Raw genomic sequence first — 127,764 nt, forward strand, 5'->3', positions numbered from 1 at the left:
TGTAGAGACTATGGTAGGCTTGTTGGGGTCGATCAGCACTAGAGCAGGGCTATTCACGATCATCTTCTTGACTCGGTCAAATGCTGCTTGAGCTGCATCATTCCACTGGAATGAACTGTCCTTTCGCAGCAGAGCTCTCATAGGTTCAACAACAGTTGCGTAGTTGGGCACAAACTTGCTGTGCCATGCACTCAGACCAAGAAATGAACGTAGGGTTGCAGGATCATTAGGGGGCGGGGCATTCAGGATAGTAGTGACACGAGAGTCATCTGGCTACAGACCTTCTGTACTGATCTTTTGGCCAAGAAAGCTCAGAGTAGTTTGATGGAGCTGACATTTGTCAATATGAGTTTCAGTCCCGCTTCATTGATTTTGTGCAGCACAGCATGGAGATTGGCCTCATGTTCAGCTTCTGAGGATCCGTAGATGATTACATCATCAAGGTAACATTGCACCCCTTTGAGGCCACTGAGGATCGTTGTCATCATCTTCTGAAATGTAGCAGGGACAGAACTCAGTCCATAAGGAACTCTGCAGTATTGGTACAGGCCTTCTTCATGCATAGTGAAGTGGTGAGCCCTCTGCTCTCTCATGCAGCTTCAGTTGATGGTATGCAGATTTGAGATCCAGGGTAGAGAACATGACAGATCCACGCAGCTCAGACAGTATATCCTCAATCAGTGGTAAGGGATGGCTGTCAATGACTACTGCTTTGTTAGGTTCCCTCAAATCGACACACATGCCACCTGTCTTCTTCTTAGTGACTACAATTGGGGATACTCATTCAGATGCATCAACTTTCTCATTAATCCCATTGTCCTCCAGGTTCTCGAGTTCATCGGAAACGGCATCACGGACTGAAAGTGGTAAGCGTCAAAGCTTTTGTTGTACCGGCTTCACTTCTGGTCGTACCGTCACTTTGTGTACAAAGTCCTTTGCACATCCAAACGCAGCTGGAGTCTCACTTTTCTGTTTGCTGGTAGTGGGCGGAGCTTCGGTTTGGCGGAGTGTCGCACAGACATTGGCAGTCTCAGGTATTAACTGTCCTCCTCTGATCTGTAGCTGGAGAGCAGTCACCAGGTCCATACCTAGTATAGGTGTCCCTGTTTTCCCTATGTAAAAGTCTGTGGAGGCACTCTTGTCATAGTAAGTAATGTAAGCTTTAAGACATCCTAGCACATTCAGCTTCTGTCTGGAATATGTAACAAGCTGCATTTTAGGTTCACTTAGCTTACTTGAACCAAAATATCCACTGTAAACATTCTCAGGCAGTATAGAAACACCAGACACTGTATCAACAAGTAACTCAACAGTACATGCCTGTGCAGTAGTTGGTGCAGTAATAGTAGCAGTACACATTAGCTTAGCAGCTGTTTCAGTAGTAGAACTAACAGTTAAGACAGTAATATCAGGCACAGTCACTTCATTAACAGACTTTTGGGAGGATTTGCACACTCTAGAAAAATGTCCCATCTTACCACGTTTTACATTTGCAGTCCTTCGCAGGGCAGGATTTATTGTTGGCTAGGTGGTCAGCTGAACCACAGCGATAGCATGTGTGGGTTGCATCCGTTTTCTGAACGGTCTTGTATTTTGGCTTGCGCACCTTCTTTTGCACTTGAACGGCGGCGACGTGCTTTGTGTCACCATCAGCAATGACTTTTGCATTAGCTATAGTAGCATCTTCAGTACGCCTAGCTACTTCCAAAGCTCTATCAAGTGTCAGGTCCTCCTCCATTAACAGTCTCTCACGTATACGGGGATTATTTGTCTTCTCTACGATCTGATCACGCAGCATTTCACTTTCCATTTCACGTCGCGGCCATCTTGGATTAAAAAAAAACCAAGTGGTGGGAACTTAGTCACGCCCCTTTCTTACTCAATCGGAAATCAGTGCAGCCGGGGCCAGCAGCAAATATGGTTTGGACTACCAACCTCGAGCACCTACCGTCATTTACCACAACATGAAAACTAAGCTGGATCTTTTCTTTTTCGAGTACTTTCTGCCTCTCCTGTGCCAGTGAGGAGAGACACACACACAGGGCTGTATTCAAAGAAGTTGTTTAATCACAATAAAATGACAAATAAGATACATTTCATTTTTATACTGTACATTCAATATTTATACATTACATTGTCCCATCTACAATATTTTCATTCTTTGTCCTTTAACTTTAACAAAACTGTTGGTTCATTTTAAACTAAAATATGTTCGGTCAACTGTCATTCTGTTGTAGCAATAAACTGGAACTCGCTACCAACCCAAATCAAGTGTTTACTAAACTAAGATAGTGATTGCTCATCTCAAGGTGTGGGCTAAAAAATGGGACTGTACTGAAATGAAGTTAAATATGTTTCAATCTATCTAAGGTTTGTGTGCACTATTTTCTTGTCAGCTGAATTTAACAAAGGTTTAAAACAGTGGTCCCTGAAAATTTGTTAGGAGAGCACACACAGTCCACAGTTGGTTGACTGTTCACTTAGTGAAAGGGGTATGACTCCATCAAAAATGTGGTACTCCTTTATGCGTCTTATTGACCGTTCGACGTGTATTCTCAAGCCAGCAATACTCTGTGTCTGTGAGCTCATCACAGCTAAACTGTCCACTTGTGCCTAAAAATGCAGGGATGACAAGTTTTACATCTATTTAATCGAGCAGGTCTTTGATAAGGAAGCCCTTATCGGCCATGACCTCGTCACCTGACTCTAAGAGGTCCAGAACACCTGACCTCTTAGTTATCTCCTTATCAGAAATACATCCTGTGTATAGATTACTTACCAGGCTAACTGACCCTGAGGGAGGGATCCCAATTAGGGATTTCAGTGTAGTGTTACTTTAATAATGGGAGTATGTCATGGTGTTCAAAACCTTCGAACTAGCTGTCTCGATGCGGATCTCTGTGCAGTCTAGTATCACTCTTGTGTTTGGGTAGAATTCCCTGAATACTGGTGGCATTAGCTCGTCTACTGCTGCTCTACTAGGCCATATTGTGAGGGTCCCTAACATAAAGATCAAATAGTTGGCCCACGTCGTACAGTTCCTGCTGACTGTGGCTGGCGACACATTGAATCGTACAGATAAATCCAGAGCAAAAAAGCCCTGCCTCACACGGCACAAGAACAGGAAAAACTGATCAATCAGCGATAAATGCTCTGCATAGAAGCCAGACACAGAAATATATTCTAGGTTATGGCTGTTCCTTTGCATTTGAGTCCATCGCACCATGGACTCTGCAGTAGGCTGTAAAGCTAGGAACAGTGCTTTGAGGGTGTGGTAATCCTTAAAACCAGTGTAAAACCTGATCAGATTGGGCGCACACTGGAAGCGTTCTAGACCAAAACGCTCACTTTTCAGCTTTTTATTTTCGTCCTCCAGGAAAGCGATGCGTTTCTTTACTGCGTCAAGCTGGTCTTCCACAGAAAGGGGCTTCACGTCGTAGTCATGATCAGGTAGAGTCGCCCAAACCTCACTGGACACATGAGGATATGTCATACATGTGGGAAGCAATATAAATCCACACATTTTCCTGTTATCAAGATGATGTGTCAGAACAGAGCTATCCACTATTGAAAGATTAGTGAAAATATATATATATATATATGTGGAGTTAGAAAACAACGAGACAGGAGACGTGAGAGTAGACGTAGTCGAGGTAGTTTACTAGCTCCAACTTAGCATGTCATACATCTGACAACGACACTGAACTGACTGTGAACCGGGAGCGGAAGTGCATTATCTGACCCCTCGCCTCTTCCCTTAAAGGTACACCGTCCTCTTAGGTGAATGTCTCTCGATATATAGATGTGGGTCACCACACACACACACACACACACACACACACACACATATATATATATATATATATATATATATATATATACATATACATATTATACAATGCAGTAATCTACATGTTTGAAAAATTGTATTGTACTGACAGTAACAACTCACCTATCTCCCTCATGTTCCTCTTCATGTTCCTCTTCATCTTCTTCCGCTATTAAGTCACCAATGCGACTACAAACAGGAGCAAACATTTTTCAACGTCAAACTTTTGTCTCCTTTCTAATGTTTTAGTCACAGTGAAACTGGTCACCCCAATATTATTTAACTGGCTGTACATGGTGCAACCTCTGCAGCTCAATGCATACAGTAAATAAATTCATGAAAATGTCCGGTTTTCTGTGGTAGGTTTGCGTGTTGCTGAACTGTTATATATTATATTTTTACCGATCTCAAGCAAGCCAGCTGCTTTATCAGCGATGTTAATGGCAAGACACTGCTACGTGTCTTTGAAGTTAATGGCCTCATTCTCTCATTCCCACTTGCTGTGGAAATTAGCTTATAAGAACACAGTCTGAGATAAGTACATGGTGGGATATATTCATTTTCACTTCATATAATTTACTGTTGTTTTTTTCTGGTTGTTATGAGCTCTCAATTTCCATGGAAATACATTTGGAATATTCAAAAAAGCGAGATTCATGAGCTTGGTGTTTTACTGTAAAACAGATTGTAACCTGTCATCAACCCTGTCGTTTGTATTCATAACGAACATGTATACGGGCTTACTGCGCATATTAAGTGACATTCTCCTGTTCTCGTTCAAGTCACCAGTTCTACCTGCACTAAAAAATGATGAATTAAATAAATATTTTTATTTGTATGAGTTTATGTGTCATTTATCAGATCAGACCCCCGTCCCCACCCCCACCACCGCCGGCGCCAAAATCTCACTCTGAACTCAGTTCAAAACTTGAGAGCCCTGCTTACGGGTGTGCAGGCGTTTGGGGAAGCGGTGAAACGTCAAGGATTTATCTCTTTCCCTTCTTTGATAAGAGTTGCAGGATGGTACACAGCAGTACGACACGTTGCTTCCAGCAGTGTTTTCAATGAAGAAGGGGGCGTGGCTAAGTTCCCACCGCTTGGTTTTTTTAATCCAAGATGGCCGCGGCGTGGAATGGGCGTATTGCCAAACTTACACCTCTTCACAAGCTCGCGCAGCGCTGCCACCTAGTGATCCGTTGACTCACCCACAGCTTGAGCTCGTTGCCTAAAGCGGCACCTCTTGGCGACAACGTTCAGTTTCGGGGTGAAATACGCATCCAAAGCCTGCACAGATCCATCGTAGGTATCAGCCGTGAGCGGCAAGGTGCTGTAGATTCTTTGTCCCCCTGTTCCTAAGCAGTGAACTAGCAAGGCTCTCGTTCTCTCGGCAGGAAAGTCACTTCCAATGATAGCAAGCAGGTAACTGTCGAACAACTTTTTCCACGCAGCAAATGCGGTTTTCGGTTCACCTGCGCATTCCAGGAACACGGCAGGAGGTTGCAAGGAGAGCAATACCTGGAACACATAAACATACAGTGCCTGGAACATATAAACCATAGTAGTGCCACCTAGCGGTCTCCAACGTAAATATCATTAACAGAACACAATGCATCACTATGTATGTATATGGACACAACAATCCATCTATGCATTATCCAAGCCGCTTATCCCAAGTCGGGTCGTGGGATGCTGGGGCCTATCCCAGCAGACATAAGATGGGAGAACATCAAATTTCAGGCCATCCACATCTTCCCAATGCTTACTTACAACAATCATTATTGGGCTTGCTTAATTTTGTACATGGGTGTGATGATTTTTTTTATATTTCTGCCTCATACAGGCCATTTCTGCATCTGCGTGGGTTTCCTCCAGGCACTCCGGTCTCCTCCCACCATCAAAAAAGACATGCATACTAGGGTTAATAATCCTGTCTGTGCCCCTGACCAAGGCAATTGGAAGAAATAACTGGAGTTGGTCACTGGGTGCTGCACAGCGGCTGTCCACTGCTCCTACACAATAGGATGGGTTAAAATGCAATCTTAGTGAATCTTAGTGCACCTTAAGTGATCTTAGTGTACTCTTAGTGATCTTGAGTAATCTCAGTGATCTTAGCAAAATAAACTATTAAATTGTGTTGCATGAGACTTAGATTATTTTGGAATTGCTTCGTGTAGCTGCAAAGTTGCATGGAAATTATGTTTCATGCAATTGGCAACCTGCAACTAGTTGCATGAAAGTTTCACCATGTAAAGCCAGTCTAAGGATAAGCATTTCATGGCTTTTTCCACTTCTTCATCCGTACTGTGGCGAATTCTACTGGAGTGTTCCAGGGGCGTAACCACGGGTGGGCCTGGCCTGTCACAGGCCCACCCATTTCAAGCCCAGGCCCACCCAATCACGCTGGCTTACAAGCACGTAGGCCGGCCCCTTTTACGTACGTAGAACTGCAAAATCTGAGCGCGCATACCATCACGCTCTGTATTTTTCACTGCTGCTAACTAGCCAGTAGCCAACAATCAGCCATAATTTATGGAATGGCGAAACAAAGTTCAATCTTCCGCTTTTTTAAAAAGCCACGGATGGAGGAGGAGGAAAGCACACCTGCTCCAGCACCGACTGAGCCGCCCAATGAGAGTGAGATACCGCCGGAGAGAACGACAGAGGAGGCTACAGCTTCTCCGTTGCAGGCAGCTTCTCCTCCCCCCTCTGACGACGGTGAGACGATTCCCTTGACCATGCCAACGCCAGATTTGTCTGCTGTGGATGAGCCACCCACGCAGCCTAAATTAGTGTTCCCCGCAACCAACATTTCAGGAAAATTACGTTCTTTTTCCCATAAGTGGTATGAAGAATTTAAGTGGCTTGAATACAGCTCAGCAAGGAACGCTGTTTTCTGTAAAATGTGTAGGCATTTCCCCGAGCCCCATATGGAAAACACGTTTTTTCGAAGCGGGTTTGTAGGTTGGAAGCACCTCCGCCAAGCATGCTCGAAACATCAGGCTAGCAAACCCCATTGTATGGCACTTGGTAAATTTGAGGGTTACAGAGCAAGCCTGCAAGGTCGGGGGACTGTTCTAGACCAACTAAACCCTGAGGCAATGGACCGCTCCTTTGTGGAAAGAAATCGTGATCACGTAAAGGTGGTTCTGGACATTGTTATGTTCTGTGCAAAACAAGAACTGCCATTACGTGGATACAAAGAAAGCGAGGAAGCTGAAGCACTAAACAAGGGAAATTTTTTAGAATTGTTTAAATTCATTTGCAAATACGACCCAGAAATTCAAAGTCGCCTTCAACAAATGCCTAAAAATGCAACGCTCATGAGTGCAAAAATTCAGAACGAATTGCCAGAATCTGCTGCCTCATTACTGTTGCGCAAGATAAAAGCAGAGCTGCGTGAATCACCCGCCACCTACTATGCCATATTAGCGGACGAATATAAGGATATGTCAAAGCGTGAACTGGTCGCTGTGTGTATTAGGTACATTCATGCAGGGACAATAAAAGAAAGAGCAATTGGATTTGTAGACACCGGTGATATGAGTGCAAACGCGATATCTGAGAAGATTTTAGAAGTGCTGCAACCACCGGAACTTGATCCCTCTCTGTGCGTGGGTTTAAGCTTTGACGGGGCTTCCGTAATGTCAGGGAACAGAGGGGGTGTGCATGTTATTTTAAAACGCACTTTTCCAGACGCGGTATACGTCCACTGTAATTCCCACCGTCTTAATTTAGTTCTTTGCACCGCATCGAAAGTGTCGGGACACGTCAGCACTGTTTTCGAGACACTGAACTCTCTCTACAGTTTCATGACAGGTGCGCACAGACACGCTAAACTCCTCGAAATACAGAAAGAGCTTCATCCTAACAGACGATGCCTGGAGTTAGAGCGCTCAGCAGACACAGGGTGGAGCTCGGAGTCAGGATCAGTGAGCAAGGTTTTGGTGTTACTTGACGTTATCTTGGAAACGCTAGCACAATTTCCCGAAACTAGTGGTCACACTAAAGTTGAAGCCGAATCACTTTTGCAACAAATTCAGACGAAGAAATTTTTGTTTTTGCTGGTTACATTCGGGAAATTATTCGAGAGCAGCGATTTTGCAACAAAAGGTTTACAGAGTGGCTCATTGACTGTCACTGACTGCATAGATCTAATTCAAGGCCTCAAAGACAGTTTTGCACAGTTTAGAGATAATTCACAAGGTGATTTCAACAAAGTGTTAAAACGAACAGAGGAACTGATGGAAAAGAATGACGTCTCCAGCTGGGATGTCACCGGCGCTCGGGAGAGAAAGCTGCCCGCGAGATTCAATGAGTCGGTGGTTACCACTAGTTTGGGCAAAACTACAAACGTGAGGAACAACGCTGACCTGAAGCAGCCATGGATTAACATTCTGGACAGGCAGATTACTGAGCTGGACAGTCGCTTTCAGCAAGATCAGTATGGCATCATGCGAGCAGCCGCTGCTTGTTTACCAGGATCAGTTACGTTTGCCCAGAAAGAAGCGTTGCAGCATTCGTGTGATCATTACCGGATATCTATTGAGGACGCGGAATGGACCGTTTTCATTCAGGCACTGCGTCGTAAAGTGGAGAGGGGTCAGTGTTACCCATCCCTCATTGAAGTGCTGGACAGCTGCAACTCTGACGTTTTCCCAAACATTAACAGACTGTTAAGGGCAATGATCACCATTCCCCTGACTGCATGTACTGTTGAAAGACTCTTCTCCACTACAGGCCGTATCAAAACATGTCTAAGATCTTCCATGCTAACTGCACGCCTCAACAATCTATCCCTGTTGTCCTTTGAAAGGGAATTTACTGACTCTTTGGACTATGATGAAATAATCTCGATCTTCAACGCTCGCCCTCGGCATCTACACATTGTGCTGTAAAACGTGTACTATAGGCCTATAGCTTACATGTTGTATCATGATCTTTTAGACCGAGTCGGGCTGTTTTCCTCAGTGATGTTTAAATGGTTGTGCAGAGCCTGGCGAGAATGACTGGCGTGGTATTTGTTTAAGTGGGTTTTTATTAAAGTTTTAGTATGTTTCTTGGTCACGTACTAAAAACATGTGTTATGTGTTTACTGCTGTAATGTGTCCGAATTTGCGTCTTGTTTGAAGGATTATTGCTGGAAAATCTTGGCCCACCCATTTTCACTCAGGCACACCTAAAAAATTATTCCTGGTTACGCCACTGGAGTGTTCCTGTTCGAAGTCAGGGGGTTCATTTGCATATTACCCACGATGCAACTGAAGTGTCAACGTTTTGGTTATTGTGATGTTCAGTATTAGGGGAATACACCTTTAAGGACACAGGGAATTATGGGATAGTAAACAGAGCAGCCACGGGAGCGGGAAGGTAGACGAGGGTCGGTCGGATTTTGTGCACGTTATGCATGGAGCGAAATAAACATGCCGAAGTTCCACGGCTAATTCAGAAACGGTGTTATCATCTGTGAGAGTGAAAAGTAGGTCATTACAGTTATGTTGTGGAATATTGAACATGTTAAAAACGGGTATATCTGTTACAGATAGCGGGGATGTGGTGGAAGGTAATGGGGACGTTATGAGAGAAGTTGTATTAGACAACATTCTATTCCCAACATGAGTGTAAAGAGTAGGCAAATAGATAAGGTCGCTTCTGTGGCCAAGAACAGAAGAGAAGCTGAGACCAATACGAACTTGTGTCTGTTATGACTAGCTTGGCTTACGGTCACTAAAAGCTTGCTGGTTAACTCTGAAAGGTTGGCTGAGAAGTCCATTATTTGACCACGTCACAATACTGATGTCTGCATCACACTTCTGAAACCCTCATCCACTTTAGGGATCTATTCCTTAATGTGCTCAAAGAGAGCACCAGCATCTCAAAAAATTAGAATATTGTGGAAAAGTTCATTATTTTCCGTAATTTAATTCAGAAATTGAAACTTTCATATATTCTAGATTCACTACACATAAAGTGAAATATGTCAAGCCTTTTTTGTTTTAATCTTGATGATTACGGCTTACAGCTCATGAAAATCAAAAAACCAGTATCTCAAAATATTAGAATATTACTTAAGACCAATAAAAAAAGATTTATAATACAGAAATTTCGACATTCTGAAAAGTATGTTCATTTATGCACTCAATACTTGGTCGGGGCTCCTTTTGCACGAATTACTGCATCAATGCGGCGTGGCATGGAGGCAATCAGCCTGTGACACTTGTAATGGAACGGTTTCCTTCATTTTTAGAGCCTCCCTGCCACTAGGGGCATAGTTCCATTATCTTGAGTCTTTTGCCTTCTAGTGGCATAGTTAAGTACCACATCCAAAGGAGTTGAATCAAGTGCAACTGGACTTGGTATATATCCGTGAAGACGTTTCGCCTCGGATATATACCAAGTCCAGTTGCACTTGATTCAACTCCTTTGGATAACCATGACCTGGATGAATGAGAACATTCACAGACATGTTAAGTACCACAGTTTCAGCTACTTCCTTTGCCTGTGACAACAAGAAAATGGTGTGACAACACAGCAATATGCATGCTCCATCATTAGCCATCACCTTAGTTTCTACCCCTTTGAGTGGCAATATCTGTAACTAAAACTATTATCCATCATTGCTAGAATCTTTATTTTGAAGTATTTTTTACATATTTGCTAGAGTTTGTATAATTTTGATAACGTGTGACAGCACGTTTTAATGATGGCATTCAGGCTATACTTTTGATGCTAGCGTAAGTACAGTGTTCAATCCTATACCTGATTAGTTACAACTTACATTTAATTCCCGCAAAGAAAATGTAAGTTTTATACTTACCTTTCTTTCCTGAAAAATAGAGGATTAGTTATCATAACTGTAACTCTAGATTGAGTAAACTATTTTGTATTGTATACTGATGTATGCTTTTCTGTATGTTTATTTTCAGTTTCACACTTCCTTGTTATTAAATCCCGTCCACATACAACACTGGTCTGTTCCTTGGAGGATATGATGCAAGGGAGAGTTTATCTGGCTGTAAAAACCTAATATAGGACAAGAGTCACATTGAGTGTAGCAGTACAGCACTGCTGATGTGTTATGGAAGCCCAGGTTGCTTTGATAGCGGCCTTCAGCTCGTCTGCATTGTTGGGTCTGCAAGGTGTAATCTTAAAGGGTCAATCTACATGAAAAAGGGATTTTAGAGTGTAGACTTACCTGATTCACCTGAAACTAAAACGAGTTAACTCAAAGGATAAAATAACTGACACAAAATAGGTCTAGCTTGATAAAATAGACGATTAGCATAGGAGTAAATATTATAGCGAATTCGGGGGACAACGCAACCACAGGAACTGCCGCGGCCGGAAAGCGAACCCGTATCGCCCGCACCGCAGGAGACATCGCTAACCGCTCGACTAAAGGGTCAGACCTGCCAGCCAGCGGCCAGCGTGTCTACTTAGCACGTTACAATATAGACCGGTCTCATCATAATTGGAAAATAGAAAATTGACTAAACTAATTAGAAACCTGAACCTAAAACAACCTAACTGAATTAAAAAGGGATTCAAACCAGGGATTTCAGTATATCTAAATGTATGAATGTGTGACACATAGCTGTGAACAGTTTTCATGTCTCAAGTGAATTTACACTATATTGTTGTAAACTACTAATAAGACACATTAGTCCCTAGCTAACGGATCTGACCCTTTAGCCGAGCGGGTAGTGATGTCGCCTTGTGGTGCAGTACACCCCGTTCGAATCCCACACCGGGCAAGAAAATAAGCGTTTACATTGGTGGCGGCGGTGGGATCCGGAAGTGCGCAGATCCTCAGAAGTCTCTCCGGAGCGCGGGAAGAACAAAGCGCGAGGGCGCGCTTCCGGGGAGGGTGACGACTGTAAACTACTAATAAAATACATTAGTCCCCAGCTAACAAATCTGACCCTTTAGCCGAGCGGTTAGTGATATCGCCTTGTGGTGCAGTACATTCGGTATCGAATCCCGCACCGGGCAAGAAAATATCCGATGGCATTGGCAGCTTTTTCCATTTTGTAGCCCGTCTCTGGTCTGCTATTTTGTTACTCAACAACTCCTTAAGAGCCTAGATCTGGTCCAGTGTGAGATAGTGACACAAGTGTTACTGTCGCCAGGGGGAACCAGTGTAGGGAAGTAGGGAATGACGGACACACAACAGGGGTCGCTCGTACAGAAGCGAGAAGAGAAACACGGCCTCTTGTTCTGCGGCAGAAAACCCCGGAAACTTGGGACTGCTAGCTAACAAGCTAACGCTAGCTAGCGTTTTCTTGAGAGTGAGCGTGCCTGTCAGGCGCGGGGGCTGACCCGATCTAAACTTTCCTCCGCCGTCGTGGTCTCGGGTTTTAAAGCCGCCAGTGTCACTCGGAAGTCGTCCTCGGATCCGAACCGTGGAAGTCTTGGCCGCCGCCGAACCACTTGTAGCTCCGGCAGATGGCTTCGAGGGGAGGCTTCGAGGGTCCCCCCGGTTAATCAGAACGTGACCCGGATGGCAGCAGCCACGGAGCCGAGTCCACCGGAGGCCTGGAAGCATCAGCGGAGGGGTAGGGATTTGTCCCCCGCCTCCTTCAAGATAAGTGCCTTTAATGTTTTTTTTTTTAATGTTGTCTGATTGATAAAATTGGAAGTTTTCATGTATATTTCGGGGCAGTTGAGTTAGAGTTTAGAAACTTGCTCGCCCGGTCCGCCATCTTCGGGAAGCCGACAAATGAACACGTTACCTTGCCGGAAGTCAAGCAGACGAGAGCACGACCTGTTTTTAAAAAAAACATTTTTTTTCCTCCTGTCTTTCCTTTGTATGCACCTGGTCCTACTTGTAGGATTCGACTTAGAGACGAGAGGGGCATTGGTTGTAAACGAACTCTTTACTTAGAACTTAGCAAAGTTAGGATACTCAGCCATCAGGCTACATCTGCGTTCCCTCCAGTTCGGCTCATACTTAACATTACTTCCTAGTCTCGCCTCGTGAGAGCCCCCCCATCAAAGACTAACCAGACAGCATGCGTATTAACATAAGTCCCAATACATTACACCCCTTACCCCCAGTTAACAAAATCTGCCAAGTGGCGTGGAGGGTGCCGGTCTCTTGCCGGACGCTGTAGAGGGGTAGTGGGCACAGGAATGGCCAAAGGACCAGAGGGACCTTAGACAGACCTGCTGGTCTCTGGTCGTGGCGTTTCAGACGAGGTAGACTCGAGCGACCCATCTTCAGGTGACTGCTCACCAGGAACAATGGATTCTCCAGCGACCACATCCGTGCGTGCAGTCGTTCTACCACGCAGCTGATCCACGTGGCGTCGATGCATTTGCCCATCAGGAGTCTGCACTCTATATGAAACTGGGCCAGTAGGACCGGCTATCACGCCAGGGACCCATTTGTGTCCCCAGTGTAGCTCCTCATGTACACAGTGTCCTGTGGCCTAAAACATCTGTTTGGGCCTCGCAGCTTTTCTGCACTCACCTCCTGCTTGAGGTGCATCTCATTTTCATAGTCAGGATGAAGGCGATCAAAGGCTGTGGTAAGACGCCGGTTCATGAGAAGCTCGGCAAGGCTCTTTCCTGCTGCTGAATTGGGAGTCACATGCTGTGACAGCAGAAATCTAGCCAGGCGTGTCTGCCAGTCACCGATAGTGATTATAGACAGGGCCTCCTTGGTTGTCTGGGCCATACGTTCTGCTTGGCCATTTGAACGAGGATGGTAAGGGGCCGTAGTCACTGCTCTGATGCCATTCCGTCTGGCAAACTCTTTGAATTCTTCCTACGTGAACGCCGCACCGTTGTCAGAAACAATGACATCTGGCAACCCGTGAGTTGCAAAGAGGAGCCTCAGTGTACTGATCACTGCAGAGGAGGACATTGAATTCACAATGGCAACCTCTAACCACTTAGAGTGTGAGTCCACAATTATGAGAAATGTCTTCCCCTGGAATTGACCAGCAAAGTCAATGTGTAGCCGGGACCATTTCTTAGTTGTCCACTCCCAAGGGTGCAGCTGTGCTGTTGGTGGTGCATGACGAGTTGTCTGGCAGGTTTCACAGGATTTTACTGTCTGTTCTATTGCTAAATCCATACCTGGCCACCAGGCATAACTCCTCCCCAGGCCTTTCATATGCACAATGCCTGGGTGTGCATCATGCAGCATGGCTAGTACCTCCTCCTCGCCAGGTTGGGAATAACTACAAGACTCCCCCATAATAGGCAGTCCTTGTGTGCGGACAGTTCAAGGTGCCGGGTGAAAAACGGCTTGAAATGGCTGTCAGGTGTATCCACTGGCCAGCCATACAGGACCCAGCGCAGGGACAGAACTGGATCTTTCCGAGTAAGGGCGGCAATATGTTTGGCATTCAGTGGGGCTTCAGGTGCCATTTCCAGTAAGAGCACCTCCATGGGTGGAGGGGTCTCACGCCTACCAGCGGGCAGTGGTAACCGACTGAGGGCATCAGCATTTGCTAGCTGTTTGCCAGGGCAGTAGCACAATTCGTAATCGTAGGCCCCAAGAAGAACACTCCAGCGTAGCATGCGTGGGGACAGGACAGGTGGCATGGGCTTAGAGTGGTGTAGCAGGCCCAAAAGAGGTTTGTGGTCAGTAAAAACCACAAAGTGGCGACCAGCAAGGTACTGGTGAAATTTTTTGACTGCAAAAATGGCCGCCAAGGCCTCCTTATCTATTTGGGCATAATTTATTTCAGTGGAGGATAGTGTCCTCGAGGCAAAGACGATGGGAGCCTCCCGGCCATCGGACTCCATATGGAAGAGCAGCGCCCCCAAGCCATAAGGCGAAGCGTCACAAACAACGGGTAATGGCTTTGTTTCGTCATAGTGCGTGAGCACGCCATCAGCCTGAAGCAGTTGTTTTGCAGCAGTGTAAGCTTTTTCATGTGCGTCAGTCCACTGCCAGGGTGCAGACTGATCCAGGAGGCGGTGCAGCAGTTCTAAGATGGTAGCCTTGTTTGGCAAAAAACAGCTGTAAAAATTGAGTAGGCCTAGGAATGACTGAAGCTCCGTTTTGTTCCGGGGTGAAGGCGCCTACTGAATAGCCTCAACTTTCTCCATAGTCGGCCGCACGCCATCCTTGTCCACACGAAAACCTAAAAATTCAACTTTGTCAGCAGCAAACACACTCTTCTCCTTCTGTAGCCACAATCCTGCTTCTGCGAATCGTTCCAGCAATGCACAAAGACGGTCATTGTGCTGGTCAACAGTCTTTCCCGCTATTAAGACATCATCCAGGTATGGTTGTACGCCTGGTATACCGGCGAGGAGTGTATCCATGAAATGCTGAAATATGGACACAGCTGTCGATACTCCAAACTGCAGGCGGCGGGCCCGAAACAGCCCGTGATGGGTGTTTATAGTGAGAAGCTCTGCAGCCTCGTCGTCCAGCACCAGCTGCTCGTAAGCTTGTTTGAGGTCCAATTTACTGAAAAGCACCCGCCCTGCCAGTCTGGAAAACAGTTCAGCCACCGTAGGAATGGGGTATACATCAGGTTTCACAACTGTATTCACAGTGCAGCGATAGTCACCGCAAATTCTTAAGCTGCCATCCTTTTTAACAACTGGTACGATGGGTGTGGCCCACCTTGAGTGTCTCACGGGTTCAAAAATACCCTGAGCTACTAGCTTGTCAAGCTCCTCATCTAGCTTTGGCCAAAGGGCAAAGGGCACCGAACGTGCTTTAAAAAAACTTGGGTGATGCTGTCGTATCAATATCAATAGCAATTGGAGGGGTTCGTGAAGCCCCAAGGTCCTGGAAGACTTCTGCATATTCCGTTAAGATGTACTCCAAGGATTGTAAGCATACTTGGCGCGCCCCCATTACAGAAATGCCCAGTGCCTCAAACCAGTCCCTGCCCAGAAGACTTGCCCCCTGACCTCGAACAATAGTCAGTGGTAAGGTCTTGTGATTGCCTTGATACTGCACATCCACAAAAATCTTACCATTAACTTGTAGTTCTGCTTGTGACCATTGTCTAAGCACACTACTGTCCTTGTGTAGTAAAGGCGGCTGGTCAGGCCACAAGGTGTTGTAACTGCCCTCACTGATCAAGGAGTATGCGGCGCCAGAGTCCACCTCCATTACATGTGTTTTGTTATTCAGGATCACAGTGGCTTGATATGGCTTTTTTTACGTGAGCATACAGCTGCCTGCCCATGGTGTAAATGTCATATTCCTCTTCTTGTTGCCTAACAGTGTGTGTGTGTTGTTTGGATTGAGGAACTGTGTCAGAAGAATCTGCTGATGCGACATCCCTGCTCTTTTTAAAACAAACACGAGAAATGTGCCCCCTTTTTTTGCAATAGTGGCATACAGCAGAGGTAAATATGCAATGTTGTTGGTTGTGTGTGCCTCCACAACAAAAACATCACTTTGCACCACCTTCTGCTACTGTTTGTTTCACTTTCAAAACGGTTTGACTTTGTGCAGTCTGATGAACTTCTGCTGACTGTGGTGGTCCCAGCTGGTTTGGTTGTAGTATTCACACATTTAACGTAGCTGTTTCCGCTGCAAGGGCTTTCTCCTCTGCTGCTTTGAATGTGAGTTCCTTTTCAGCCAGCAGGCGGCGCTGCAGCGCTTCATCTAGCACCATACAGACAATTCTGTCACGCAGCATTGCTTCCAGTTGGTCACCAAAAGCGCAATGCACTGAGAGTTTACGGAGTTCAGCAATGTAGCTGGAGATTCCTTGGCCTTGCTTTTGTTTGCAATTGTGAAACTGAAAACGGTGAACAATTTGTGATGGAGGAGGACTGTAGTGGCGCTTCAAGGCCGATACTAAGTTTTCATAGGTGACGGCCGTAGGAAGGATGGGAGCGACCACCGAACGTAGTGTAGAATACGTTGCAGCACCACAGACTCTAACCAAAATAGCGCATTTCTTCTCCTCCCCATCTACTCCATTTGCCAGGAAAAAACATTCCAGTCTCTCAATATACTCCTCAATGGCATTGCCGGAGCCTTCATCAAACTCTTCTATGCGACCCAGCGTGGTCATGGTGATGTCGTTAGGCTACTCACAGATTCCTCAAAGCTGTGGTAGAATATCAGAGGCTGCTGATTTCCATCAATCAACTGTTCAAGTTGGAGTTCGGATCCGCTTCGTCGCCAGTGTAGGATTCGACTTAGAGACGAGAGAGACATTGGTTGTAAACGAACTCTTTACTTAGAACTTAGCAAAGTTAGGATACTCAGCCATCAGGCTACATCTGCGTTCCCTCCAGTTCAGCTCATACTTAACATTACTTCCTAGTCTCGCCTCGCGAGAGCCCCCCCATCAAAGACTAACCAGAGAGCATGCGCATTAACATAAGTCCCAATACATTACACTACTGTTCTAATATGGAAATGTTATTGCCTTGTTGTTTGTACATTTGAAATTGTTAAAAAAAAAAAGTGGCATAGTCATAAAAACATGTTGCTATGCAACCCGCACATACGATATGTCGTAGTGACGTGCCACCAAGGGTTAGCGGGTCAATCTTTCACTTTCGAACTGGTAACGTTAAAACAAAGGTAAAGTACCAAAAGAAAATACAAGACCATACTTTTATATCGATGACATCAACCTACTAAAAGCCTTAAAACTATAATGTGATATCCACTGCAAAAGGGATGACTACGGGCTCCGTCATCTTTAGAATTAGTATGAATACTCCTGAACTCGAAACTAAAAATAAAAAAAAAAAGTTGACGCTAACAAGAGTTTCCTCTTACGAATTTGTGAATACTGTAACGACCACGGATGAATAGACTCACTAGCCCTTGGCTAACGGTTCAGATCCTTTAGTTGACTGGTTAACGTAGTCACCCGGGGTGCGGGAGACCTGGGTTCGCGTCCCGGCAGCCCCCCCCCCCGAATTCGCTACAACAACTCCATATAAACGACCACTGATTAGTGCTCATTTATATGAACTCTTGTGAACACAAACGAAGAATTCTTTATTCTAGCTAATCACTGGTGTAGCTCGCTTCTTCTGCTAAAGGTCCATCCAGCCATTATCCAAGCCCGCTTATCTTGGTTAGGGTCACAGGACGCTGGAGCCTATCCCAGCAGTCATTGGGCGGCAGGCGGGGGGGCACCCTGCACAGGTCGCCAGTCCATCACAGGGCCAACACATAAACACCTAGGGACAATTTAGTAGGCTAAACGTTAAATAGACAAATAGCTTTGTTGAGGGATGAACATGCTTCGGGCAAATTGCGTTTTTGTGTTTGGAGGCCAGCCCTGAATATATTTTGTTGCCCCTGAAAGGCAAGGCCACCAAACACACTGTGGACTAGTCCGCAGACAGAGACAAGGCATTTGTGGACGTTAAGACTGCTCTGGCCAACACTACAATGCTGATTGAACCATCACTCAAGGCGCCGATCACCATTACCATGGACGCTTCGGACTAAGCAGTCAGTGCGGTGCACGAGCAGTGGGTGAATAGTGCTTGTCAGCCGCTCGCTTTCTTCAGCCTACAATTATGCCCCAGTGAATGGCAATACAGCACATTCGATCAGGAGCTCCTTGCCCTGTACCTCACTGTTCGACACTTCCATTCCCTGCTGGAGGCCTATGGTCCGCCCACCAGCAGCGACAGCTTGCCTACGTCTCAGAGTTCACCACGGATGTACAGTATGTTGCTGGCAAAACCAACCTTGTCGCTGACTGCCTCTCCTAGGCCATCGTGGGGTCTGTCCACCTGGGACTTGACTACGTCCGTATGGCAGCTGACCAGGCTTCTGACCCAGATGTGCAGGCTTTCAGGACGGCTGTCACAGGGCTGCCGTTAGAGGACGTGGCTTTTGACAACACTGGTACCACCACTGGTGGTGGTCAAGTTCATCTGGCACGGGCTCAAAAAAGACTTGAGAGACTGGGTTGACACCTGCGTGGAGTGACAGCACTCTAAAGTGCACCGCCACACCAAAGCCCCTCTGGCGCAGTTTCTGGTGCCCGAAAGGAGGTTTGACCATTTAAACGTGGACCTAGTAGGCCCCCTACCCCCCGTCAATGGTTTTACTTACCTCCTCACAATGGTGGGCAGGAACACTCCATGGCCAGAAGCCGTCCGTCCCACTGTCATTGATGACTTCCACCGAGGTAGCCCAGGCATTCATCGGGACCCGGGTCACCCAGTTTGGCACCCCATCTGTCCTCTCCTCTGGCTGGGGCTCAGTTTACATCTTGAGTTCTGGAACACAGTTGCAGAGAGCCTAGGAGTGAAGCACCACCGCATACAACCTGCAGGCCAATGGGTTGTGCGAGCGGTTTCATTTGCTGTATGACGGATGCTCTTCGGGTAAGCCGCAAGGACAGCAGCTGATTCAACAGGCTCCTGTGGGTCATGCTGGGCCTCAGGGCCACCCCTAAGGAGGACCTCCAGTCCTCATCCGCTGAACTGGTTTACGGCCAGCCACTGTGGGTGCCGAGGGATTTCATCCTCAACTAGGGTGACCAGATGTCCCTCTTTATGTGGGGCTGCACAGCATTTTTATCCCTTGTCCCGTGTCCCACATATTGAGACGATGTTCCACGTTTTGATTGGCTGTAGTTTTCAAAATTCAAACCACCGCAGGACAGACGCTTTTCTAAAATCTGGCTTTTACCCAATGACTGAATTTAATGTGATGTATAGTAGCTGAATTAACTTAAGAGTAGGTGAGAAGGGGTAGGAAAAACAAGTGTATACTTCCTCCTACTCCTTTTCGAACATGTAACAAATAATCTGATGTATATGGAGATTTGTTCGCTGAGTTTGATGTGTGGATTTGTTTATGACTTCAGATTATTGGCAACTACTACTACGACTACTACTACTACTACTACTACTACTTTTGACTGCTCCCATTAGGGGTAGCCACAGTGGATCATCTGTTTCTATTTCTTCCTGTCCTCTGCAGCTTCTTCTGTCACGCCAGCCATCTCCATGTCCTCTCTCACCACATCCATAAACCTCGTCTTTGGCCTTCCTCTTTTTCTCTTCCCTGGCAGCTCCATATTCAGCATCCTTCTCCCAATATACCCAGCATCTCTCCTCCACACATGTCCAAGCCATCTCAATCTTGCCTCTCTTGCTTTGTCTCCAAACCGTCCAACCTGAGCTGTCCCTCTAATATACTTATTCCTAATCCTGTCCTTTGTCACTCCCAATGAAAATTTTAGCACTTCAACTCTGCCACCTCCAGCTCCGCCTCCTGTCTGATCGTCAGTGCCACTGTCTCCAAACCATATAGCTGGTCTCACAACCATCTTGTAAACCTTCCCTTTAACTGTTGTCGGTACCCTCCTGTCGCAAAGCACTCCTGACACTCTTCTCCACCCATTCCACCCTGGCTGCACGCTCTTCTTCACCTCTCTTCTGCACTCCCCACTACTTTGGACAGTTGACCCCAAGTATTTAAACTCATACGCCTTCATCACCACTACTTCTTGTGTATTCACCATTCCACTGTCCTCCCTCTCATTCAAGCATATGTATTCATTCTGTCTTGCTCCTACTGACTTCCATTCCTCTTCTCTCCAGTGCATATCTCTACCTCTCCAGGCTCTCCTCAACCTGCACCCTACTCTCGCTACAGATCACAATGTCATCCGCAAACATCAGAATCCACAAAGACTCCTGCCTGATCTCGTCCGTCAACCTGTTCATCACCATTGCAAACAAGAAAGGGCTCAGAGCCAATCCTTGATGTAATCCCACCTCCACCTTGAACACATCTGTCATTCCAACCACAAACCTCACCGCTGTCACACTTACCTCATACATAACCTGCACCACTACTATATACTTCTCTGCAACTCCCAACTTCCTCATACAATACCACACCTCCTCTCTCAGCACCCTGTCATATGTTTTCTCTAAATCCACAAAGACACAATGTGATTCCATCTGGCCTTCTCTGTACTTCTCAATCAACATTCTCAAAGCAAACATCGCACCTGCAGTGCTCTTTCTTTGCATGAAACCATACTGCTGCTCGCTGATAGTAACCTTTCCTCTTAACATAGCTTCTATTACTCTTTCCTATTTCTTCATGCTGTGGCTGATCAACTTTCTACTGCTGTAGTTGCTACAGTTCTGCACATCGCCCTTGTTCTTGAAAATCAGTACCAATATGTTTCTTCAACCACTCTTCAGGCATCCTCTCACTTTCCAAGATTGTGTTAAACAATCTAGTTAAAAACTCCACTGCCATCTCTCCTAAACATCCCCATGCCTCCACAGGTATGTCATCAGGACCAACTGCCTTTCCACTCTTCATAGCTGACCTCATTTCCTCCTTGCTAATCCACCGCAGTTCCTGATTCACTATCCCCAAATCATCCAACCTTTTCTCTCTCATTTTCTTCATTCACCAGCCCCTCAAAGTCCCCCTTCAATCATCTCAGCACACTCCCCTTGCTTGTCAGCACATTTCCATCTCTATTCTTGATTGCCCTAACCTGCTGCACATCCTTCCCAGCTCCGTCCCGCTGTCTAGCCAATCAGTACAAGTCCTTTTGTCCTTCCTTAGTTTCTAACCTCTCATATAACTCACCATACGCCTTTTCTTTGCCTTTACCACCTCTCTCTTCGCTTTACGCGGCTCCTTGTACTCCTGTCTACTTTTATCTACTTTAATCTGTCTGACTATCCCACTTCTTCTTTGCCAACCTCTTCCTCTGTATACTTTGCTGTACTTCCTCATTACACCACCAAGACTCCTTGTCTTCCTTCCTCTGTCCAGATGACAAACCAAGTACCTTCCTAGTTGTCTCCCTCACTATTTCTACAGTGGTTGCCCAGCCATCCGGCAACTCTTCACTACCACCCAGTGCCTGTCTTAACTCCTGCCTGAACTCCACACAACAGTCATCCTTCTTCAACTTCCACCATTTGATCCTTGGCTCTGCCTTCACTTACTTCCTCTTCTTGGTCTCCAAAGTCATCCTACAGACCACCATCCGATGCTGCCTAGCTACATTTTCCCCTGTCACCACCTTGCAGTCTCCAATCCCTTTCAGATCATGCCTTATACAAAAGATATAGTCCAACTGTGTGCACTTTCCTCTACTCATGTACATCACCCTGTGTTCCTACCTCTTCTTGAAATATGGATTCACCACAGTCATTTCCATCCTTTTCGCAAAATCCACCACGATCTGACCTTCCACATTTCTCTCCTTGACACCATACCTACCTATCACCTCCTCATCACCTCTGTTCCCATCACCAACATGCCCATTGAAGTCCGCTCCAATCACCACTCTCTCTCCCTTGGGTACACGCTCCACCACTTCATCCAACTCACTCCAGAATTCTTCTTTCTTGTCCATCTCACACCCAACTTGTGGAGCATGTGCACTGATGACATTCATCAATACACCTTCAATTTCCAGCTTCATACTCATCACTCTGTCCGACACTCTCTTCACCTCCAGCACACTCTTAACAATTCCTTCAGAATTACCCCTACCCCATTTCTCCTTCCATTTGTACCATGGTAGAAGAGTTTGAACCCACCTCCAATGCTCCTAGCCTTACTCCCCTTCCACCTGGTCCCTTGCACACACAGTATACCTACCTTTCTTCTTTCCATCATATCAGCCAGCTCTCTCCCTTTACCAGTCAAATACCCCTTTCTCACTGGCCAAAAAAACCCCGCTAACATCCGCCTTTTTACATTGACCAAAGGCGGATGTTAGCGGGTTTTTTGGCCAGTGTGAAAACGCTTATAGTGCCAACATTCAAAGTTCCGAATCTCACTTCTACACTCATACCCTTCCTCCTCTCCTGCTGCCTCTGGACATGCCTTCCCCCTCTCCTTCTCCTCCGCCCAACAGTAGCATAGTTTCCACCGGCATCCTGCTGGCCAACAGTACCAGTGGCGGCTGTTGGTAACCCGGGCCTCAACCAATCTGGTATGGAAATCTGGTTTATTATCCGCATATTTGATTTGGCAAAGATTTTATGCCGGATGACATCAAACGAAGACCCAAACTTAGTCACAGATGTGGACAAAGACACTGCATGGATGGTACTGGGTGAGGCCACAGCAAATGTAAGTTCGCGCCGCCATCTTCCCTGACCGGTATTGGGTGAGGCCACTCCAAACGTGAGTTCGCGCCACCATTTTCCTGCACCGGAAGTGGAAAATACTGTATGTCACAAAAAATTATGTATTTAAAAAGAAAAAAATCTAAATTGTCAGCATTCATAAACTTGTGGCTGTTTTATTAAACAGATGAGCCAGAGAGGACACAAGAGAGAAAGAGGAGAGGGATCAGTATGCATAGAGCAGCAGCCAGGGAAAGCCCAAGATGATGACTTATGGATGCCAAAAGATAAAAAATTAGAAGAGAAAATAAAAGCAGAAGAGAGGAGTGTGATTGATAATAAGAGACAAGTGTGTTGGTATGTATAGTTTGGCTCATTTAACAGTTTTGAGTCCATTTTTTCAGACGTTGAATGGGGTACTAACACCGCAGATGTGGTTGTGTGTGCCATAGTAGGCACTCGAGCTGATAGAAGGGCATTTACACTGACAAATGTTTTGCATGTGGCTGGTGTATTCAAGGGTAATATTCAAGGGTCCCTTTTCAGTTCGATTGTCTTTATTACTCACAGATATTATATTGCTCAATTTCTAAACAAAACTTGTAGTTTATCTAAGCTCTTATCGTATGCCCTAATAGTTTGTACTACTAATTAGAGGGCACAGATTTTAAAACCATGGACACCAATTTCAAATCTGAGAGCTTAGCTTTCCACATAAACCTTTTTTTTCCTACTATGTGACTCCCCTTTGCAATAAAGTGAAAGATGCTCATTAAAAGATCGTGACAAATAGATGAAGGCAGCAGAGGTAAAAGGACGGGGGTCTCCAGCCATAAAAAAAGTCAGCCCTTGGCCATACAGATTTTGAAACCTGTTTTTCTGTTATTGTTCAGTTGTAGGTCATTGTCCCTAACTCCTATTCATACCCCTTTAACTTGGCATGGCACTGTATCCTCAAGTACAAAGATAACCTGTGAAATTCCTGCTGGCTTACTTGCAGGGATGACAATTTATTGGACAGCTTGTGACGCAAGCCAGAGGAGAGTTCTTCCTACATGCAGAGTAGCGGCAACAGGTGATCCAGCAAGAAAAAACAAAAAGTGTAAAGTAAAGCCATCAGTACATGTTTTTGGTCAAAATGACACTTGTCAAATTAAACCCATTAAAATACTGTGGTTGAGAAGTAAGGCCATATCTTTAGCTGAGTGAATTGTACGTTCTGTTTATATCTTTAATTGATTGAAGTAAAATTGAATTGACCTTGTCTCTGATATTGGAAATCCATAGACTTACAAAATTTTGCAAGAATTGGTGTTGCATTGAAATGAGTGTGTTCAGAAAATGCTGATTGGCAATGTATAGTCTACCAAAATTTCCAACTGAAAAATAATATCAGTCCAACCTCTCCTTTTCAATACTCAGAGATCAACAATCTCTTCAGCATTTTGCGAATTCGGCCTCTTGGGAGAAGGAAAGACGCCACTTCTGTGAAAGTCCAATATGAAGGCATGTCTGGAGTTTGCTTTAAAGCCATGTGACAAAATCTGAGGCCTTCTGGGAGATTTTGCAGTCTAATGAGACTGAAATTTAGCTCTTTGAACTGAAAGCAAAGCACTATGTTTGCCACAAATCAAGCAGCACAACACAACATCCACGTAACACCATTGCTATTGTAAAGCATGAGGAGGAGAACCTGTTTCACTCAGCAAGAGAACTCTTTTCAGTGTGACGATTCGTGTTCCAACAAGACAATGACCCAAAGCACACAGCAGAAACCAGGACTTCTAAGTAATTTAAATTAGCACAGTTGGAACAAGTTTGTATGGAAGAATGGGCAAACAATGCAACCGCTACTGTGCAAACATCATATAGACATATTGTAGAAGACTGACAGCTGTAATTTTTTCAAGAGGGCCTAACCACAAAGTACTGAGTCTGGGGGGACTAGTGAGGTCAGCAAAATGTTTTTTTTTCTTCAATGCACTTAAATTTGGAGGTTTTAACAAGAGCAAAATGTAGAAAAGTTCAAAGGGGGTGAATACTTTACGAATGCAAGTCTTAGCTGTACCAAAGGAATTGATAAAGCTGATTGGGCCTGTCCTACCCATCCCTGTTCTGATGATCAAGTGATAGTAGTATTGAAAAAGTCCTCAGCTCGGTTTCCATACCATGACATTGAACAGTATGCTTGGCCTCGCTCCAAAATTCACATCTCCTTTAATTAGCCCTCATTCCCCAGGACAATCTATTCCAGGCTCTAGTAGTCCAATCAGTCCTCCATTAAAGGTCCCATTCTCAGCTGTCCATATTGTTTCTGTCCCTGACTTTTATGATCACGTGGGCTCACAAGAGGCACCTTGCCTCACTTAAGGTTGAAACTGGAGCTTCAGCAACTTGGTTTTCAGACGAGGTTGCTATTGTTAGTGTTTGTTCTTTAGTGAGGGTCCTTTGAGGAGGTGTTTAGTAGCCGAGCCTGCCTCCATGTGTCCTCGTCTCATCTTGCCCTTTCTCCTCACTGTCATCTAGACTAGAAAGCAGTCAATGGTTGCTATGTGGGCTCTCGGTCTATACTGTAGCTCTCCTGATGAACTGCTTCAGATAAAGGGTTTCACTGCTGATGAAGCTATGACAATGCGGTAGAACAGAGAAAGCGCAGGAATAATGGTATGATTTTCGTTCTTTTTTTGGTGTTATTTTAATGATACATAATTTGTGAATTTTGTCTTGACCTTCTTATGCTTCATTCCAAAAATGCAAATCCATTCTTCTGAACCATACAATCATTATAACTAAAGGGAGATGGAGGAAACATAAAATGGACACTTTGGATGAAGTAATTTATGCAGAGGGAGATCATAGGTGGGGTGATTACTCTTGTGACGGAATTACAAAAAGTTAATCACTATCTTCCTTGTTAAACTTTTAGCCCCTACTTAGTAGTGATCTAACATTGCAACATTCTAATAAGGGTGGGGGGGACTGTGTTTTTGTTATTGTAATTGGCTAAAATCTGTTTTGTTTTTTTTACATTATCTGTAGGGCCATTGGTACCAAGGATGTCTGCTTATGTTTGTGCACTGCAAAAAATAAGCTCACCAAAGGACATCTTGACTTACTGAGAGTTACTAAAAAGTAGATTACTGATACCTAAATTTCATTTTGTCAATGATAAAGTCACTTTTCAAGATTTTGAAATAAGTGCATCTGTCTTGGCTCAATATTTCTTTTTCATATTTCTCAGAAAATACATACTATGCCTTCTATTGTAAATTTAAACTGAGTGTGCTTTAGAACTAAAAAACTATAGGTTATAAAAGTGGTGTAATACTAGACTATCAATTTGTTAATGAAATGGTCTTTATTTTATTCACGAAATCCTTTGATGAAGATGCTCACATGCATAGCAGAGGAGGATTATGTGAATATTCCTGTTTAATGCAATCTGTGAAAAGGGTTATCACAGGCTGAAAAAAGATGTCAGGAACTTGATCCACTGGCATAGACAGACTCTCATCTCACAACTGCATTATGTCAAAGTGTTTGTATGTGTTTTAACAGAGCTGGTGATGGGATGAGGACTCAGGCATCATGAGACTGCAGCACATGGAGCACAGACAAAATTGGGATTTTTTTGAGAACAGTGATGAAAAATAGTCTGGCCCTGGAGAGGACTTTTGAAGAACAGGCAGGCTACAAGGTACAGCTTTTATAACTTTAGAGTGGGTTTAAATATCTGCTCTTCATTGAAGGACATTTATATGCTCAACATGAATTGGAGTGGTAGGCTTGAAGATTATACGTATGGTCACTGTGTGTGTGTGTGTGTGTGTGTGTGTGTGTGTGTGTGTGTGTGTGTGTGTGTGTGTGTGTGTGTGTGTGTGTGTGTGTGTGTGTCCACAGCTAATCTCGCAAACTACTGGACCTATCAGCCTAAACATTTTTGTGCACAGTTATAGCATCCTCCTCATCATATTCATATATTTTGTAATTCGATTATAATTCCGTTATCCTCTTTCAATGTTGTGTTCTGTAAATTGTGTACACACAACATCCATTGCACGTCTGTCCGTCTTGGGAAAGTGATTCCTCATCTGTTGCTCTCCCTGAGGTTTCTTCCTATTTTTTTCTGTGTTAAAGGTTTTTTTTAGGGAGTTCCTTATCTGATGCGAGGGTCTAAGGATAGGATATTGCCCTGATATAAAGCCCACTGAGGCAAATTTGTGATATTTGGCTATACAAATAAAATTAACTTGACTTGACTTATGACTGTAGGATGAAGAACCTCTTGTGGTTGTGGGGATTAAAAACCTTCGAAAAACGTTTGTTCTTGCTATCACCACTCCCTCTCTTCATTCCTCACTAGCTCACTCGACCAATGCTGCTCTCTGTCACTGCTCAAGTCAAATGTGTGCATGCGTGTGCATGCACAAGGGTCTGCCTAGGAGGCTGCACATCCACAGACTGACAGGCAAAATGTTTTTGTTAGCTAGAATTTTTGGCTTGAGCGCTACATATTAAAAACTTTTTCCCCCATATTTCCTGTTCAGTCAACTTGGGCGCGGGACAAAACTGTCAAAATGGCAGGGAAAATACTGGTTTTTCTCTGTCCATGTGTGCATGTATCTGTCAGCTCATCTCTCACACACTCAGTTTCCAGTTCGCGCACACTCAGTTTCCAGTTAGAGCCCTTAGTAAACAAGAGGAAGGATGGTGACAGCAGACCCCAAATTTATCAAAAAACAAAAAACAAAAACCAAAAAAAAACACAAACAACCACTCTATACACAATAAGAACACTTAGTGAAAAAACCCACGTTATGGACTGAACTTTCTTTCTTGGGCTACTGTAGAATGTTTGTAGCAATAACGTTAAAATATTATCAGTATCATCCATACGTCACCATTGGCATAGTGTTATCTTCATATCATATCATTAATTTTATGCTTTGCTGTATGTGCTGAGACCAGCCCCATCATAGTTGTATAGTCTTTTAATTGATGCCCCCCCTGCACGACTACTTGAGAACTCAAGTTTTTCAGGAAAGGAGAACTCAAGTTGTAAAATAAAATTATGCACACGTGTAACCCCTAGTCCAATGCTAATCTTGCATACTACTGGGCCTGTCAGCCTTTTTGTGCACAGTTATGACTGAATGATCAAGGACCTCTCGTGGTTGCAGAGATTCAAAACCTTTGAAAAACCTGTTTTATACCACCACTGAGTACTAACTCTTCAGCTGGTTTGTTGCCAAGTCCGAGCAGCAGAGAAGGGGAGATGCGCCTGGCAGGGATCTGTACTCGTTGCATCACATCATATTTGTTTTGTAATCCAGGCTTGCAGCGTACAAACGTCAGTGATCAACATGAACATTATCTAGAAAAAACAATAAAACAAAAAGAGCTCACAGTCAAAAGACTATACCCCCCCCCCCATCTAACCATGTCCACTTGTCTCAATTACTCTGCTCCCTATAGTCATACACAGATGGTGTTATCTCCCCCTACCAAGGCCACAGTGCCTCATGTTAAAGGGCCACAGGGGGAGACTTTAGTTCTAAACTCATTGGACCCAGGTAAATAGGTAAATGAAATAACTGGGAAAATATAATCCCCCACTCATCAGATAATTAATCAAACAACAATAATTCCATGAAAGCGAAAATGGCTCCAACAGTCAGTGTTATCTTTATATCCTACTACATGCATTAAGCACAGATTATCTTTCTTTAGGGATATTTGTCACAAATACTGAGGCAAAAAGATTAAAATCCTTTTTGCATTCTCTGCAGCAACCTTTACTTTATCCCTCCCTTAATATATGTACACGTAAGATGAGGACTGGGGGAACTTTTCAGACCTTTGCAACTCTTAAGATGGGCTACTTACAGATTCAGTTCTATTTTGATATATAGCTAAGATTTTTTACTGTATTATTCACTCTAATGAGGAGCATTATTGAGGTCTGAAAACGGTGTTTACAAAGTGAAAGGATATTTAAACTTTAGTCAGGCAGCATAAATACACATTCATCATTGGTGGTCACTCGGGGCCAAGTACTGACTGTCCTCCTTCTAGGTCCATGTGGGTATCCTTGCGGGAGGATGCCAGCGTGTGACAGCTTTTTACATGGAAAGGCTGATGTGCCTGCAACCCCCACATGGTCCTTGGCAGGGAGAGGCCAGAGTCCAATACCATGGAGAACCAAGATGATTGGGGACCACCCTCTGTCACAGCCTTCATCCACCTTCACTGCCGTTGTGACTTGGAGATATCTTCTGCCAGTTCCACCGTTGAGGTCTTTGTTGGATCGCACATCGCCTGGACCCTCCTCCTTGACCTATCTGCCTTGGGTGACCCTACCAGGAGTCAAGCTCTGGACGGCACAGCTCTTGGGATCATTAGTACATGCAAGCTTCTCTACCATGGCAAGGTGGCGATCCAGGAGAAGCAACACACATTATAGCAACCAAGCATATAACTTGGATGCTGAAAAACGTACCATACATACAAGTAAAAAAAGAAAATCAGTTATTTTCTAGCCCTATCCTAACCCATGTACAAGGCATCATTAGACAAGTCAATTTTAGTGTATTTTGTATTTCTATACGGGTACTTAACTGCTTCAAAGTATTTTGAATATTCTTTAAATACTGTAGCGAATTCGGGGGACAACGCAACCACAGGAACTGCCGCGGGCGGGAAGCGAACCTTTATCGCCCGCACCGCAGGAGACATCGCTAACCGCTAGACTAAAGGGTCAGACCCGCCAGCCAGCGGCCAGCGTGTCTTCTTATCCATGCAAGTTACAATACTGTAGAAATCGGGGTATCACATCTGTTGACCAGACAATTGTTTTTTTTTCTCTCCTGTTTTTAGCAATCATAACTTGATAGTAAATATGGTCAACATACTATCATTACAGATTTTTCTCTCTTCTTTGTCATCCTCAGTTTGAAACCTTTAAGCTACTAACTACCTCATTGCTAATTCGCCTGTTGATTTCCCACGCTGTACTATTTGTAATGGTCAGAAAATGCTTTTTGTCAAGACAGAGCTGGGCAATATATCAATATGATATTGATATTGTGATATGAGACTAGATATTGTCTGGCATTTTGGTTATCATAATGCGATAATATCATTCCCTGGTCTTAAATTACAGTAAAGTGATACAATTTTGTGAACTTATTTGACTGTTTGCTGAGTGAAATGAACACCGTATGCCTCTACTTTCTTGGTCATCATATCCACATCACTAATGAAAGCACCAATAATCATCCCCAAAATGTTGTCACATTATTGCTCTTGTCAATATTGCCTGGCCCTACAAGACATTTACCAGAGGTTCTGCTTTTTATTAGCATTAAATAAAGGAGTATAAAGGCTAATGAAATGTATAAGGAAATGTTGAAACTGTATAGAGAAATGTACAGTGCTTAACTAGATTCAGGTTATCGTGATTTTAGCCGGATGGAAATTTAAATGATGCTGCTTAAGCACATAGTAGTAAAGTAGAACTGTTTGACAGGTAATTGTGACTTGTTTTACAAGAAAAGACAAGACTCTGAGAAAGTTCAGATGCAGATTAATTTAATTCTACTGAACAACAGACATGCTTAGGGAGACACCATGGAGACTTTTGTGCCTCTGAGATCAGTTTAGTCATAAAGTTTCACTCCTCATCATGCCCTTTCTGTAATTAAAAGAACAGGGGAGAATGGGAAAAATGAATTAAAAAAAAGTGAACATAGAAATCAGTTTTCTTTAATGTTTTATATTTACTTTCCTCAGTGATGTATGCAATCAAGCAACACATGAATGAATGGTTGTAGTGCTATAAACTTGTCAGTAGAGATAAAAAGAGAAATTGGTTTATTGATAAACAGATACATGAAAAGCAATTGCTAAAATAGTGTTGCAGTGTTACTGACCTTAGACCCCACATCACGGCTCTTGACGCGCAGCTTGTTGACCTGAGACTCAGCAATGTCAGCCCTTTCCTCAGCCTCATCCAGCTCATGCTGCAGCTTACGGAACTTGGTGAGATTAGTGTTGGCCTGTTCCTCCTGTTGAAAAGACACTGTTTTGTCATCTGTAATGCTAATGATTTTACTTTTTGTAGTGCTTTTTTTCAAAGAATACTTTTGTAACACCTTTTTTTTGTAAAAAAAAAAAAAAAGAAGTTTTTTTTTTTAAACTTTTAGTTATTTACTGTAGATAATAAATCAGTGTGAATAATATCATGTAATCAAATGGTAAACAAACCTAAAGGTAAAACCTAAACTTGGAGGTGTTTATGACCATGTAAATGTAACATATAATAGCACATCAACCAAATTAATGTAACCTTGTAACTACCTGTAAGCACCTCCTCAAGTAATCTAAGTATCCTAATTAGAAAAGGTTTTGAAGACATTTAAATACATCAAAAGCTTGAAAGATGAAACTTACAGCCTCTTCAGAAACTCTCTTATAGGATTTGACCTTGAGCTGCAGTTTGTCCACCAAATCTTGTAGACGAGAAAGATTTTTACGATCTTCCTCAGTCTGAAAATGGAGGCGATGCAAAGTAAGTTTTACTTTCTATAAAGATATGTTTCTCAGGGATGTGGTGCCCTTGATTGAAAGAGGAGGGTACCTGATAGGTTAGCTCTTTGATGCGTCGCTCATATTTTCTTATTCCCTTGATTGACTCACTGGCCTTCCTCTGTTCAACCTCTACTTCACTTTCCAGTTCCCTCACCTGTTGAGTTGATGACATTGAGAATATGATAAACCAGGTAGAAAAAAAGTAATATATATTTCTTTGCATTTTGCAGTTATTTTACTCTTTAAAAAACAGATAATCACCCGAGCTTCAAGCTTCTGGACTTGCTTCTTGCCTCCCTTCATGGCGATCTGTTCAGCTTCATCCAGGCGGTGCTGCAGGTCCTTGATGGTCTGCTCCATGTTCTTCTTCATACGTTCCAGGTGAGCGCTAGTGTCCTGCTCTTTCTTCAGCTCCTCTGCCATCATGGCAGCATCAGTAATGGCTTTCTTGGCTTTTTCTTCAGCATTCCTGCACTCCTGCAGTGCCTCCTCAACCTCTGTCTGAAGCTGGGAAGTATCAGCCTCCAGCTTCTTCTTCTGGTTTATCAGGCTGGTGTTCTGCTCAGAAATAAAGTATTACACGTTTTATTGTAAAAGTATAATACTTGAATAGAACCTTTTGATGTTTAATGATGCTGTCTTACCTGTGAGTGCAGTAGCTGCACCCTCTCACTGACATCCAACAGCTCTTGCTCAGCAAGCTTGCGCCCTCTCTCAGTTTGCTCGACAGCAGACCTCAGCTCCTCCAGTTCTGCCTGAAGTAGGTTGTTACGTCTCTCAACGATGGCAATGTTCTCCTTAAGATCATCATTGGCTCGTAGAGAGTTATCAAGTTGAAGTTGAGCATCCTGGAATATTAAGAATATAATTTCTATATCAAGTAATGTGATTAATGTTTTTAAAAACCAATTTTAAGTATCCATACCTTCAGATGAGCATGAATAGATTTCAGCTGCTTTTGGGCCTCAGCTGCCTGCCTGTTGGCCTGACTTAGCTGAATCTCCATCTCATTGAGGTCTCCCTCCATCTTCTTCTTCAAGCGGAGGGCTTCATTCCTGCTGCGTGTCTCAGCCTCGAGAGAGCTCTGAAGAGTGTCCACAATTCTCAGTTGATTTCTCTTCACTTGCTCCATCTCTTCATCCTTCTCAGTGAGCTTGCGCTCAATGTCAGCCTTCACCTGATTAAACTCAAGCTGGGCTCTTAGGATCTTTCCTTCCTCATGCTCAAGTGATGCCTAGAATGAGAATAACAAGTGGTTAGTTAGAATATGCACCTTAATTTCAAAAGGATTTCCCAAATTGTCAGTTTTGTAAATTGAAGTTTGCAAGGTCTAACTAACATCATAAGACACAACACACCTACCTCTGCTTCCTCCAGAGCTGCCTGAATCTCTGACTTCTCTTGCTCCAACTGTTTTCGAATCTTCTCAAGCTCGTGAATACTCTTTCCACCCTCACCAATTTGTTCGGTGAGGTCAGATATTTCCTCTGGGGATCAGAATGTGACTCCATAAATATCTTCACATTAGATGAAGGTACAACTAGAATATTTAACAGAGTGATTATTTCTGTCTTACCTTGCAGATTCTTATTCTCTCTTTTCATGGTCTCAAGATGGTCTAGAGATTCTTCAAAGGAGTTTTTCAGTTTGAAGAGCTCAGTGCTAAGTGACCTAGCCTCCTTCTGGGAGCTTTCTAGCTCAGTCTGAGACTCCTCATACTTCTGCTTCCACTCTGCCAAGATCTTTTAGAAATGATGGTAGGTGTTTAATTTTAAACGGATCATTCACTATGGACCTACTTTGAAAGAATTTTAAACATTTTATTGATTTCAACCTTGTCAAAATTTCTTTGCTTCTTGTCCAGGGCTGCAGCAGCAGAATTAGATCTCTCCACATCCACCATAAGATCTTCAATCTCATTCTGTAGTCTGTGTTTAGTCTTCTCCAGAGAAGAGCATTTAGCATTCACTGCCTCAACAGCTTCCTCTGCCTCCTGCAGACGCTGAGCAAGCTTTTTTCTGGAACATTATTCATAAATAGCGTTAATGTTTTTGAGACTATTTATATTTATATAATACTCCGCTCCTCATTAGTTGAACACTCACAACACCATTGACAGTTTTGGAAAAAAACGTTTTATGTATATATATATATATATATGTGTGTGTGTGTGTGTGTGTGTGTGTGTGTGTGTGTGTGTGTGTGTATGTGTGTGTATATATATATGTGTGTGTGTGTGTGTGTGTGTGTGTGTGTATGTGTGTGTGTGTATATATATACACTACCGTTCAAAAGTTTGGGATCACCCAAACAATTTCGTGTTTTCCATGAAAAGTCACACTTATTCACCACCATATGTTGTGAAATGAATAGAAAATAGAGTCAAGACATTGACAAGGTTAGAAATAATGATTTGTATTTGAAATAAGATTTTTTTTACATCAAACTTTGCTTTCGTCAAAGAATCCTCCATTTGCAGCAATTACAGCATTGCAGACCTTTGGCATTCTAGCTGTTAATTTGTTGAGGTAATCTGGAGAAATTGCACCCCACGCTTCCAGAAGCAGCTCCCACAAGTTGGATTGGTTGGATGGGCACTTCTTTGAGCAGATTGAGTTTCTGGAGCATCACATTTGTGGGGTCAATTAAACGCTCAAAATGGCCAGAAAAAGAGAACTTTCATCTGAAACTCGACAGTCTATTCTTGTTCTTAGAAATGAAGGCTATTCCATGCGAGAAATTGCTAAGAAATTGAAGATTTCCTACACCGGTGTGTACTACTCCCTTCAGAGGACAGCACAAACAGGCTCTAACAGGTACTATTTAATGAAGATGCCAGTTGGGGACCTGTGAGGCGTCTGTTTCTCAAACTAGAGACTCTAATGTACTTATCTTCTTGCTCAGTTGTGCAACGCGGCCTCCCACTTCTTTTTCTACTCTGGTTAGAGCCTGTTTGTGCTCTAACCCTAACCCTAACCCTAAGAACAAGAATAGACTGTCGAGTTTCAGATGAAAGTTCTCTTTTTCTGGCCATTTTGAGCGTTTAATTGACCCCACAAATGTGATGCTCCAGAAACTCAATCTGCTCAAAGAAGTGCCCATCCAACCAATCCAACTTGTGGGAGCTGCTTCTGGAAGCGTGGGGTGCAATTTCTCCAGATTACCTCAACAAATTAACAGCTAGAATGCCAAAGGTCTGCAATGCTGTAATTGCTGCAAATGGAGGATTCTTTGACGAAAGCAAAGTTTGATGTAAAAAAAATCTTATTTCAAATACAAATCATTATTTCTAACCTTGTCAATGTCTTGACTCTATTTTCTATTCATTTCACAACATATGGTGGTGAATAAGTGTGACTTTTCATGGAAAACACGAAATTGTTTGGGTGATCCCAAACTTTTGAACGGTAGTGTATATATATATATGAATATATATATATATATATACTATATATATGAATATTTTTTTCATATAGAGTGCATTCCTCATGCCTTTTATTTAAATATATATATATATAAAAACATTGAAGATTTGTGTCTTACTTGGCTTCTTCAAGCTCCTCAGTTCTCTGGATGGCATCAGTTTCATACTTGGTTCTCCACTGGGCCACCTCAGAGTTAGCCTTTGACATGCTGCGCTGCAGTTCAGCCTTGGCCTCCTGCTCTTCCTCATATTGCTCTCTCAGCAGGTCAGAGTCATGGCGAGCAGACTGCACTGCATGTGCTAGTGCATTCTTGGCCTGAAGTGAAAGTATATTTGAGTCCCCTTGACAAACAAGCATTTTGTCATTGCTTTTTACCATTGTTTGGTGATTACCTTGATTTCCTCTTCTAATTGTCTTTTGAGATCTTCTATCTGCTGGGTGTGAGACTGTTTACCTCTGGTGAGTTGAGACACCAGGGACTCCTTTTCCTCAAGCTGCCGTGAAAGTTCACCTAATTTGGTACAGAATTTAAATTGAAACTTTCCATTGCTCCACATGAAGTTTCTAGTAAGTAAAATTAATTGATCAATGCTAACCAGGCATTAATTAATCAGGCATACCGTTCTCAGTTTGAAACTTTGCTTTTTGCATGGTGAAGTCATTGATAGTACGCTGTCCCTCCTCAGCCTTTGTTCTATATTCATTTGTTTGGTCTTCCAAGGTCCTGCACATTTTCTCCAAATTGATCTGAAATTAGAAGCATAATCATATTGGCCAAAAATTTATCAGCATGTGTTAATGATACTTTTCCACGGCAAGGCAAAATGGTTATGAACATGGAAAGAAACCATTCTGATGGCATTTTCATCAGTGGATGGTTTGGTGTGGAATGGTTCCAAACATGCTCATTTCTGGATTTTGTGCACCGTTTGATGATGTTGCTATTCAGTGATTGGTTTTACGGTCATGTAACATCCAGTGATACCACATCAGATACAAGGTTGTTGTCCTGCCACCAAATTATTGCAACCTGCGCTGAGAATGTGTAATGAAATCTCAGTGAGGTTTGTCTTTTTAAATCACAAAACAAAACAAAAATGTTTGAATCCATGTCATGGTCAGTAGATGGGACACATCACGTGCATTACGTAGATGGACGCTGTTACACAGCATCATTTGTTGAGGGCATTGTTATTTTTCTATGGGACTTCTTAGTCCTGATTTCAGCTCCAATGCTAATGGAAACACAGATGTTATCTATGCACTCCTGTTAATCAATGTTAACCATGCAACTCCTTGATGGCACAGCGTGTCGCATAGTGGCCTCATTATATCCTCTTTTTAATAGTAGAAAAAAATTATAAATTTTTATGTTAGAAAGTGAGAATAGGTTTATTACAGTATGTAGCCAGTGTTATTTAAAGACCTGCATAATTTATTATTCTTACATATTGCCTTATATTCTGTGTATTGGACTATTCACCTTAGCCTTCACTATCTGCTCCATATTGGAGACCACATCATCCAGTTCCAGTCTGAGCTCACTCTTCTCCTTCTCCAGTTTCTGTTTGACTCTCTGAAGGTTATCAATCTGCTCCCCCAGGTCAGCCACACTGTCAGCTTGTTTCTTCCTGAGTGTGGCAGCGGTGGCTTCGTGTTGCAGAGTGGCCTCTTCAAGGTCTCTGCGGAGTTTCTGGAACTCGGCCTCCCTCTTCTTGTTCATCTCAATCTGAGCAACTGTTGCTCCACCAGCCTCCTCCAGCCTCTCACTAATCTCCTCCAGCTCTCTGGCCAAGTCAGCTCTCTGCTTCTCCACCTTGGCTCTGGCAGCTCGCTCTGCCTCGAGTTCTTCCTCCAATTCCTCGATGCGGGCCTGGATGATGATGGAAGCCAAATATTTAACAGCTTTGGCCTAAATTGCATGTAAATTACTTACACAATGACCTAATTAATCTGATTACCTGCAACTCCTTCAATTTTTTCTGGAGTTGAGCACTCATTGCCTGTTCATCTTCTATTTTTGCTGCAAGTTGGCTGATTTCAAAATCTTTCCTGTAGATTAAAAAAGCAGTTCAGTGCAGGTTAAGCTTGTAAATTGCAATTCATTGACAGATTGTGTTTTTGTATTACTTCTTAAGCCTTTCTTCAAGTTGCTGTTTGTCATTTTCTAGGTCCATAATGCTCTCTTGGGCCAACTTTAGGTCTCCTTCAAGTTTCCTCTTGGCTCTTTCAAGGTCCATACGAATCTTCTTCTCTTGCTCAAGGGATCCCTCAAGCTGGAATAGATGATCAATCATGTCAAGTTATTGATTATTTTCATTTCTATTTAATTAATATTTATTTCCTAACAACAATATCATCTGATGAGCGCTTACATCATCCACTTGCTGCTCCAGCTTAGCCTTGGCCTTGGTTAGAGTGTTGACTTTGTCTTCCTCACTCTGCAGGTCATCCAGCGTTTGCTGATGTGCTTCCTGTAAAGCTTTTTTCTCTTTGGTCAGCTTGGCAATGATTTCATCCAGAGCAGCCATTTCCTCAGTCAGGTTCTTTACCTGTAAAACCAAGAATTTAAATGTTACGAAATACTTCACAAAATTGATGATGTGCCAAGGAAAGAGTTAAGTATGCACCATACCTTATTCTCAGTAGCATGCTTCTCTTTCTCCACCTTGGCCAGAGTTAACTCCAAGTCATCAATGTCTTTTTTCAACTCAGAGCACTCATCCTCGAGCTTCCTCTTCTTAGCTGTCAGTTCAGCATTCATCTCCTCCTCATCTTCTAGCCTCTCAGTAAACTCTTTGACTTTTGCCTCCAGCTGAATCTTACTCTTGATGAGCCCTTCACATCTTTCTTCGGCATCGCAGAGATTATCTTGCTCCTGTCACAATAGGGAAAATTCACTTTCAAACGTATAGTTAGAATATTGATTTTGTATGATATTATCTGTATCTTTAAACCACTTTAAACATACAGCCTGAACTTGGAGTTGGAGGTCATTCTTTTCTTGGAGAAGAGAGACCATTTTTTCCTCTAGTTCTTTCCTGCGGGCTTCAGATTTTGCATAGGCCTCTTTTAGTTTTAAAAACTCCTCCTTCATATTGGCCATCTCCTTCTCAGTTTCTGCTGACTTCAACAGAGGTTTGATCTTGAAGTACATTTTCATCCAGGGCCAATTTTTGACCCCCATGAAGGCACGAATGTTCCACTGGATCACCAGTAAAGCATCTCTGTGAAAATTGTTCTGATTTTAATCTATTTTTTTTTATTCCTTAATGTTGTAATATTATTATGTGATGGTAATAATAAGTCAATAGTAACTTGCTCGATATTTTTTTTCTAAAAAAAAAATGTCCGCAAAAAATGCACGCACGCAAAAAAACCCTACACACACACACCCACACAACACACACACACACACACACACACACACACACACACACACACACACACACACACACACACACACACACACACACACACACACACACACACACACACACACTCACACACACACACACACACACATGGGTTTTGGTTAATTTTATTTGTAATTTTACAAGCAATTCAAAATGTTTTCCCAAAAAAATAGTAAACAAATACCTAACCTATGGAATTGGTGGCCAATAATCATAATAGTAGTCCTAATAGTCTCAGTGTAACATTGATAGACTTGCCTTTGCTCAACCAACTTCTGGAACTCAATTCTTGCCAAAAGTCCTCGTGACCTTGCCTGAAGCCTTGTTATGATTAGAGCCAGACGGTCATCTCGCATCTCCTCCAGCTGACCCAGCAGCCCAGCTTTGAAGAATACCTGATTTATGGCAATGATGCAGATCAATAAGATTAATATATGCACTCCTGAAAAACATCTTCTTTATTTACCATTGTCCTCAACACTGACCTTGGTATGCCCCAGTCTGTACTGGGTGTGGTCTATTTCCAAAGTACCCAGAAGTTTCTCTGATGCCTTTTTGTTATCAATGAACTGTCCCTCAGGGATGGCACTTGGGTTCAAAATACGGTACCTTTGTCATAAGTATGAAAGACAGTTTAAGTTTTACTTTAAACGTTGCAGAAATATGTAGTAAAATACAAACTAATCATTCATGCTCAGTTGATGATGTCAATGTCTAAACCCAACAATATGTATCAGAAAGTTGCCTCTGTTTGAAATCTCCATAGAGGATCCTGTTGGGGAAGCCCTTTCTGCAGATCCTGATGCCTTCCAGCACACCATTACAGCGTAGTTGGTGCATCACCAGAGGATTCTCCATGGCCCCAGGAGTCTTGGTCTCATTTGGGATGATACAGCGTACAAAGTGAGGGTGAGTAGACCTCAAGTTGGTCATCAGCTTGTTCAAGTTCTCCTGTAAGTTTGTGCACCAAAGAGGGAATAGCTTTGTAAGAAAAACAATGTGACTAATGTAATTATATATACGTTATATATATATATATATATATATATATATATATGTTATATATATATATATATATATACGTTATATATATACGTTATATGTGTGTGTGTATAGATATATATATCTATACACACATATATATATATAACATAAAAAGAACATATTTTGTAGGTGATAGTCTTTTTTTTTTAAACTAGTGCATGGTTGATCATGATCTTACCCTGTGTAGAGCAGATACAGTTTGAAAGGATGATCCCTTCTTTTTGCTGCCTTTCTTGGCTCCCGAGTCTTGAGCTAAATATAATGTGTTTAATAAAGACATTTTTTATTTAAAATAGATATATTCAAAGTCCAAAGAGGGTTTAATAGAAATGCAAAAATAAAAACAAATGAAATAAAAAAGAAAACGAATAAAAGGTAAATAAATAAATAAAAATGAAAAAAAATAAAATAAAAACATTGCTCATTGTTGTTTTATTTTTAGTGGTCAGTTGATAAATGCTTTATTTTGAAACTATTATCAAAATGTGAGTGATCTTCGGCAATCTCTAATGTTGACTTTTTTTTTAAGACACCGATCTTTTAAAATATACGAACCTGAATCAGCTCCTGCATAATTTGCAAATAGGATGGCTAAAAGTTTTAGATTAGACTTCTGGTATAGTGTAACAACAGTCTCATTCAGGGGGTCCTTGTTCTTCACCAGCCAGTTGTTGATATTATAATCAACAATACCAGCATAGTGAACCAGGGAGAAATGGGCCTCTGGTTTTCCTTTTATAATCCTGGGCTTCTGGAAGTTGGCGGATTTCCCCAGATGGTTGTCATATAGCTTAGCCTTAAAGGTGGTATCGCTGGCCTTTGGGAACATGCACTCCTCTTCAAGGATGGACATAATACCCATTGGCTAAGGAGAAGAAAATGTGAGGGATTTGAAGATGAAAAATTTTTGACGGCTATTCCATGCAAATATTCAGAGGTTGATAAAGTCTTATTTTTATATCTCACCTTTTCAATCAGGTCTATACAAGCCTGCAAATCCATGCCAAAGTCTATGAAAGTCCATTCAATCCCCTCTTTCTTGTACTCCTCTTGTTCCAACACAAACATGTGGTGGTTGAAAAACTGTTGTAGTTTTTCATTGGTGAAGTTGATGCACAGCTGCTCAAAGGTGTTAAACTGCAATATAAGATTGACATGAGCATGTCCAGGCCTGATTATTCATATGTATACAAATTTGATCAGTAAACATGAACAATTTACTATATGTAAACTTACGTCAAAGATCTCAAATCCAGCTATGTCCAGTACACCAATGAAGTACTGACGAGGCTGCTTGGTATCTAGAGATTGGTTAATTCTCACCACCATCCACAGGAACATCCTCTCATACACTGACTTGGACAGTGCACCAATTGCATAGTTTACCTTGAAAATAAGAGCAAAAACTACTTTAGAGCTTTGAATTTTCCTTGGAAAAAGAAAAATCCAAGAAGTCAACCCCACACACTAAAATCTCCTACCTGGGCGACATTCTGTCCCTTGGTGACCCACTCATTTCCTACTTTGACTCTTGGGTGACAGAGACCCTTAATTAGGTCGGCAGAGTTTAAGCCCATCAAATATGCAACTTTATCAGCATCTGTGTTAGAAAATGTATTATTAAGGTAAGTCATTTTTTTAATCCTGCCTGTTATGAGGTTTTGGGTCAATGGCGTAGTGTTCCTTCAGTGTCCCTAGCTGGTAGCAGTGATTCTTGTAAAAGCTAATATGAGAACTATTCTGACCTTCAGTGCCATCAGCCTCGGCCTGTTCCTCTCTTTGCTTCTGCTTGAACTTCATGTTACCATGGTGCATAATGGCACCAATCAGCTTATAAATGCTGTTCTTCTCTTCTTGAGTGAAGCCCAGTACATCAAAGGCTTCCTGAAAAAATATATAATGGTATTGCCCAGTTTAATTGTTATTTTCTATAGTTTGATATTTTTTGACTTCAGGTTGTTGAGTCTTGGACATTTTTTTTTAATCTTACATCAGTAGCCATCAATTCTTCAGAATCATTGATGGAGGCTACTGTTGTCTCTCCTTGGGAGATGAATGCGTAGTCATAGGGGTTGTTGGTAATGAGCAGCATTTCTAATGAAAAGTTAGGAAACAGTTAGCATTTTATTGAAGATCTTGTAATGACTCTAAGAGTTGAGTTTCATATGACTTACCAAGAAGTTCAGGCTTTTGCTGAGACAAAATCTGATAAAAGATGTGGTAGTCCCTCTCTGCTTTTAGTTGGAAGGTGACACGAGACTTTTCAAGCAAGTCTGAGGAATAAATTGACTTTATTGCACTGCATTATAATATAATAGCTTTTCATTTATTCACATTGTTAAAATGCCTTAATTATAATTAATAACTAGAAGAACCCCGCTACAATGTAGCGGTTTGGTTATCCACCAGTCTAAATCCCCCTCCTCTTCATCCTGCCAGCTAACCGCCTTCCCCCTGCCCCTAAACCCCCCCCCCCCCACTCCAACTCCCTCCTGCCAAATGCTCAGAATCATCTGAAATGCAGAGAAAAGTGGTTTACCCCCCACCAACTCCCTCCCCCCAAACAGAATCATCTGAAATGCCGAGAAAAGTGGTTTTTAGCCATTTTTAGAAAATGCATATTTTGCATAATTATGCATAATTATTATAATTATTTTAATTGTCTGCTAATTTTCTGGTCCTCTCTGGAACAATACCTACCACCTCCAAAAAAAATTAGGATAAGTGCATTTTTGCAAAAATGCATATTTTGCATAATGCCAAAACATTTGTCCCAGAAAATTTCTTTTATATAGGTCAAAAAATAAAAAAATGCTCAGAATCATCTGAAATGCCGAGAAAAGTGGTTTTTTAGCCATTTTTAGAAAAATTCATATTTTGAATATTTATGCATAATTATGCATAATTTTAATTTTCTGGGATTTTTCCCGTACTCTCTGAGACAATACCTACCACCTCCAAAAAGAATTAGGATCATAAATGCTTTAGTTTTCGGTCCCGCTATCTACACTTACACACACACACACACTAACACCACACACACACACATTCCGAAAATATATGAGTAGATAATGTGATGCTGCATAGTTCAAGATTTTCCATAGCTGTTTTACATTTTAAAAATAAATTATTAACATTACTGTACTCTCTACTGTATTAACTTTGTCAGGAACATGAAAGTAACCAATATTTTTACTCACAAGTCTCAATGTCCGCGGAGGCTAATTTCCCTCTGTTGTCAAAATGAATTCTAATGAATTTACCCTTAGAAGAAAAGCAAAATTAATTTGTTGGTTCAATTATGTATTTCAGTTCAGTAATGTCAAATTGTGTCATTGTAAGCAGAAAGACACTCACAAATCTGGAGGAATTGTCATTCCTGATGGTCTTGGCGTTACCAAAAGCCTCCAGAGCAGGGTTACACTGGATGATTTGATCCTCCAGTGTACCCTATTTTTGTAAAATTTACAGCTTTTAGGTAAAATCTGGGGCCAGGTATGTAAATATGCATGCTCTATTATCTATTTTTTTATTTATGGTTATAGATAGATAGTGAAAGTAGATATCGACACGGATATGGATTAAGTCTATAATGTAGAGTGTTAAATAACTTTAAAATTCAAACCTTTTTCTCCGCAGCTGCATCTTTCTTCCCAGTTGGCACAGCAGCGATACTGGCAAAATACTGAATGACACGCTTTGTGTTGACAGTCTTCCCAGCACCAGATTCTCCACTAGAAATATGAGAGGTGAAAAAATGTAGGCCTACATCAATAATCCTTCATTTAAAAAAAAAAAAACATTTTAAATTTGGATTTTTCCTCCTTTTGCTTCCCAATTGTACTTGGCCAATTACCCCACTCTTCTGAGCCATCCTGGTCACTGCTCCATCCCCTCTGCTGAGCCGGGGAGTGCTGCATACTACCACATGCCTCCTCCTAAACATGTGGAGTCTTCAACCACTTCTTTTCACCTGACAGTGAGGAGTTTTGCCAGGGGCATGTAGCATGTGGGAGGATCACGATATAAATAGTGTTCCTGATAGTCTTGGCATTACCAAAAGCCTCCAGAGCAGGGTTAGCCTGGATGATTTGATCCTCCAGCGTACCCTATTTTTTGTCAGATTTACAGGTTTTAGATCAAATCTGGGGCCAGGCATGTAAATATGCATGCTCTATTATCTGTTGTCTATAACATAGAGTGTTAAATAGCTTTAAAATGCAAACTTTTTTCTCTTTAGCTGCATCTTTCTCCCCAGTTGGCACAGCAGCGATGCTGGCAAAGTACTGAATGACACGCTTAGTGTTGACAGTCTTTCCAGCACCGGATTCTCACTAGATATATGAGCGATGAAAAAATGTAGGCCTACATCAATAATCCTTCACTTTTTGATAGATTTTAACTTGTGTGACTTACGTGATAAGGATAGACTGGTTTTCTCTGTCTGTAAAGGAGATAAACAGTAAAATATCAGTTACAAGTGATATGATGCAGAAACTTTGGAGTAAGATGAGGCTCAATGTAAATTGTTACCTGCCAACATGTACTGATAGGCATTGTCAGAGATGGAGAAGATATGAGGAGGAGCTTCACTCCTCTTCTTTCCTCTGTAGGCAACAACCACTTCTTGGTTATAGACTGGAAGCCCCTTGTATGGGTTGACAGTCACACAGAACAGCCCAGAGTAGGTCTATAGGATTAAGAGAGGAGTAGCAGATCAAAAACACAAGTTATTTTGACAAGTCACTTGTTATTACCAGTTAATTTATTCTATCAAGATGAGAGTTTGTATACTTACATAGATCATCCATGCTGCATAACGCTCTTTGAGGTTAAATAGCACAGCAGGCTCATGCAAGAAGGTGAACATCGCCATGTCTTCAATTTTATCGAACTTTGGTGGGTTCTGTGGATGGATGTCAATCTCCTTCACTGTAACAGTCTGTAAAAACAATTAATGTTTTCACAGAAACACTCTTACCAAAACCTTTGTGGATGGGAACATCAATGATACTCTGTAAAACTCAAGTACCTTGCCAAACTCAGTGTCAGCAGTGACTTTGTCACCATCTCGACTGGTGATGGTAGCCTTTACATACTCGACTTCAGGGTCAGGAACAAAACATTCCCTCTTCATGTCAAAGATACGAGTCTGGGCCTCCAGACGCTCCTTGTCTGACTTCCTCAGAAAAGAAGCTGCTACTCCAAACTCTGCCATGGCGGCATCACCCATTTTTCAACCTGTTATAAGTATGGACAAGCTTTTACAAATTATAATTAACATTGCGTAGGAATTTGTTGAATTTCAACAAAAATTTAAACATTTTCACAATTCCTTTAACATTCACCCACTATAAGGCTACAATACATACATAAATTGATATAAAAACATATATCACCTAATCTATGATTTCATAATGATAATTAAACTCAATACGTACTAAAACAAATAATAATTTAAAAAAAGATTCGAATACAAACAGAACTGAAAGATAGTGAAACCATCCCTTTGCCACATGCTGATTCAGGTATCAATACAGTGAATAGCCTTAAAAAGAATAAAAAAGAATATTAAAAAATAAATTCTTAATAACTAAAAATAAATAAATAGATAAATAATGAAATAAATTTATAAATGAATGAATAAATGAATGAATAAATAATGACTAAATAATAAAAATTGATTCTTAAACGAATATTTTTGGTGAGCCAGCGTGCTTAGTGTTAAAAGTTCATAGGTACTGAATGATAAACTTTAAATTTCACACAAATTAAAAGGTGAATTTTACCTTGGGGGTTGCTCTCCACAGGAGACCAGGATCTGTGTTAGCAAGACTGAAGCAAACCAAAGGTCAAGAAATTACTCAAACTTCAAAGCTGCTTTCACAAGCACAATATAAAATGCATAATAATTAGTTATTTTTAACTTAATCCAAAATAGAGCTAATAGTTTTCCTTAATACACAACAAAAAGAATAATTTCAAGATCTGCCAAAACTATTTGGAACATTTCACACCTTTATTACAAAGACTTTCCTGAATTCTTTCAGTAGTTTGCTTACCTTGACTGTCAACCTTTGATTATGTAGAGAAGTGATGAACCAGCGACTGTCAGCAGCTCATCGCCCCTTTAATAAAGGTTATTTGTCAACCAAATATGGGGATGAATACCGGAGAAATGGCATCCACGTTCGATATCAAAAAAGCACTCGCCTAATTGGGCAGAGTCTACTGTTGCTATTTGTCGCTCTCACCTTGTGACAAACAAACTAGAAACCAGAGAGAGAACAAAGCAAGTGAAAGACAAGTGGTGGAGTAGCAGGGACAGGCTGCAGAAATCCTCATCTGCACCAGTAAATTATAAGAGGTGGTTTCAGGGTATTGATTATGTGAAAATAAATGTTAGAAGAAACCTTAGATCAAGTAAGATCTGTAAAAATAAATGAATAAAAAAATGAATGAAAAAATAATTAACCGTATGTTTGATGGGCATGATTATGGTTTAGTGGTTTGAAATGCCCTTGCTAACTACCGCATATATAAATATCTCTAAATTGGTGATAATCCTAAAAGATTTTGATTTGCTTTCCTTCTCATTTACATGCGATGACAGGCATTTAAAACTGAGGTCAGAATCCACAAAAAGTGTAATCTGTTTATTCTTCAGTAATGACAGCAGCACCAAAAATAAGATATGTTTCTTAAAATCTCAATCTGTAAGACCGATAGTTATTAATCCCAGTTCTACCATTATAGCAGTTTTACACTTGAAGGTTACCCTTTTTTATTTATTATCTTGATTTATTTCTTGTATCAGCTGTTTGATTGATGTAGGTCTGGATGTGTCTGAGTTCTGTCTGAAGGCCCAGCCCAAGAATGAAGACTCCCGGGATTAATGGAACACCAAATATCTGCCGATCTAAATTTGAACAATGATGTGTGAAATGATACGGTGCGAAATACATTTCAAAAGGGACAACAGAGAGTTGCAGCTGCTGTCCACAGAAAGGCAGGACAAGGTCGCAGTAACGGTGGACCTTTTATTGCCACTCATCAACACTTAACAGTTGGTCCAACTTGGCCCACGTGGCATTACTTCCTTTTCTCTGACAACAGCAGCAACATCTCAAAAGGTGTTTGAGGCAGATGCTGCTCTGCTTTTACACAGCCACATGCATGCTGAAATGACATGAAGGGATGTCGAACCTTTTAGAATGCTTAAAGTTACCAAAATGTCACATCAGAAATGAATGAAGACGGCAGGTCTTATGTTAATGTGAACAAAAAAACAGATTAAACCATACTCTTCTCGCATGTGGCTTCTGTTTAATTCAAAAAGAGACAGTATCTCAAATGGTGACCTGACAAAGGCTCTAAGTGGGCTGAAATGCCTCCATTTAAACAAGGAGGGTATTGTAAATAGATATTTGGTCAGCAGAGCTAATATTTATGCCTCATGATCTTCTGTGCCATAAGTGTGCCCAGTTCACTTGGCCTTAATTGAACCAGGAAGACATTTTATTTACCTTAGCAGAAAGAGAAACCATCAGCATGATTGGCCTGGGGCTTTAGTGAACATTTGAAAAAAATATATAGGACTCAAGGATTCAAGTATTATGAAAATGATGCACAATTAATGGTATTATTTGAAAATGGGTTCTGACAGTTTTAGTCCCACGATGGAATATGACTGATTATTCATACAGGAATATTCTGCTGGAAAAAGAAGGAAGTCTAAATATCATGTGAATAGGTTATTTACAGACACCTTGGTATGTATACCAAATGTATTTCAGGCTAGATTCACTGAGGAACATCATTTATCTATCTGTACATACATTTTATGAAAGTTCTTATTCTTTTTTATCGAGGTTAGGGGCTACTAGAATATCCCATCATATTTTGAGCAAAAGACATTCGGCATACTGAAGCTATCGCCATGCTAAATACAAGAATAGCAAATCTTTAAATTCTGTGTCACATACATCTTAAAGGTTTCTCTTCAGTAATGAAAAGATAACAAAAGATAACCTCTTTTCGGTTTTCTCCATAAATCCGGCCTAAGTTGACCCCGGGAGTGGATTAACTATGCATAATATTTCTTCTAACTCATTTGTAACAATGCCCTTACAACTAAACTGATGAGCTCAATTAGCATTGCCCTCAGCCCTAGCAGGGCTTTTAACCCTAGGACAAAGGAACACTGTGACATGTTCTTGAGGCCTCCATCAAAATGGTTGCCTGCTGCTTCATGCCCTTGGCTTGCCCCTTTTGGCATGGCATTGTTTTCTTCCATTTATCCTTGAGCACAAAGATAACCTGTGAAATTCCTGCTGGCTGCCACTGAGGGGTTGGTGTTTTAATGGACAGCTTGTGATGCAGGTCATAGGAGTTGCTACTTTTTTCACTTTTGACCAGTAGCAACAGGTGATAAGTAAATGAGAATACAGCATGGTCTGTATGTACTATATGTGATGTAAAAAAAACAAAACAACCATCGACCACCTCCAGTAACTTTACTCTGCATGATTAACCTTTTGTGCTAAATCATGCCTCAACTGCACCAGCGCCCAAAGTGCACTAGAAGGACATTTACTGTAATGAAGTCAATCCAACATGTTGGACTTGTTCATGCACATGAATAGGAAAATGTTATCAACGGTAGGTGTAAAGAGGGACAAAAGTAAATATGAAAACAAGTCTGTAGAAAGTGTCAGGATAGCTGGATGTGTTAAACTGCTTGAGTGTTTTGCATTTAAAACTGGTTAACGAATGTCTCACAAAGCCTGATGCTTCAAGTTTAAGTGTTAAAACACTGAAGGAATTGAATCTAACCCTGCATGTGAGTTATGAATTTGCATTTTGCAAGTGTACTATTTACTCGGCTTTGTTACAGATTTTATGTATGAAACCAAGTTGTGAAATTTAGTTTTGTTGCACTTGGTGATTAGTGAATGGCTCCTTAGGCCTTGTGCATCACATCCGCTTGATGTTGACAAGCACTGCTTTTTGTCATGTGCTGGGACTTGTTAAGGACAAATCAGTTATAGCAGAACAATACATTGATTGAAATGCACTGAAAGGGATTGGTTTACATGTAAAATATTTATTTTGTTAAAAGAACCAATAGTAATTTCTTTAAATACATTTTGGTGAATAATTGTAAATGTTTTTTTTCCCTCTGGATTTAAGGTTACGTTTTTGTCTCATGAGGGTACAAAATGGCATGTCGCTCCAGCTGTACCTCATTGGGTACCAATTCTGTACCTTTCCAATGGGTATATTTTTGTACCAGGACATAAAGGTATATTTTTGTCACTAGGGGTGCAGAAATGTTCTTTCAGAGGTACAGATAAGAAGGTACAAAAATTTACTAATGTTCAAAGGTGCAGTGCGCCCAGTGCTCCTGTCCCGCTAGGGTACAGCTGGCGCGACAAAGCATTTGTACCCTTTTAGGTCCGTTCCTGTACCTTGATTTCTTAGTGTGTAGTGACGAACTTTATTTTTGTTGTTTGTGACCTACAAAAATATGTGCGTGTACATCTGACTGTCACAATCGCCATTTTTCAGGGTTATAAAAACAATTTTGCCAATTATAATGCAGATCCTTTTCCACGGTTTGTAGCAGTATGAAGACCAGGGAGGGGAAATTACCTGAAATATGCACTTATCATAATAATGTCTTCTAAAGTCTCTCTTTTCTTGAAGGACAGGCTTTTTGAAACAAGACCACCCAGTCAAACTAAAACTGGTAATATTGATGTCAGCAAGAATTAATGCCTTTTGTGACATTTAGAATAGTCAGTAAACTCAAACCTCAGCCACCTCACTTTCCTCAATATTTACACCGTTGGGCAAAAAATTCCCAGCTCTCGCCCTGTTATTCCCCGGGACAATCTATTCCAAGCTCTAGTGGTTCAGTCAGTCCTACATCGGAGGTCCCATTCTCAGCTGTCCACAGTGTCTCTGCCCCCGACTTTCATGAACTCACAAGAGGTGTGAGGCACCTTATCTCAACTAAACTTGAAACCGGAGACAGCTCTCCATATGAGAGCTATTGTTGGTATTTGTTCTTTGTTTTAGTGAAAGGTCACTTTTTAAGGGGTGTTGAATGGAGCCGTTGGCAGACGTTTGCAAGAACTTCCCTCCTCCTGCCTTGCCTTCTCTGGACACTAAGATCATTCAGACAGTATAAGTCTGTATGGATTCATGTAATGGTTCTTCTAGGGAGGAAATCCATGACTTTTTATGATTCAATGAACATGCTACAAAATAAGAGAAATAATAGCAAAGTTAATGTTAACATGGTCGCTGTTAGTATCTATACCTATGGTTAACTTTTGTAGATCTGGAAAAAGGAGGAAGAGATTTTATTTTTCATAACTACTAATGTGCTGCTTGATTTGCTAGATCTTTCTCAGAGGACTTTTCCCTCAGTCTTCCAAGTTCAAGTTTTCTTCTGTGTGTCATCTTTGTCAAGTCTCACAATGGGTTCTAAAGTATCCTCCCTCATCTGGCTGGGAAAACATGAGACCTGCTACTGGGGAAAGGGATGAATGCGAAGCTGAGCTCTACTAAGGATGGGTATGTTGGCTTATTACATACTTATTTTGTCTTATTTTTGATAGCAAATAACTGAATAATCATAAAAGGTAAGCTCAAAGAAGCTTTATGACACAAATGTTATGTCTGTGCAGAAAGACTAGATGCAATATATGACTGAAACTTTGTTAGGCATACAAAGAGGGCATTGCTGTAAAACTTAAAACAGGATTCCCACTTATACTGGAAAACCTGGAAATTTTTGGACTTGTTCTCAAGTCATGGAAAACACCTGGAAAATAATGAAATTGATAAATGTCTTGGAAAAAGTATTGAGCTTATGGAAAATTGTGAAGTTAAGGTATAAAATTGTATCCCCCGCCCCCCCAGGACATGGCATATAATGTTTAGCTGGATTCAAATATTTTGAGTTGTATATTTAGCCACTGAGAAGTCACATTATTGCTTGAAGTTTAACCTAGCTTACCATTACACAGTGTATTTTCAGACTGTGGAGATTTCCACTGAATAATATGATCTTCTGTATAGCCAAGCAAATATCATGAAAAATGTCCTTGAAAAGTCCTGGAAAATGTCATTCATAAAGTTTGCAGTCAAGTTAGCTACTTGGCAAATTATATATATATATATATATATATATATATATATTTTTTTTTTTTAATAATTTTGAATACCAAAAAATGTTTGTCCAGCATTGCCTGCTTTGCATAAGCTGAAATTATCGGTGATAGGGTAATTCATATGTATATTGGCAGATTTCTGAAGCGCAATTATCATATATGAATAGTAAATTGAAAATACAGTTGATATCAATTGTAGGTATTAAACAAGATAATTTATTTAATGTTGACAAGTATTTAAGCACTCCTTAAATACAAACAAAATCCTGTGTCAGGTGTTTTAATGTTCTGGTCAATTCTGATTGGAATCCCTGCTCTATATCATTACTTATGCTTTATTAGGATTACCGATCTCTTATTGGATATTGCTATTAAAATGCCACTGCAGTTTGCAATTTGGTCTCCTTCAGTTGGGGATTACAAAAAGTGATGTATTTTCACCACTCTTACCATCCCCTGTTCAGTTTCTTTTTAATGGATAATAAATTGATCTTGCCACTTCGCTACTGTTAGGCAATGTCAGTGTACACAATAATGCCCCACCAGCAGGGTGGTGCAGTGGTTAGCGCTGTCGCCTCACAGCAAGAAGGTCCTGGGTCTGGTTCCCGGCCGGCCAGCCAGGGTCCTTTCTGTATGAAGTTTGCATGTTTCCCCTGTGTCTGTGGAGGGTTTCCTCTGGGAGCTCCGGTCTGCCCCCACAGTTCAAAAACATGTAAGTCAGGTGAATCGGGGATACTAAATTGCCCCTAGACGTGTGTCTGCCCTGTGATAGACTGGCAACCTTTCCAGGGTGTTTCCCCCGCCTTCTGCCCAATGAGCACTGAGATATTAGGCTCCAGCACCCCGTGACTCTAATTAGGATAAGCGGCTTGGAAAATGAATGAGTGAATGATAAGAATTCATTGTTATTTTAATGGTTTATTTACAATTAAACCAGACTGTAAATTACCAGACTATTTATAACTCTTCCAAGCACGTCAAGTAAGTATGGCACATGCTTCTCAAACAGAAGTTGTTTAGGGTAACTTTATTCCCACGCATTTTACTTTTATTTAACATTCACATTTTTTAATTTAATTTGTTTGATTTTATTTCATGCAGCTTTAACACTGAGCTTTTTACTGTTTGACATTGTCTTTGCAATTTATTTTTTTATATTTTCTCATAGTGACCTGTCTGATAGCTTGCTATTTATTACAATCTTGCCTCGAATTGTGACAGTATACTTTGAATCCAAGAGCTTGAAAAGCAAGCATTAGCCAAAGAGTGAGACTTTAACTGTAAAGCAACATATTTTGAGAATTTTCTGAAATAAACCAATTTAACAATATATATTTCCAAATGCTGAGCTTATTTCTCAATTCTAAGCTCAGTATTTTTCAATTATTTCTTGTTCCTCTGCATGTAATTAATCTATGATTAATGTTTTGAAAGAACGTGAATTGCAGTTTAAGGAAGTTGATAGTTTTGCTTTGAAAACTTTCTTTTTCTCCCCCAGATGTCCCATGTGCAAGTAGGGTGACCCAAAAAGGCATCATTTCCTGTGTGTGTGTGTGTGTGTGTGTGTGTGTGTGTGTGTGTGTGTGTGTGTGTGTGTGTGTGTGTGTGTGTGTGTGTGTGTGTCCATCATCTATATCTACCTGTCTATTTTGAAATACAAACAAACATATCGGCTAGCATTCTCATGACACCAATGAGTCCTTCGAGTCAGAAAGACTAGTCGACACACAATTTCAGATGCAGATTAATTTAATTCTAATGAAGAAACAGCATGCATAGGGAGACACCAAAACTCAAGCAACAGGTGCCTCAGAATTGATCCGTGACCTTCACTCTTCATCGTGCCCTTTCTGAAATAAAAGCAGAGGGGGGAATTTTAGGAAAACAAAGTAGTAACATAATAGTTAGTCAAAAGATGTATAGTTTAAATATATGCCTTTTGGCAACAATGTAACTAAACTTGTGTGGTTGTATTATAGACCTACAGCTAAAACGAGATATTGGTGGCAATGGGGTCACACCTTTTTTTTTCACCTGAAAAAGGGAATAAATGTTTCTAACCCTGTACTGGTGGTGGACCCACAGTTAATACGCCCATTTCACGCCGCGGCCATCTTGGATTAAAAAAAACCAAGCGGTGGGAACTTAGCCACGCCCCCTTCTTCATTGAAAACACTGCTGGAAGCAACATGTCGTACTGCTGTGTACCATCCTAAATTCAACTGACACATTAAGATGCCATATGGCTAAATGTTTACTCCTCCTGCTATTATTGCAACAGACATTATGTACATGTAGGCCTACTGTATGCATTGATCTGCAGAGGTTGCATGTACATTTAACGTTACTGTATGCATTGAGCTGCAGAGGTTGCACCATGTACAGCCAGTTAAATAATATTGGGGTGACCAGTTTCACTTGTGACTAAAACATTAGAAGGGAGACAGAAGTTTGACGCTGAAAAATGTTTGCTCCTGTTTGTAGTCGCATTGGTGACTTAATAGCGGAAGAAGATGAAGAGGAACATGAGGGAGATAGGTGAGTTGTTACTGTCAGTACAATACAATTTTTCAAACATGTAGATTACTGCATTGTATAATATGTATATATATATATATATATATATATATATTCACTAATCTTTCAATAGTGGATAGCTCTGTTCTGACACATAATCTTGATAACAGGAAAATGTGGATTTATATTGCTTCCCACATGTATGACATATCCTCATGTGTCCAGTGAGGTTTGGGCGACTCTACCTGATCATGACTACGACGTGAAGCCCCTTTCTGTGGAAGACCAGCTTGACGCAGTAAAGAAACGCATCGCTTTCCTGGAGGACGAAAATAAAAAGCTGAAAAGTGAGCGTTTTGGTCTAGAACGCTTCCAGTGTGCGCCCAATCTGATCAGGTTTTACACTGGTTTTAAGGATTACCACACCCTCAAAGCACTGTTCCTAGCTTTACAGCCTACTGCAGAGTCCATGGTGCGATGGACTCAAATGCAAAGGAACAGCCATAACCTAGAACACATTTCTGTGTCTGGCTTCCATGCAGAGCATTTATCGCTGATTGATCAGTTTTTCCTGTTCTTGTGCCGTGTGAGGCAGGGCTTTTTTGCTCTGGATTTATCTGTACGATTCAATGTGTCGCCGGCCACAGTCAGCAGGAACTGTACGACGTGGGCCAACTATTTGCTCTTTATGTTAGGGACCCTCCCAATACGGCCTAGTAGAGCAGCAGTAGACGAGCTAATGCCACCAGTATTCAGGGAATTCTACCCAAACACAAGAGTGATACTAGACTGCACAGAGATCCGCATCGAGACAGCTAGTTCGAAGGTTTTGAACACCATGACATACTCCCATTATTAAAGTAACACTACACTGAAATCCCCAATTGGGATCACTCCCTCAGGGTCAGTTAGCCTGGTAAGTAATCTATACACAGGATGTATTTCTGATAAGGAGATAACTAAGAGGTCAGGTGTGCTGGACCTCTTAGAGTCAGTTCGCTGACAACTTTAACCAAAATATGAGATATTTGTGTCTTCTTATGTTTGTAGTGAATGAAACATGCAAGACTTTATTAACTTTTCAACTCCAGCGAGAAATGTGAGCAAAAGTAATGGCGAAGTGAAGGTGTGAAGCGGGGGCTCTGCAGCCAGGACTGTACACCGTTCGCCAACAGGGGGTGCTGCAGCTGATCACGCCACATTGCTTGGCTTTGATATGTGTGCTGCGGGGAGCTTGGTGCGCTCAGTAGTCGACTTGTGGCTGTTGCGATTGTACGTCATTTATGATTTTCTTTTAATCTTTCAATCCCTTCATACTAACTATGTCGAGCAAAAAAAGAAAGTGGTTGGACGAATACGTACAATATGGATTCACGCGTATAAAGGAACGTGATGGGAGTCAGCGTCCTCAATGCATGATTTGCAATGCCAAGTTGAGCACTTCTAGTCTAGCACCGGCAAAACTAAAGGAACACTTCCTAAAGCTGCATGGAGATGGGAAATACAAGAACACAACACTCGCTGAATTCAAGGTGAAGAGAGCCAGATTCGATGAAAAGGCTACTCTGCCTGTTCTCGGCTTTGTACCCATCGACAACCGATCCTCACAGCATCCTACGAAGTTGCGTACCTGATCGCAAAGCAGGGCAAACCACACACCATTGCTGAAACACTCATAATACCAGCTGCGTTGAAGATGGCGAATATCATGCTGGGAAAAGTCCCAAAGTCCTCTTTCAAATGACACTATCAGCAGCAGAATAGACGACATGAGTGGTGACATCTTGGCTCAAGTAGTTGCAGATCTGATTTCAAGCCCAGCAAAATTCAGCCTCCAACTCGACGAGACCACCGACGTTTCCAATCTAAGCCAGTTTGTTGTATTCGTGCGCTATATTAAAGACGATATGATAAAGGAAGAGTTTTTATTTTGTAAGCCTCATACAACAACAACCAAGGCAGTCGATGTGAAGAAACTCGTGGATGATTTCTTCAGAGACAACAATCTTTCGTGGAATATGGTTTCTGCAGTTTGTTCAGACGGAGCTCCAGCCATGCTGGGACGACACTGGTTTTGGAGCGCTGGTGAAATCCGATGCACCACACATCATTGTTACGCACTGTGTTCTGCACAGACATGCGTTGGCAACTAAAACCTTGCCTCCAAAACTGGCAGAAGTATTAAAAATTGTAGTTGAAAGTGTGAACTATGTGCGAAATAGTGCTATGAAGCACCGCATCTTCAAAGAGCTGTGTAAGGAAATGGGCTCTGAATTCGAGGTACTTCTGTACCATTCTAACGTTGGGTGGTTATCCCGGGGAAAGGGGCTGAATCGTGTTTTTGCCATGCGTGTGGAATTAGCCCTGTTTTTGCGAGAGTACCAACATTGTCACGCAGATTGCTTCGAAAATGCTGAGTTCATTCTCATTTTGGCGTACATGGCCGATATTTTCGATGCTCTCAATCATCTCAATCGACAGATGCAGGGCGGTGGAGTCAACATCATCGAAGCAGAAGAAAACCTGAAGGCGTTTTAAAAAAAAAAAAGCTACCTTTACGGAAACGACGAACAGAGAACGATGACTTCGCAAACTTTCCCCTGCTGGACGACTGTGTAAGTAAGATCGAAGACGTGTCTGGAATTGGAGACAGTTCTGTACCTGCGGAGCTGAAGCGAGCAATTGCCATGCACTTAGATGAGCTCGCAAAGTCTCTCGACGGATACTTCCCCACCAGAGAGTCATATCCAGCATGGGTGAGACAGCCGTTCACGTTTAGTGTTGCGACAGCAGATGTCAACGATGAATACCTCGACGAAATCATTGAACTTCAGCAGAGCCAGCTTCAACAGCGACTCTTCAGAACAACAACGCTCTCAACGTTTTGGTGTCACCAAATCGTACCATACCCTCTTATTGCTAAGAAAGCCCTTGAGATACTCACACCGTTTGTTACAACGTATCTTTGCGAGCAATCCTTTTCGAGGATGGTAGACATGAAAACTAAGAAAAGGAACAGACTTTGTTGCGAAAATGAAATGAGAGTGGCACTTGTCAAGGTGAAGCCGCGCATTTCTGAACTTGTATCTAAAAGGCAACAGCAAAAGTCACATTGATTTGCAGTAAATATTCATTGAGTTATGTTTTTGTGTGAAATTCGGGTTTTGTTGGTTTTGTTCTTTGAACACAGTGATTTTGTGTGCAACCGATGCATGGTTCATTTTGTGCACAAATACAATATATACCTATGTTTTGAAGAAATCATATTTTATTTTTCCAATTACGAAGGGTTCGGTGAATGCACTGATGAAGCTTGCAGGGTTCAGTACCTCCAATGAGGTAAAGAACCACTGCATTAAGGAGTACCACATTTTTGATGGAGTCATACCCCTTTCACTAAGTGGAACAGTCAACCAACTGTGGACTGTGTGTGCTCTCCTAACAAATTTTCAGGGACCACTGTTTTAAACCTTTGTTAAATTCAGCTGACAAGAAAATAGTGCACACAAACCTTAGATAGATTGAAACATATTTAACTTCATTTCAGTACAGTCCTATTTTTTAGCCCACACCTTGAGATGAGCAATCACTATCTTAGTTTAGTAAACAACTGATGATTTGAGTTGGTAGCGAGTTCCAGTTTATTGCTACAACAGAATGACAGTTGACCGAACATATCTTAGTTTAAAATGAACCAACAGTTTTGTTAAAGTTAAAGGACAAAGAATGAAAATATTGTGGATGGGACAATCTAATGCATAAATATTGAATGTACAGTATAAAAATGAAATGTGTCTTATTTTTTATTTTATTGAGATTAAACAGCTTCTTTGAATACAGCCCTGTGTGTGTGTCTCTCCTCACTGGCACAGGAGAGGCAGAAAGTACTCGAAAAAAAAAAAGATCCAGCTTAGTTTTCATATTGTGGTAAATGACGGTAGGTGCTCGAGGTTGGTAGTCCATACCATGTTTGCTGCTGGCCCCGGCTGCATTGATTTCCGATTGAGTAAGAAGGGGGCGTGGCTAAATTCCCACCACTTGGTTTTTTAAAAATCCAAGATGGCCGCGGCGTGAAATGGGCGTATACTGACCTTAGACTCCAAATCACGACTCTATTGGTGGCAATGGGGTCACACATTCTTTTTCACCTGAAAAAGGGAGTAAATGATGCTAGCCCTGTACTGGTGGTGGACCCAAAGTTAATGCTGACCTTAGACCCCACATCACGGCTCTTGGCACGCAGCTTGTTGACCTGAGACTCAGCAATGTCAGCTCTTTCCTCAGCCTCATCCAGCTCATGCTGCAGTTTACGGAACTTGGTGAGATTAGTGTTGGCCTGTCCTTCCTGTTGAACAGTTTGCAATAGAATATGCAACACAGCTTAGTCTTAACCCATTAAAATTTAGCAAAGTGTTGCATTCACATTTCAAATTAAATTTACAGTACTTACCGCCTCCTCGGCAGATCTCTTATATGATTTGACCTTAAGCTGCAGTTTGTCCGCCAGATCTTGAAGTCGGGTCAGATTCTTACGATCCTCCTCAGTCTGAATAATGCAAAAATAGGCAGTATGTTTGAAAAAGGCTTCAATTTCACAAGTGTGATAGTTTTAACTCTATCTGAACCAAAGAGAAAGTTACCTGATAGGTCAGCTCTTTAATACGTCTTTCATATTTCCTTATTCCCTTCACTGCTTCATTGGACTTTCTCTGTTCAGCTTCTACCTCACTTTCCAGTTCTCGAACCTACAGTACATATAAAGTGGGATTGCAGGCTTACTTTTGTCTTATTTTTAAAGAGAAATAAGTTTATTTTCATAATTTCAATGAGCTATTGGTAATCTGTGCCAAACTACATTCTTACCCTGGACTCAAGCTTCTGGACCTGTTTCTTGCCACCCTTCATGGCGATCTGTTCAGCTTCATCCAGGCGGTGCTGCAGGTCCTTGATGGTTTGCTCCATGTTCTTCTTCATACGTTCGAGGTGAGCGCTAGTGTCCTGCTCCTTCTTCAGCTCTTCTGCCATCATGGCAGCATCAGTAATGGCTTTCTTGGCTTTTTCTTCAGCATTTCTACACTCCTGCACTGCCTCCTCAACCTCTGTATGAAGCTGGGAAGTATCGGCCTCCAACTTCTTCTTCTGGTTTATCAGGCTGGTGTTCTAATTTTTTTTTTAATGAAGGAAAATTTATGTTGTAGTATTTTAGAGTCAGTAATGTTCACTGACAAGTAGAACCCATCACTGCCATGAGTATACTTCATAAAACCTGTAAGTGCTGTGAATGTTTGAATTATAATTGTGTACCTGTGAGTGCAGTAGCTGCACCCTCTCACTGACATCCAACAACTCTTGCTCAGCAAGCTTGCGTCCTCTCTCAGTTTGCTCGAGAGCAGACCTCAACTCCTCCAGTTCTGCCTGAAGTAGGTTGTTGCGTCTCTCAACAATAGCAATGTTCTCCTTAAGATCATCATTGGCTTGTAGAGAGTTATCAAGTTGAAGTTGAACGTCCTGAAATGTAGAATTTTTATGTCAAGTAATGTGATTAATGTTTTTTTCCCTCAAACATAATTTAAGTATTCATACCTTCAGATGAACATGAATAGATTTCAGCTGCTTTTGGGCCTCAGCTGCCTGCCTATTGGCCTGACTTAGCTGAATCTCCATCTCATTGAGGTCTCCCTCCATCTTCTTCTTCAAGCGGAGGGCTTCATTCCTGCTGCGTGTCTCGGCCTCGAGAGAGCTCTGAAGAGTATCCACAATTCTCAGTTGATTTCTCTTTGCTTGCTCCATTTCCTCATCCTTCTCTGCAAGCTTCCGCTCAATATCAGCCTTCATCTGACTGAACTCAAGCTGGGCTCTGAGAATCTTTCCCTCCTCATGCTCCAATGAGGCCTAAAAATGTTAGACAGAATATTGTCAATTCATGTACCAGACCTGAAACAGCATTTTGCCATTACAGGTATAGTACTACCTCAAAAACGATTATAGAACAAAGCAAACCTCTGCTTCCTCTAAAGCTGCTTGAATCTCAGACTTTTCTTGCTCCAGTTGTTTTCTGATCTTCTCAAGCTCATGAATACTCTTTGCACCCTCACCAATTTGCTCAGTAAGGTCAGATATTTCCTCTAAAGATCAAAATGTCTATTAATAGCTTGATTGTTAAAAACGTTTAAACTCTTCAACAGTATAATCAGTTGAGAGTTGTCTCTACCTTGTAGATTCTTATTCTCTCTTTTTATGGTCTCCAGATGATCCAAAGATTCCTCGTAGGAATTCTTCAGTTTGAAGAGCTCAGTACTTAGAGATCTGGCCTCCTTCTGGGAGCTTTCCAGCTCTGTCTGAGACTCCTCATACTTCTGCTTCCATTCTGTCAAGATCTTTGAGAAAAGACAGGAGGTATTTCATTTTAAACAGATAGTTTCCATCTGTATACTTTGAAAGGATTTCATAAATGTTTTTAATTTCAACCTTGTCAAAGTTTCTTTGCTTCTTGTCCAGGGCTGCAGCAGCAGCATTAGATCTCTCCACATCCACCATGAGATCTTCAATCTCATTCTGTAGTCTGTGTTTAGTCTTCTCCAGAGAGGAACATTTAGCATTCACTGCCTCAACAGCCTCCTCTGCCTCTTGCAGACGCTGAGCAAGCTTCTTCCTGACCAAAAAAATAAGAGGCTCTTGCACTGTTGTAGATAATTTCTTTTCGTTCTGTGTGCCTTACATGTGATCTTATTTCTATGTAAATATTCTATCGTTGTGATACTTAGCCAGCTTCCTAACATGCTATAATTTCACTGTTATCAAAGTTTTTGTTCTTTTTTAAAGGTTGACTGCAGCTATAGTTTACAGATTATTTTATTAAGTATTATTTTAAAGAGTATTACCATACCAGATAGCCTTTAACTTACTTGGCCTCTTCCAACTCCTCAGTCCTCTGGATGGCATCAGTTTCGTACTTTGTTCTCCACTGAGCCACCTCAGAGTTAGCCTTTGACATGCTGCGCTGCAATTCAGCCTTGGCCTCCTGCTCTTCCTCATATTGCTCTCTCAGCAGGTCAGAGTCATGGCGAGCAGACTGCACTGCATGTGCTAGTGCGTTCTTGGCCTGAAATTAAAGTGTATTTGAGGCCACTTGACAAACAAGCATTATCATGAACAGATTATTTCTTAGTTATTTGGTGTTTACCTTGACTTCCTCTTCCAATTGTCTTTTGAGATCTTCTATCTGCTGAGTGTAAGACTGTTTACCTCTGGTGAGTTGAGACACTAGGGACTCCTTTTCCTCAAGCTGCCGTACAAGTTCACCTAATTTGATGCAGAATTTTAATTTGATCCAGGATTTTAATTAAAACTTAATTAAAATTAACTAAATTTTTAGTAAATCAGATAAATTGATCAGCGCTAATTAAATCAAGTATACCATTCTCAGTTTGAAGCTTTGTTTTTTGCATGGTGAAGTCATTGATTGTACGCTGTCCCTCCTCAGCCTTAGTTTTGAATTCAGTCATTTGGTCTTCCAAGGTCCTGCACATTTTCTCCAAATTGGACTGAAAATAAAATCATAGTCATATTGGCCAATAATTTCACATCATGTGCAAATCTTTTTGTGTTAGAATGTGAGAAGTTGATTACAGTATGTAGGTGTTTTCAAAAAAACCTACATAATTTATTATTCTTACATATCGTCTTACATTTTGTATATTCAACTTACTCACCTTAGCCCTCACTATATGCTCCATATTGGAGACCACATCATCCAGTTCCAGTCTGAGCTCACTCTTCTCCTTCTCCAGTTTCTGTTTGACTCTCTGCAGGTTATCAATCTGCTCCCCCAGGTCAGCCACACTGTCAGCTTGTTTCTTCCTGAGCGTGGCAGCGGTGGCTTCGTGCTGCAGAGTGGCCTCTTCAAGGTCTCTGCGGAGTTTCTGGAACTCAGCCTCCCTCTTCTTGTTCATCTCAATCTGAGCAACTGTTGCTCCACCAGCCTCCTCCAGCCTCTCACTGATCTCCTCCAGCTCTCTGGCCAAGTCAGCTCTCTGCTTCTCCACCTTAGCTCTAGCAGCTCGCTCTGCTTCAAGTTCTTCCTCCAATTCCTCGATGCGAGCCTGGATGAGGATGGAAGCCAAATATTTAACAGCTTTGGTCTAAATTGCATGTCAACTACTTTCACAATGAACTTAATTAATCTGATTACCTGCAACTCCTTCAATTTTTTCTGGAGTTGAGCACTCATTGATTGTTCGTCCTCTATTTTCGAAATAAGTTGGCTGATTTCAAAATCTTTCCTGTAGATTAAAAAAGCAGTTCAGTGCAGGTTAAGCTTGCAAATTACAATCATTCCCAGATTGTGTTTTTGTATTACTTCTTAAGCCTTTCTTCAAGTTGCTGTTTGTTATTTTCAAGGTCCATAATGCTCTCTTGGGCCAACTTTAGGTCTCCTTCAAGTTTCCTCTTGGCCCTTTCAAGGTCCATACGAACCTTCTTCTCTTGCTCAAGGGATCCTTCAAGCTGGAGTAGATGATCAGTCATGTCAAGGTATTAATTATTTTCATTTTATTTAATTAATATTTATTTCCTAACAAAAATATCATCTGATGAGCGCTCACGTCATCCACTTGCTGCTCCAGCTTAGCCTTGGCCTTGGTTAGAGTGTTGACTTTGTCTTCCTCACTCTGCAGGTCATCCAGCGTTTGCTGATGTGCTTCCTGTAAAGCCTTTTTCTCTTTGGTCAGCTTGGCAATGATTTCATCCAGAGCAGCCATTTCCTCAGTCAGGTTTTTCACCTTTAAAACCAAGAATTTAAATGTTAGTTGGTGCTTCAAAAAGTTGTTGCTGTGCCAAGGAAAGAGTTAAGTATGCACCATACCTTATTCTCAGTAGCATGCTTCTCTTTCTCCACCTTAGCCAGAGTTAACTCCAAGTCATCAATGTCTTTTTTCAACTCAGAGCACTCATCCTCGAGCTTCCTCTTCTTAGCTGTCAGTTCAGCATTCATCTCCTCCTCATCTTCTAGCCTCTCAGTAAACTCTTTGACTTTTGCCTCCAGCTGAATCTTACTCTTGATGAGCCCTTCACATCTTTCTTCGGCATCGCAGAGATTATCTTGCTCCTGTCACAATAGAGAAAATTCACTTTCAAACGTATAGTTAGAATATTGATTTTGTATGATTTTATCTGTATCTTTAAACCACTTTAAACATACAGCCTGAACTTGGAGTTGGAGGTCATTCTTTTCTTGGAGAAGAGAGACCATTTTTTCCTCTAGTTCTTTCCTGCGGGCTTCAGATTTTGCATAGGCCTCTTTTAGTTTTAAAAACTCCTCCTTCATATTGGCCATCTCCTTCTCAGTTTCTGCTGACTTCAACAGAGGTTTGATCTTGAAGTACATTTTCATCCAGGGCCAATTTTTGACCCCCATGAAGGCACGAATGTTCCACTGGATCACCAGTAAAGCATCCCTGTGAAAATTGTTCTGATTTTAATCTATTTTTTTATTCCTTAATGTTGTAATATTATTATGTGATGGTAATAATAAGTCAATAGTAACTTGCTCGATATTTTTTTTCTAAAAAAAAATGCACGCAAAAAATGCATGCACGCAAAAAACACACACACACACACACACACACACACACACACACACACACACACACACACACACACACACACAAAACTAGTAAAAAATAGTAAACAAATTCCTAACCTATGGAATTGGTGGCCAATAATCATAATAGTAGTCCTAATAGTCTCAATGTAATATTGATAGACTTGCCTTTGCTCAACCATCTTCTGGAACTCAATTCTTGCCAAAAGCCCTCGTGACCTTGCCTGAAGCCTTGTTATGATTAGAGCCAGACGGTCATCTCGCATCTCCTCCAGCTGACCCAGCAGCCCAGCTTTGAAGAATACCTGATTCATGGCAATGATGCAGATCAATAAGATTAATATATGCACTCCTGAAAAACATCTTCTTTATTTACCATTGTCCTCAACACTGACCTTGGTATGCCCCAGTCTGTACTGGGTGTGGTCTATTTCCAAAGTACCCAGAAGTTTCTCTGATGCCTTTTTGTTATCAATGAACTGTCCCTCAGGGATGGCACTTGGGTTCAAAATACGGTACCTTTGTCATAAGTATGAAAGACAGTTTAAGTTTTACTTTAAACGTTGCAGAAATATGTAGTAAAATACAAACTAATCATTCATGCTCAGTTGATGATGTCAATGTCTAAACCCAACAATATGTATCAGAAAGTTGCCTCTGTTTGAAATCTCCATAGAGGATCCTGTTGGGGAAGCCCTTTCTGCAGATCCTGATGCCCTCCAGCACACCATTACAGCGTAGTTGGTGCATCACCAGAGGATTCTCCATGGCCCCAGGAGTCTTGGTCTCGTTGGGGATGATACAGCGTACAAAGTGAGGGTGAGTAGACCTCAAGTTGGTCATCAGCTTGTTCAAGTTCTCCTGTAAGTTTGTGCACCAAAGAGGGAATAGCTTTGTAAGAAAACAATGTGACCAACGTAATCATATATATATATATATATATATATATATATATATATATATATATATATATATGTATATGTATATATATATATGTATATATATATGTATATGTATATATATATATGTATATATATGTATATGTATATATATATATGTATATATATATGTATATGTATATATATATATATATATGTGTGTGTGTGTTTGTGTATATATATGTATGTGTATATATATGCATGGGTATATATATATATATATATATATATATATATATATATATATATATCCTAAAAAGAACATATATGTAGTTGACAGTCTTTTTTTTAAACTAGTGCATGGTTGATCATGATCTTACCCTGTGTAGAGCAGAAACAGTTTGAAAGGATGATCCCTTCTTTTTGCTGCCTTTCTTGGCTCCCGATTCTTGAACTAAACATAATGTGTTTCATGAAATATTTTTTATTTAAAATAGGCATATTCAAAGTCCAAAGACAGTTAAATCGAAATGGTAGCAAAACATTGCTCAATGTTGTTTTATTTGTAGTGATCAGTTGATAAGTGCTTTATTTTGAAACTATTATCAAAATGTGAGTCTACTACTACTACTACTTTTGGCTGCTCCCATTAGGGGTCGCCACAGCAGATCATCTGTTTCCATTTCTTCCTGTCCTCTGCATCTTCCTCTGTCACACCAACCCCCTGCATGTCCTCTCTCACCACACCCATAAACCTCATCTTTAGCCTCCCTCTTTTCCTCTTCCATGTCAGCTCCATATTCAGTATCCTTTTCCCAATATACCCAGCATCTCTCCTCCACACATGTCCAAGCCATCTCGATCTTGCCTCTCTTGCTTTGTCTCCAAACCATCCAACCTGAGCTGTCCCTCTAATATACTCATTCCTAATCCTGTCCTTCTTCATCACTCCCAATGAAAATCTTAGCATCTTCAATTCTGCCATCTCCAGCTCCGCCTCCTGTCTTTTCGTCAGTGCCACTGTCTCCAAACCATACAACATAGCTGGTCTCAGCTATGTTATACCTAACCTTCCCTTTGACTGTTGCTGGTACCCTTCTGTCGCAAATCCCTCCTGACACTCTTCTCCACCCACTCCACCCTACCTGCATGCTCTTCCTCACCTCTCTTCTGCACTCCACATTACTTTGAACAGTTGACCTCAAGTATTTAAACTGATACACCTTCATCACCTCTACTCCTTGGATCCTCACCATTCCGCTGTCCTCCCTCTCATTCACGCATAGGTAATCTGTCTTGCTGCTACTGACTTTCATTCCTCTTCTCTCCAGTTCATACCTCCACCTCTCCAGGCTCTCCTCAACCTCCACCTTGCTCTCGCTACAGATCACAATGTCATCCACAAACATCGTAGTCCATGGAGACTCCTGCTTGATCCTTGTCCGTCCGTTAATCTGTCCATCACCATTACAAACAAGAAAGGGCTCAGAGCCGATCCTTGATATAATCCCCCCTCCACCTTGAACCCATCTGTCATTCCAACTGCACACCTCACCACTGTCACACTTCCCTCATACATATCCTGCACCACTCTTAGATACTTCTCTGCAACTCCCGACTTCCTCATACAATACCACACCTCCTCTCTCGGCACCCTGTCATATGCTTTATCTGAATCCACAAAGACACAATGTAACTCCTTCTGGCCTTCTCTATACTTCTCAGTCAACATTCTCAAAGGAAAAATTGCATCTGTAGTGCTCTTTCATGGCATGAAACCATACTGCTGCTCACTAAAATTATCAAAATGTGTATTATTATTATTATTATTATTATTATGTTTATTATTATAATATTATCAAAACGTGAGTGATCTTTGGCAAGCCCTAATGTTGTCTTTTTTAAGACATCAATCTTTTTAAAATATACGAACCTGAATCAGCTCCTGCATAATTTGCAAATAGGATGGCTAAAAGTTTTAGATTAGACTTCTGGTATAGTGCAACAACAGTCTCATTCAGGGGGTCCTTGTTCTTCACCAGCCAGTTGTTGATATTATAATCAACAATACCAGCATAGTGAACCAGGGAGAAATGGGCCTCTGGTTTTCCTTTCATAATCCTGGGCTTCTGGAAGTTGGCGGATTTCCCCAGGTGGTTGTCATATAGCTTAGCTTTAAAGGTGGCATCGCTGGCCTTGGGGAACATGCACTCCTCTTCAAGGATGGACATGATACCCAGTGGCTAAGGAGAAGAAAATGTGAGGGATTTGAAGGTGAAAATTGTTTGATGGATATTCCATGCAAATCTTAAGAGGTTGATTAAGTCTTATTTTTATATCTCACCTTTTCAATCAGGTCTATACAAGCCTGCAAATCCATGCCAAAGTCTATGAAAGTCCATTCAATCCCCTCTTTCTTGTACTCCTCTTGTTCCAACACAAACATGTGGTGGTTGAAAAACTGTTGCAGTTTTTCATTGGTGAAATTGATGCACAGCTGCTCAAAGGTGTTAAACTGCAATATAAGATTGACATGAGCATGTCCAGGCCTGATTATTCATATGTATACAAATTTGATCAGTAAACATGAACAATTTACTATATGTAAACTTACGTCAAAGATCTCAAATCCAGCTATGTCCAGTACACCAATGAAGTACTGACGAGGCTGCTTGGTATCTAGAGATTGGTTAATTCTCACCACCATCCACAGGAACATCCTCTCATACACTGACTTGGACAGTGCACCAATTGCGTAGTTTACCTTGAAAATAAGACAGCAAAAACTACTTTAGAGCTTTGAATTTTCCTTGGAAAAAGAAAAATCCAAGAAGTCAACCCCACACACTAAAATCTCCTACCTGGGCAACATTCTGTCCCTTGGTGACCCACTCATTTCCTACTTTGACTCTTGGGTGACAGAGACCCTTAACTAGGTCAGCAGAGTTTAAGCCCATCAAATATGCAACTTTATCAGCATCTGTGTTAGAAAATGTATTATTAAGGTAAGTCATTTTTTTAAGCCTGCCTGTTATGAGGTTTTGGGTCAATGGCGTAGTGTTCCTTCAGTGTCCCTAGCTGGTAGCAGTGATTCTTGTAAAAGCTAATATGAGAACTATTCTGACCTTCAGTGCCATCAGCCTCGGCCTGTTCCTCTCTTTGCTTCTGCTTGAACTTCATGTTACCATGGTGCATAACGCTACCAATCAGCTTATAAATGCTGTTCTTCTCTTCTTGAGTGAAGCCCAGTACATCAAAGGCTTCCTGAAAAAATAATTAATGGTATCACCCAATTCAATTGTTATTTTCTATAGTTTGATATTTTTTGACTTCAGGTTGTTGAGTCTTGGAAAAATTTTTTTTTTTTATCTCACATCAGTAGCCATCAATTCTTCAGAATCATTGATGGAGGCTACTGTCGTTTCTCCTTGGGAGATGAAGGCGTAGTCATAGGGGTTGTTGGTAATGAGCAACATTTCTAAGGAAAAGTTTGGAAACAGTTAGCATTTTATTGAAGATCTTGTAAGGACTATGAGAAAAAGTTAGGAAACATTCATCCAACCATTATCCAAACCACTTATCCCAATAGGGGTCACGAGGATGCTGGAGCCTATCCCAGCAGTCATTGGGCGGCAGGCGGGGAGACACCCTGGACAGGCCGCCAGACCATCTTAGGGCAAACACAGTCACACCTAGGGAAAACTTAGTATGGCCAATTCACCTGACCTACATGTCTTTGGACTGTGGGAGGAAACCCACGCAGACACGGGGATGACCCCCAAGACTGGACAAGCCTGGAGTTCAAACCCAGGACCTTCTTGCTATGAGGCGACTGCACTAAACACTGCACCACCATGCCGCCAAGTTAGGAAACGGTTAGCATTCAGGATCTTGTAATGACTCTGACAGTTGAGTTTCATATGACTTACCAAGAAGTTCAGGCTTTTGCTGAGACAAAATCTGATAAAAGATATGGTAGTCCCTCTCTGCTCTTAGCTGGAAGGTGACACGAGACTTTTCAAGCAGGTCTGGGAAATAATTTGACTTTATTGTATTGCATTATGAAATCATATATTTTCATTTATTCACACTGTTAAAATGCCTTAATTATAATTGATAATGCGATAGTACATACTTCAAGATTTTCCAAATTTTTTCAGATTTTAAAAATAAATGATGAGTGTAACTGTGCGCTTTACTGTATTAACTATGTCAGGAACATGAAAGGTCATGTTTACCGTTGTAATCAATGTTAAGTTTTACTCACAAGTCTCAATGTCCGCGGAGGCTAATTTCCCTCTGTTGTCAAAATGAATTCTGATGAATTTACCCTTAGAAGAAAAGCAAAATTAATTTGTTGTTTCAATTATGACTTTCACATCATTATTGTCAAATTGTGTCATTGTAAGCAGAAAGACACTCACAAATCTGGAGGAATTGTCATTCCTGATGGTCTTGGCATTACCAAAAGCCTCCAGAGCAGGGTTACACTGGATGATTTGATCCTCCAGTGTACCCTATTTTTGTAAAATTTACAGCTTTTAGGTAAAATCTGGGGCCAGGTATGTAAATATGCATGCTCTATTATCCTATTTTTTTATTTATGGTTATAGATAGATAGTGAAAGTAGATATCGACACGGATATGGATTAAGTCTATAATGTAGAGTGTTAAATAACTTTAAAATTCAAACCTTTTTCTCCGCAGCTGCATCTTTCTTCCCAGTTGGCGCAGAAGCAATACTGGCAAAATACTGAATGACACGCTTTGTGTTGACAGTCTTCCCAGCACCAGATTCTCCACTAGAAATATGAGAGGTGAAAAAATGTAGGCCTACATCAATAATCATTTATTTATTTATTTATTTAATTTGACTTTTTCCTCCTTTTGCTTCCCAATTGTACTTGGCCAATTACCCCACTCTTCTGAGCCATCCTGGTCACTGCTCCATCCCCTCTGCCAATCCAGGGAGGGCTGTAGACTACCACATGCCTACTCTGATACATGTGGAGTTGCCAGCCGTTTCATTTCACCTGACAGTGAGGAGTTTTCGCCAGGGCGACATAGCGTGTAGGAGGATCATGCTATTTCCCCCAGTTCCCCCTCCCCACAAACAGATGCCCAGACCAACCAGAGGAGGTGCTAGTGCAGCAACCAGGGCAGATACCCACATCCTCCTTCCCATTTGCAGACACAGCCAGTTGGCGTCTGTAGGGATGCCCGACCAAGCCAGAGGTAACACTGGGATTCAAACAGGTGATCCCCATGTTGGTAGGCAACGGAATAAACCGCCATGCCACCTGAACGCCCAATAATCCTTCACTTTTTGAGTTTTTAACTTGTGTGACTTACGTGATAAGGATAGACTGGTTTTCTCTGTCTGTAAAGGAGATAAACAGTAAAATATCAGTTACAAATGGTGTGATGCAAAAACTTTGGAGTAAGATGAGGCTTAATGTAAATTGTATACCTGCCAACATGTACTGATAGGCATTGTCAGAGATGGAGAAGATATGAGGAGGAGCTTCACTCCTCTTCTTTCCTCTGTAGGCAACAACCACTTCTTGGTTATAGACTGGAAGCCCCTTGTATGGGTTGACAGTCACACAGAACAGCCCAGAGTAGGTCTATAGGATTAAGAGAGGAGTAGCAGATCAAAAACACAAGTTATTTTGACAAGTCACTTGTTATTACCGGTTAATTTATTCTATCAAGATGAGAGTTTGTATACTTACATAGATCATCCATGCTGCATAACGCTCTTTGAGGTTAAATAGCACAGCAGGCTCGTGCAAGAAGGTGAACATCGCCATGTCTTCGATTTTATCGAACTTTGGTGGGTTCTGTGGATGGATGTCACTCTCCTTCACTGTAACAGTCTGTAAAAACAATTAATGTTTTCACAGAAACACTCTTACCAAAACCTTTGTGGATGGGAACATCAATGATACTCTGTAAAACTCAAGTACCTTGCCAAACTCAGTGTCAGCAGTGACTTTGTCACCATCTCGACTGGTGATGGTAGCCTTTACAAACTCAACTTCAGGGTCAGGAACAAAACATTCCCTCTTCATGTCAAAGATACGAGTCTGGGCCTCCAGACGCTCCTTGTCTGACTTCCTCAGAAAAGAAGCTGCTGCCCCAAACTCTCTCATGGCAGCATCACCCATATTTAAACTTTTCTACAGAAAAAAAAGAAAAAACTTAATGCGACTTCAGCCATTGCCCATAAATTTAGAATCCATTGTGACAGATGGTAGGCGATTCATTACACTGGACAACAGATTCTTTTTGAACGTTTTGCTTCCTGAAAAAAAAGAGAGCTTATGATAGACAATGTCAAGTTGAACACAAAAATAATTTTAGATTTGCTGTATAACGTTGGAATTTGGAGAAACATTAAAATAACTTTTATTGAATTTAACATGTTTAATCGCATAATGATGCTGACACATTGTGTTAGTTCAACGGAGCTTAAAATGTTTTGCAGTTGATCTTCATTTGTACTCAGCATCTGGTGCCTCTCGTGTCAGTGTCCAACAATAGTGGGCCAGTACTGATGGATTCCAGTTGCCCTGATGCCTCTTTTCCATGGTTGCAATGTCCTGGTGAAACCTTTCACCATGTTCATCACTGACTGCACCAAGATCAGCAGTGAAGAAGTCCCAAGTGTGAATGCAGAAAATGAATTTTCAATGACACGTTGCACTTCAAGGATGCTTTATGCATGTTGTCAAGTAGCTCAATGCTCTTAGTTGTTAAAATTCTCAACAGCATCCTTAAATTTCTTCCATGCTATTTTCTCTGGCCCCACTAGCAGATCTTCTAACTCCCTGTAATAGATGACCTGTCTGATTTGTGGACCAACAAAAATGCCCTCCTTAATCTTGGCATCAGTTATTCTTGGAAACATCTGTCTCAAAATAGTGAAATTTATCACCTTCTTTGTTCATTGTTTTCACAAAATTGTTCATCAATCCGAGTTTTATATGAAGAGGAGGTAGAAATATATTTGTTGGGCCGACAAAATGCCTATGGAGCGGCCAGCTCTTTTTAATGTAATGTGACTTTTTAGCACGGCCATCCCATTCACAAAGGAAACAACAGTACTTTGTATATCCAAGCTGCATTCCTAGTAGCAGTGCCAGTACTTTTAGATCACCACAGATGTTCAAGTCGTAATTGTTGTACTGCATGTGTTTCAACAACAGTTCCATGTTATTGTAGGTTTCTTTCATGTGTACTGCATAGCCAATGGGTACTGCAGGGTGGACATTGCCATTGTGTAACAGGACAGCTTTAAGGCTTATTTTTGATGAATCTATAAAAAGACACTATTGTAGTGGGTCATGCACATAACCCAAAACCATAAACAATCCATCAATGTCAGTGCAGAAAAAGAGGTTGTCAACGTGCGCAAAGAAGTTTGTCAAATCTTCTTGACGGTTCCCAAAGAGAAATTTTTGTACCTGTTGACAGCAAACCCCATCCTTGCAATCTTGAACCAAGTAGCTCCTGCTTTAGCTTTTGACAAATCTAAGTCCCTAACCAGGTCATTTAATTCTGGCTGTCTTATTAGATGAGGATAACCAGGCATAAAGGGTTCAACATCTGGATCAGTGTCATTTTCCACATCTCGTTCATGCATTGTGGCATCTTCATCTGCCTCATCCAGGCTCCATGTCTCTGGTGGCTTCGGTAATGGCAAACTGTCATCATGTGGCACTGGTCTTGTGGCTGAAGGTAGATTGGGGTATTCAATAGATTTCTTATTTTTTAGTAGAGAAGCCAGATACATTGGTCAGACAGAAGTAACAGTCTCTCACATGATCCTTCTGTTCTCACCATATCATTGGGACTGCAAATGATATTGACTTCCGAGCACCTCTGAGCCAAGCTCTCAAGTTGACTGCACATGTTGCACAACGAACGTGAGGAGCCCAGGGTTTCTCTTGGTCACCAATTTTACATCCGAAGTAGAGCTCATAGGCTGTCTTTATAAATTTGTTTCTGATTTCTCCCAATTTAGTGGCCGATCGATCCCTATTTTAGTCTAAACACCCACCCTCATATTGTATGCGTTCACCAACTGCGTCTCTCCGGCCGGCAGTCTTGAAGGAGACGCCTCGCCACTTCCGTGACAAGGCGACTCCAGGCTGAACCACTGCTTTTTCCGACACACACAGAGACGCATTCATGTGACGAACACAAGCCGACTCCGCCCCCCTCCCAAAGACAGCGCTGCCAATTATCACTGCTTCATCGAGTCCGGCCATAGTCGGATCTGACAGGCCCTCTCATAGGCTTTCTATTAATAAGTGCGGTCATGGTGCGTCTTTGAGCCTTAAGCGTGTACTCGCCACAGATGTAACAGAATGTATTGCAGCTGTTGCAACATTGATGAGACATTTCTGCTGTAATAAATCTTCCGGAAGACAATAAATCCTATTGTTAAGTATACCCACTATGCTATTGCCCGAAGAACATGTGCATCAACATGCGTCCAAACAGCATCTGTAAATGTGAGCAGCGTTTATAGCCTGTCTGCTAGCATCTAACCTGACTAAGCAGGCCCAGGCATATCTAAGACAACATTTGCATAGCACCTACACTGAGCGGATGCCCAGGCATGGTTGGACTGACCAAAACAGTTTGTTTTGTCGACAATATACTACTACTACTAGTACTTATACTACTACTACTACTTTCGACTGCTCCCGTTAGGGGTTGCCACTAGTAGACTTAAAATATGACAGGAAATCACAAAAATAGGTCATATCTACAAAACAGGATGTGATAGGAAAATTTTATGGTGATTGTCATGCTTAGCAGCCCAAAATCCATAAAATACACCCAAAAGTGTTCAGGAAGCAAAATCTTCACTGTCCAATGTTATTTTAGATCCTTTTCTTTAAGAATATGAAGTGTTTTGAATTTGTCTCATGAAAACATAAATGTTGATTTCATCCATCTATTTATATTCATTAATATTCATTGATGTATTCATACTGTCTGAATTTCTCAAAAAGGAGCAACTATCATAGTGACATCACCCATTTTTTTTTCAACTGTTAAGTATTAACACATTTTTAATATTATTGATGGTGACATTCATGCAAAAACCAAGCTGCACTCCTTCATCTATCTGATTTTTATTCAACAAGTAGCTGTTCATTGCATTTGGTTTGGTATATCAAAGCTCTTCATTTCTTACATTTTAACCACATACACGTGCAGCAGCTACAGGTTGCAGCTTCTGACTTTGTTTTCTCACTGTCAAATGAAAATGCCTTGACTGGATCAAATAAGGTCATCTATAGAACTGTAGATTCCTCATGTTAAAGAACATTACCCGGCGAAAAAAAATGCCCAGAATCTTTGAAATATAAAAATCCAAGCCTGTACCGAGGCATAACTTATTAAGTAGTTGTGCTGTCTCTAATCACTATCATAAGCCATTAGGAGTTTAATGGGCAGTTTAATTCTTTAGTGCATTGATCAAAAATTAAACAATTGTATATAAACACTAGTTTATATATTGTTTATACTTTGAATTTTTCAGATTGAATGCAATGTAACTTTTAATCAAGGGGTGGATTGGGGGGGAGGGGTCCTAAAAGCAGGTTGAGTTCTATTCTAGTCAACTAACCAGAAAGAAACAAGCTCCAATCTGTTTTATGGCATTTGTAAAAATACTTTCCACCATCAGTGCATACTGGGTCAAGTCAATTTTATTTGTGTAGCCCATTTTCACAAATTATGAATTTGCCTCAGTGGGCTTAGTAGGTCAGTGACAAATGAAAATTAAAAAAAAAAGAAAAGAAAAAAAAATAAGTGAACAACTTAAAACCAGAATACACTTCATAGTGAAACCTAAAATGTTCAGAGATTGGAAATAATTTAGCAAGACACTAAATCCTTCCCTTCCATCCCAGTTCTCTGAATATTTTGCTTACCTTTGCCCGTCAAACTTTGATTATGTAGAGAGGGGATGTATCCAGACGGTGACCGCAGGTCGTTGCTCCATTAATAAAGGTTGTTTGTCAACCAAATATGGGGATGAATTCCAGCGAAAGGTTTGACATTTAAAAAAAGCATTCTCCTAATTAGGCAGATCATTGTGTTGCTATTTGTTGCCCTCACCTTGTGACTAACAAGGCGAGGACACTAGATGGTAGACAACAAAGCACGTGGAGGGTAAGATGAGGGGTAGCAGGCATGGGCTATTTGATATCAAGTGAATATAAATTACAATAAAACAATATAGCGCAACAAACTCATTGCACTGAGTTGGTTTTGTCCATCCACTGGCCAGAGTAAATGATACTTAAGGTGTGATTGATTAACATATCACAAATTAGTCTAAGATAAATATTAAAATAATTTCTACTGACTATGCCATTGCTTCCATGTATTATTTATATTTGTAAGCTGATCCCAGTTAAATACCCTGCTTTCCCATATTTGATGTTTTGTCACTGTAAACTAATTGCTTTCAAGCACCTGAAAATCAGAAACAGCCCTTGAAATATGGCTTTGTAACTATGTTTGAAGATAAGTCAATTAACACAAAAGAGAATCAAACAACAAGTTTGGTTTCTTGTGCATAATGTCTTTCTCCTTATATAAAGCATCCATTTTAATGTGTCCAAAATCCAAATCCGCATGCTGAGGGATTATCAAGGTTAATGAATGAATGCATGGATAAATTAATGAGAATTTCTTGGCCGAAATGTTATGCTTAGCCACTGATGTAAAGATTCAGGGTCCTTATGCTGCATTACATGGAATCCGGTAAACATCAGAGAGCAAACCGGAAGTCATTATTGTGGATGGGAGCAGGGCGGTAAAATCAGATGACACCAGCAAATAATGCTGACGTCAGTGATAGATGATACTGCCATCCAAAGTTGAAATATTTCTACTTTTTGCCGTCCTCTGCAATGGAATTTACAACTGGATGTTATGTAGCACGTCACAAAAAGATGGCGGCTTTTGACAGCGAGAAGCCGTCGCTAATCCATGTGCATTAATAATAATTAATAAAACAAACACAAAGCATTTTGGTACAATTTAATTTTTTTTCTGCAAACAATACATTACCATAGCAACCCATGTAGTTTTATTTTTTACCGTCCAGCCATTCTGTCGTGCCCGTTCCATTTTGCTAACTACGGTTTACGTCTCCTGGATTCCGCGTGAATGCAGCATTGAGTTTAAAGATCAACAAAGGTCTGCCCAAAAAAACAACAAAAAACAAAAACAAAGGTCTGTCATGTGAAAGGGTATGAAATGCATTTCCAGAGGTAATAGAGATTGGCACCTGTTGTCTACTGAAAGCGAAGGTCATTAAGGTTAGGCAGTTCTACACTCTTGGCCTCAGTCTGTCATCATAGGCATTGTTTCCTTCCTCTGGCCTTGGAGACAAAGATAACCTTGTGAAATTCTTGTCCAGATTGTTTTCTCTGATTAAAAAGGGGCGGCTTGTGTGGGTAGTTATATGTCTGAAGTGCAGTCTCTGCTGTTCTGTTGTGATAGATGAGGAACAACAGGTGTATGTATAACTTCTCATTGAATGGCACTGAAAATATATTAATGAAATATATAAATAAATATATGACAACTAATTTTGACCCTAAATGTCATCCATTTCTATTCTGTAATGGAAGGAGGGCATTTATCTGTTATTCTGTCTTAACAGTCAATGTATTGTGTATAAATCTGATTTCCCACTGGGCAATGAGATGGCATTTCTATCAACAGCTGCTGGAGTTTTATTTTGCAATATTAACCAATCTTGTGAGGATCAACTAGAATTTGCCTTTACATTTCTTTTCTTTTTTCATTCAATGTACTTCTGTGTTTTGCTAGCATAATTCTCAGCTGTCCCTACTCCTACGGAAATCATGGTGTGTTTAGTGTTACCTACGTGGTACTTAGCCCTCTCTTACTGGAGTAGTAACCTGACTCCTCTTAGAGAAGGCCTATTATTGGAAATCCGTGACTTCGTTGATGGAAAAGACAAATGGTGTCACCCTGATCTGTTGTTCCTGGTATCTGATAATAAATTCCAAAGTAACGACCAGTGTCACTAGATGTTCAGTAATTAACACAGAGAAACCTACAGCACAAGGGTGCTCATCATGCACTAACTATATTATATTATGTATCTCTCTCAGTAGATTACCAAAACCTTTGAGGGACAGTGTTACATCAAAGAAAGAGCAGCACGATATGCTAGAATCCCTGTCAACCGAATGCTCCATCGTATAAAATGACGACTCTCAAAAAGGTAAGCTGGTGATGATGTCTAATTTGCAAAAATTGAACTTGCTTAAATCTACATCCTCATATGTTACAATTTGATTATGAAATTTGCACAATAGCTTTCATAATCACCATTCATTCTAAATTTATTGCATTGGCATTTTATGTCATAAAAATGGCTTTGTTTTGAAAATGAATATCTCAGAAGAACTTCTTTATGACATGTAACCAATAGAAGCTGTGATATAGAAGTCATTAAAACTGTCAGCGATTCTTCATATTCTTTGTAAATAGAAAAATTCAGTGTCATTTCAACACTGTTGTGGTCAAATGTCGGACATCTTGGGAAAGGAACAAATATGATGCTTTATCTTATAATACTCAATTGTAAATCATTAGTGTGTGTTCTTTAGCAAGACCGATAAAGAAGGATTCCTCAGAACTCTTCAGCTTCCAAAAACCTCACAGTGTAATTAACATTTTCACATATTATCCTCTTAAGGTAGCTCGACTAAATCAAATCAAATCAATTTTATTTGTATAGCCCAATATCACAAATTACAAATTTGCCTCACTGGGCTTAACAGCAACACAACATCCTGTCCTTAGACCCTCTCATCGGATAAGGAACAGCTCCCTAAAAAAACAAACCCTTTATCAGGGAGAAAAAATAGGAAGAAACCTCAGGGAGAGCAACAGAGGAGGGATCTCTCTCTCTCCCAAGACGGACAATGTGTAATGGATGTTGTGTTTACGTAATTTACACAATACAACATTGAAAGAGGATAACACAATTATAATGAACTTATAAAATTTATGAAGAATATGATGCACAGGATGCTAAGCAGTGTCCAGCACACAAGGGAGACTCACATGACACCATTCACACACAGAAAAAGAGAAAGAAGACATCATTCAGAGAGAGAGAAAAGGCATGTGAGAGAAGAGAACAGTTTGCAATAGTCATTAGTCATAATCAATTTGTCATAATTTATACTCTATAATCTCGTCGGCAGAACAGTGGTTGGTAAATTCATTGAGACAGAAAACCGACCCGTCATGCAGTACAGGTTGTGAAGCACTCAACCAAAGACAACTAATTGTAAGCTAAGGCAAAAAGATGAGTTTTAAGTTTGGATGTAAAGGACTCAACAGACTCTGATTGTCTGATAGCAGCAGGCAGGTTATTCCAAGAACAGAGCCCGATAAGAAAAGGCCCTGCCACCAGCTGACTTCTTTTTAACTTTGGGTACATACACACAGGAGCCCTATATTTTGAGAGCGAAGAGCTCGAGATGGAATGTACGGTTTAAGGAGATCAGACAGGTAAGATGGGTCAAGCCCATTTAGGATTTTATAAGTCAGCAGAAGCACCTTGTATTCTGATCTAACATGGATAGGAAGCCAATAGATGGCTTTCATATGGGTCAAAAGTTGTTGATACACAACTGTCTCTAGTACTTTAGAAAAGAATGGAAGATTAGAGACTGGTCGATGGTTATTAAGAGACCCTGGATCGAGGTGTGGTTTTTTCAAGTAGAGGTTTAACCACAGCTGTCTTGAAACTGCTGGCAACAATGCCAGTAGTAAGTGATAAATTAACAATGTCTAGCATTGTAGCTCCCAGAAAAGGCCAGAGGTCTTTAAAAAGTTTTGCTGGTAAGGGGTCAAGTAGGCAAACAGTTGGTTTAGAAGCTGACACGAACGTAATCAAAGTATCAAGAGAGGTAGTCTGAGAGATAGCTGTAATAACTGGAATTGTCAGTGACTCATTGTATAGATATGAATTTGGTAAGACAGGATCTGCAAGGAGTAGCTGGAGTTGAAGAACTATTTTTTTTTAAGATCTCGTCAACCTTATTGCAGGAAAAATCTAGAAATTCATGGGCCGTCAATGATGAGCAGCTAATAGATGGCTGCTTTTTAGTAAGTTTAGATACAGTGTCAAAGAGAAATCTGGGGTTATGTTTATTAATATTGATTAAGTGAGAGAGATACGCTGTTTTTGCAGCAGATAAAGCACACTTGTATTGCAATAGACATTCATTCCACGATAGGTAAAAAACTTCCAATTTTGATTTTCGCCATTTACGTTCCAGTCTCCTGCAGGTCCTCTTAAGAGCACATGTCTCAACATTAAACCAGGGTGTAGGCCTCTTTAGTCGCGTAGCTCTGGTAGTGAGAGGTGCAACTGAATCGAAGAGACTAGAGAGGGCCACATTTAAGTCACTAGTGAAATTTTCAACAGAGTCACTTGCCACAGTGAAAGGAGCCAAGACTTCAGGCAGCTGCTGGCCAAATGCAGCTACAGCGGAGGGACCAATGTGGCGAGTGGACATCACATCTGTGCTGACATTAACTGGACAGGCCAATAATGCTTCAAATTTGATGAGAAAATGATCTGACACAGCAGATGTGGTTGGCAAGACATTCAGATCAGAAACAGCTATTCCTTTAAATAAAACCAAATCAAGGGTGTTACCACTGCAATGAGTCAACTCTTGAACAAACTGAGTGAACCCAAAAGTATCAACTAGTGCCAGAAAGGCTTTACTTAGAGGATCAGCAGCCTTATTCAGATGAATATTGAAATCACCAAGAATTAGAATCTCATCAGAGTGAGTAACAAGGCCTGAGACAAATTCTCCAAATTCTTCAAGAAATAATGAGTAACCGCCAGGTGGCCGATAGGGTATCACAGTTTGGACTGAGCCGAGTCTATTCATGGCTGAGGGAGATGGACCAAGAACAAGAGACTCAAAAGACTGGAATTTAGATTCAAGTCTAGAAGTCAGATTGAAAATAGATTTATATATTAAAGCAACACCCCCGCCTTGTTTATTTGCCCAATCTACATGGGCATAAGTATAGTCAGGTGGGGAAGCTTCATTTAAGGGAAGGAAAACATTTGGTTTCAGCCATGTTTCACATAACCTAATCATATCGAAACTATGTTCAAGAATCAGATCATTTATTAGTAAGGCTTTGGTAGACAGTGATCTGATATTTATGAAACCAAATTCAAGCATCTTGTGGAAGTGATCAGTAGTAGGCAGAACTTTAGAGCTACCAATAGGTGAAAGATTAATTGGAATTAGACACCTTGAGAGTTTTAGCCACCAACGCTTTGGACGATATGTGGTCACATTCTTGATAACATTAGCTGTTTGGTTCTGTAGATTATTAGGTACTTTGTTGCACATTTCACAACAACCAGTGATAATTACTAGATTATTGTGATTCACACATTTAGGAGAGAAGAGCTTGGGAGCAATACAGCAGGGTAGGGAGACAGTCTCAATGTTATAGACCAAGCTATTAGACTGATCTACACGATGAGAAATTCCCTGACTAATCATATTAATTAGACTACTTGACTTCACATCCGCACTAGATTTAAACCTAGCAGTCTCTCTAATCACCTGCAACGTGCTGAATGATAAGTCCCTAGTGTCAAAGTAAATGTAAACAGCTATCTATATTGCTAGACAAAAGAGCGGCGCCGTCCCCAGAAGGGGGAATGCCGTCTGCTTTCAGCAGTTAAGGGTGGCCCCAGAAAGAAGGCCAGTTATCAACGAAGCCGAATCCCTGCTCATTACAGTAACGAGCCAGCCAGCGGTTCATTGAGGCGAGCCTACTGTACATCATTACCCCTCACAGGTAAGGGACTAGGGACAATTAATTGATGCCGACACATCTTTCTGGCAAACTCAAGCATTCTTTCTAGGCTAGCTTTTGTGATCTCTGATTGCTTCATCCTAGCATCATTGGTGCCGACATGAATAACAATGTTGCTGAAAGTAGTGGTGCTGTGTGCCTGGGTTCCCTGACTCTCCCTCCATGATGCCAGCACCCTAAGATTACCCCCTATGAGACTTTGGCCCAGGTAAACAGTGAAACAGTGAACCAAGGCTGGCGAAGCTAATCTAACATTGCCGGTAATGGAGTCTCCTATCACTAGCGTGCGTCGCTTTACTCTGTCGACAGGGGGGGAGAAGCACGCTGGCCGGTAGGACTACCAACAGGGCTGGTGAGTGGTGAAAACCGGTTTGCAGTCGGGAGTGGTGACTGCAGACCAGGCCACACGACCGATGGCTTGCTCTTGCGAGCCTTCCCACGCCTGTAAACAGAGACAAACTCCGCCGCATCTGCTGATTAAGCTGAGCTAGTGCTAACAATAGCGGGTCTGCTGTCAGGCCCGGGGCTAAGGCTATCTGGAGTGCCCGTCACACTAACGTAATCCTAGCCGAAAGCAGCTGCTCTAACTCCCGGACACGTCTCTCTAGTAGAGACAACCTATCTGTAACTACGGAGCAGTCACCACAAACCATCGTTTTAACGAAGCTGCCTTAACTGCGAATGTAATAGAGCTAACTGCTAAGCTAGGCTAAGCTCAAAGCTAGCAACAAACTAGGAACGAGAAGCTGCCTACTAAACACAAGATTCGTATAAGAAAGAAAACTAGAGACTAGCGATAAGTGAACAAAGCACAGAAAATAGCTAAATCAGAACAAAATGAAGAAATAGTAAGCCATTCAACATCTAATGTGAAAGTCTATTAGGCTCTCAAAAGGATTAAAAATAACTTTTCCCCCTGAATCTTCGAACATTTAGAGTTAGTCTTTTTGTTCACCAGTCTTTGATATTTTACTGGCTTTTCCATATTTCCACATATAGATGCATAGATGCCCCCGGCCTATTTCACTCATTTGATACGTCTCAGTATATTTGTTTTATGCTGCTTTATGTTCTCTATGTTTGGCTTGCATTGTCTCCCTAACTTACCGGGTTATGGTATAATTTTATGACATTTTCAGTTTGAAAAATATCATTATGGGATTGGGTTGTGGTAAAATAATGTTAGTGTAGAAGTTGGTGTTGGAAAATCCCTTCATGGTGCCCTAAAACATTTCTATTTACCGACATCAGCTTTGCTATGTTTTTAATTGTATGGTTATTATTTACAGTATTTTCTGTATCTGTGGAGATATACTCACAGGGATAATTATCTGGTTATTTATCATTCTCAGATCAGTGATTGTGCACACATATAATAAGACAAACAATTAACATGCTAGACACAATTAAGAAAGTAACAGGAAAAAATGGTCAAAACAGTAATAATATTTGCAAGTGAGAAGTTATTTGAGAGAAAAAGTCCAAATTAGAGCACTTGGCGATCTCCAACCCCTTCTGAGATACACAGTACAGGCTCACCAAAGCCATAACCCCAAAAACACAACAGGTCAAGTCTACCAAATACTTCAGGAAAACAACGTCGAAGATTTATACTATATTAAAGATAAATGGGAGAAAGAACTGAAAACAACTTTACCCAGTAATGAGTGGAATCAGAGCTTCAAAGCTATTTTCCTCTACACAAGATCAACCTATTGGCAGGAAGATGAATATAAGGTACTTCAGCAGAACACCATCGGCCATATCCAGGTATACACAAAACAATTCCAGTTGCTGGAGGGGATGTGGGGAAAATAATGCTGACCATACGAATATATTATTTACATGTTAAAAAAAAAACCTGCAGATGTTGGGGAAAGCAGGGATAGTTTTTGGGACCACATCCCAAAAGCCCACAAAAGAAAGAATTATATATTTGTTTTGGATCTGAGATTTACAGTGCTCAGACACATAACAAGAGGTTGGAAAAAATCAGAACCTCCCAACGTAAACAAGGGGTGTGTGTGTGTGTGTATACATATATACATATATATATATATATATTATGGAAAAGCTAACTTACAAAACAATAATGCCTAAAAGTTGTTGGTAAAAAGATGGGCTTTTTTTAATTAGGGTAATTGACTAAATATGTATTGTATAAATATTAATGGAATATTAGATGGATCATGCTTTGAGGAGAGGATTTAAGTAATACACATGAAACTGTAATAGAAAACTGTAGTAGCAGTAGTAGTCCTACATCTACAATGAAACATCAAAGCCCAACCTCTCTCTTTGTCCTTTTTTATAGATGTATGGATGTATACAATATGATCAGTAACATCTATACTGGTACTTTATTGTTTATATATGCACTGTGTTTTCTGTAGGATAACAAAAACTAAAAAGGTCAAACATTTTTCAAGATATTTTAATAACAGGAAATATATCAACAATATGTCTGGACACAAAGTCTAAAAAAATAAAGCACTTTTAAACAGATTTTTACTGTATTCTTTTCTGTTTGTGATTTGTATGCTTCTTTCTAATGTAAGGCAATTTAAGATGCATTCTGTGTATGAAAGGAGCTATATAAATACAGTTTATTACTGTTATTATTTTCATTATTATCATTAGATTACACTGATTTTGCCTAAACATCATTGATGGAATATTCCCAAAGCTAGGTTCAGTCATGTTTAGTTGTCTTTAACTAGAATGATGAGGAGTGCCCGGCGTATGGCCCTCTTCACTTCAGGTACAGCAATGTGACAGCCCAAGAGTAGTTTTAAAATTTCCAAAAATCTTCACAAAAAGTTGTCCCAACTGTTTTGCATTACAAATATGAAAAGGGTTAGTTTGAAATTCATTAGATGTCTTCAAATGATCTAACTCTTGATTTTCACTTAGAATGGGGCCACACAGGAAAAAAAAAAAACGAGTTTTTAACTTTTAATTCTTGCCAAATATCTGATGGATGTATCGATGTCTAAATAGATCAAACAACAGAAAGTTGTTCCCCCCCCCCCTGTATATACATCCATGAACATTTTAGATCTCAGCTGTGTTTTTAACAAGTAAAATCAGTATCCTCAATGTGTGCTTATAATAAATGCAGCCACATTGGAACGTAGTGAGTTTGCCGAGTGTCGTTTAGATGTGTCACCACATGGTGTCAGGACTGACTCGCTAATATGAGTAATCATTTCTCTCCCTTAGTATCCTTCAAGACAAAACCCAGCCACTTAGGGTGCACAAACCAATGCGTTCTTAGTGCCGGTCCCAAACCTGAATAAATGGGGAAGGTTGCATCAGGAAGGGCATCCGGCATAAAACCTTCACCAAATCAAAATATGTGGATCATAAATCAGGTTTCCATACCAGATCAGTCGAGACCCAGGTTACCAATGACTGCCATCGGTACTGTTGGCCAGCAGACAAGACAAGTCAAGGTGTAAGAAAGTGAATCGAGTGGCAGTGAGTCAAAGTGTCATCGTGCTAATAATGAGTTTTACTCGAATGCAAAGGTCCACTAGTATGTTTTTTGCATTTCTGAATAACCCATGCCCTTGGTACTCTGATGATTGCATTCACCTGTAGCCTTTACTTTTTGTTTAACTATTTAATTTCATGCTCTAACTTTTTCAATTGAAAACTGACTTTTGAAAATATGGTGTATCAATCCAATTTTCCAAAAGATTTAATATTCAATTGCATACTCTTAATTTTTCGATCGAAAACTGAGTTTTGAAAATGTGGCTGAAGTGAGAAATGGTGCATTGATTCAATTTCCAAAAGATTATCTGACAAGCCACATGTGACTGATGTGTTTTGGAATTTGATGTGGAAGACTTTTGACTGCATGGAATAAATGAGGACTCTGCACATTAATTTGACTTCATATTTAATTTATTCTATAGATTCACTTTGGAGACAGAGGGGGTTAAACCACTGGAGATCCCAAAAGGTCTTAGATGGCCATCTGTGAGTTTCACTCCTCATCTAGCCCTTTCTGTGATGAAGAATGATAAGAGAATACAAAGAGACAGAGGTATTAGTAAGAGGTTACTGTAGTCAAGAGCTTTGATGAGTTCGTCAAAAAAGTGTAAAACTGATCAAATTTTTTCAAAATTGCATGATAAATTCTTGTTTTGATGTCATCAGTATGGAGGAAGTGGTCATAGTTACAGAGTTTGGCATGGATAAGGCCGATTTACTGTTTGAAATGGTTTGCTGCAACATGTTTGCTTGGTAAAGGAAACAACCTTGTGGACAGCTCAGAATCTCCTTGTTATGAATACATTGCTGAATTCAATGAATTTATCACAATGAAAAGACACTTTAAAAAGAAGAGCTATTTTGCTTCAAGGATTCTACCACCATTTTAGTATGACTTGACTGATGGCTGGATCTTTACACTCCATTTGGTTTTGTGCTTTCACTTTATCCACTTCAAAACTAGGTAATTCAATTAATAGAATTTGAATGAGTTTTAGTTTGCTTATCTAAATTTGAGTGATATACTTCAAAAACTACTAATTAACTCAATAATAATAATAATTTAAAAAATCGCTTTAAAATTTGAATCATGATTCCACATATATTAACTCCAGAGCACTCATCACAGAAAGCATCTTGCGAATCAGTTTAAGAACACAGTGTTGAAGGCCAACTGAAGGTTACAATGCAAGACTTGGATCATGTTAAAAAAATGAAAAATAAAAAGAAGGGAAAAGATAGGAACTAGCTACAGGAATTTGCATGCACTACAAACAGAATGGAAATGTACCCAATGAATACATTAATTTCTTTCTATGTACCGACTTGCAAGTCACTCCTGTTTGTGAAATTACATTAATCTGATTTACCAGCTTGCTTAATACTGAGTGTGTCAAATGTCATTTCAGATTAACTTTAATTATGAATTGCCCTAATACAATTTACCAAATGCATAGTTTTAGCCCCAATTATTTCTTGAATAAACTGATCTATGCAAACTCTCCGGTCTTCTTTTTTTTTGTCTATTATCTTTGAAAAATGAACAACAATTTTAATTTTACACATTCAAATTTTGGTTAAGAAATAAATCAGGTTCGAGTTATATTAAAGGAACATAAAAAATTGTCAGTTGCACTGAGACAGTACATGAAGGGTTGTCTACAAAATTCAGAAGACTCAATCAAAAAGACCTGCTGACCTTAGACCCCACATCACGGCTCTTGGCACGCAGCTTGTTGACCTGAGACTCGGCAATGTCAGCTCTTTCCTCAGCCTCGTCCAGCTCATGCTGCAGCTTACGGAACTTGGTGAGATTACTGTTGGCCTGTTCCTCCTACATTATCAAACAAAGACACAGCTGACAATGTCATATGCACCTTTAGTGTCGAAATCACAAAGACAGCCCTACTCTCTCCATGAAATGGACTACCAGCAAGTTAAGTGAGCCTCAATCTGGTTACTGATTTAAGAAAAAGCTATTATCAAATCCATTTCCTGCAAAAGAATGCTGATGGAAGAATACAGAGTTTAAAAATGGACCTGTCGAATGTTCACAAACAGTTTAGGCCTGAAGAGACAAATATTCTGCAAATGAGGTTAGCGCAGTGTGTTTAAAGGTTTACAAGATGGTAGTGAGACCAGCTATGTTATATGGTTTGGAGACAGTGGCACTAACGAGAAGACGAGGCGGAGCTGGAGGTGGCAGAGTTGGAAATACTAAGATATTCGTTGGGAGTGACGAAGAAGGACAGGATTAGAAATGAATATATTAGAGGGACAGCTCAGGTTGGACAGTTTGGCGACAAAGCAAGAGAGGCAAGATTGAGATGGCTTGGACATGTGTGGAGGAGAGATGCTGGGTGTATTGGGAGAAGGATGCTGAATATTGAGCTGCCAGGGAAGAGGAAAAGAGGAAGACCAAAGAGGAAGTTTATGGATGTGGTGAGAGAGGACATGCAGGTGGCTGGCGTGACAGGAAGATGCGGAGGACAGGAAGAGATGGAAACGGATGAGCTGCTGTGGTGACCCCTAACGGGAGCAGCCAAAAGTAGTAGTAGTAGAAGTAGAGGTCAGTGCAGTGCTTTCAGTGTTTTGAACATTCAGGATATTCGGCATAGATCAGAGGTAAAAGTGGATGGATTTTCCTTTTTTTCTTCTGTATGTCCACACTTACAGCCTCCTCAGCAGCTCTCTTGTAGGCTTTGACTTTCAGCTGCAATTTATCAACCAGATCCTGGAGTCGGACCATATTTTTACGGTCTTCCTCAGTCTGAAAATAAAAAGAATGGGTAGGTGCATTATGTATTCAGTCTGGAGAATAATTTACATATTTCAGGGTTCATACATGGAAAAACCTGGGAAAGTCTGTAAATTTGAAAATACAATTACCAGGCCCTGGAAAAATTCTGGGAAATTACAATTTCGTAAAAGTTTCATAAAAGTCATAGAAATCTGACTAAAGCAGCATCAACTATGTTAAAGATAGATTGACCGATTAAGATAAAAGCGGTCAAAGAAAATCACCTGGTATGTGAGCTCCTTGATGCGTCTCTCATATTTACGGATTCCCTTGATTGCCTCGCTGCTCTTCTTCTGCTCAGACTCCACTTCATTCTCTAGCTCTCTGACCTGACAACATCATGGTATCCATTATTATAGAAACCATCGGTCAATGATGAAAAACGAAAAAAAAAAGCTATGGGCTTGCTAATTAATGAGTGAGTTTTTGCTATGTAGCTTTAAATATACAATTCTATAGCAATTGATACATTGATTGTAATGCCACATGTGTATACATGTAAATAGGAAATGTTTCTGTGCTATAATGTAACACTCACCCTGGCCTCGAGCTTCTGGACTTGCTTCTTGCCTCCCTTCATGGCAATCTGTTCAGCTTCATCCAGGCGGTGCTGCAGGTCCTTGATGGTCTGCTCCATGTTCTTCTTCATACGCTCCAGGTGAGCGCTAGTGTCCTGCTCTTTCTTCAGCTCCTCTGCCATCATGGCAGCATCAGTAATGGCTTTCTTGGCCTTTTCTTCAGCGTTCCTGCACTCCTGCACTGCCTCCTCCACCTCTGACTGAAGCTGGGATGCATCACCCTCCAGCTTCTTCTTCTGGTTTATCAGGCTGGTATTCTGAAATTTTTGACACATAATAGGAGAAATGTTATGTTGGAAGTATTTCGAAGCCAGAAATGGAACGAGTCATTCAAAGTCAGTCACCTTTGACTGTCTATGTGCAATAAATGTTTGTATAATGACTGTGTAATACCCATGAGTGTACTAAGTGAGTATAACTGTGTATTACCTGTGAGTGCAGTAGTTGCACCCTCTCACTGACATCCAACAACTCTTGCTCAGCAAGCTTTCGGCCTCTCTCAGTTTGCTCGAGAGCAGACCTCAACTCCTCCAGTTCTGCTTGAAGTAAGTTGTTGCGTCTCTCAACGATCGCAATGTTCTCCTTAAGATCATCATTGGCTCGTAGGGACTCATCCAGTTGGATTTGGGAATCCTTAATGGAAGGACATCAACCACATTTTTCATTACAATTATTTCTAATTAGACACACTTACGTAAAGTGAATCTTTTTTTTTTTGTATGTTTTTCCAATTTACCTTAAGATGAGCATGAATAGTCTTAAGCTGTTTCTGGGCCTCAGCTGCCTGCCTGTTGGCTTGGCTTAGCTGAATCTCCATCTCATTGAGATCTCCTTCCATCTTCTTTTTCAAGCGGAGGGCCTCATTCCTGCTGCGACACTCAGCTTCAAGAGAGCTCTGGAGGGTGTCGACGTTCCTTTGCAAGTTCCTCTTGCACTGTTCCATCTCCTCATCCTTCTCAGCTAGTTTGCGTTCAATATCAGCTTTAACTTGATTGAACTCAAGCTGGGCTCTCAGAATTTTTCCCTCTTCATGCTCCAGTGAAGCCTGGTAAACAAAGGAGAGTTCAGTATCTTATATATGTTTATTTAAACATAGGATTAATCAAAGAGGGGTTGTACCTCAGCTTCCTCAAGAGCTGATTGGATCTCGCTCTTTTCTTGTTCCAATTGTTTCCTTAGTTTCTCCAGTTCATGGATGTTCTTTCCGCTCTCACCAAGTTGCTCAGTAAGGTCAGATATCTCCTCTGTGGAATGACATGAATCATATTATATACTATATATTATATTATTATTTTATTATATTATCTTATTATATATGAATCATATCATATATTGCTTTGCCACCAACATTATCTGTGGATGGTAATCTAAGAAACAAATATTTATAGCTATATGTAATCTAAGAAACAAACAATTATATCAAACAAATATTTATAGCTAACCTTGTAGATTCTTGTTCTCCCTTTTCATCGTCTCCAAATGGTCCAGAGATTCTTCATAGGAGTTCTTCAATTTGAAGAGTTCAGTGCTCAGAGACCTGGCCTCTTTCTGGGAGCTTTCCAGCTCACACTGTGATTCCTCATACTTCTGTTTCCACTCAGACAAGACCTGCAGTGAATAGTTAAAAAAAGTTATTAGTTTCATCCGTGTATTTATTTCAATTGAAACTGAATGCTGAGAGTATGCACTGAGGTTTGGCAAGTAAACCTGACTATGGGAATCAATATATCCTTATACATAGGTTAAACTGTATTCTAGGGTACAGCACCTAACATATATCCTGTTTTCTTTCTGGAAAACATTTTAAAAGGAATAAAAAGCTATACCAGTTGGAAGACTAATTCGCTGGTATGTCCATTCAAATACACACCAATAAAAAATCTCAAATTGCCCATTTAGTGTCAAATTAAGTTGAAGAACTTATTGAGACTATAGCGAAGAGATATAAAACCTTCTTTTCAATATTATTCATAGTATACTAGGTCCTATAAGTACTAAAATATTATTCTTTGCCTTGTCAAAGTTTCTTTGCTTCTTGTCCAGGACAGCAGCAGCAGCATTAGATCTTTCCACATCCACCATGAGATCTTCAATCTCATTCTGTAGTCTGTGTTTAGTCTTCTCCAGAGAGGAACATTTAGCATTCACTGCCTCAACAGCCTCCTCAGCTTCCTGCAGACGCTGAGCCAGCTTTTTCCTTGAGAAAATGAAAGTCGGATAATTTAAAAGTTCTGTTGTTTCACCCTGTATGAATATACCGAATGAATACAGTGATAGATTCTACTACCATCAAAGCCGCTCAGTCATCTAACAGACAAACTTTTTGTTCGTCTTACATTTTAAAAGGAACATAACACAAACAAAAAGCTGATCTGCTAGACAAAATGAAGTATGCCTTTCTGGAAATGAGAGATTAGATATCTTGAATCTCAAGATGTCTTACTTAGCCTCCTCCAGCTCCTCGGTTCTCTGGATGGCATCCGTTTCATACTTGGTTCTCCACTGAGCCACCTCAGAGTTAGCCTTTGACATGCCACGCTGCAGTTCAGCCTTAGCCTCCTGCTCCTCCTCATATTGCTCTCTCAGCAGGTCAGAGTCATGGCGGGCAGACTGCACTGCATGTGCTAGCGCATTCTTGGCCTGAAATGAAAGCATATTTGAATCTACAAGCTTTTTTGGGGGGGGCCCCAATTGTACCTGTCCAACCACCCCACTCTTACGAGCCATCCTGGTCGCTACCCCACCCCCTCCACCGATCCGGGAAGGGCTGCAGACTACCACATGCGTCCACCGATATATGTTGAGTCGCCAGCCGCTTCTTTTCACCTGACAGTGAGGAGTTCCGCCAGGGGGACGTAGCACGTGGGAGGATCACGCTATTTCCCCCAGTTCTCCTTCCCCCTGAACAGGCGCCCCGACCGACCAGAGGAGGAGCTAGTGCAGCGACCAGGACACATACCCACATCTGGCTTCCCACCCGCAGACACGGCCAATTGTGTCTGTAGGGACACCTGACCAAGCCAGAAGTAACATGGGGATTCGAACTGGCGATCCCCATGTTGGTAGGCAACGGAATAGACCCCCACGCTACCCAGATGCCCATCTACAAGCATTTTAATATTATCTCTTGCTGTTATTTCTTCTTTCTCTTGGCCAGTAATTTAACATCAAGGTATATTATACAAATATACATTATTTATGATTAATGTCACAATTGCAGTATGCGGCTCAACTTTTACAAAGTGCTGGATTTTTACCACACCTTTGTCTCTTCCTCCAGTTGTCTTTTTAGGTCCTCAATCTGTTGAGTGTAGGAGAGTTTTCCCCTCGTAAGTTGAGACACCAGGGAGTCTTTTTCCTCTAGTTGCCTTGAGAGCTCACCTAATGTTTTGGTTAATAAAGATAAATAATTGTCAATGTCCATCCATCCATCCATCCATTATCTGAACCGCTTATCCTGCTCTCAGGGTCGCGGGGATGCTGGAGCCTATCCCAGCAGTCATTGAGCAGCAGGCAGGGAGACACCCTGGACAGGCTGCCAGGCCATCACACAGGGCCCCCCCCCCCACACACACACACTCATACCTAGGGCAATTTAGTATGGCCGATTCACCTGACCTACATTTCTTTGCACTGTGGGAGGAAAATTGTCAGTGTCCTGCTTATATAAATAAAGTTAATTGGCTTCCCCATTTGCATCTGGGAAATGTTGATATTTTTACAGTTTGCAGTTTACGAGGCTTGATTTCACAATTATGAAATATTTTCCCCACATGGTAGACAGTGTCATCCGTCATTGTTTCATTCTTATTATACAAAATGCCATGCGACAACTATAGGATGCCACAGAAGTGTACATTTTGTGTATAGTAGATATTAAATTGTGTGCGTCATAATTTTCTTTAAGAAAACGTATACCATTTTCTGTTTGCAGCTTTGCTTTTTGCATATTGAAGTCATTGATACATCGCTGAGCCTCTTCAAATTTAGTTTTGTATTCACTCATCTGATCTTCCAAAGTCCTGCATGTCTTCTCAAGATTTGTCTGAAATCAAATGCATCACAGTGTATTGATACTTTAAAGAAACACATTTTAAGTTCTATTGTTCAACCCAAAACAATATTTATTCTGTGGCTAAATGGAAAAAAAAAACACAATTGAGATGAATTTAAAAGGAATCCAACCTTTGTCTTCACTATGTGTTCCATGTTGGAGACCACATCATCCAGTTCCAGTCTGAGCTCACTCTTCTCCTTCTCCAGTTTCTGTTTGACTCTCTGCAGATTATCAATCTGCTCCCCCAGGTCAGCCACACTGTCAGCTTGTTTCTTCCTGAGCGTGGCAGCGGTGGCTTCGTGCTGCAGAGTGGCCTCTTCAAGGTCTCTGCGGAGTTTCTGGAACTCAGCCTCCCTCTTCTTGTTCATCTCAATCTGAACAACGGTTGCTCCACCAGCCTCCTCCAGCCTCTCACTGATCTCCTCCAGCTCTCTGGCCAAGTCAGCTCTCTGCTTCTCCACCTTGGCTCTGGCAGCTCGCTCTGCTTCCAGTTCCTCCTCCAGTTCCTCAATGCGAGCCTGTAAAGAAAGAATTAATTTGTATCACATCACATCACATCACATCAGAGTATTTCACTGATTCTTTGCTGTGAATGAGTCATGAATTACCTGAAGCTCCTTCAGCTTTTTTTGAAGTTGAATGCCAATTGCCTGTTCATCCTCTATTCTATTGTTGAGCTGATTGACTTCAAAGTCTTTCCTGCAAAGAAACGGTGACAGTTATAATGACTGTAATTCATCTATTCAGTCCTTTCTTTACTGTATGTCTTCATTGTTATTATTATGAAACAAACATGAAGGTCGTCATCTGATACTTAATCTTAGTTTACTCAGTGTTTAAGTCTTACTTTTTAAGACGCTCTTCAAGTTGCTGCTTGTCATTTTCCAGGTCCATTAGGCTCTCCTGGGTCAATTTCAAGTCTCCCTCCAACTTTCTCTTTGCTCTTTCAAGGTCCATTCTCACCTTTTTCTCTTGTTCCAGCGAACCTTCAAGCTGGATAACATCATGACAAGACAAAGTCACATCAAAACATAACCTGCAAGGCATAGAGGTTAATGGTTGAATGAGACACAAACAACACGCAGTTGGTAACTTACATCATCCACTTGCTGCTCCAGCTTAGCCTTGGCTTTAGTCAGAGTATTGACTTTGTCTTCCTCACTCTGCAAGTCATCCAGTGTTTGCTGGTGAGCTTCCTGTAAGGCTTTCTTCTCTTTGGTCAGCTTTGCAATGATTTCATCAAGAGAAGCCATTTCCTCGACCAGGTTCTTCACCTATAAATGCAGCATTACTATGTTACAGATGCTCCCATTAATCCTTGTTCATTATGTTTCATAGATATGGTTAAGTATTTTTCATACCTTATTCTCAGTGGCATGCTTCTCTTTTTCCACCTTAGCTAGGGTTAACTCTAAATCGTCAATGTCTTTCTTCAACTCAGAGCACTCATCTTCAAGCTTCCTCTTCTTAGCAGTCAGTTCAGCATTCATCTCCTCCTCATCCTCCAGCCGCTCACTCAACTCTTTGGCTTTTGCCTCCATTTGGATCTTGTTCTTTATCAGCCCCTCACATCTCTCTTCAGCATCTGCAAGATTATCTTGCTCCTGTATTGATTTGATGATTAAGTTAATATATGTTATGACCCTATAATCTGTGATGTAATGCACACAAGTGGTTGTTAATATACTATAGAATTGATTGAACACAGTTTCTATACAGATACTATCCAACAGAATACTGCCATCGAACTTACAGCCTGTACATGGAGCTGCAGGTCATTCTTCTCTTGGAGAAGTGAGACCATTTTCTCCTCTAGTTCCTTCCTACGAGCCTCAGACTTTGCATATGCTTCTTTCAACTTGAGGAATTCTTCCTTCATGTTAGCCATCTCTTTCTCTGCCTCAGCAGATCTTAGCAGAGGTTTGATCTTGAAGAAGAGCTTCATCCAGGGCCAATTCTTGACTCCCATGAATGCACGGATGTTCCACTGGATGACCAGTAATGCATCCCTGTCAAAGATCATTAACATTTCGTAAAATTCTGAAATGGCATATATAGAAGACGTTATTGCCTTTACCTCTACCACAATAAAAGTTGAACATTGCAAAATGAATACCAACAATAACAACAAATGTGGTGTTCTAATAACAGGTCACCAAAACAGGGCTGTTAAGAAAAGTGTTGCAATGATGTCAGTTTTTTTCAAGTATTTGTTTTTCCTTTTGACCTTCGTTCAACAATCTTCTGGAATTCCACTCTTGCCAGCAGACCCCTTGATCGAGCCTGAATTCCAGTGATGATGAGAGACAGACGGTCATCTCTCATCTCCTCGAGTTGCCCAAGGAGACCAGCCTTGAAGAATACCTTGAAGACATATGAAGATTTCCAGTGTTTATTAATCAATATACATGTAAGAAACAGACAAGAGCTCACACTTAAGGACCTGTTGGGACTCTTCATAATTATCAAGTCGTTATAGTTCTTTTAACGTATTCTGTTTATATTTTTGCTTTTGTAAAAAGTAGAATTTGCTAAACAGATTTGCATGTATTTGGGCTCTTTCCTAGGCTTATAAATTACCTTTGTGTGTCCAAACTTATATTGATTATGATCAATATCTAGAGAACCAAGTAGTTTCTCAGCCCCTTTCCTGCTGTCAATGAACTGGCCCTCTGGGATTGCAGCAGGATTCAGGATGCGGTATCTGCAAGGGAAAAAAAAAAGGAAATTATCCTTCAGTTTTCATTTCAAATTACACCTGGCATGCAACTTCATATTATAATACCTCTGTTTGAAATCTCCATAGAGGATCCTGTTGGGGAAACCCTTTCTGCAGATCCTGATGCCCTCCAGCACACCGTTACAGCGTAGTTGGTGCATCACCAGAGGATTCTCCATGGCCCCAGGATTCTTGGACTCGTTGGGGATGATGCAGCGTACAAAGTGAGGGTGAGTAGACCTCAAGTTGGTCATCAGCTTGTTCAAGTTCTCCTGTGAACGTAAAGATATTCTGTGCTAAAGTGAGCATGTTACAGCTGATTAAGTTGCTTTTCATATCTAAGATGCAGTCATGTTAATGAATCTATTGGTCCGTTAACCAAGCAGTTACACTTATTAATGAATTTTTACTCACCCTGTGCAAAGCAGATACTGTCTGAAAGGAAGAACCCTTCTTCTTCCCTCCCTTTCCACCCTCACCTAATAAAGAAATAGGATCTCATTAGCACTGATAGACACTGACATAAATGATTCAATCGAGGAACTGTCAATAATTTGACTAAAATATGAGTATAAACACAAAGTACAGACATTACAAGAAGAAATTATTTACCATCAGCTCCCGCGTAATTTGCAAATAGGACGCCTAAAAGTTTTAGATTAGACTTCTGGTATAGTGTAACAACAGTCTCATTCAGGGGGTCCTTGTTCTTCACCAGCCAGTTGTTGATATTATAATCAACAGTACCAGCATAGTGAACCAGGGAGAAATGGGCCTCTGGTCTTCCTTTAATAATCCTGGGCTTCTGAAAGTTGCTGGATTTCCCCAGATGGTTGTCATATAGCTTCGCTTTAAAGGTGGAATCGCTGGCCTTGGGGAACATGCACTCCTCTTCAAGGATGGACATGATACCCATTGGCTAAGAAGAAAATGCAAAGGATTTGAAGATGAAAAAAAATGTATTGGACAGCTATTCCATGCAAAGGTTGATTAAGTCTCATTTGGATATCTCACCTTTTCAATCAGGTCTATACAAGCCTGCAAATCCATGCCAAAGTCTATGAAAGTCCATTCAATCCCCTCTTTTTTGTACTCCTCTTGTTCCAACACAAACATGTGGTGGTTGAAAAACTGTTGCAGTTTTTCATTGGTGAAATTGATGCACAGCTGCTCAAAGGTGTTAAACTGCAAGAATAGATAGTTATTATAGATCTGCCCATTATCATATCCTCTTTTTCAAAATGGCTTGGTATTGTTCTTATCAGCATACTCACATCAAAAATCTCAAATCCAGCTATGTCCAGTACACCAATGAAGTACTGGCGTGGCTGCTTGGTGTCCAGAGATTGGTTAATTCTCACCACCATCCACAGGAACATCTTTTCATACACTGACTTAGACAATGCACCGATTGCGTAGTACACCTAAATTGGAAACCATGGCATCATAAGTCTCTGAATCTTTTTTCAAGCTGACAGTTGAAATATCCCCCCGTTTTGTCATCGGAGACATACCTCGCATAAAATTCAACTCCTTACTCTCCTTACCTGCTGGACATTCTGTCCCTTGGTGACCCACTCATTTCCCACTTTAACTCTTGGGTGACAGAGACCCTTGATGAGGTCAGCAGAGTTTAATCCCATCAGATATGCAACTTTGTCAGCATCTGAATAAGGGAGGGTGAATGTAGATTTAATTTCAAAGTATCTTTCGGGTTCCTCCTAACATCTTTACATAGGACACATTAATTATATGCCTCAGAGAATGTCTCACCTTCAGTGCCATCGGCCTCGGCCTGCTCCTCTCTCTGCTTCTGCTTGAACCTCATGTTACCGTAATGCATAATGGCACCAGTCAGCTTGTAAATGCCGTTCTTCTCTTCTTGAGTGAAGCCCAGCACATCAAAGGCTTCCTGTATGTATGATTGGATGGGATATTACAGCGGGAAATCATTAACATATACTAATATGATCATTTCATGTTGTTTAACAGTTACCGAAGGCGAGTGACAGGTGAAATAAAAGGGAGTTGCATATTACAAGGGTTCTTAGTGTGATATGCACACGTAGAAGAATAGAATACACTCTGTCATTTGTGCATACATCCAATAAAATTCACTCTCTGCGTTTAACCCATCCTAGCTGTCTAGCTAGGAGCAGTGGGCAGCCACCGTGCAGCAACCGGGGACATAAACTGAATAGAGTGGGCTACACATGCCCTGAGCCACCAGGATCCCACATGGCACCATATTTGATGACACTTATAAGACATGTGATCTTGGGCGGCACGGTGGCGCAGTGGTTAGCGCTGGTGCCTCACAGCAAGAAGGTCCTGGGTTCGAACCCCGTGGTTGTCTAACCTTGGGGGGGTCATCCCAGGTCGTCCTCTATGTGGAGTTTGCATGTTGTCCCCATTTCTGCGGTGGGTTTTCTTCAGGTGCTCTAGTTTCCCCCACCATCAAAAAGACATGCATGTTACGGTTAATACTCCTGTCTGTGCCCCTGACTGAGGCATGGCAAGACGAACTGGAGTTGGTCCCTGGGCGCTGCACGGTGGCTGCCCACTGCTCCTAGCTACACAGCTAGGATGGGTTAAATGCAGAGCATAATTTCCCTACGGGGATCAATAAAGTATCTCAAAATCAAAAAAATCCAGTTAGTCTACTGAAGGTAAATTTTGCCTTCATCTAGGGATACTCTAATACTAATAGGCTATTCCCTATTGATAATGGAGAAGTTTACCTAATATATATCACCTGTCTCACATTTTTAGCTTTTTCATACATGCAAGAGTTTTAATTAATGGAGTAAAGGGGTTTATATCTCCTGACATTATGAGTTGTTCAGTAAAATCTATGAATTGGTAAATTATGTATCCATCCATCCATTATCCATTATCCAAGCCACTTATTCCAATTGGGGTTGCGGGATGCTGGAGCCTATCCCAGCAGTCATTGGGCGGCAGGCGGGGAGACATGCCGGACAGGCCGCCAGTCCATCACAGGGCTAAAAAATCTACCTAACAAAAACGTTTTGCTTGTCGGTCTGTGGTTGTGCAGCCTCCTTGGCAGACCCTCACATGAATGTGACCAAGTCTGACATGAATGGCATTCAATAAAAAACAATAAAACAACACTAACACAAGACTTCAAATGTGTTTAACCATCGCGATTTTCATGATATAAAATTAATAATGATGAATGGCTGTTCTGCGGATTGATTTTAGTGGCCTATATTTTGTGAATCTGTTTTCCATGAAATAGTGGTTTGGTGCATTTCTACTCACGTCTGTTGCTATTAATTCTTCAGCATCATTGATGGAGGCGACTGTCGTCTCTCCTTGAGAGATGAAGGCGTAATCATAGGGGTTGTTGGTGATAAGTAACATCTCTGAAAAACAAAGCAGAAATGTCAAGTTAAAGGGAATATGGAAATAATAGTGTTTTAACTGGATATTGTTAGTGTGGTGTGGTACAGTTGTATTTACCCAGCAGCTCAGGTTTCCTCTGAGACAGAATCTGGTAGAAGATGTGGTAATCCCTCTCAGCTTTGAGCTGGAAAGTGACACGGGACTTCTCCAACAGGTCTGTGGAGATTGGACAGTTTGGTGATGATTATGGAGTGACATGGTGTTGAGAATGTATAAGGCTTGGTTAGTATGTGGTAGGGAATGGCTTGGTAGATTGGTAGATTGGTAGATAGATAGATAGATAGATAGATAGATAGATAGATAGATAGATAGATAGATAGATAGATAGATAGATAGATAGATAGATAGATAGATAGATAGATAGATAGATAGATAGATAGATAGATAGATAGATAGATAGATGATCCTTGAGTATTTATAATAATGCAGTTGAGATGACGAAATAAAATGCTTACAAGTCTCAATATCAGCAGAGGCCAGCTTTCCACTGGCCGCAAAGTGAATTCGGATGAATTTGCCCTGAAAATGCGGACACAAACATGTTGAAATCAGGAAAAAGTAATTGCTATTTAATGACAGACAAATACTTACAAATCTGGAGGAGTTGTCATTCCTAATTGTCTTGGCATTTCCAAAAGCCTCCAAAGCAGGGTTAGCCTGGATAATTTGATCCTCCAGGGTGCCCTGAAAGACATCAATATTAGTTTCAGTATATTACAAGTTACGAGGCACAGCATAAGTTGCCTTTATAGAATCTGTTTTCTACACATGTAACATATTTACCTTTTTCTCAGAGCTTCCTTCCTTCTTCCCACCTCCAGCTGCGATACTTGCAAAATACTGGATGACTCTCTTGGTGTTGACGGTTTTCCCAGCACCAGATTCTCCACTGAAGACAGAGATTTTATCATTCAATTAATAAGGCATCTGCTAGATAATGTAAGTCTAAAAAACCGGCCAAGTTTTTGATGAATAACTTGCATTTCAGTATCCTCATGTTCATGATTAAGCCTTGCTTTTCTCCACTGGGTTTCTAGTAAACTACATCGGACCATCTTTGTGCCTGGTTACTAGGACAATTACAACAGATTAGAGAACTTCTGGCATAATAAAAAGGAAACTCACGTGATAAGAATTGACTGATTTTCTCTATCTGAAAAAGAGAGAATAAGATCACAATGTCACAATAATATATATTCAGGAGCTAATGCTATCATTACTGGAAAGGTATTTAACATTCACCCACCTCACTTCATATCATTCTTGTTTTATATGACATACTGTAGGTACATACTGCAAGTGAAGGTGAAGAAGAGAGTGCAGGCAGGGTGGAGTGGGTGGAGAAGAGTGTCAGGGGTGATTTGCGACAGAAGAGTACCAGCAAGAGTTAAAGGGAAGGTTTACAAGATGGTAGTGAGACCAGCTATGTTATATGGTTTGAAGACAGTGGCACTGATGAAAAGACAGGAGGTGGAGCTGGAGGTGGCAGAGTTGAAGATGCTAAGATTTTCGTTGGGAGTGACAAAGAAGGACATGATTAGGAATGAGTATGTTCGAGGGACAGCTCAGGTTGGAAGGTTTGGAGACAAAGCAAGAGAGGCAAGATTGACATGGTTTGGACATGTGTGGAGGAGAGATGCTGGGTATATTGGGAGAAGGATGCTGAAGATGGAGCTACCAGGGAAGAGGAAAAGAGGAAGGCCAAAGAGGTTTATGGATTGGGTGAGGGAGGACATGAAGGTGGCTGGTGTGACAGAGGAACATGCAGATGACAGGAAGAGATGGAAATGGATGAGCCGCTGTGGCGACCCCTAACGGGAGCAGCTGAGAGTAGTGGTAGTCATAGTGGTAGACTGTAACATACTGTAATAGCCAAAGTCAAAGTACCTGTCAACATGTACTGATAGGCATTGTCAGAGATGGAGAAGATATGAGGAGGAGCTTCACTCCTCTTCTTTCCTCTGTAGGCAAGAACCACTTCGTGGTTATACACTGGAAGCCACTTGTATGGGTTGACAGTCACACAGAACAGCCCAGAATAAGTCTATTATTGAGAAAGGAGGGTTGAAGAAAGATAAAGAGAAAGGTAGAAAGAAAGATAGAAAAGACAAAAAGATACTTATACAAAAGAATTCGCACAAGCTTTTATTTTATTTTATTTTTTTGAAATAGCTTATTAATGGTATGGTTAATTTTCAGTTGACATGAATATAAAAACTGCCTTTATAGCGCAAATGAATATAATAGGGTTTTGATTTCCCTCAGAACGTTTCTTTTTAAATGTACAGAAATTGAAGATGATCACTCACATAGATCATCCATGCTGCATAACGCTCTTTGAGGTTAAACAGCACAGCGGGCTCATGAAGAAAGGTGAACATCGCCATGTCTTCAATTTTATCAAACTTCGGCGGGTTCTGAGGGTGGACATCACACTCCTTCACAGTAACCGTCTGGAAAAAAGCATAGAATAAGTACATTAATGATAATACAGCTTACTTAATGGCTTGCTTAGTACAGCTTAACTCCTCATATGCCTTTTATAACTGGTCAGAAATGCTAATTCACATTTTATACCACAATAGGGGCATCATGACACAGAATACCAAAGCCCGTAATACTTTTCTTGTCATTAGACCATCATTAAGTCTATGGATGTCTGTTAACTTGAATCGTATCTTTTATTACCACAAGGTGTCCCAGTGAGGACAGCATTTGCACCCAGGGCAGCAGCCTTTACTAACCTTCCCTTTGGCTGTCTGAGCAGTGACTTTGTCCCCCTCACGGCTGGTAATGGATGCCTTGACATACTCCTCCTCAGTATCAGGAACAAAGCATTCCTTCTTCATGTCAAAGGGACGTGTCTGGGCCTCCAGACGCTCCTTGTCTGACTTCCTTAGGTAAGGAGCTGCTGCCCCAAACTCTTTCATGGCAGCGTCACCCATTTTTCACCTTGTCTACAGAAAAAGAACTTAATTAGAATTCAGCCAGTGCCCACATATTTGGAATCCACTGTGGCAGATGGTCGGTGCTTCATTATGTTAGGTACTTTGCTTCAAAGAACATGAAGAATTTTGTGTTTTATCTTATAAGAATATTATAATTGAGTTTATTCATCTATTCATAATGTTAATACTTTCACTGTTCTTGTGGTAAAAAAAAATCACAAACACAACTCAGTCATATCAATTAGGCTTAATCAAACATTGTCACTGCTGAAATAATCTTACCTTAACCCCTTCTGAGAAGACTGGAGGCGCTGTGGTCCTGAGAAATGAATAGAAGAAAAATATTTTTAAAAAAAGTTTTGTAGTCCAAGCAATCAAAATCAAAGCCCAAAAATGAAATTTAATGGTTTATGTTTGCACAATCATGCCAGCATCTTACCTTGATATAGAATGATGACCAATTGTGGGACTGACCATGTGCCCTCTTTATAAATGAAGCCCCTTTACCAAATATGGAGGAGCATTTCAGGAGCTTGGAATGTTATTGTGTCTGTGGTAGGTTAAGGGGGGGAGGCTGCAACATGAAGGGAGGGGGGTTAATGAGTGGTGGAAAGCAATATAGAAATCAGCGGGTCAGTCTTATCAGCGATGGGGGTCTCAGGACTGTGCCATATTAGGAGCTCCGTGCGGTGCAGTGATTCATCATAGGTAACCTCAAGCAGGCAGGATGCCGCAACTCCATCTTTAAATAGTAAATGGGAGGGAGTCCCGTTTCATCATTGTGCCTCTGTTTAAACAATACATTGCTCCATAGGCATCGGGGTCCTAGCATGAGGCAGACAAGACTTCAGAATCAACAATTGCATTGATGACTTCTGAGTTTGCTTAAATCACTGATCAAATGTTATTCAAGTCCTGCAAATTAACATGGTTTGAATAAATATTTCATATCAGATTATTTAATGCTCAAATTTTAAATCATCAGCCTGTTTCTGGTGAAATTTAGAAAATGAAATTTTAAAAACTGAAATGTGTTGCAGAATGACCGAGTATAATACAATAATCTGATAATAATAATAATAATAATAAGAAGAAGAACAAACTGATAGTAATAATCTGAGAATACAGATTACCTATAGAGAGGATCTATAGCTAATGTCTATTTATAGACATCTGCACAGTGGCAGACCAAAAAAATCTGAAGTATGATACAGATTCTTTGCATGTTGTTTGAGATGCACAGGGAATTCTATATATGTAAACTACTTCTATTGTTATTTAAACACAAAGGAAGATGTAATGTATTTCTGGAGACATATTTTAGACAACTATGTCATGCAAGGGTCTCAATTACCCAGAGGGCTTAAGGGGAGTCGGTGCTGACATTGGTAACATATTGCCTTAGTTATCGTAAGATGGACTTTGCGGTGACAAAAAGAGGAATCGGATACCCATTGGGCAAGTCTAAATAAAGAACATTAGTCTGTGAGATTAACCAGGCGGCAAGTGTCAAGCAACACAGACAGAAGTCTGCCACAGGTGACTTGCTTTATACTCACTGAAAGGCAATAATGTTGAGATACAATGGAAGGCCTGGGGCATTAATGTGGTCCAGTACAATGCCAAGGTCACTTATAGACGCCTTCTCCATTATCATGCAGCAGTCAGTGAAAGCTGGCCCCACAGTTTTCATGCTGTTGACACGGCATTGTATCTTTGAGTACAAAGATAACTGTGTGAAATTCCTGCAAAGCACCCCTTACTGATTGAGGAGGGCAGCCAGTAAGGGATGATGGGTCCAGCAGTTGAGCATTTATCTAAGATCAACTGGAAGAGTTGACAGACCCACACTGGTTTCTTTTACATGTAAACAAACAGAATTGCAGGTACATACAGCCGTGACCCATGGGAGTTTTACGCTCCATTTAAAATGCCAGCCCTGTGTGCAGAGTCTGGGCTGAGAAGCTTTGAGTTTACAGTAGGTATTTCATCAGCCATTAATTATGCTGACGTTCTGCAAATCTGTTACCTCGACAGCTGACTGTTTTAAGAATATGTTGCTTCAAAAACAGAGTCAAAAGCAGCCTTCTGTTCTTTTTTTCTCCACATACCAACTCATTATTTAAAGTTAGATTTTCTTGCTTATTTATGTACAATTATTACATGTTAATTAATTACTTTAATTAAGTAATTAATTACGTCGATTAATCACTGGAACTAAATAAGTCCACTGTGTAAGACCGTTATGCTCTTCACCGGTCTGTCATTTTCAGTAATAATCACGGCCCTCCGAAAGGTTAAGAGATAAAAAGAGGGTCAACAGCTGCTGACAAGTGTCGAGATTATTTCCATTCTGATAACTTCCCCAACCCTATAACAGACAGCTGGTGTCAGGGTGCAACATGGAAGTGAGAGATTCCATACCCCTGTTAAAGAACCGGTGAAGATAGCGCGCTGACCCGCCACCTTACCTAATGTCAGACCTTCACTCATTACAAGAAGTACTTTAAAATGCTTCTGGATAGTTAGCTCATAAGACAGATTTAGAGTCTTTCCACCAAATATATGTGAATGCATATATGAAGCAGACATGCTGTAATCACGGCTGATAACACTTTTCCAATACTTTGTTTGGATCTGACATTTGAAATAACCTGTTTCTGAACTTTACCCCTGACAGCACCCTCGCAGTTGTCCACACTCTTCTTACTGTTGCACTGCTATCGTGCTAACTTGCTAATATGTTGACCTCATAACACGTGGATCAAGAGCACATTAGCACCATCTTGAAGAAACAGAATTGTTTCTTGAAATATTTGAAATAGAGCCGTACATTAATGAAACTATTACGCAGTCAAATGTGTTCTTGTAATCCCCCCCCCATCATAAATAAAACACCAGAGGGCCATAATGTGAGCTAGTTTTCAACAAGCTCACCCAGCATTTGTATGTTAATATCCTTAATATGAACTGATGAGAAGGGCTAGTATGCATCATGAAATATCTTAAAAGAAGTAAATTGTAAAATGTTTGAAAAGATTTGTTTTAACTCTTAAAATATGTTAGAAATAGCCAACAGTTAACATGTGTGGGTCATCCTAGTCTTGTGAACATGGTCTCAAATGGACTCTTCATTATGTGTGTAGTCCTCAACACTTACACGGCCCATCTCTTTACACCTCCGCGTTGTAAATGCGCTTTGGCAGGCTAATAGATGTACCTCCTTGTCTGCTGAGGGAGTTTAGGATGGCTAGACATGTAATAAGAGTAGTGACAGCATTCCCTGTATTCACACGAAGGTAGTCTAGGGGTTTTCATTAATGCCCCAACCCACCCCCTCCATCACCAGAGCAGTCTCCTGCAGCAGCAGCACTGGCTTAAAGGCTGGCAGCTTTCACAACAAGGTACAATGATCACCTACAAGGCAAATCTTTTAAAGCTAAAATTGACAGCCAGGTAAAGAAAACATCCTACCGTATTGAGGCATGACAACAACTTTAACAATTTTAACTAACATTTGTGACATTTCCAAGAGGTTGGACTGTATGTTTAATATTTTGTTTATGTTAACACACATAAGTAAACTGAAAATATCTTCACCACTGAATACAACCCAGGAGTTCAAAACGTTCTGCTCAAAGCCTTATAAAATGTTGGGCATATTCTATGGACTAATATCCCATTGGTTTTTGCTGGTCTGTTTATCATTAAACAGTGCACGGAATTTCAGTGCATATTATTGGAAGGCTTTGCCACTATCCTGTTAGCCTTTTGTTGTTTAACTAGTTCTTACTATTTTATACCTCTATGTTTTTATCTTTTTTTTTTAAAATCTTATTCATTTTTTATCTTTTGGAGTCTTTTTATCGTATTGTGTATTTCTTATTTAATGTATTTGCATGCCTTATTTAAAGTATTCTTAATTGCTTTTGTGTATGAAATACAAATAATCTTGCCTTGCCTTCAAGTCAACATAGATGCCATTTTTTTCAATGTTCAGCCAAGGTATTCCAGTATTGACTCGTTGGAGTCCTTGGCCTAGCAGCCCTAGCCCTTTCCTTTGGAGAAAGAGGCTGGAAATGGAGACAGACAGGGATTCATCGTGACCAGCTGCAAGTGATTATGCATGGCATTTTGAGAAGCCTTAGTAAGAGCATAGATTTATTGCTGACCTTGATGCTCTGGACTCTTCTGTCTTTAACACCCTATTTTGAGAACAAGAGATTTTTTTTACCACCTCTTTTAGCTATCCTCACCTCACCTCTCTTTATTGGCCCACTAAGTTTTCTGTTCATGCTGTAACCCACTGTACCCAGTCCTGCTTAAAGCGTATTTGACCCGAGGACACCAAGACCGTCTCACTATTAAGCACAGAAAAACACTGACATTAGGATTCATGAAATATTGAGAAAATTATTACATTTTTTCTGCTTTGATAAAAAAGTTGCAAATTCAATGAAGTAACATTGCAAAAAGATGCTGCATACATAAAACTTCGGTGATATTGACTAATTCATTGCTTTAAGTCCTTGTATGTGTTTCGTTTTGATAAAAATATGTGAATTCTTTAGCTCGTTATTAAAGCTCTTTTAGTTGAGGGAAAAAAAGGTAGGAAACAATATTATGAGACAGCTTGAAAAGCTTTATTCAAAATTAGCAGAGGTGAATAGGAGAGTAGGGGCAATCTACTGCACGCTCCAAACTAAGGACTTTCTGAAGGATCCAAAGCTTCACTCCTCATCAAACCCTTTCTGTGGTTGCAGGGGATGTTGGAAAGAGAGAAAAAGAGAGACAGCTGTCAGGTTTTTAGATTAATGTAGCGTCAAAACAGCAAGATTAGTATTACTCATCGAAATATTCGTCATCATGACAAACTGTACAGCTAAAATTTACTTAGCAGATATTTGTGTAAAGGATTGAATGGCAGAGCAGCTGATATGGTTAAAAGACAGGGAACCAATAGGGGGCAGCATGTGTCAGGGTCATCATGTTCATCCTATATACAGTACATGCTACAAACCTTGGATCCCGCATCTCGGCTCTTGGCGCGCAGCTTGTTGACCTGAGACTCAGCAATGTCAGCTCTCTCTTCAGCCTCGTCCAGCTCATGCTGCAGCTTACGAAACTTGCCAAGGTTAACATTGGCCTGTTCCTCCTGTTGAAGAAAAACCAAACAAGCATGACTACATTATCAGAGGAAGAAGGCTTAAGCAGCACATTCCTTAGGTTCACACTTACAGCCTCCTCAGAAGCTCTCTTGTAGGCTTTCACTTTCAGCTGCAGCTTGTCCACCAGATCTTGTAGACGGGCAATATTCTTACGGTCCTCCTCAGTCTTCAGTAAAAGAAAATGAAATAGTTTACTTCTTTCAAGAATAGTAAACCTGCATGCAGTGGGGATCAAAGAAGTAATAAATCACAAACCTGGTAGGTAAGTTCCTTCATTCGGCGCTCATATTTACGGATACCTTTCACAGATTCGCTGCTCTTCTTTTGCTCCATTTCAACCTCATTTTCCAGCTCTCTTACCTGACACATAGAATAAAAAAAGACATTTGGTAAAAAGAAACATGTAATTTATATAAAAATTGTAACATAAACCACTCACCCTGGCCTCCAGCTTCTGGACTTGCTTTCTGCCTCCCTTCATGGCAATCTGTTCAGCTTCATCCAGGCGGTGCTGCAGGTCCTTGATGGTCTGCTCCATGTTCTTCTTCATACGCTCCAGGTGAGCGCTAGTGTCCTGCTCTTTCTTCAGCTCCTCTGCCATCATGGCAGCATCAGTAATGGCTTTCTTGGCTTTTTCTTCAGCGTTCCTACACTCCTGCAGTGCCTCCTCAACCTCTGTCTGAAGCTGGGAAGTATCACCCTCCAGCTTTTTCTTCTGGTTTATCAGGCTGGTATTCTGAAATTTATTCAGTGAAAGGTATATACAACAGAAAAATATAAACGTTATTAAGTGGACAGCACAGTAGTAAAGTGGTTAGCACTGTTGCCTCACAGCAAGAGGGTCCTGGGTTTGATTCCAGCCCGTATGTGAGGAGTTTACATGTTCTCCCTATCCTTGTGTGGATTTCCTCCAGTCTTTAAATGGCTTATACAAAAGATGTGAATATTGTGTCAGCGACTGTGTCCGTACCCTTTGATATACCAATGATTTATCCAGGGTGTCTCCCTGCCTTCTGCCCACTGCCGGCTGGGATAGGCTCCACCCCCCCACACCCCACACCCCGGCAACTCTGAATTGGATTAAGTGGGTATAGATAATCGACCTATGGTTGCAGTAAGTGTGTACTCATGACCTTTATAAAATCTCTATGTGCAGTTAATGTTTGTGTAATAACTGTGTATTACCTGTGAGTGCAGTAGCTGCACCCTCTCACTGACATCCAACAGCTCTTGCTCAGCAAGCTTGCGGCCTCTCTCACTTTGCTCGAGAGCAGACCTCAGCTCCTCCAGTTCTGCCTGAATCAGGCTGTTTCGCCTCTCAACAATGGCAATGTTCTCCTTGAGATCATCATTGGCTCGTAGGGATTCGTCCAGTTGAATTAGGGAATCCTTGATTGAAAGACATTGACCATAGTCTTCATCATGATTATTTATGAATTAGAAACAATAAAGTGATCCTTTTTTTCAGTTTACCTTAAGATGAGCATGAAGAGACTTCAACTGTTTCTGGGCCTCAGCTGCCTGCCTGTTGGCCTGGCTTAGCTGAATTTCCATCTCATTGAGATCTCCTTCCATCTTCTTTTTCAAGCGGAGGGCCTCATTCCTGCTGCGACACTCAGCTTCAAGAGAGCTCTGGAGGGTGTCGACGTTTCTTTGCAAGTTCCTCTTGCACTGTTCCATCTCCTCATCCTTCTCAGTTAGTTTGCGTTCAATATCAGCTTTAACTTGACTGAACTCAAGCTGGGCTCTCAGAATTTTTCCTTCTTCATGCTCAAGCGAGCCCTAAAGTGCCCAAAGAGGTTGTCATACCACAACACATTGTTGCAGTCATGGGGATTTCGCTTTGATCATAAAACATCATCAAGTTAACTTACCTCAGCTTCCTCAAGAGCAGACTGAATCTCACTCTTTTCCTGCTCCAACTGCTTACGGATCTTCTCTAGCTCATGAATCATCTTTCCTCCCTCACCAAGTTGCTCAGTAAGATCAGATATCTCCTCTGTTAATGCAAGAAATCATTATTTTTCTCTTGAATCGTGTACATATCTCCTTCCAAAAATACATATTCTGCCCCATTACCCTGTAGATTCTTATTCTCCCTCTTCATGGTCTCCAGATGGTCCAAAGTTTCCTCATAGTTGTTCTTCAGTTTAAAGAGTTCAGTGCTCAGAGACCTGGCCTCCTTCTGGGAGCTCTCCAGTTCACACTGAGATTCCTCATACTTCTGCTTCCATTCAGACAGGACCTAAATATGTAGAAATGATGATCATTCAACAAGGGTCAAAATGAAACACTCTGAACCTTTTTTTGAATGCCCATCATTATACAACACTACTTTACACTTCAACAGTTTAAAATCTAGACTTAGGTTTGATGCAGTTTTTTTTAATATACATATATTTGAATCTAATTTTTAAGCAAAGGAAAAAAGCTTATTGCTGTTCACAACAGCTTATTTGTAGCTCAGGGCCAAACATTGAAGAGTAGTTGGATATCAATTATGACAACATCCAATAAAATAACCACGGCTTTCTGAAAGTAGCTTAAAACTTACAAAGTGCAGCTTTAATCGAGAAAGGCAATGTATGGTGCATAAATGAATGAAGAAATAATATTGAATTCAAGTCTATACTTCTATTAGAGATATAAAACCTTATTATCAATATTATTCATAGTATAATGGTTCCTATAAGTACTAAAATATTATTCTTTGCCTTGTCAAAGTTTCTTTGCTTCTTGTCCAGGGCAGCAGCAGCAGCATTAGATCGCTCCACATCCACCATGAGATCTTCAATCTCATTTTGTAGTCTGTGTTTAGTCTTCTCCAGAGAGGAACATTTAGCATTCACTGCCTCAACAGCCTCCTCAGCGTCCTGCAGACGCTGAGCCAGCTTTTTCCTGACAATGAAAATAAGAGGCTCATGCACTGTTGCAGAAACTTTTCATGCTTTCTTACTTTTCATTCTGTGTGCTCGTTATGGGCTGATTTTTATCTACATCTCATCCATTAGATACAGAGCCATATTCCTGTGATAATTTCAGTTTGGATTGACAGAGCTTTGGGTCACAGAACATTTAAGTATCTCAGTAAGTGTTCATTAAAATCATACTACCACAAAAGATAGCATCTCACTTACTTTGCTTCCTCCAGCTCCTCAGTTTTCTGGATGGCATCAGTTTCATACTTGGTTCTCCACTGAGCCACCTCAGAATTAGCCTTTGACATGCTGCGCTGCATTTCAGCCTTGGCCTCCTGCTCCTCCTCATACTGTTCCCTCAGCAGGTCACAGTCATGGCGGGCAGACTGCACTGCATGTGCTAGCGCATTCTTGGCCTAGTTGAATTCATATAATGGGGATATGTATAATGATTAGTCCACTACATTTGAGAAATTCTAAAAAATTTCAACTTGATCCTGATTCTCACCTTGACTTCCTCCTCTAGTTGTCTTTTTAGATCTTCAAGTTGTTGATTGTTGGAATTCTTTCCTCTTGTTAGCTGAGAAACAAGAGATTCCTTCTCCTCCAGCTGTCTAGAAAGCTCACCTGGAAAGCCAAAGGTTAGGTTATAAAAAAAATACTGTAAATTTAGCATTTTTACTTGTAGTCATTTTAGCATTTTTACTAGTAGAAAGAACATAACACTGACCATTTTCAGCCTGAAGCTTGGCCTTATGAGTCGTGAAGTCATTGAGGGATCTTTGGTACTCATCACACCTGGTCCTATATTCATTCAATTGATCCTCCATAGTTCTGCTGACTTTCTCTAAGTTGGTCTTCAAAATGGATGCAGCAAAGAGATCACTGTATACTGCTATTAACAATTACAACTATTAACAATTGTAATATTTGTAATTGTAATATTTAACAATTATGTAGCATCACTGACAAAACCATTTAAATCAAAGAACATTTGCCTCTGTACTATTACAAGTACAACTGTACTCTAAATCTATTTTTGCTCACCTTTGACTTTACTATATGCTCCATACTGGAGACCACATCATCCAGTTCCAGTCTGAGCTCACTCTTCTCCTTCTCCAGTTTCTGTTTGACTCTCTGCAGGTTATCAATCTGCTCCCCCAGGTCAGCCACACTGTCAGCTTGTTTCTTCCTGAGCGTGGCAGCGGTGGCTTCGTGCTGCAGAGTGGCCTCTTCAAGGTCTCTGCGGAGTTTCTGGAACTCAGCCTCCCTCTTCTTGTTCATCTCAATCTGAACAACTGTTGCTCCACCAGCCTCCTCCAGCCTCTCACTGATCTCCTCCAGCTCTCTGGCCAAGTCAGCTCTCTGCTTCTCCACCTTGGCTCTGGCAGCTCGCTCTGCCTCAAGCTCTTCTTCAAGCTCCTCTACACGAGCCTATTGTTAAGGATAAAACATTTCATTATTGGGACTTTGAGTCAAAACCAAATATAATTTGAATATAATGGGGAATGTTCTTTGCCTGTAACTCCTTCAGCTTCTTCTGGAGTTGAATGATGATGGCCTGCTCATCTTCAATCTTTCCATTGAGTTGACTGATCTCAAAGTCCTTTCTGCATGAAGCATTTTGTTTGGTAAGCATAAAAAATCCATATTGCCTGACAAACTTTGTAGGTTTTGCAGCTAGATTGTGTGATCATTATTTTGTTAAAGCAACTGCATTTGGAGACTCATACTTTTTCAGGCGCTCTTCCAGCTGTTGCTTGTCATTCTCAAGGTCCATTACACTCTCCTGGGTCAACTTTAAGTCTCCTTCCAGCTTTCTTTTAGCTCTTTCAAGGTCCATTCGAATCTTCTTTTCCTGCTCAAGCGACCCTTCAAGCTGCATTAAAGAATAATTATAATGTTTGTAGATAAATCAACTATACAAGCTTTAAAATCCCATTGCATTTGTCTGATTTTATTTAGATTCTCACATCATCCACTTGCTGCTCCAATTTGGTCTTAAGTTTGGTCAGAGTATTGACTTTGTCTTCCTCACTCTGCAGGTCATCCAATGTTTGCTGATGAGCCTCCTGTAGGGCTTTCTTCTCTTTGGTCAGCTTGGCAATTATTTCATCAAGAGAGGCCATTTCCTCGACCAGGTTCTTAACCTATACAGCAAGAATTTCGTTGTTGTTAATTAAAGGTTTCACTGAATTGTTGTGTTAAACAGGTATAGTTGTGTATGTACTGTACCTTATTCTCAGTGGCATGCTTCTCTTTTTCCACCTTAGCTAGGGTTAACTCTAAATCGTCAATGTCTTTCTTCAACTCAGAGCACTCATCCTCAAGTTTCCTTTTCTTAGCTGTCAGTTCAGCATTCGTCTCCTCCTCATCCTCCAGCCTCTCAGTAAACTCTTTGATTTTTGCCTCCATTTGAATCTTGTTTTTGATCAACCCCTCGCATCTCTCTTCAGCATCACAGAGATTATCTTGTTCCTGCATTTCATATTATTAACACATGATAAGTTAGCCTAACCCTATTATTAAATTCACAACAATAGGTGTTCCACAGTGGATCGTCTAAACAAAATCTTTCTCACCGCTTGAACTTGGAGTTGCAGGTCATTTTTCTCTTGGAGAAGTGAGACCATTTTCTCTTCTAGTTCCTTCCTACGAGCCTCAGACTTTGCATATGCTTCTTTCAACTTGAGGAATTCTTCCTTCATGTTGGCCATCTCTTTCTCTGACTCAGCAGACCTCAGCAGAGGTTTGATCTTGAAGAAGAGCTTCATCCAGGGCCAATTCTTGACCCCCATGAATGCACGGATATTCCACTGGATCACCAGTAATGCATCCCTAGAAGAAAAATATTAATTAATAAGAAACTCATTTGAGTGAATCGAAGAAAGACACTCGAATCAGTTCATCTTCAGATTGAAGAGGTAATTTAGATGAGAGTTAGAATTACAATGTTACAATTTAATTTAGCAGATGCTTTTATCCAAAGTGACGTACATCTGAGAGTTAATACAATACAAGCAAGGATCTAATCAGGAGACAACAATGTAAGTAATTGCCAAAAAACTAAGTTCATATCTGCTTCCGGTGTGGGAAGATGGCGGCATTAATTCACGTTTGCGGCGGTCTCACCCAGTACCCTCCATGCAGTGTCTTTGTCTACGTCTGTGTCTTAAGTTTTGTCTTCGTTTGATAGCTGGGAGAGCTTGGTCTGCTGCGTCTTGTGGACCCAGGGGCCTGCCTGGAGCTGCGACCGAGGAGGTAACACTGACAGTGGTCTGACAGGACACGGAAGCGGGGCAGGTTGAGCTGGCTGCTGGCTCATGCGGACACGCGGTTCCATTGGCACCAAGGGCGGTGTGGCGGCAGCCTCACCTGGCGTTGACTATGGTGTTTTTGGTGACATCGTGTGGAGTATGTGGGGGGTGGTGTCAAGGGTGTCTGGCTGGGACAGCTGGCATTGAATCGGCTGGGGGAGCCTGGTCTGCTGCGTCCGGTGGGCCCAGGGACCACGGCCCCTGTCTGGAGCTGTGCAAGATGAGGAAGCACCGAGGGCAGTCTGACAGGACGTGGAAGCGGGACAGGCTAAGCTAACTGCTAGCCCATGCAGACCAGCAGTTCCGACAGTCATCCTGGCTGGCGTTTTTTTCCCTTGGACCGTGATTTTTTTTTAATTTTTTTAGTTTGGATATGTGCTAGTTTAGATATATGTGTTAGTTAGTACGTGTGTTCTTGAAGTTCTTGCAGTTTTTGGATATGTGTTTTTGTCTTTGTTTGTGGTAAATATGAGAATAAAGTGTTCCTGATTCCTGATTCCTGATAGGACATAGGTGTCCTAGGTGTTCAGTGATGAAATGTTTCTCTGAATAAACGTTGTGTCCAGATGAACTGATTCAACTTTCTTTCTTTGATTTTCTTACCAGGATTATTAAGCATGCATCAAGTCATTTCAGTGAATTTAAAAAATACAAACAAATATCCTCTGAATATTTGTTGAAAGATAGTGCTAAAAGTTACCTGCGCTCAACCATCTTCTGATACTCAATACGAGACAAAAGACCACGGGATCTGGCCTGGATTCCAGTGATGATTTTGGACAGACGCTCGTCTCTCATCTCCTCCAGCAGTCCAAGTAGACCAGCCTTGAAGAACACCTAAAAAACAATAGCTCTTTTATTTTCACTTCTTTACCATCTTCTACCTCCTTTCCCGGAATGTAATGTCTCAAATGTGATATTTATACAGAATTAAACTTGACCTTGGTGTGTCCAAATTTGTATTGATTATGGTCAATGTCTAAAGAAGCAAGCAGCTTCTCAGCTCCTTTCCTACTGTCAATGAACTGGCCCTCAGGAATCGCAGCAGGATTCAGGATACGGTATCTGTAATGTCAATACAATAAAATTAGATTTTAGGGCTCTATTTAAATGATATATCACTTAGAATTTCGTGATGTCGCACCTCTGTCTGAAATCTCCATAGAGGATCCTGTTGGGGAAACCTTTTCTGCAGATCCTGATGCCCTCCAGCACACCATTACAGCGTAGCTGGTGCATCACCAGAGGATTCTCCATGGCCCCAGGAGTCTTGGTCTCATTGGGAATGATGCAGCGTACAAAGTGAGGGTGAGTAGACCTCAAGTTGGTCATCAGCTTGTTCAAGTTCTCCTATAATAAGGAGAGAGATTACCCATTTACTATCATATGCGTTTTATATGTTTTCTTTCTATAAAATAGCCTACCAAAAAAAAAAGGAGGGGGGTCAAATACCCTGTGAAGAGCTGACACTGTTTGGAAAGATGATCCTTTCTTCTTTTTTTCCTTTTTTCCACTACCATCAGTGCTTGCTATGCAGGAAAAATAATGTACATGTTCATGATAAATAATGTAAACTCACAATTAAATCGGTTGTTCTTATCAGTCAAGAAGATCAAGAAGATATTCACTCCAGGATACCTGAATCTGCACCAGAATAGCCAGCAAAAAGGACAGAAAGCAGCTTAAGGGCAGATTTTTGGTACAGGCCCACAACAGTCTCATTCAGGGGGTCCTTGTTCTTCACCAGCCAGTTGTTGATATTATAATCAACAGTACCAGCATAGTGACAAAGGGCAAAATGGGCCTCTGGTCTTCCTTTGATAATCCTGGGCTTCTGGAAGTTGCCGGATTTTCCCAGATGGTTGTCATATAGCTTAGCTTTAAAGGTGGAATCGCTGGCCTTGGGGAACATGCACTCCTCTTCAAGGATGGACATGATACCCATTGGCTAAGAAGAAAATGCAAAGGATTTGAAGGTGAAAAAAAGTGTATTGGACGGCTATTCCATGCAAATCTTCAGCGGTTAATTAAGTCTCATTTGGATATCTCACCTTTTCAATTAGGTCTATACAAGCCTGCAAATCCATGCCAAAGTCGATGAAAGTCCATTCAATTCCCTCTTTCTTGTACTCCTCTTGTTCCAGCACAAACATGTGGTGGTTGAAAAACTGCTGCAGTTTTTCATTGGTGAAGTTGATGCACAGCTGCTCAAAGGTGTTAAACTGCAAAAATAGATAATTATTATAGAAATGTCTATATATTTGTCTTCTATGTAAAGATGCCTTTATTATATGCTGATTAGCATGCTTACATCAAAGATCTCAAATCCAGCTATGTCCAGTACACCAATGAAGTACTGACGAGGCTGCCTGGTCTCAAGTGATTGGTTAATTCTCACCACCATCCACAAGAACATCCTCTCATAAACCGCTTTGGATATAGCTCCAACAGCATAGTTCACCTGTGGTACAGCTACAACATTAAACACTATCCATACTAAACTAAGGCTGAAAGTAAAAACATTCCATGTAAATACACTACCGTTCAAAAGTTTGGGATCACCCAAACAATTTTGTGTTTTCCATGAAAAGTCACACTTATTCACCACCATATGTTGTGAAATGAATAGAAAATAGAGTCAAGACATTGATAAGGTTAGAAATAATGATTTGTATTTGAAATAAGATTTTTTTTACATCAAACTTTGCTTTCGTCAAAGAATCCTCCATTTGCAGCAATTACAGCATTGCAGACCTTTGGCATTCTAGCTGTTAATTTGTTGAGGTAATCTGGAGAAATTGCACCCCACGCTTCCAGAAGCAGCTCCCACAAGTTGGATTGGTTGGATGGGCACTTCTTTGAGCAGATTGAGTTTCTGGAGCATCACATTTGTGGGGTCAATTAAACGCTCAAAATGGCCAGAAAAAGAGAACTTTCATCTGAAACTCGACAGTCTATTCTTGTTCTTAGAAATGAAGGCTATTCCATGCGAGAAATTGCTAAGAAATTGAAGATTTCCTACACCGGTGTGTACTACTCCCTTCAGAGGACAGCACAAACAGGCTCTAACCAGAGTAGAAAAAGAAGTGGGAGGCTACGTTGCACAACTGAGCAAGAAGATAAGTACATTAGAGTCTCTAGTTTGAGAAACAGACGCCTCACAGGTCCCCAACTGGCATCTTCATTAAATAGTACCTGTTAGACCCTGCTTGTGCTGTCCTCTGAAGGGAGTAGTACACACCGGTGTAGGAAATCTTCAATTTCTTAGCAATTTCTCGCATGGAATAGCCTTCATTTCTAAGAACAAGAATAGACTGTCGAGTTTCAGATGAAAGTTCTCTTTTTCTGGCCATTTTGAGCGTTTAATTGACCCCACAAATGTGATGCTCCAGAAACTCAATCTGCTCAAAGAAGTGCCCATCCAACCAATCCAACTTGTGGGAGCTGCTTCTGGAAGCGTGGGGTGCAATTTCTCCAGATTACCTCAACAAATTAACAGCTAGAATGCCAAAGGTCTGCAATGCTGTAATTGCTGCAAATGGAGGATTCTTTGACGAAAGCAAAGTTTGATGTAAAAAAAATCTTATTTCAAATACAAATCATTATTTCTAACCTTGTCAATGTCTTGACTCTATTTTCTATTCATTTCACAACATATGGTGGTGAATAAGTGTGACTTTTCATGGAAAACACAAAATTGTTTGGGTGATCCCAAACTTTTGAACGGTAGTGTAAGTCGCCAACAAAATGTGAAAAACACACAAAACTGTACTGCCAATGTGCAAATAGCCATTTATCATTCGTCAAGCGCTTTACTTTATTTGCCAGGAAAGAAAATCTTTCTGAATAAAAAGGCTCTATGTTAAACCATGTTAACCAAGCCCAACCCACTCACCTGGTCAACAGTTTGTCCTTTGGTGACCCATTCATTTCCTACTTTGACTCTTGGGTGACAAAGACCCTTGATGAGGTCAGCAGAGTTCAAGCCCATCAGATAAGCTGCTTTGTCAGCATCTGCAGAAGAAACCCAGAGTTTAAAAGCCAACATGCATCTTTAGGCCAAATTCTCTCTCTGAGCTTGGTTTTGTGCCAAGTGGACAAGTAGCGCTTATCCCACCCTCTGTGCCATCAGCCTCAGCCTGCTCTTCACGTGGTCTCTGCTTGAACCTCATATTGCCATGGTGCATGATTGCACCGGTCAGCTTGTACACCGAGTTCTTTTCCTCTTGAGTAAAGCCCAGCACATCAAAGGCATTCTGTTGGGCAAAATCAGAATGATTTGATGTATGAGCCATTAATGTTTTCTGTTATAAATATTTATTTTAAGCATTACATTTACTCATACTCAAAATGTTCAGCCATTGTTTAATTGCCACAACAATTATTATTAGTTTTGTGCTTAATTACAAGCTAAAAGATTAATGAAAATATCAGTGTGTAAGAGCCTGACATCTGTTGCCATAAGTTCATCTGCATCATCAATGGAGGCCACTTGTGTTTCCCCCTGAGAGATGAAGGGGTAGTCATAGGGGTTGTTTGTGATCAGCAGCATCTCTAGAAGACAGAGAGGCAGCAAGAAAGACAGGTTCAGACAGCCGGATAGCCAACTGCAAAACAGACCCAGTGATGGCCAACGCATCCCTGGTCCACCCCCCCCCCACACACACACACACACACAAACTATTTTTAGAGCAGATATCACGGCACTTACCTAGTAGTTCAGGCTTCTTGTTGGACAAAATCTGATAGAAGATGTGATAATCTCTCTCAGCCTTGAGCTGGAAGGTCACACGAGACTTCTCCAGAAGGTCTGTCAGAATCATGTAAGGAGAGAGGATAAAGTGCCATCAGTTGGGTTGTTCATGATTTATCACCTTAACTGGAGAGAGTTTTGTACTTACATGTCTCTATATCAGCAGAAGCCAACTTCCCTCTGGTGTCGAAATGAATTCGGATGAATTTACCCTGAGAGAAGAAACTTCATAGTTATCTCTTTTTGGGATACTTGATTGTGTTGGTGGGTACTGAAAACTAAATATTTGAAAAAACTCACAAATCTGGAGGAATTGTCATTCCTGATGGTTTTGGCGTTACCAAAAGCCTCCAGAGCAGGGTTAGCCTGGATAATTTGATCTTCCAGTGTTCCCTGCATAATGACAAAACAATAGCAATAGTTATCAGCATCATCATTATAATACTGAAAATAGTGTGGCAAAAATGGACTTGATGCATAAAATCTAAAACAAGTGAAAAAACAAAAATAACTATCAGACAGTAACGCCGAGATATAGACTCATGGAAACTACCTTGTCTTTTACACTGGTTTCTTTTTTTCCACCTCCAGCTGCAATGCTGGCAAAATACTGGATGACACGCTTGGTGTTGACAGTCTTTCCTGCACCAGATTCTCCACTGGAATCACAGTCACTTATTAGTCATTCATACCACTTTAATGATTGTGAATTCAACGGTAAAATCTTGGCAAAGATATCATATGAAGGCATTCAGTGTTGTGGATGCTATATCAGAACAACATTCTACGCACGTGATCAGAATTGACTGGTTTTCACGGTCTGGGAAAGCAAGTGTAGGATATGGCTTAGATATCAATACTCAGAAAATGTAAATGTGACAGAATGTGAGTAAATAGTAATTTATGGTATCAATAGGTACCTGCCAACATGTACTGATAGGCATTGTCAGAGATGGAGAAGATATGAGGAGGAGCTTCACTCCTCTTCTTTCCTCTGTAGGCAACAACCACTTCTTGATTATAGACTGGAAGCCACTTGTATGGATTGACAGTCACACAGAACAGCCCAGAATATGTCTAAGAAACATTATGAGAAACCAGTGAAAATACGGGGATGATCAAATATGTGAACAATGCTTTTACATTCATGCACCATTTATGGTGGTGTGAACAATATTCCCCCCCCTTTTTTCTCCCCAATTGTATCCGGCCAATTACCCCACTCTTCCGAGCCATCCCGGTCGCTGCTCCATCCCCTCTGCCGAGCCGGGAAGGGCTGCAAACTACCAAATGCCTCCTCCAATACATGTGAAGTCCCCAGCCACTTCTTTTCACCTGACAGTGAGGAGTTTTGCCAGGGGGACGTAGTGCGTGGGAGGATCATGCTATTCCCCCCCAGTTCCTCCTCCTCCCCGAACAGGCGCCCCGACCAACCAGAGGAGGCGCTAGTGCAGTGATCAGAACATACCCACATCTGGCTTCCCACCCGCAGACACAGCCAGCTGTGTCTGTAGAGAAGCCCGACCAAGCCGGAGGTAACACGGGGATTCGAACCGCTGATTCCCGTGTTGGTAAGCAACAGAATAGACCGCCACGCTACCCGGACTCCCGTGGTGTGAACAATATTCTGATACTGGTGCTCCTGGTGAGTTTTAGAGCACTAGTATCTTTCATGGAGTCTAGATCTCAAGGCAAGGCTAAATAAACAGAGTTTGAGGCCTGGCCTGAAGAACCATGAAATATCACTCAGACCATTTATAGTTTGGTGCTAAACGTCTAATATATTGTGTTGTGCTTACATAGATCATCCATGCTGCATAACGTTCTTTGAGGTTAAACAGCACAGCAGGCTCGTGGAGGAAAGTCAGCATGGCCATGTCCTCAATTTTGTCAAACTTTGGAGGATTCTGTTGCAGAATATCGGCCTCTTTGACAGTCACCGTCTGGGGAAAATGAGCAAGGATTTGTTTTTTAAGTTTTATTTTAATCATCATAACAAATCATTCAGTAACAATTAATAATAACTTAACACTATAAAGCATTTACAACGTATTAGTTAATACTTAATTCATCCTTTATAAAACATCAACAATACATTATTAAATCATCATAACCCTATTAATAAATACTAAGTTAAGCACTGATAAACACTCAGACACAAGGGAGGCAGGAACAGAGAAACACAAAGGGAAAACTGGAATCATGGCCGGAGCTGTGACAGTATAAATCCTTTTTTTCCCCGTTTTTTTTTTTTACAACCTAGGTCTTATCTTCATAGTTTTTTCCATCGCACATATCAGTTATGATCTTATTTTACTCACCAGCCGACCGATTTTGGACTCTGGACCATCGCTGGACTCCGACTGGTTTTCCAATGGAATTATACTGTCACGGCTCCAGTTTTCCCTTGCGGTTCTCAGTTCCTTGCTTCCCTTGTGTCTCAATGTTTATCATTTATTATAATTATTATTTATTATAATTATTTATCAATTATCTTAACCTAGTATTTATAAATAGCTTTCTAATGATTTAATAATGTATTGTTGATGTTTTATACAGGATGAATTAGCTATTAACTAACACGTTGTAAATGCTTTATAGTGTTTAGTTAATTATCAAGTGTGATCAATCATTCATATTTTATTCTGTATTTTAATGGATGGTCACAGTTGAGGTTTTTCATGAATTGAGAAACCCCCCCAAAAAATTTGATTATGTCTTTGGATTTGATTGTGTTTTGTTATTTGCAAACATAACAACAGTGCCTCTCCTACATTCCCAAACCTTCCAGAACTGTTGTCACTACATGGCTGCAATGCCTCATTGTATAATTCAGCCACTCAATGTGCTGACCACAGACAGTAATGCAATTACGTCCCTTGTTCTTTCCACTTCAGCAGGCAGAGCAAAGCACACTGCTGCTGTGGTTTAAGTTTCATTTAAATGGGACCGTCCATGCTTGAGATTTTTTAATTTGTGCTGGGTTCATAGATCTTTTTTTCTTTACTAGATTAGATACGACAAAGAGATTCACAAATACAGACTTATTCTACAGCTGCAAGAATTGCTAGTTTAAATTGGACAAGAATGATGATTAAATGTCACAAGAGATAATCATAAACATTCACCTTGCCACGTTGGGTGTTCACAGTGACCTTGTCTCCATCCCGGCTGGTGACGGATGCCTTGACGAACTCTTCCACCTGGTCAGGGACGAAGCATTCTTTCTTCATATCGAAGGGACGTGTGGAGGCCTCCATACGCTCCTTGTCTGACTTCCTCAGGTATGGGGCAGCAACCCCATACACAGATATCTCTGTATCCCCCATGACTGCACTGAGGATGATATACAAGTTTAGGACTTCGCTCTGTCTCTGTGTGATATCGCTACATTTCACCATCTGTATCTATTATGTTCCAGGCAAGCAATAGTTGAAGGGGTGATATTGCCTTTCACTATTATACTACCGTTACATGAGCTCACCATTATGAATGCTGTTATGACTCATTTAACTTTTTGTGACTACTGCTGGGTCTAGTGGTTACGTGTAAAAACTTCTATTGCAAGCTAAAGAACTTTAATAATCTCTTCATGTGCTGCACTGGACAAAGCTGCATGACTCAAGGCAACTATGGCATTGATTCTCCTTAAGATCGTCAGGTATGAAGAATTTACCTGTGGGTTCAACTCAGAAGCAAGGTGGGCTCAGGCTGCAGCGTACGCTCAGTTATCCACCTGCAGTAAGCAGAGAGCATTAGCATTCTGTTTTGTTACCAGCTAAACTCAAATTAGTGGAGCTTGCATATTTTGTTTTGTTTCACATCATTTATGATCAACCTGGTTAGTCTCATTAACAGTATAAATATTTATCAAGGGGTACCTGGTCAAGAATTCTGCAGCACAATCAAAACCATTTAACACAAAGTTTGAAGGGGTTTAGCATAACTCAAAGCATGCACTGCAGCGAGCACTTCTTTGTTAAGCCTAGGTTGTAAATCAAACAGGATGGGAACAAAACTTTTTAAATTTCATTAAAATACAGAAGAAATTTCAATAGGTGTAGACAACAAAAAGGCATGTCATGCACAAAGAGAGCAGTCGGTGAGTACAAAACACACAGGTTTTGGAGGGTGAGAAAGAGGGATTGAGGGTAAACACAGTTTTGCAGACTTACACTAAGACCAGGTGAAGAATGAACAGCTGCTTGACCTGTTAGGAGAGCAGACATCAGATATATAACCCCAGATGGCCCTGCCCTGCCTTACAAGGACAAGGGCACCACCCTGACCTGTTCACCACCAAACACACACACATGCACACACACACATGCACATGCACACACACACACAATGGTAATCACCATCACTCTCTCCACTTATGACTCCTGAGTGACTGGGCTGTCATGATGTCTGGCTGCCCTCTCTGCATGTCTATCGCTACCACTGGGATCCAAATAATGTGACTTTTTAGGAGCAAGGCCAGGACTCTCTTCTCAGATAACTCGCCTGTGATGCAGCCTTAAAAAGCCTTTCTATCTTTCATTCTCCCACACTTTGTCATCTCTTGCACTGAATATTCCCCATGAGGGGTTATGGACACAGACCAGATTCTTGTTTACTGTCCATGAAGAGAAGTGAAGACAGTTGGAGCTTGGCAAGAACAGAGAAAATGACTTTGTTATCATTGGGAAAAAAAAGAAAGTCTGGTATAAAGTCAAATTGATGTCAACTTGTGTCAGGCTTGGACGAGTCTGACAAAACCCTGCACTACTCAGAAATGACCACTTGGCAACCAAACATCAGAGCGTTTTACAGGCTCAACGAATCAGAAAAATAAAATGCAAAACTAAGAACAAAATAAAAAAATAAATCAACAGATATGCTTCTTGTCTTTGACAAATTTCCAAAAAGTAATATTGGTTATTGGGTGGTCATGTGGAAGATGAGCAGAAGTTACTTGAAGTGGATTAATTTACCTTCTCTGGAGGATGTTTATCATGCTGGATGCATGGAAACCATTAGGATTGGACTTAAAAAAGTAAATTCTATCCATCTTGCTGTCCTGATGGAAGGAAGGGCTGCATCTTCATCCGTCCAATAAATCTAATTTTCTTCTCCCCATCCTCCAGTCATCTGTACATGTCCATCTGTCATTCAGTCTATCTCTTTTGTGGCCTGTGGAATTTGAGAGAAGCTGGTTTGGTCAATTTTCAACCAACTGTGATTACCTTGGCTGGGTACCAAACCAGAGACGTCATTTGCCCTCCCCTGACTGAGTCTTGGTGGAAAAATATTTTGCTATAGAAATGGGTCAAGTAGGCGTAACACTAATATCTATGGAATTAAACAAATTCCGGTTTGAGTTTGAAAAATGGTTTTCTAGAACCCTCGTTTCATTAAATATCTGGTTAACGTTATATTTTTGCATACAGACTAATACAGCAAGTCAATATTCACTGTCTTCTGTGAGCTTACGTACCACTAGTAGCAGCAAAATAAATGTCTGTGTTGCTAGTTAACAAATGATGAAAATGTAGCAGAAACATTGGCTTGTTTCATAGTATCTGCAAAAGTGATTATGATCAGAGACTTGTCTTTAATTTACACTTTTCTGCAGTGGCGCCACTAGCTGCACGCATACCTAGTCATCACAAAGAATGCACTAACACAACTGGGTTCAGTAAATTTTAAAGTTATTCAGGGGCACCTCCATAACCGTATGGTTAGAGTGCATACCAAACTCATACAAAGAAATGCCCGGCTGACCTGAGGCATGTCCCATTACATCCCATTGGAGGCATACATTCGTATCATAGCCTTGAATTATTAACAGCAGTGAATTTGGAATCTTCCATCTGGGGCAGATTCATTAAATCCAGGATTACAAAAAAACAAAACAAAACCCTTTTCTTTGAGCTTTAGCATGAGGGGAAGTTAGATGTATTTGGTTTCATCAAAGCATTACATATATTCTTAACAATTGATAGTAATTTTGAAGGCGAAGTTCTCATTTTTAATTTTAACTGTAAAAAAAAACTTGCCTTAAAATCCAGACAGCAGTTGTACTACTGTTACCAACAAAACTGTTGAAAATAAAATCTTTAATAAATAAAAACATTGTAGTCCTATACATGAGACTTAAATGCCAGACAGACCAAAATGGTCTAGGATAGAGGCTTTCAATGTTCTCTAATAATTTTCTTGGAAAATACCTTTTAAAATTGGATTTTTTTTTCAACAAAATCTTCATTTTTCTATCTTGAATTTGGCCCCAGATTAAAAAAAAAAAGGAAAAATATCATATTGCCTACCACTTTGCCCTTAATGATTGCAGGGCTAAGTGGGTGAATGATAACACCAAATTAACACTTGCCTCGTTATGGCATGCTTTGCACACCCAGCCTTGAGGTCTGTTGTGCTGCCCCGTGGTTCACATCCTGTCAGCAACCACTCGGGGGACTTAAATCACTGCACCAACATGACTAAATGCATTCACTGTATGGACTGATGCAATATAGATGATACAGCAGATTGCACAGGATAGTCACACACAAACACACACACAAGCATACACACACGCGCGCGCGCACATACGCGCACACATACACAAATTTAGATATTGAAAGACACTGACAAACATACCTTGGGGATTTGGTGTTTCAGTTTGTCTGCTGTCACTTCTCACATGGCATTAGACTGCCCACATCAGCTGTTCAGGGGCAGTTGCCTCAAACATTAACAATGGAAGACCATACCCAATCAAAGGCATCTACATTCCATCCAAGTTATCTATAGTACCTTTGAAGTGATCCCAGTGTGAAGGTTGAATTCTGATCAGGACAAGACTAATCAGACTGTTAAAAATAGTTTGTTTGTTTTGTTTTTTTTGGTTTTTTTGCATGACGTAGGATCACAGTTTTCCTCAGATTTACAACAATTAATGTTATTAATATAAACTGTGATGAAATTGAGAACTGAGAGCATTCATTCTGATTCAGTTAGGTCAATGCAAAATGTACTCGCTGTAGCAGTGACAGTTATGATAGGGCTTTGTTCAATCCAAGTCAAGTCAATTTATTTGTATAGACCAATATCACAAATTACAAATTTGCCTCAAGGGGCTTTACAGCAACACAATAGTATCCTGTCCTTAGACCCTCGCATCAGCTAACAACTCCCTAAAATAACAGAATAAAACACAATTTACAGAATACAATATTGAAAGAGGATAACAGAATTATAATAGAATTATAAAATATATGAAGAATATGATGAGGAGGATGCCAAGCAGTGTCTAGATGCCACCAAAACAGCCCAGGACCTGAGCCACGCAACCAGCATCACCATATTATAAAAAAAAAACAAACAAACAAAAAAACCCAGAGTGACAAACTTTGGATCACCGACACCATAATACACAGGACGAAGTGAGGATGCGGCTTATGCTTAAAGACAACAGAAAACACAGTCACATAGTTTTCTTTTCACCTTACAGGACATTTAAGGTTGTGAAACTTGGCCCTTGATCTGACTCAGCCTGCTATTTGCAGCCAGCAAGCCATGTGTTACTGTCAGCCTGTGGTGTGGTGAACACAAACAGACGGTACAAATAAACTCAGTAAGAATCTATTTCCTGGCTATGATGTCAGTGGCATTTTCACCCTGATAAGAGATAATGACATTTACCAGATGCGAACCATGCATAGCCACAGTCAAGTCCTCTTGGTTAAAAAATAACCACAGCAGTTTACACATAGAACTTAATAATAAAAGAATGGACTTTCCTATTTATTTCCCGAGTGGTCATTCTTTCTCACACATTGACGATAGCTACCACAAGCACGATAATATTGCCATGATAATTAGCATTGGTAAAGTCCAATGGGAGTCTCAGCAGCTGTTGTGTTCAAAATTTCAACTTTGAGCCTCGTAATACTGTCCGCATATGAAAGTTTTCCATTTTCAATGAAGCATTTTAGTAGGCCGTTAAGTGTCCTTTTAGCCGACAGTACTATTAGGCTGGAATACTAGACACAGCATGAAGAACTGCCCAATGTGCAGAAAGAGGCTTCAGAGATAAAGCATCATCCCTTTTTGGGGTCTGTTGTAAACTGTATGCTTACTTTTCCAGGAAATATTGATTATTCATCTCTCACATCACTTTAGCTTGAAACAGCGTCGGTCACTATGCCATCAGTGTGAGTGTTTCAGCCAGACACCCATGTTTCCTGTCCTCCAATGAGAATGAACACAGCCCCCCCACCCCCACTGGATCCATCCTCCTCCTCCTCGGAAAAAATTCAACTGCAGGGCAGGACGGAGAAAAACAAGGCTGGTAGGCCAGATATGGCAGAGCAGCTGTTTGCATTGTCAACTGGGAGTTTTACAGAGGATTAAAATGAAGATCCTACAGCTGACAGTTCCTCTTGTTGCACAAAAGTCTCACGGATACCAAGAATCTGTGCCAAGAGGGCCAGTGAAGGGGGGGGGTGAGTGTACTACAACCTAGGGTAATTTATTTATTATCATATGACAATAGTACATCACTGAGCAATATAATACACAATATTTCAGGGAGCCGATGTAGATCTTATTCATGAACCAAATGTGGTGCTTTTGTTTTGCTTTTCAAAACAGAATCTGCTTTAATTGGCCAAGCGTGCCTATGCACACAAGGAATTTGACTCCGGTTCAAAGCAGCTCTCACACTTGCATACATCATGCACAAAAAAAAAAAAAACAGAAGAAATAAATGGAACAACAAACGGGATATTGGAGGTAAGCATGTATGCATAACAGGTATGTCACTACTATACAGAGTCTTGTTATAGTTGCATAATCAACAACCTATGCCCATATGTTATACCATATTGCTTATATACTATATTGCCCATACACTACCATAACTCCAAAATCCACCGTGCCCATATGCAATGCTATATACCCACACTATATTACACTATATTGTACCAGAAGTATACATTATATATTCACCTACCATCCACCTCACAACTACATACTACATTATATACCTATGTTACAACCACAGCAATAACAGCAATCATTTGTAACCAGTATATAGCAGTTGTATGTGTATTTACAATTGCACATCTGTATTGCACAAACATTTGTATTGTGCATCTGGTTTAAAGAGGTAGTGCACATTGTAGATATGTAGGTGAGACATCTTGACCAGAGGGGGCTATTTACAAAGTGTCATTGGCCCTGTGATGGCCTGGCGACCTGTCCAGGGTGTCTCCCTGCCTGCCGCCCAATGACTGCTGGGTTAGGCTCCAGCATCCCTACGACCCTGAGAGCAGGATAAGCGGTTCAGATAATGGATGGATGGATGTTTACATCATGAGTGTCTATTCTTGCACCATGCTGTTAAGTGTTCATGAGAGAGATGGCTTGTGGGGGAAAAGCTGTTCCTGTGTCTGGTGGTTTTGGTGTCCATCGCTCTGTAACGCTTGCCAGAGGGTAGGAGTTCAGACAGACAGATGTGCTTTGTAAGTAAGAACTAAACGAGAATTTGCCACAATTCTATAACTATATTATGATCTTTAGCAAAGTGAGTTTTCAGTTTTTTCAGGTCAGCAGGGAAAAGGAAAGATGAGATGGGTGGCTCTCGTTTATTTAGATATTTAACCCCATTCAACCCGGTTTGGTCAAATAGCTGTTTCTTTTACAAATAGTAAGAGAGTAAACTTCTATAAAAGAACAGTCTTGGGGCTTTTTGTTGGTAATTTGCATCCTGACTATCCATTCATCCATTAGCCAAGCCGTTTATCCCAGTCGGGGTCGCAGGATGCTGGAGCCTATCGCAGCATTCATTGGGTGGCAGGCAGGGGGACACCCTGGACAGGCCGCCAGTCCATCACAGGGCCGACACATGCACACCTAGGGACAATTTAGTATGGCTGATTCACCTGACCTACATGTCTTTGGACTGTGGGAGGAAACTGGAGTACCCGGACAAAACCCACACAGACACGGGGAGAACATGCAAACTCCACACAGAGGACGACCCCCAAGGTTGGACTACCCCGGGGTTTGAACCCAGGACCTTCTTGCTGTGAGGCGACCACACTAACCACTGTGCCACCATGCCGCCTCATCCTGATTATCCATCACAGAAAACTGAGTCATTCATCTGGACCCGATGTTTACTGGGAGATTCTCTCAATAAAGGTTGTGTGTAGATGAACTGATTCAGCTTACTGGGATTTCGTGTAGATGAACTGATTCAGCTTACTGGGATTTCCTTACCTGGATTAGTGAGCATGCATCAAGACTGAACCTGGATGGATAATTATCCATCCATGTTCTGTTTTTTTTGGTTTGTTTTTTTTTACTATTTGTTTAGTCATTTAATAAAAAGTTTTCAGAAAGTATGCAGCTGTCCGTCTTTTTTGCATGAGGGGCACTGTCAGTGTCTGTGTGTACAGAATACGATGTTTATGTAACTAGATACAAATTAATAAAGCTGTTGGGTAATAGCACCAATGAGCAACTATAACATTATGTATTATACAAATACACACACAGGGTGACATGGATTTCTGAGTTTCTAACTTTCAGTGTCATAAGTTGGAAAAGTAAAAAGTAAAAATCCATAATAAAAAAATGATCGTTTCTTTATGTATAATTGATGGCCATTGAAATGGCCTCTGCAGAAATTTCAGCAGTGTAGAGCAAATTTATTACATTACAGCATAATGTTTTTGTCTCATTATAATGGGCTTGATTTCACAATCAGGAAGTGATCAAAACAAATCAATAAACACAGCAATAAAAGACAATAAGATACAAGTACAGGTAATAAAGATAAAAAAGACAAAAGTGAAATAAATAAAAGTCAGGGATTATAAAAAGGGTGAAATGACAGACGCGTGGATGAGGTGCTGTACCACCTGGGGGCGCTGACAGCCCATGTCTGGCCCCCATCAGTCCATCCTCCCTGCAACAACAGCCCAGAGGATGGAGGGCGACAGACAGGCTGCCTCATAAGGACTTCAGAGCTCAGAAATCCATGTGTTGCCTCTAAAAAGTCTATAAAAACCTCTTCAAAGATGGACAGGCAACCAGTGAAGAGATGCTAAAATTGGTGAAATGCAGCTGTGTGTCCGGCTTCATGTTCAAAGCCAAGCTGCAGAGTTTTGGTGATATTGAAACTGTTCCAACTGTTTTTTGTGTGTGTGTGTGTGTGTGTGTGTGTGTGTGTGTGTGTGTGTGTGTGTGTGTGTGTGTGTGTGTGTGTGTGTGTGTATGGCTAAAGTGGGTAAACAATGCATTGCTGTAGTCCAAGTCAAAACATGTTTAAGTCTCTGCATCACCGAAATACAAAACCGGTCATCTCCATTGCTCACCAGGATGGAAAAAACAAGACTGGACCAGATTTTAATGCGTTTTCCGAGGCTAAGGCATGGCTCAAATAAGACAGGCTGATCGCGCTTATCAAGTCTGTAAAGGACCCGGCGCACATCGACTTTGGCATGAGAAGTATTTATGGCCTATAAAAAGGACCTCCATTTTCTTCTGATTTCAGTTGGAGGAAATCGATAGACATCCAGACATTGATGTCAGCTAACCAGTTGTGCAGAGAAGCTAATTTACCCAATACGCTCATGTCTCAGGTCTTTCTCCTCAACTCCTCCTCCTCCTTGCTTTCTGACAGAAGAGACCACAACATACCATGACAGCACTTTCCAGAGAATCCATCTCTGGAACTTTCTTCTCAGGTCAAGTGTCCAGAGTGCTCCCCAACTCAACCCTGAGCAAAACAAGTCGTCCTCTGTGCTGTTCAACTAAATAATTATGCACGGACCAAATACAGAAAGACAAACAAGCACCATCCATCAAACTGTTATTTCCGTAACAATTTTAGCTGCATATTTGTTGAAAGAAAATTGCCGCGGGTTTACTCAGTAATTATTCAGAGAGAGAGGACTCAGATGCCAAGGCTCTCTAGTGAGAGTGGTTCATGTCTTGGGGCACAAGAGTGCAGCAATAAAAATCCTCCCCCTTGCCACGTAACTGGGAATTTTACTGGTACTACACTTTACTAACATCATTGAGTTGGAATAATTGCTGTTTTTATCTGCATATAAATTC

The 127,764-nt window shown here is 40.9% G+C and overlaps 4 protein-coding genes and 1 pseudogene across 5 annotated transcripts; all 5 read right to left on the minus strand.

Moving 5' to 3' along the window:
- Positions 1-311: 311 nt before the first annotated feature.
- On the minus strand, positions 312-18,941 carry LOC130124403 (uncharacterized; annotated as a pseudogene).
- Positions 18,942-30,533: 11,592 nt separating this feature from the next.
- On the minus strand, positions 30,534-44,568 carry LOC130123467 (myosin-7-like). Its single transcript, XM_056292639.1, has 37 exons — positions 44,368-44,568; positions 44,134-44,277; positions 43,869-44,025; positions 43,752-43,779; positions 42,961-43,069; positions 42,693-42,785; positions 42,536-42,599; positions 41,510-41,608; positions 41,326-41,429; positions 41,081-41,219; positions 40,817-40,935; positions 40,572-40,721; positions 40,302-40,472; positions 39,891-40,200; positions 39,514-39,587; positions 39,037-39,242; positions 38,777-38,900; positions 38,550-38,686; positions 37,847-38,102; positions 37,511-37,753; positions 37,251-37,427; positions 37,006-37,151; positions 36,837-36,927; positions 36,359-36,748; positions 35,496-35,622; positions 35,268-35,386; positions 34,994-35,190; positions 33,285-33,468; positions 33,027-33,192; positions 32,813-32,937; positions 32,376-32,684; positions 32,095-32,298; positions 31,712-32,008; positions 31,500-31,604; positions 31,313-31,408; positions 30,793-30,927; positions 30,534-30,554 (listed from the first exon to the last, which is right to left on the minus strand). The coding sequence occupies exons 1-37, from the start codon at positions 44,566-44,568 to the stop codon at positions 30,534-30,536; spliced, it is 5,817 nt and encodes a 1,938-aa protein (XP_056148614.1).
- A 7,779-nt stretch (positions 44,569-52,347) lies between these two features.
- Positions 52,348-69,684, minus strand: LOC130123466 (myosin-7-like). Its single transcript, XM_056292637.1, has 37 exons — positions 69,484-69,684; positions 69,250-69,393; positions 68,985-69,141; positions 68,867-68,894; positions 68,208-68,316; positions 67,939-68,031; positions 67,782-67,845; positions 67,444-67,542; positions 66,889-66,992; positions 66,640-66,778; positions 66,376-66,494; positions 66,129-66,278; positions 65,859-66,029; positions 65,448-65,757; positions 63,895-63,968; positions 63,292-63,497; positions 63,032-63,155; positions 62,805-62,941; positions 62,235-62,490; positions 61,899-62,141; positions 61,639-61,815; positions 61,395-61,540; positions 61,227-61,317; positions 60,748-61,137; positions 60,453-60,579; positions 60,219-60,337; positions 59,941-60,137; positions 59,504-59,687; positions 59,247-59,412; positions 59,036-59,160; positions 58,619-58,927; positions 58,340-58,543; positions 57,899-58,195; positions 57,676-57,780; positions 57,486-57,581; positions 57,246-57,380; positions 52,348-52,368 (listed from the first exon to the last, which is right to left on the minus strand). Exons 1-37 carry the CDS (start codon positions 69,682-69,684, stop codon positions 52,348-52,350), a joined length of 5,817 nt encoding a protein of 1,938 aa, XP_056148612.1.
- Positions 69,685-83,364: 13,680 nt separating this feature from the next.
- On the minus strand, positions 83,365-99,488 carry LOC130123465 (myosin-7). 2 transcript variants are annotated; one of them, XM_056292636.1, is made up of 37 exons: positions 99,288-99,488; positions 98,853-98,996; positions 98,431-98,587; positions 97,669-97,696; positions 97,327-97,432; positions 97,135-97,227; positions 96,999-97,062; positions 96,601-96,699; positions 96,400-96,503; positions 94,888-95,026; positions 94,662-94,780; positions 94,389-94,538; positions 94,129-94,299; positions 93,727-94,033; positions 93,529-93,593; positions 93,181-93,386; positions 92,976-93,099; positions 92,623-92,759; positions 92,149-92,404; positions 91,757-91,999; positions 91,493-91,669; positions 91,243-91,388; positions 91,004-91,094; positions 90,524-90,913; positions 90,257-90,383; positions 89,601-89,719; positions 88,782-88,978; positions 88,352-88,535; positions 87,781-87,946; positions 87,458-87,582; positions 87,075-87,383; positions 86,768-86,971; positions 86,299-86,595; positions 85,985-86,089; positions 85,635-85,730; positions 84,660-84,794; positions 83,365-83,474 (listed from the first exon to the last, which is right to left on the minus strand). In XM_056292636.1, exons 1-37 carry the CDS (start codon positions 99,486-99,488, stop codon positions 83,454-83,456), a joined length of 5,802 nt encoding a protein of 1,933 aa, XP_056148611.1. In that variant the 3' UTR covers positions 83,365-83,453. The 2 variants fall into 2 exon arrangements, with proteins under 2 accessions (XP_056148611.1, XP_056148610.1); XM_056292635.1 differs by having other exon boundaries at positions 93,529-93,611.
- Positions 99,489-104,120: 4,632 nt separating this feature from the next.
- On the minus strand, positions 104,121-119,363 carry LOC130123463 (myosin-7-like). The gene is made up of 38 exons (XM_056292634.1): positions 119,327-119,363; positions 118,779-118,986; positions 117,450-117,593; positions 116,571-116,727; positions 116,443-116,470; positions 116,204-116,309; positions 115,951-116,043; positions 115,799-115,862; positions 115,609-115,707; positions 115,348-115,451; positions 115,015-115,153; positions 114,793-114,911; positions 113,209-113,358; positions 112,949-113,119; positions 112,536-112,845; positions 112,350-112,426; positions 112,042-112,247; positions 111,839-111,962; positions 111,598-111,734; positions 110,163-110,418; positions 109,816-110,058; positions 109,554-109,730; positions 109,314-109,459; positions 109,100-109,190; positions 108,625-109,014; positions 108,308-108,434; positions 108,086-108,204; positions 107,797-107,993; positions 107,374-107,557; positions 106,739-106,904; positions 106,534-106,658; positions 106,133-106,441; positions 105,845-106,048; positions 105,099-105,395; positions 104,915-105,019; positions 104,730-104,825; positions 104,512-104,646; positions 104,121-104,242 (listed from the first exon to the last, which is right to left on the minus strand). Exons 2-38 carry the CDS (start codon positions 118,977-118,979, stop codon positions 104,222-104,224), a joined length of 5,817 nt encoding a protein of 1,938 aa, XP_056148609.1. The 5' UTR covers positions 118,980-118,986; positions 119,327-119,363; the 3' UTR covers positions 104,121-104,221.
- Positions 119,364-127,764: the final 8,401 nt, after the last annotated feature.

Source organism: Lampris incognitus, chromosome 14 (assembly GCF_029633865.1).
Source record: "Lampris incognitus isolate fLamInc1 chromosome 14, fLamInc1.hap2, whole genome shotgun sequence".
NCBI classification, from domain to species: domain Eukaryota; kingdom Metazoa; phylum Chordata; class Actinopteri; order Lampriformes; family Lampridae; genus Lampris; species Lampris incognitus.

Excerpts from the sequence above, each read along its gene's own strand:
- LOC130123463 (XM_056292634.1), bottom strand. The coding sequence starts at position 118,979 with ATGGGGGATACAGAGATATCTGTGTATGGGGTTGCTGCCCCATACCTG. Across the intron at positions 110,419-111,597 it reads CAGAAGATGGTTGAGCGCAG|GGATGCATTACTGGTGATCC; the intron begins GTAACTTTTAGC and ends TTTTTCTTCTAG. Across the intron at positions 104,647-104,729 it reads AGAGAGCTTCTGAGGAGGCT|GAGGAACAGGCCAATGTTAA; the intron begins GTAAGTGTGAAC and ends TTTCTTCAACAG.
- LOC130123466 (XM_056292637.1), bottom strand. The coding sequence starts at position 69,684 with ATGGGTGATGCTGCCATGAGAGAGTTTGGGGCAGCAGCTTCTTTTCTG. Across the intron at positions 66,495-66,639 it reads CGAGGCTGATGGCACTGAAG|ATGCTGATAAAGTTGCATAT; the intron begins GTCAGAATAGTT and ends TTTCTAACACAG. Across the intron at positions 58,928-59,035 it reads CAGCTTTAGAGGAAGCAGAG|GCCTCATTGGAGCATGAGGA; the intron begins GTTTGCTTTGTT and ends TAACATTTTTAG.
- LOC130123465 (XM_056292635.1), bottom strand. The coding sequence starts at position 99,488 with ATGGGTGACGCTGCCATGAAAGAGTTTGGGGCAGCAGCTCCTTACCTA. Across the intron at positions 93,100-93,180 it reads TATGGAGATTTCAAACAGAG|ATACCGCATCCTGAATCCTG; the intron begins GTATTATAATAT and ends TTTCCCTTGCAG. Across the intron at positions 92,760-92,975 it reads ATAAGTTTGGACACACAAAG|GTATTCTTCAAGGCTGGTCT; the intron begins GTAATTTATAAG and ends TATGTCTTCAAG.
- LOC130123467 (XM_056292639.1), bottom strand. The coding sequence starts at position 44,568 with ATGGGTGATGCCGCCATGGCAGAGTTTGGAGTAGCAGCTTCTTTTCTG. Across the intron at positions 38,687-38,776 it reads ACAGACTGGGGCATACCAAG|GTATTCTTCAAAGCTGGGCT; the intron begins GTCAGTGTTGAG and ends GCCATAAATCAG. Across the intron at positions 35,387-35,495 it reads AAAGTTTCAAACTGAGAACG|GTGAACTTTCACGGCAGCTT; the intron begins GTATGCCTGATT and ends GTACCAAATTAG.